The 139,665-nt window shown below is 35.3% G+C and overlaps 4 protein-coding genes, 1 long non-coding RNA gene and 2 other non-coding genes across 8 annotated transcripts; 5 read left to right on the top strand and 2 right to left on the bottom strand.

Moving 5' to 3' along the window:
• Positions 1–6,082: 6,082 nt before the first annotated feature.
• LOC111507652 (aldo-keto reductase family 1 member B1) lies at positions 6,083–24,216 on the bottom strand. Its single transcript, XM_023162998.2, has 5 exons — positions 24,058–24,216; positions 17,682–18,041; positions 15,305–15,552; positions 9,609–9,869; positions 6,083–6,224 (listed from the first exon to the last, which is right to left on the bottom strand). Exons 1-5 carry the CDS (start codon positions 24,124–24,126, stop codon positions 6,179–6,181), a joined length of 984 nt encoding a protein of 327 aa, XP_023018766.2. The 5' UTR covers positions 24,127–24,216; the 3' UTR covers positions 6,083–6,178.
• On the top strand, positions 19,451–22,914 carry LOC111507663 (uncharacterized). Its single transcript, XR_002722422.2, has 3 exons — positions 19,451–19,754; positions 20,097–20,227; positions 21,573–22,914. It is a non-coding gene; the product is annotated as an uncharacterized lncRNA (long non-coding RNA).
• A 6,513-nt stretch (positions 24,217–30,729) lies between the features above and the next one.
• On the bottom strand, positions 30,730–44,883 carry LOC111507641 (aldo-keto reductase family 1 member B1). The gene is made up of 5 exons (XM_023162988.2): positions 44,725–44,883; positions 38,443–38,796; positions 34,769–35,016; positions 31,214–31,474; positions 30,730–30,942 (listed from the first exon to the last, which is right to left on the bottom strand). Exons 1-5 carry the CDS (start codon positions 44,791–44,793, stop codon positions 30,906–30,908), a joined length of 969 nt encoding a protein of 322 aa, XP_023018756.2. The 5' UTR covers positions 44,794–44,883; the 3' UTR covers positions 30,730–30,905.
• A 10,393-nt stretch (positions 44,884–55,276) lies between these two features.
• TRNAV-CAC (transfer RNA valine (anticodon CAC)) lies at positions 55,277–55,349 on the top strand. The gene has a single exon. It is a non-coding gene; the product is annotated as a tRNA-Val (tRNA).
• Positions 55,350–61,451: 6,102 nt separating this feature from the next.
• Positions 61,452–61,524, top strand: TRNAV-CAC (transfer RNA valine (anticodon CAC)). Its single transcript has one exon. It is a non-coding gene; the product is annotated as a tRNA-Val (tRNA).
• Positions 61,525–78,348: 16,824 nt separating this feature from the next.
• LOC111510456 (nose resistant to fluoxetine protein 6) lies at positions 78,349–132,202 on the top strand. The gene is made up of 12 exons (XM_074170820.1): positions 78,349–78,756; positions 91,349–91,605; positions 96,793–97,010; positions 97,078–97,172; positions 107,646–107,839; positions 108,057–108,220; positions 108,278–108,446; positions 111,631–111,824; positions 115,352–115,677; positions 118,602–118,744; positions 126,276–126,384; positions 131,961–132,202. Exons 1-12 carry the CDS (start codon positions 78,519–78,521, stop codon positions 132,029–132,031), a joined length of 2,178 nt encoding a protein of 725 aa, XP_074026921.1. The 5' UTR covers positions 78,349–78,518; the 3' UTR covers positions 132,032–132,202.
• Positions 104,358–107,177, top strand: LOC141480641 (uncharacterized). Of its 2 annotated transcripts, none has more exons than XM_074170821.1 (2): positions 104,358–104,543; positions 104,810–107,177. In XM_074170821.1, the coding sequence occupies exons 1-2, from the start codon at positions 104,457–104,459 to the stop codon at positions 106,802–106,804; spliced, it is 2,082 nt and encodes a 693-aa protein (XP_074026922.1). In that variant the 5' UTR covers positions 104,358–104,456; the 3' UTR covers positions 106,805–107,177. The 2 variants fall into 2 exon arrangements, with proteins under 2 accessions (XP_074026922.1, XP_074026923.1); XM_074170822.1 differs by lacking the exon at positions 104,358–104,543 and adding an exon at positions 104,613–104,744.
• Positions 132,203–139,665: the final 7,463 nt, after the last annotated feature.

Raw genomic sequence — 139,665 nt, 5'->3', positions numbered from 1 at the left:
GTATATGGAGGGAGCCGGTAATAATTTTTCCCTAACGAATACTGGTTTACAGCTGTCTCGGTGTTCTGCCATAGCAGAATATCTATTCTGCCATAGCAGAATAGATATTCTTAACGTCGTTGCACCTTGATAACATTTTCACATTTTACAGTCATGGTACGCCCTTTGAGGTAAGATTCAATCCATTGTAACAAGTTATTCGGGAACCTGAGTTGGGTCAGTTTTGCAACTAGAAATTCAGGAGACACTGTGTCAAACGCTTTTGTTAGATCAAAAAATAAAGACATTACAAAATTATTCGAATCCACTTCTTTGTAGATATAATTCAGTAAGTGATATGTTGCAGTTTCAATTGATTTACTCTTTCTGAATCCATGTTGATCTTTGCACAGTATATTATTTTCTGCCAAATAATGCGTAATTCTATTTGAGACTATTTTTTCAAATAATTTAGACAGTGAGCAGAGCAGAGCCTATAATTTTCTACTACCGAGCGATCGCCTTTTTTGAAAAGAGGTATTACTAATGCCTTTTTGAATTCTTCGGGAGAGTATCCTTTTTTTATTGTTTCTATTGACAACTCATCCAATCCAGTAGACTTTCTATTTTTTAATATTTTTAGTGTGCTTAGCACCTCAGATTCGCTTATAGGATCATTTTGGAAAGGATGAATTATATGGTGATTCCTTGAGACTGTACAAGGCAGTGACATATTTTGACCAAAGTTTTTTTCAATTGCAAATTTGGCAGCATTTGAGAAATTGTAAGCAAAACAATTCTGTTATTTCATTTGGGTCTGTAATTTCTCGATCATTCTTTAAAATACTGATAATTTTGTTCGATGATCTACTCTTCCTTCTTAGTTCATTATTTGTAATGTTTCATGTTGCTTTGGTCTTATTGTCTGCATTCAGAATTTTGTTGTTGAAATAATTGATTTTAGCCTCTTTCAAGTTTTTTCATGTTCTTTTGAACTGTTTTGATATAAAGTTGTTTAACTTAGAAGCTTCGATATTTCTAAACATTTGTCTCAAATTTTCTTCCTTCTGGATAATATCATGTGTAACATAGGATTTGGAATAATTTTTTACAGTGAGACATCTTTCTGGGCATGAGACATTAAAACACCAGGAAACAAATTCCAAGAAATATGAAAAGCTGACATCAATCTTCATATCATATAATTGAGGAAACCAGATTATACTATTTAGCCTTGTTTTGTATTCATTTATATTTTCAGGATTTACCTGACGCTTATAAACTATTTGTTTTTTATTTTCTTCCTTAACGTGATTTTTATTTATCTGAAATGTAAGAATATGTGACAGATGGTCTGCTATATTTGGTTGTTTTAACTTGCATCCATAGTAATGATCTGAATAGGTAGATGTCATGTAGTCAATGCATGTTCGGCTTGTGTGTCCATTTATATTTGTAAAAATCCTAGTGGGGCCTATAAAGTTTATATTAAGTTGGTAAGACTTGAAAAGGTCACTGAGTAGTTTAGTGTTACTATCTTCTGGTGCTAGGTAATTTATGTTGAAATCTCCACACAATATAGTAAAGTTAGATCTGCACTCCGCTATTGCTAATGCCTGCGATAGACAATTTAAAAAAACTCGAGGGTCCCCACTTGGTGGTCTGTATGCGGTTATGATAGTGACTTTAGTTGTATTTTTACGATAGAAAATTGCACAGATCTCTACATATACAGATAACTTTTTTATAGACTCTAGTTCATTACAATTCGTGTTTTCTTTTACTAAAATCAGTACACCCCCTCGTTCATGATTCTCCCGACAATAAATTGCTCCTACTTTATAGCCTCTCAAATAAACCAACCCATGATCTTTTGTTATTCAGTGTTCAGAAAAACATAAAAAATCCAATTTATTTTCATCAGCAAAAACCTCGATAGAGCTATAGTTGTTAACAAATCGCTGGACATTTACATGACACACACTATCTTTACTAACGTTTATATTATTTAGTAGAACCTTTCTTACATTTGTTGCAGATTGAGCTGTGATAGTCTGGGGTATAAAAAATTTTTTTGTTTGTTTGTCCCCTCAACACTTGAGTTCATCACTAAAATATCACTAGAAATAGTATTGTTTTCTAAATTCACTGAAAATTTTTTGTTGTTTGTTTCTGCATCTGATTTAGAGTATGTTTGAACTACTTCATTTTCTTTTCCTACAGATACACAGCATGTCTTCATAAACTTGTTTACCCGAGTAAAGTGCTTATCTATATGACGAAGTAGAGATTGCATTAGATACCACTTTCCAATCCTATTTATAGTGAATCCATCTGTGTAATAATTTGTCTTCCTTAGTGCATAATTACATTCAAAAACAAGCCCAAGTTCATTGGTACTATTAAACACAGCCTTGACGAATGCTAAGTTTTCCATATATATTCCAGGGTTTTTATATATTTGGTCGCATGTGTATGGTCTAGTGATGATTATAGGGTTTGTATGCATTAGTTTCTCGATATATGTCTGGATAAGTTGAAGATGGAGGATTTTAGTCCATATGAGCACAATGTCGTTTCTTGTAAAGCTAGAAGAATAGTATACAGCAGTTTTTTTGAGTTCATCATCTGGGGCATTTGATTTTATTATTGCTTGTACGGCATACTTATTCGATTGCCTTAATAGAATAGGATATGAATTCACTGGACAGGAGAGTGTAGAATATACAGTGCATTTCTTTAATGTCCCCCCCCTTTTATTTTTTGAGCTGATCAACTCAGAAAATTGAAATTTGGGATAATGAAATTAATGCATGAATACTTTATTTCGAAGTGAAATTGACAAATAAAACTTTCAAGATGGCGACTGGGTCCCATCTGAGAAAAAAAATTAAATGAAAAGGAGGGTCTTGTGACACATCATTTTGAAGCTCCTGACGAATACTTCACAACCTTAGAATATGAAGTCAATATCTTCACCTACTACAAAATGGCGGAACATTCAATAGTTTCCTGAAGACAAACACATTAATATCGATATTTCTAGAAATATTCCTTTTTATCTGTCATATGGCAATTCCAACAACCCGATGAAGTGTGTTAAATTATTTTTTGTTTATGACAAAAAATGTCAGTACGACAGCTGCTATTGGAGTGACACCAACCCTCACCATTGCAAACCATTGCAAGGAATCCTACCTATCTCCACAATATTTGTTTTAGTGGCGAATGTACATTTTTTCAAACAGCATTGTTGACAGATAAAATTTCCGTTATTGGGGTGACACCAACCCTCACGTTTTCCGGGAAACACATACCCATTATCCAGAAAAAATTAACGTTCGAGCAGGAATATTGGGAAACCATATTGTAGGACTGTAGAACTGTATTTGAATATGCTGGAAAATACTGTTGACCCTGTCATCACTGAAATCGTCGAAGCGAATCCTGATGAATTCAATATGGATATTGTATTCCAACAAGATGGAGCACCACCACATTATCCCAGACAAGTAAGAAACTATTTAGATACTACTTTTTCCGGTCGTTGGATTGGCCGTCGAGGTCCTAAAGTACGGCCAGCTCGCTCGCCAGATTTGACACCTTTAGACTTTTTACGAGCTATTTGAAGCAAAAGGTGTACGAATCTGAAACTGATTCATTATTGGATATACGGCAGTGAATAATAAATATTTGTAGAGATATTGACGTTAGTGTGTTTGAAAATGTTCGGCGTGAAATATCAGATAGGCTGTTCATATATCAAGAAGTTCAAGGCAACTATTTTGAGCATCTTCTGAACTGACCTCAAGCTTATTACCTCATATTATGTAGTTAAATGTCAATGTATTCAGGCAATTATTGAAAGTTCCGCCAATTTGTAGTAATTGAAGATGGGGCAGTCGGTAGCCAAGCGGTTCGGCGTGGATGCTTTGTTCACTCACTCGAATTGACTGCCGTGTTGGTCGGTGGTTCAAGCCCTAGTCTGAACGATCGATCTTCACTTGCTACCGTCCAACCCGTGTTAGGAATCACACGTTAAAAGGTAAGACCTCGTTAATCCTTAGCTCGCACAAGTTTCGACTTCTGAGGGTTGTCGTTCGTAGGGGTGCGACAGCTGGTTAACGGAAAAACACACACATTTCCCAGATGGCGCCCAGTCGCCATCTTGAAAGTTTCATCTGTCAATTTCACTTCAACATGAAGTTTTCATGCATTAATTTCATGAACCCAAATTTCAATTTTTTTAGTTGACCCGTTCAAAAAATGAAATGGGATATTAAAGAAAAGCACTGTTTGTTCGGGTATGATCAACACAGAAATGTTTCTAGTGGAAACCTATCAATATTCAAGAAAACCTTCAATGTATTTATTGAATAATGTTGCATTCCGGTGTTCAAAAGTTTGTGAGTGTTTGTGAGTAGGTGTAGTGTTCTGAGTTTCTCTAGTTGCATCCAACCAGATTACTTCGTGACCTTTGGTCGTATTTGCGAATGGCAAAAGTAAAACGAAGGCAACTATTTTAGATTCGTTGAAGACGCAGGGAATAAGAATGTAGTAACGCAGGACCATAAATGCTGTCACAAGGTTCGTTCCAACCTTGAGTCACAAACAGATTTCCAACTGTTTGTAAATCGTTGACAACGCGCATGTCTGGTAAATATTGGTTTCTGATTAATTTGAAATTTCTGATTGGAACAGCTGAAGTTTGGCATGGAATTTCAACATAACCTTTAAAAATAATTTGGGAAAGAAAGTTTTTGGCTTTCTACTACTCCATCTTAATACAAAAAAAGGGGATGAGGGAATCTTCCAAAGAAAGGAAGGAAGTAATCAATTTGAAAATAAGTAACTCTATACATGGATGTGTAGATAATGCAAAGAAGTAACTTTCAGACACAAACTGAAAGAATGTCCTCCTGAAACAGCTACTTTCATATAAACATTGAATTACACGAAAGAGTAAAAATTTTTTTCGAAACAAATACTTCTATATGAACACTGAATTATACAGAAGATACTTTTCTCTACTCAGTTTGTATTTCAAACATTCCACAACGAATGTCACTCCTAAAAATATAACCCCTTCAATTCTTTAAAAATAAATCTAATCAAGTGTAATTCTGGAGAGTAAAAGAAGGTTCCAGTATTTTATATCTCTATTCTATTTACTTATCAACATGGAACTGGGAGGTCACCGCAATAATTAATTTGTGCATGAACATAAAACAGAAACAGTAATACGGAATACGCATGCGTCAGATTGATGGTTAGAAGATAATCCTCAAACCATTCTGATAGATTTCGAACAGGTTTGAATCTTGGATGGAACAGAAAACTGATAGTTTACTAATGGTTTACCTGCTCTTAGTCTGCAGTTTCCGGGTAAAGGAGATGTATCCGCCCAATCTTCAGCGAATAGTGTCACTGTCAAACTCAAACATTTGTTCGTCCATCGCGGAGATCAATTTTTTGGTTAGTCCCCTTGACGGTATGTGCGAGGAAATGAACGTATACGAGGTGATGCAAACCCGAAATATATTCTGACGTATGCTTATGATTATAACTAAATACATGGGGGATATCCGAAAACAAAATGTCATTGTATTATTAATATTGATCGTTGATTTTCATCACGTCTCATACATTTTTGTTGAGTTGGAAGAAACAAGGTCTAAAAATTCAAATGATGATATATTGTATCTTTTATCGCTATTCATAGCCCAATGTGCTATTTGCGAATTATGGATATCATCCGAAAGTCTGTTGCCTTTTAATGATCTCAACGAAATCAATATTCTTTTTTTTATGATTCTGTGACAGTCTTATGGCATATTTTTCAAATTCCAGATTTATAGAGTTAACGTTATCCAAAATTTTGTCTTTCAGCATATAAATAAAATTATATACTGACATTAGGATATAATTTTATTTCTGTGACATGAGTATATAGTCTTGAACATGTGAAAAACAGAAACTATGACGTTATCTATCAAAGGGAATGATCCTCGATGTGTCTGACTCAGGCACACGGCAGAGCAAGTTGGTGAACGAAGTAATCAAACAAATTAACACAAATGACGAAAAAATTGAAATTCCTGAGTGAGTTGAACTTCCACAATTTATTCTCAAACTTTTCACTGCTTAAAATCACTTTTATGGACGAATTTACTGAAAAAGGTTTAAAAATATTCTAAGGTCACTGATTTGATTTTGGAAAAGGCCATTCTGGATGATCTTCGAATCTGAAACAGAACAAAAATGCACCTTATTTGAAACTATTTCACAATTAATATTTCCAAAAAGAAATTCAAAAATATTCAATAGAATAATATGAAAATTATAATGGAGAACTTTGTACAGGTCGATAAAGAAAATGATTTTCCCCCACAAATATGACTTTTGTTCACTATTTGATAGATGTTTCAACCAGCGTGAAATATTTTTCAAGAGATGGGACTGTATTACAAAATATTCTCAAACTACCAAACCATTATGACCAAAAATTGAAACATCTGATCTGTTCACGAGGACTAAATTTTATAAATAATTTGCTCATATTGCTGTGTTCTTGCCAACACCAATAAACCATTTATAGAGCAAAGTGAAAATTATGAGTTTCACTTAATAATACATTCTTCAGTACTAATTAAATGATTTTATTCACCATGCTTCTGATATTTTATAATGCCTTTTACTACTTAACTAATAAAATTCTACGATTACTGAAAACAAACTCGTTGAATTGGACACAAGATGAAATCAGCCCTAAGCGTTATATCACAATAATCAAAATCTACCCCAATCACCAATTTCATCATTACAGAACAATTTCAACAAAAAGGAATTATTCAAATCCATTTGATCATTGATAATTTCTCCGAATTACTGAATCTCTGTTTTTATGTTCTTTTAGGCGAGCTTCTAACGCTATTCCAGCTTGACCTTTCTAAAACATCGGACTTGAAATACTGATCTATCTGACACCATACTTTTTTCTTGTTATTTTAAAAATGCATCCTCAAGTTTTATACTCTTTTTTATTGAGAAATTGAAAATCTTTTTACTAGATTGCCCCAGATGAATAAACGTTCTCTAATTTTTCTTCCCGTCTCTTAGAATTGGATAAATTTCATTTATGGATTGAATATATTTTCTTTCAAAAGTAAAGCTAGATTGCTATCATATAAAAGTCGATCTGTTCCATTGAATTCAAACAAAGTAACATGCATTAGTCTGTGAATCATGCTGTTTAATGCTGCCACTTTACGAAAAATAGGAAAATTATGTTCATTATAAATTCAGAGGGCTTGATGTCCGATGTTTTACATGGGTCAGTCTGGTACGCATAAAAAAACATGAAAGTAGTTTCAAGAATGGGAAAATGAATTCAACAGTACTTTCTTACAAAATTCAAAACTCTTTGTTTTCAGAAGAAAGTTAACCTTCTCGAAAGTAGGAAAATCATCAATAGATTAAAAAAATTCCGATATCCAATGAACGATCAACTTGAAACTGCTGGGATTTCCTACCAAGCGACAAACAAGAAGTTAATAACTCTCCATTAAATAACTTATATTCTTCATGAAATTCTGAGGGTTTATAATCAATAATCATTTATGGCCAAATTTCAAGTGCTTACCACTAATTAATATTGTACAGTCATTACTTTTCCTTAAAATCAACCTGTTTACCTAAAATGACTAATTAGGTTCTATACTACTGTTGTATGAAAGAGAGCAGCTATACAGAGTGAAGGCAGATGATTTTGATGTCAAAGAATCCTCTTATTTGCGAAGAGATCCAGCAATAGGCGTCATCCATTGGGGCGTCGCGACACTGACGCCCATTTTTTTAAATGGTAATCTAGATTTTCCGATTCGTTTTTCGATTCTGCATTAAACTCTGAATTCAGACATATAGCACACTTGTAGCTTTCCTTGAATACTGATGAAAAAAGGCAATTTAATTGCATATTATAAATGTCAAAATGAATGCAATAATATGAGTTTAATAAAATTAATTCATCAGTCATGATTTCATTGTCTGTTCAATTTTATCTAGTTGCATATTTCTGTACAAATCAAAATAAATGTTTCAAATTACCAAAAATATGTTAATTTGACCATAACTCGACTAACATGATGATAACGAAATCAATTAGTGATAAAAATAAACAGTTTAGTAAGTGTTCGAACTGCCTCCCTTCACGTAGAATACACATATTGCATCTATTTAGTAATTCCCGATTCGTGACAGTTAAAAGCGTCTCTCGTATTATGGAAACACAAACATTTGTGATACTATTTTTCAAATCCTCTACATTTTGTGGACGTCGCATATAAACTTGGTCTTTGATATATCCCCACAAAAAGAAATCAAGTGGAGTGATGTCTGGACTTCGAACTGGCCATGGTACAGACCCATATTTCCAATCCATTTCTCAATAAAAGTATCATCCAAATATTGGGTAACTATTCTATTATCATGTGGAGGTACCCCATCTTGTAGAAACCACATATTCAGTTGAGTTTGTATAACTATATGGTTCCAACTCCATTTGATCTAGCACTGCAACACTGTAATTCTCATCAGTAGCCTTTTTTGGTTTTTTTCGCTTCCGTTCATGAAAACATCCATTAGGTGCCAAAGATTTAGCTAAGCCAGGGAATGTTTTGTCTTACGGTAATTTTCTGTCAGGATACCGATTAGCGTATATTTTCACTGCTTTTTTTGAATTCCTTCTTGCTTCGCCATAAATACATATCATATCTAACTTTTCTGAATTTGAAAATTGAACCATTGTTGAATTTTACGAAAAACCAACACAAAACTGAATACACTTTCGTCAAATCTGACAGATCTGATATCTGACATTATTGCATTTATTAGGACTTTTTCATGACCCTCTTTATAATAAAAAAATTGCCCTTTTTTATCAGTATTCAAGGAAAACTACAAGTGGGCTATATGGCTGAGTTCAGAATTTAATGCATAATTCAAAAACCAATTGAAAATATTGAGTAACCATTTAAAACAATTGGCGTCGGTGTCGCGACGCCCTAACGGATGACGCCTAGTGCTGGATCTCTACGTAAATAAGAGGACCCTTTGACACCAAAATTATCTGCTTTTACGAAATATGGATATTCTTTTTCATTTTTCTAGATATTTGCCCGCGGAGTTTTATATGGGACACCCTGTATATGCCCAGGCTTCAATTAATTGATGCATATCCCAGATCTAATAAAACTATAATACAACGTTACAGTGCTGAGATATTCTGAAAATTTCTACAATGTTTAATAAGAAAACCGTTTATGCGGTATGCTAATGATACTATTTTATCAGTATGATTATTGAAAGTAAGTTGCGACTCGATATAATCTCTGAACTTTTTGATATCACTATATCCCAATATAATATTATTGAGAGTGAAAAAATACCGTATCGTATTATAGATCCCAATAAATGGTATCCTTCCTGCATTCGCAAATGTTTAGGAGCAGTTTCTAATACAAAAATTATCTGCAAATTCACAGTCATTTTGAGAAGTTGCAGAATTTGACTAAAGTAGCAAATTCAACCAGTCCACCACAAAAAATCACAAGTTTTCGATTAACACAAACCTTTTCAAAAAGTTACAATCGCAAATGCGACCTGGTTCCCCAAGATCAAGATTTTTCAGTTTCTTCATGTCATCAGCATCGAGACTAAAGTCAAAAACTTCAAAGTTCTCCCTAATTCGTAACGGAGATACACTCTTCGGTATAGGTATAGTACCCATATCTATTAAGTACCTCAATGCTATTTGAGCATTAGTCTTCTTATGCTTTTCAGCAACTTCTCTGATTATTGGGTTGGTGAAGACGTTTGGGAGATCCTTTATCCTGAAAATCAAGGGATCAAAATATTCGAATGTGTTCGTGAAATAATTTAAAAAAAATTAATTTGAAACAAGGCACGAAATTCTGAACTCAAAGACTGATTTGTGTGAGATATATATTGCAAAAAGAAGTTATACAAAACAATAAGAAACATGAATTACAAAATCAGCAGGGGTTTATCGAATGACACTTATCTGTTAATGATACCGAATTGAAGAAATAAGATATGGGTTTGTTTACACATTCCACGGAATTAAATTTAGATCACTTACTTTCCAGGGACAAAATTTTATTTCGATTTCACAAGGTCCTGAAAGTATTATTTATTTTAATTTGAATGAAGTCAAATGAAATTACAATAATAGGAATAATATACAGGGGGATACCTTGTACCCGGTTAAGTACCTCCACCAAATATGAGCCCCATATATCCGTAAAGGATAAAGGATCAGATCAGTAAAAAAATTTTTGAGCGCGTCAGATTAAGTGGGGTGAGTTAATTACATGATAAAAAGTGTATATTCCAGTAATCTGACAATTTGAGAGTGACATAAAAAAGGAGAGGGCAGCAAAGTTGTAAATAAACGTCATTTCGACATTCTCGAGCGTAGCTATTTTTTTTTATTTTGAAGAAAATAATTCAAGGATAACGAAAAATATATAATCTGATGATTTCCGCAAGCCGAAATAACAAAAATTCGTCGATAAAGTTTAATGCTTGCAACTGTGTGATACCTATATTTCCCTCTCAGAGGTTCTATTCCTCTTTCACTTTTTCGCTATTTATTACTCTCTCACTCCGTCCCCACTCTGAATTCTGTTGCCATCACAGCTGATGACAGAGACTCGTTCGTGATGAAGATGATGATGAATTAATCAATTGATTATAAAGAATTAATTTTTTTTGAGCATTTAAAAAAATATTTTCTCATAAATACAAGTATCCTACTTAAAAAACATTTATTTATTTGCATGCTATTTCTTGAGCTTTTCAATTAATTAAGTTCAATGATTTCAAAAAATTATTTTTTTTTTTTGTCAGATTAGGCGAATCCCTCTAGATAATCGTCAGATTATGAGACAGCACGTCTGGAACATAAAGATGAACGATATATATCTTAATCTGACTCGCTTGAGTATTTCAAAATGAGGAATTTTTTTTGCACATTATAATAATGGCCGCGAGTTTGCGTCAGATCGAAATCGTCAGATTATTGAATGAGAGTTTTTTTTTTATTGCACTTAACACTCCCTTAGAAAATCTGACGCGCTCGATTACATTTTTTTTCTTTTTACTTTTAACCCTTACGTACAACCACCCGCATCATGCAAACGATCAGATTAACATTCGAAAGTTATTAAAAATACGTAGGACGTTGATGCTATCAATATCTGACGCGCTCGAGGATGTCCATGCAACAGTATTTTTTTACATATTTAAAAATCTATAGCCGCTTCCTCCACCGATGAAAAGGTATATATTATATAACATTTTTTCTTCTCATCATCTAAGCTTTGCAACCTAACATGTCTCTATGACACTCGAGTACATCCCCATTTTGCATCGTGAGCTCCCCTATTACAATGTCACCTACTGAATGAAACTACAGAAACCGAAAAATTTCACAAAGGAAAATTGAACACGAGTAAGATTAGAGAGAGTTCGCTGTAGTGTTTTGAGGGTAATTGCTCCTTTCTTCACGATTTCACATCTACTTCGTAAGTACTACATTATAATTTTGTTTTTATTTGGATTGTAATGATGAAATTGAAATAATATTCATCTAGAGAGTTCATTTTTTAATACTATGCAATCGTATTTCAAATGCATGAGTCTGAAGACACGTTTTGGAGCCATTTTTCTGAAATCAATTTCGGTAAATTGAAATTTGGTAATAAAATAAGTAACCACAAGATAACTTTCGAATACCTTCAAAGCACTTTATTTTTAAAGCTTTATTTCATCTAGTTATCAAATTAAATCTATTTTGTGTTTGAAGCGACTCCAGAGTCGATATCCTTAAATCGTCATAGCATTTAAAAAAAGATTTAGACAGACTCAGGCCTCCACAACTTCCAAAACTTCCACGTTAACTTCCACGTTAAGATATACAGTTTAGGGGGGAGGGGGTTGAATATTCAGCAGTAATGACAGATCCAAAACAGAGCTTGAACCAACTTCTAGAAAGTACAAAAAAGGAAAGCTAGGGTGGTAATGGTGGTCAAATCCATGACACATATGTATATTCAGTTACCAAGATTAAACAATCGATTACTATAAATGAACTAGATATTGTACTTGTTTGGGAGGTAATTTGGGCAATGAAAATTACAACAACAGTTGAAAACACTTTTGAATTCATCCTTTCACGGTTATATCGTGAATTAACACAAGAAGACGAGTGTGACCCAATACAGGTAGATAATGGAGATATAGTCGAATCAAACAATATTGTGCACTCTAAAAGTTGGTGGCACTCTCAAAGGCCATAAAAACCAATACATAGAAATGAACCGGCTTCCAACTAGTTCATGTGGACTAAAGACTTGGCGGTTCGTTTTGAATGATTTTTACTAACCGAGTTTTATGATTGGCTGAAGAGTCATACAATTAAATTTGAAGTCATGTTACGGTGACGAATAGAAATCGGGAATGCGGGAATGGTTATCACTGTCTTGTTCAGTTCAGGAAATCATCGTGAATTGAGTGTTGAAATTCGATATTGGTGCAGTTATAACTACTTAAAATTTTTGTTAACTGTTTAAAATGTGGCATCCTTGGACAAGTACTAATACTAACGAGTATGATAATAACACAGACTTTCTCCAGTGTAGTGATTTCAATTGCGATGGTGAACAATGCGAAAAAGAGATACCAGTGAATAAGATTCGCATGCATTTGAATATTGAAACACAGAGAGTATGTTTCAATGTATATAAGAATCTACATCTCAAGTGTGGTTTCGAGGGAAACAAACTATTACAAGCAACATCAGATTTGACCGAAATTGATCCCAAATTTGGATCCGAATAGTGTAATAGTTCTTGACAACGCACCCTATCATTCGCACCCTGGCGTTGGATGCGATCGGGTGTGGAGGAGTGGATTTTTGGGAAATCCTTGCGGGTACCGCCCCTCACCCCACACCAACAGGATTTCGCAGGGCTTCCTCCCGCTCATGCCAAATCAGTTGGGAATATGGTCCCGGAAGTGGCCGGTCGGGGTCCTAAGCTCGGATACTAGTAGCTCCGTCCAACCGGGGTCCGACACCTCAAGCGTCTGCCTTGGGGCCCTCCAAGACTAGACTCGGATACTAGAGCCCGGAAGGACTGCGAGCCCCGACACCTCGAACGCTTGGATCCGTACAGAGGCAGGTGTGGATCACGGAACAGCATAAGCCGTCCACTGCCTCGGTATGGGGCTGCAATGCACCCATGAATGGATTACCGCAACCCTGTATCCCTTTACCCGCTAGTGGAGCCGCTGCCCCTAAGAGGCCAACGCCAGTTGGAGATGAGGCTCGCTAGCCTCCAGCCGCGAGCGGGCACTCACCTCCCCCTAGAACTCATGTTAGGAAAGTTCCCTTTCCAATGTTTGATGAGTAACCGTCGAGGACTCTTTCGAGCATCCTTTACCGCACATCATATGTCGAAGATGTCGCGCCCATTACCCGTGTAGGTGCAGGATAGGGCGGTTCATCAACAACTTTTGGGTGTAAGCCGTATGGTCTGCACCGCATACCCTTACGTTACCCCGAGGGGCACTCATGTTAGGAAAGCTACATTTCCAGCGTTGGATGAGTAACCGCCGAGGGCTCTTGCGAGACACCTCTCCCACACATCTAGCTTGAAACCGGCCAACGTCTGTTACCCGCAGGCGCGGGATTGGGTGGATGTCCGATTACTTTACTGGGTGAGTGCCGTGTGGTCTGCACCGGAGGACTGTCAAACACCCATAAGAGAGAGACAGTGATCCCCCGCCACTCACCCCGCTCATCAAAGTACCGAATAAAAATTCAAGGAAAGATGAAATTCAAAGTTTTTTAATAAATAACAATTTGTATTTTGAAGATTATATACCAAAAACAACTATTGTTGTTTTACAGATTGAAACATTTGAAAAAGGGTATTGCTGAAAAGTATGCACACACCATACTGAGACTTCCCCCCTATTTTTGTGTTTTCAATCTCATCGAGTCGATTGGGGGATAATTGAAACAAAGCATCAGACGTAAAAATAATTTTCCAAAATTTGATAAGAAGGTAATAGAACTAATTGAAGAAGAACTATCTGATATTACCGAAGGCAGAAAAGGATTAAAAAAGTAGTTTTAGTTGAAAAAGGCTATATGGAGATTGGACACTTCCATATTAATGGTGGAAATAAATTCATTATTGATTCAAATGACGTCCGTGATAGTGAAACAGAATATGAAAGGGGAATTATTATCAGAAGCTTTCGAAGAAAGTTAGTGCAGTGTTTTTGAAGCGATTGATTGTATGAGTAAGTAGTATTCAGAAGTATTTTCAATTATCACCCTGTTATTTAAATCCCTACCAAACACTCAAAAACGCAATCAATTCATTGATGAACTCAAGATTGATATCAGATCAAAAAAAGACATTAAAAATACTTGGAAAATATACCACACAAAAGAGAAAAATTTACATGGTACAAATGATTACAGAGGATCTACAAAAAGAAAAGGCACTGTCTCAGTAATGCTACTCAATAGTATGAAAGGAATATCGGCAGGTTAATAAAAACTGTATCTGATGGTATTCGAATAAGTTTAAGATCTGGATGCACTGTCCACAACAATCTTACCGGATGCTTTCTCTATATGCCAACTCCTACTAAAAGGAACTAAAAGGCCGCAGAATATCAGAAAGGAAAAACATTCTACTAGGAAAAACCCTAATTTTGAAAGTAGTGATTCAATCATCAGAATATCCAGTAGTTCAAAACCTAAGTCGTCAATAAGGAAGTGGTAGAAAGCGCATTGGAAAAAAAGTCACAATTATTTTATGGAATAAAAGTGGTCAATTGGTTTGGTTTGGTTTTCAAAACATTTTCTGAATATGTTTCGAGGATCCACGTGAAAATTGTATCAGGGCATTTTTTTACTTTTTTTCGCTTTATTATCATTGTTGTTTGCTTTGTAGAGTTGGTATATACATCTTTTTATTAACTGACTCATGAAGTCTACTCATTCATTTTTGATACAACTTTGATAATATTATTTCACGTAGCGAAAATGAGTTGGGTGAGAAAAATATACGAAGCCACACCTAATCATCTGTATTCGACCGAATATTTGAGGGCTTTCAAATATACATTTTCGCTGTTCAGACTTTCCTTCCATATAAAAAATAATTACTTTCATAAAGAATTCAAATCACCAATTGACAGTATTACTGCTACTTCCAGAACTTACTCTACACCGAGGTCAGCCATAAAATTGTTGTACTTTGGTGAAGCCAACGGTGAATATGCTACCACTGCAATATTTTTCTCATGGCAATAGTTCACCAGTTTAGGCTGTTGTAGGAAAACTTGGAGTTCTATTTGTTGGCATGCTGGTTTTATTCTACAGTTATTCCAAATCTTCTCAATCTGCCTCTCATTGAAATTGGATACTCCGATGAATTTGGCTTTGCCAGCATCGACCTGTTCTTCCATTTTCTGAAATACGCAAAAATTGGTAATATAATTTGCGTACTTTCATGAAAAAGCTTTTTTATCTTTATTATAAATTATGTTAGAATTTCTTGCCCTTGTTTCTCTTCTACAAATGTGTTACAATGCGTCGTGAAAATTTCATGGATTTTCATTAGGTAATGAATGACTTTGAAATGGAGGAAAAAATCTCCATCTTTCCATGAAGGTGACGGAGGAGTACACCTAGGCTATCGTTATAGAATTCGTGGAAGATACACATTTAAGGGGTCATATTAAAAGAGAACAGTGCATGGTGACTAGTTGCTGGAGAGACGTCCTCTCACTTTGCATTAGACAAATGCTACTCCCAATTGATGAGCATAGAGAAGAACTATCTTCACGGTAACTATCAGCACAAACTCCGATAAGTCTGGTCATCAGTACAGTTGAGGAAGAACATACTATTCAGATTAATATAAATACCTGGAAAATGTTGTGCCTTCATAGAAGTTCTCATCTGAACTTGTTCCTTTCAACACAAGGAAGGTTGTGGTTTTCTAAGTTTGATTTTTCTATATTGCAGAATGTGATTGGATGGAACCTGTGAGGTCATTAGGAGTTTGAATTCACTCCTTTATATGATCCGTGACCATGGAAGAGCAGGAATTGAAATATTCTTTTCGAGGCATCTGCCAACAGTCACCCAAATCACAAAAACCACCTCACACCTACTTTTCCGGGTTTTCTATAAGACATTTGAAGACTTCAACTTATCCAAAGAGCTGATGCTTATGGTGGGCTCCAGTCGAATCCGAGTCGAGTCGAAGGGTTTAACATTACCTGTTAGGATATTATCTTCAACATGGTGAAATCTCCTGATGGGAACAGTGAATATTAACCCCAGATGATGAGCTTGTTATAGATGCATTCCCTGATATATTTGCTGTCAGCTTCTGCAGCATTTGCAGTCTCAGCTTATATCCGGCATGATGTGATCATATATTTCAACAATCTTCTTCTTTGATTTTCTTGGTCTCTACTTTTTTATGTGCAGAAGACTACAACGGTGTTGCCTTATATATTGAATGCTTTTTGGAGAATGAGAAATGTCTAATTCATTGAAACTACTCATTTCCCAAACCCAGACAGTTACAAAGATAATAATGTTGATGTGGTTCTCGTCGATCATTGAAACGAAGCGATTTGTCTTCTTCTCACAAACGAAGTGGTATTATATTAAAATCTTGAAAAACAAACATTAAATAATTATCATAACAATTTATTGAAAGATATTTATCAAACTGACCCTGTTCAATAAGGACTGAGAAGTGGCCGGATTTCATATTTCATTGTTGGCTCCACTGAATTTGTGACAATTCATTCAATTCTAACTTTTCTTTCCAGAAGCACCACAGGAAATCTTTGCGGTTCCGTTTATAATTGACCATATTCGTTAAAGATCGAGTGGTAGCCGAGTTTCATATTTTGATTAGAAATTCAAGTCAATAGAATGGTTCAAATATGTTAACTATCCTAATCATTTCAACTAATGATATTGACAGTTATGTCGGAAATTATGATATTCAACAAATGAAATATAAAACCTATTCAGTACTTGATCCAATTTGGTCAATTGCACCTTGTCTTTTATTTCCGAAGTGGAAAAAAAATTCTGTTGGATTGTGAGTCCCGACTTCTCGGGGCTCACAATATTTTTCAAACAAATCTTTATTTTATTTCAGAAATACAGAAACAGATGTTTTTTTGAAAGAAGTTTGAAAGAAACAGGCATAACAAAGTGAATGTTCAAAACACTCCATAAACTATCACGGAAGCAAGAGAGAATACAAATATACATCAGCAACTAAACTAGATTTGAAATACTTGAATATGACATGAATATGATGAGTCTATGTCACAAAAACACTTTTCAGATAGGTATGATAGTGGTCTTCATTATAATATAATATGTGGAAAATTCATTGAACAAAAGATATGTCTTATTTCTTATCAAGGATGAAAGTTAATTAATATAAGAACTATTTGAAATTACACACTGTTGGTTCAATTGCTTTTTAGTTGATTCTACTGTTCAAATTCATCGAAAAAGTTTTAATTCATATCTGATTTCAAAATGCAGTATGACAACTCACCTTCCAAATTTCGATGTGGTCTGTCCTCTCTGGAATAAGTTGGTTAAGTGGAACCTCTCCATTTTCCACAAAATTTGACCCTATAGGAAAATGAATGAGATATATGTCGACATATTTTAATCCCAAATTTTTCAATGATCGATCCATAAACATTTCCACTCTATCTTCGTGAACACCAAATATTGGCAGCTTTGTGGTGATGAATACTTCCTCCCGTTTGAGTTTGCCGGAAGTAAACCAATTTTTTAAGACCCGCCCAATAATTTCTTCGTTTTGATATGCATATGCAGTGTCAATGTGGCGGTAACCACATTCTAAGGCAGTATTCAATGCGGACTCTATCTCAGTTTCGCTTGTAGCCTAAAATAGAAATTTACATATTGATGTCATTATTTCGTAGAGGAGCCAGTGAACATTATATCATTGTTATTAAATCTACAACTTCAATTGGGATCATTCAACCATAAACGTCGTCTGGAGAAAAATTCCCTCACGATGGACAATATGGGGAAGGTTCCACTAAAATATTGTTACTGGTCCTACACGGTTTTTGAACTGGTAGCTCTACGTTTTCTTGCCCTAGTTTCACATCAGCTCTTACTCAATAATTTTAACTTTTGACCTTTGATCAAATTCACAACTATCATTCAATACCTACTTCAATTTGGAAAAAGGTAAGTACCTCTGTACCTGGAAACAACACCGAAAGAAATAAAAATGACCCGATTGTGACCTGAATAGCTTACCAATTACCACATATAGTGAACTGTTCAAAAAATGAGGTGAATTTTGCTAAAAAAAATGTCGCATGAGCATCGCTCAAGAATTGTTGAATGGCGTCAACGGCGATCTAGATTTGCTCAAAAGGGTCATATTTGGTGAAGAATCATGGTTATAACATCGAAACCAAAGTCCGAACTTCCCAATGGAAGAGCTCAGAAGAGCCAACACCAAAAAGCACGCCAAGTTCGATCAAATGTCAAGGTTTTGTTCACTTCTTTCTTCAATTATCGTGGCATAGTACATCAGGAGTTTTTGCCACAAGGTCCTACAGTCAATGAGGACTATCATGTTGAAGTTACCGCTTGCGAGAAGCAATATGAAGCCATATTGTGAGGAAACAATTCATAGCTTCTGCATCACAATAATGCACCTGCTCACTCGACATTGTTTGTTCGTATTTTTTCAACAAAAAATAACATAAGCGTGCCTTCTATTCCCAAGATTGAGGAGACCCATGAAAGGACAGCGTTTTCCGGTGATTGAGGAGATAGAAACCGAATGACTGAGAGAGCTCAAAGACATACCAGAACGTGCGTATCAGAACTGCTTCGAGAATTGAAAAAAACGCTGGCATAATATTATATCTGAGGGGGACGAAATAGGAATTGTAAAATAAATGAATATTTTTTGAGAAAAATCAAAATTAACCTTGTTTTTTGAACAGACAACGTATGCACTTTGTTTTAAACATCATGGACATAGTAAGCTATATTTTAAAGGTGACATATATCACATCACGAACTTTTTTTGTAGAACTGTAAAAAACAATATACCGGGTGATTCCCTAAGGTGGCTCACCCCTATAACCAGAGGCGGTGTGAGCTACCGCCTACGGCCTCGAGGTGCAAAGGGCCTCGCCTAACCTAACCTCAAAACCGAAAATAATTTTTAAAAAGTATGGAAAATCCAATAGCACACGTCATGTTTTTTATAGATAATACATTAGAAAATTCTCAATCTAAAGGTATTTAACTCTTCGGCGCACGAAAGCATATGAACTTCCTGAAACTTCCTCCCACCTATCAACTTGGCGTTGAGAGGCAATCGCGGGGAATCCCCGGTCAGAAACCTCGGGACTTCCCCTTAATAGAAAAACAATCAAAGTATCACATGCAGCCGCAATCTCCGTCCATGTTCCTATAGTATAATTTCTTATAGCATTTGATGTGACAATAAATAATAGTGTTACATAGTTTCAAAACGATAACAAGTGTTTTGTAAGTAGAAATTCGGATTGTGTCGTGAAGAAAAATAATAGCATCTGTGTTCATTTTATTTATCAAAAATAAGGTAAGAAGTATTCATTATTGCACTCATATTTTTTATAGTTTTCTTTACAAAACATTACATGATTAAAAATTTTGTCTAGATATAATTTATTCCACTGGAATTGCTAGAATCCACCTTTTTTGTGTTGTGTGTATTATATTGTATTAAACATATATTACATGAAATATTGAAGTAGGTAGGTTATGTACAAAGTAATATTATGTATTATATTCACCCAATTTTTATTCAAACTCATTAGTCCAATTCTTTCAATTCTTTATCCAATTCTTCTTATCATTAGTCTTAATTATAGGTACCTAAAGAAAGGTAAAATTACCATCAAATGTTTTATTTTTGTTACAGGTTACGGACACAATATTGGTGCATTCTTTTTAATTTGTCAATCAAATTAGGCACTAAAATAGATAGAGATAAAGCAAGAAAATGGGAATCTGGTTCAGCAAAAAAAGAAAATGTTTGTTTCTTTAATTAAAGTGAGTAAAAAAACAGGGTCAGTGACTTTGACTGGGGTTTTAATACGGTGACCCAGACATTATTTCTTTATCACTTTTGAGTCGATTTTTTTAATTTTTCAATTTTGTTGTTTAATGTTCCAAAAAAGAAAACAAGTAGAAGTTTTGGTGTTTCTTAATGAATAAAAGTTTGTTTTATTCGATTTTTTTAGTTTACAAACCCTTCTTCTTGCATCACCAGAGCGCAACCCCAACTTTAGATTTTTAAATGGGACATCCTATATATTTTTACTTATTTCGATGGAGAATGACATTCTCAATCCAACAATACTTCACTTGTCAATATTCCACAAATAAAATAATTTTCTTTCAATTTTTATTTTTTGATCTAGAATGCCATGGATCGTGTAAATCGCTTCATTCTTGATTAAGTAACATGGGAAAACTACGACTGTAAGGCTTATGACTTCACAGTCGTTTTAAGAATTATTCAGTTAACTTGATTTTCTCAAATGGAAAGGGGGTGGGTTGCCGGCTTTTTGTGAAAGATCATTTTCTTACGAATAATTTGATGCCCCACACTTTCACTTTATATTCTCTATCAGAGAATCACCCGGTATAGTGACTTGTTTTGTTATATTTCCAAAGGAACTAACTCGACTTCATATAGATAACATCGTCATATTTCAACCAATTCACACATACTATTGAAAAAATATACACTGCCTCAGTTTGAAAGCGTACGACCCCCTATATATTGACCTCTATAGAAAATTCCGTAATATGCAAAAACACTTGAAATTTATTTTTAGGGAGGATATTTTGTAGGCTAGTTTTCACATTACGCTATCTTTTCAAAAATACCACTTACTTGACCTTTCTTGTCAGCAGTTCCAAAGAAACCTGGTGAAAACTGTTAATAATAAGTTTTGAATTCAAAAATATTTAGTAATATTTTTAAAAGAATTGAAATTAATGAAACTGAAGTCGTACATAACGGTAAATATTTAAAGTATTTTTACTTCTAATATCCCACATGATGAAGAAGCATTATTCCGTTGGAAAGTACCTATTATAGAAAGAATACAAATTTATCTACAATAGTACTTGTATGGTAGTCAAAAATGACAAGTTAGTTAAAAAGTTGCCAAAAAATAAAGAAATGAACGTCAATCACTGATTTGGTCGTTCAACCAATTTTGTCTCATTTCACAAGTTGAACACAATATATACCGATGAAAAAAAGATAAAGCACGCTTGAGTTTGTTGAAAATCATTTATCGCCAAAATTAAATTCAGTTTTGCGAGTAAAATATTGTGCGATTATTAAATTAGTTTGAACAATTGTGTTTTCTTGATGTTTCAGTCATCAACAAAGGAAATAAACTAGGCCATAAGGAATACAAGAAGACAGATCACAGATCGATATCTACATAACGGATCCAATCATCATCCAAAACAGAAACGAGCCGTCATCAACGCCCTAGTGTCAACAGAGCTTTGATATATGGAGAAAGGTACGTCGACGACGAAATAAAAAAAATAGCAATTGTTTTACAAGCGAACGACCTCGGCAGAAAAGACAATCCGCACTAAGCATCCAAGGGAGAAAAAAAACACCATTGACGATCATCCCCAAGGCACTGTCTATCTGACACACACAGAAGGTGTCACCAATCGAATCAGGAAAATTCTAAAGAAGGAGAAAATTAACACCGTTTTCAAACCAACGGAATATCGCAGTATCTGAGACCAGCGAAAAACATCAGACATCCATTCAAATCAGCGGGAGTTTACAGGATTCCATGTAACTGGACATGTAACTGTGGTAAAGTCTAAATCGGTCAGACGAAAAGAAGAAAAGATTAAATATAATTATATCTAATTGTTCCAACATTAATAACCACCGCCGTTTGAAATGAAAAAAGTAACTAGTTTGGAAAGTCAATTTGATGCTGTTGGTGTAGTCGAAGTAATCTTTATTATGAATACTTGAAGCTATCGGCGCCCTCAAAGGGAAAAAAAACCGATACAAAGAGATAAAGCCGCTGCCAGCTAGTCCACGTGGATTGAAGAATTGTCTGTTTGTAATGGATGATTTTTACTAACCGAGTTTTATGATTGGCGAGCCGCCGTGTTGTCAATGTTCAGTCCAGGAAATGATCGTGATTTGAGTGTTGAAATTCGATATTGGTGCAGTTATAATTAATCAAAATTTTTGTTATCTGTTCAAAATGCAGCGTCCTTGGACAATTTAATAGTAATGACGAGTGTGATAACAACACAGACTTTTTTCTGTGTAGTGATTCCAATAACGCTGGTGAACAATCAGGTCAATGAGATTCGAATGCATTTCAATATTGAAACACAGAGAGTATATTTTAATGTATATGAGAATCTACATCTCAAGTTTGGTTCTTTGAAATTATGTGGAAAAAACTTGAGGACTGCAATGTTGACTATCTTGAAAACATGGAAGCTAATATTTTTGAGGTATGGTTTGAAAACATATTGATCCCAAATTTGGGATTTGATGTAAACAATCGATCTGAGATCGATTGTTTACAAAACAAAGCATCGAGATTTGGGAAATTTGAAAAAATAGCAGCTACGTGTAGAAAACTTCAGGGAGAAGTTTTTCGAAATGTTACAGAACATTTTGAGGAACTTTATCACTGTTAAGAATTTAATAGACAACATTATCGAGATGAATCACTTTCTTTATTTTTTAAAAATTTTATTGCAGAACCATTGATACGTTACTATCTTCACATTTTTACTTGATTTCTCAGATAGTGCTAAAAATAAATGTCAAGTGTGTGGTATTTTTCAAATGGTAGCTGAACTACTTTTGAAATGCGGTGTCACTCAACCTTCCTCTCTATTTGAGATTTTAGGGATAATTGCCGCCTCTGCTAAAGGGTTCATATGATTCAATTCAAAAGTAAATTTGGAATTTGTTCCGAGGTTTTTGAGTTATGGCGTTGAGACAAACAGATGCCATGGGGGGATTTCTTCTTATAATCTGCATTAATATTCTTTTGAATTTTTAATTTCTTTATTATTTTAAATAATACCTATATGTCACAATACAATATTTTCATTTGGGAACTTGATAGTTTTTTCTTCGGAAATGTAATCATCTTAAAGGTCCGTTCCGCAAAAAGTGTTTCGGAGGCGCCTTCATGCGAAATAAGATATCTTACCCGTTCAAATGAATAATATTGGCTTTTCTGTCCGGGCTGGGAAACGGTATGGATAGACATAAGAATGAAAGTGAATCCACTGATATTCAGGCTGATAGATAGCCTCTGTGTCCTTTTTAATAAGGCCACTACGTAACTCAGGTCAGTTCTGCAATCTTAAAAATGATATACTTTAACCTTGTTTAATCTGTATTCTCATATGGTCTAATATTGTTAGGATCCCCAGACCACGCCAGTGATTCGACACACAGAAAAAAATTCTGAGATTCATAATAGGAGTGCATTCTTTTGCATCGTGTAGAAAATTATCCATACGTGTTGGCGTCCTAATGCATATACTTATACTTAGATTTCAGAAGAAGAATAAATATTTTCAAAAATGCTTCACGAAAAAAATGTGATATCGTTTCTACTTTATTTGGCTCTTTAATGTCAAATAAACTGATTTCAATATTTATACAATTATAATCTGATTATGAACCGAATGGATATTTTTAAATTGCCGCTAAGCATCAATCAAACGATTGTTTTCAAAATAGTTCTAAAATTTAGTACTACTAATTAGTAAACACTTTTTTTTTCTGATTCATATGTATCAAGAAAATCTCTTCATAAGATGGATTGAAGATGGATTTTAGTTTTTACCTGCCAAGTTCCCAATCCGATGGTAGGTATTTTCATTCCGTTTGTCACAATTTTCACCGGTACGTTCATATTCGATAGTTGAGTGAACTGAAATGTGTGATATTGATATTCATGGTGTTTATAGCATGCGCACTCATTAAAAATTCTGTGAATAAGTAGTCCAATGTGTCTTTACGATAAGAGTTTGTTATAGTACAGGATCCTGCTGTAAAATCATTACGTTCATAGCGTAGTTAATCAAACTCACATTTTCACATAAATTTATGATTAGGAGTATACATTTATGACAGAGTGCCAGTCAAAAAGTGCCGCAAATACTTGGAAAAAATTCATTCATTCCGTGTTAGGAAAAGGTAAGACCTCGTTAGTCCTTAGCTCGCACAAGTTTCTCAACTTCTGAGAATTGTCGTTCGTATGGGAGCGACAGCTGATTAACGGAAAAACAGATTTTAAACAGATTCAAACAGATTTTTAAAATGAAATACCGTCCGCATCATAATAATGTATGTAAAGATTTAGAAATAGTATATAGTATAACAAGTAAGAAACGACATATTTCTCACGATCGCAGAAGTTTGTTTACGTTTGTTTGTTTACGGCACTCGCTTTCGGCTCGTGCCGTAAATCAAGCGAGTGAGAAATATGTCATTTTCTCACGCATTGAACACTGAACTTTTTCTACGGTTGCGTTGTTTTAAAGTATTGAAATTAAAAATACATATATAATAATACTTTTATGTTATTAACTCATTTTTATATTTTATTTCAAATAGTAATTAACAGTTATAATTGAAAAATTTTGTTAGGTAATTCCTGGTAGGTCGTTTTGTTTCAACATGTTTTCGGTGATTGAAATATTAGCTGCGGTCGAAGTTGAAGTTGATGGGAAAACGTACTGAGCTTCCACAGCATTGTTGTGTTCAGGTTCTAACGGCGCTGGAGGCTGAATGGATTCTACTATACTTTTTGAAATTGTCATTTTGTTAACTATGGAGTTGTCGATATAAGATTCAGTAACATTGCTGGATTTCCAACCCCCGTGGCGTTTAAAAGTTAGAAGATCTGCCCCTGCATTAACTAAAATAGTCGCAGATGACCTTCGGAATCAGTGGCTAGTATATAATTCAGGGTTCGGTAATTGCCAAAAATTTCGCTATTTCTTTCGCCATGGTGCCAAATTTATTTATCCCCACAGGGTGTTTCGTACATTTGCTATTTTTGGATTATAAAAAAAAACATGTTTCATTTGTGCATGGTCGAAGCTTCACATATTTTTTGTAAATTTTGTAGAATTCTCCTGTGACTGTAACATTTCTAGGAACCTTGGTTTTAGTAACGGGTAATTTCATTAAAAGGACCGAATTAAGATCCTCCATGTCATCAATTTTTAATTTTCGAAGTTTATCACAACGGCATGCCCCTGTAAGGCCAATAGCTAAAGCAGCCTGAAATCAAAACCGAACATTCATTTTTCGATAACAATTTGAAAATTTTCAAGTCATACCTTTATCAGCAAATACTTCAAATATTGTTGAATTTCTTCAGAAGTTGATGTTTTTGACTGTTTTGGAGCATATTTGCGTTTTAAAAATGCACGTAGGTTTACGTCTTTTGATATATCAACACAGTTTTCAATGATTAAGGTACTCCTCAGCATCGAGTACTGAGACCATAATGTTGATGATCTCAATCTTCTTGACAACTCTTCAAAATAAACTAACAAAGTATTTTCGGAACAAGAATTCACTTTGGCTTTCATTTTCCAATCCATGAAGTTTCTTTAAGCGATTTCATATTTTTCTCTCGATGTGCAAATTATTGCAAACATCTATTGCTTTCTGAACAATTTCTGGAGGTGTATTTTCCAACTCTAAATCTTGGTATTTCATTATATTCAATATGAATCTGAACTGTTTATACTATAACAATCAACAATAAAACTATTTTCGTTGGGTAACTTGACAGCAATGATTATGCAGTGCCTCGGTTTTGTTGTTATGGAAACGCCGACAATGGGCTACTTGGATATTGCACGCGAATCATCGGCGTAGCGTTGTTAACATGGAGAACGTGTCATATCAATCTGACATGTAACAATTCATGACTGACTTGGGTTATCGTCATATCGCCATTCCCCATCCGGCCGTAACTACTCCGCAGCCTGGTGTAAATAGGTGATATTTTGGCTTTTTTACGTTCATGGCGTACATACATTTTTTTAAACCAAATTGAAGCAAATTTTTTTAAATACGATGATATAGCACTGACTGTGAGAAAAATGGCCATAAATTAGAGTTACTAGCAATTGAAAACGCTAAGTATCAGAGTTGAAGTGAAAGAGAGTTAGCGCACAACGCCACAAAGTCACTGAGATATTTCTACCCGCTATGCCCTTTGAGGATGCCGCCGTGACTTGCGACAAACTATACTGAACTGGTTTTCGAGTTTTTGATCCTTGTAATGTGATATTATCTTCAATCTCACCGACGTTTCGACAAAGTCTCATTTGTCATTATCTGGATATTACTGTTGAGTGTTTGGGAGTCGGTCGACCTTACTTAACAGTAATATCCAGATGATGACAAATGAGACTTTGTCGAAACGTCGGTGAGATTGAAGATAGTCCTTAACAATAATAGCAAAATAGCAAATAGTCGAGCTGCTGGAAAATAATTTCATGAAAATCAAAAGATTATTAGATGAGAACAATTCTGATCATTTCCATATTGATTTCAATTTAAAAGTCACTGGTAGACAGGTGTTTCAGCCTGTTGGGCATCGTCAGTACCGGGCAGGCGGTCCCCGATTGAAGACAAAATGTGAATAACCAAGAAAAGTACTTGATGAAAGTTACTGCGTAAACGCAAGCAAGACATAAATGGAACCACCTATTGGTGTGATACCCAAGTCAACCTGGTAATGACGATGCCCAACAGGCTGAAATAGCTATCTACCGGTGGCTCTTAAAATGAAATCAATATGGGAATGATCAGAATAGTACTTATCTATTTATCTTTTGATTTTAATGGAATTATTTTCCAGCAGTTCTACTTCATTAGCTTTTCTCGATTTCATATCATTTTTAGAAATATGCTACCACACTTATTTATGTTGGTAGAAGAGGTAGAATGATAAAAATTGTAGGATTGATGAAAATGCTGAAAATACACTTACCTGCTTGAATGTTATTGGCCTAAGTGATATACACTGCCCGCCAGTCGCGATGGAAGAATACATTTTTACAGTAAATCATACAAGGGGACAAAATAGGCTGAAAATTCCTTCAGATTCGTGATCGGGACTCCCAAATTAATACAATTACACCTTTTTTCTGAAACAATATTAGCACTGAAAAATCTAAATTTGTCTCACTTATCTTGGGAGCACCCCCGTGTCTTCTGTAATTGTTGTCGTTGAATTGTGGAATCAGTGGAATTGAAGGATATACCAAAATCGCTTTCCACCTGAACCAATAATTCTGATGGCGAATAATAATAAAATCTGAGCATTTGCTTATGGGGCTCTCAGTTTAGAAATAAATCAATTCAACCAACGGAAATATCTACTGAAAATATTTTTTTGGGAAAAATTATTGTATTTTGTAACCTCTCGATATTTGTTCACTATTAAATCATTGCCATCCTCTTTCGCGAATTCAAATTCTTGTATTCAATAAAAATCAAGGAATGTCTTGACGTTGCCGTGGAAAACAAATGAGGATTGATATTAACCAACAATATTGTTGATAGAGCGTATTATATTCAGTCTTACTTCCTCGTGTTGATTCTGCTTTATTGTTCCTGTTGCTTTTGTTGTTGCTGTTGTTTTTGTTGTTCCTGTTGTTTCTGTTGATCCTATTGAACCATACAAGGGAAAATTCAAGTAATACTGATGATTGGAGAAGGTGTCAGGTGTTATCGAGAAGCAGCTTCTGAATTTAATCGAAGACACCCACTTGATACTCCTGTATCCTCTGGAACAGTTTCCAAAATTCACAACCAGTTCAAGAGAACCAGCCAAGTGATAAAGGTGAGGAAGTTGGTAAGTATGCCAACTGACATATAGTTAGTTAGTTGGCATACTTGCAGACTGTCTATAAATCAAATCATTTAAAGGAACAATTGGTTCAAGCCAGTCTCAACTCCCTACACTGTAGGTTGATGTTGTGACACCTATCAGAAAACAACTACTCCCCTGGCTAATACCACAAAGGGCTTCACTGAAGTTATTCCTGCATGAGCTGTTGACGATACAACTATCGCAATAGATAATTTCCAATTATTGGAACCCACTTGCAGACCGGTTTCCGGCTGTTTGGCCACTCGTCAGTGCAAGGTAGTGGACATCATCGACCTAAAGTCAATGATATTCCATAATTGAAAATCGGAATTCTTTCGGAGTATTTCATTTCTCTTCCTAAGTTGGAGCGAACAACGAAATGTCACTCTATCTAGTGGACGAGGTACTAACCAATTGCATATCCGTAATATGCCCGATTCCTCTGAACATAAAGTAGATGATTTCCGATAATTGAAAATCGAATTCCTTCAGAGAATCATTCCTTGATCAAGGCTGAAGCGGACAACAAACAACAGGTTTGTCATCGTCCCATCCGCCTGTGAACGAGGCAACCAACCGCATATCCGAATTTGGCCCATTTCCTCGTATAAGGAAAGAAAACTTTCCACGTATACACACAGTGGGCATACTTGAAGACTGGCTATATATACCGAAAAGATTATAATTCTCTAGATGGATGTTACTGTCAATAGGTCGTCTTTTATTGGGTCTAAGTGAAAATCGTATCAAGGTGCCCTAAAACTAAAAATGTGATTGATTTCAGTAATCCATATTCTATGTTAATGTTTCGCCGAGAAAAAACAAATATTTTGATATCATTTTGACTGTGGAATCAATTGATGAGTTTGGTTAAAATTCAGAATTTAAAAAAATATTACAGTTTTAATAGTGAAACTCACACAGCTGGCACTCGCCGTCCTCGTCTAACGAGCAGCGTTGTGCGTTAACTCTCTTTCACTTCAACTTTGATATCTAGCGTTTTTAATTGCTAGCAAACCTAATTTGTGGCCATTTTTCACAGGCAGAGGTATATCATCGAATTAAAAAAAATAGCTTTAATTTGGTGTAAAAAATATGCATGTACGTCATGAACATGTACGTCATGACTTTTCTAAATCTTTATATACATTACTATGATATGAATGGTATTCCATTCAGGAAATATAATGAAATATAGTGGAAAAAATTAGTGAACGTATTGTAATGATTTTGTAGCGGGATCCTAAACTATTACGTTTTTCTAAAATCGCTTCAGAGTATTGAATCTCTTCAGAACAGAGGGTAGCTCGTTATTCAGAAAGGAAACAGCATATGTAAAAGACTTTTACACCCAGCATGCTTACATTGCTTCAGGTGGATATTATCACTGATAAAAGCGACTGGTCTAGTTATAGTTATCACATGGGTAGATTTTTGGGAGAATTCTGAAGGAATACAATGTGCAATCGGTTCGGGAAAACTGTCAAAAATAGCCTTAAGTCGGTAAGAATCCTTTAGCAACATCAGGGGTATACCGGATCCCTTGGAGCTGGAGATCGCTTGGAATTGAAATCACGGAGAGAAGTGACTTTTTGAACACAAGAGACGTTAGACCTGGTGCATACTGAAAAATCAGCTGTGGTGGAACATGCACTCAGAAAGTACCCACGTTATCGCGTTTGAAGAGATCTATTTGCTCGAGAGAACTCAGAGATACTACCCAAGATCATATTAGGAGGCGGTAGAAACAAATAAAAAGTAATCGAAAAGAATATATCAACTGGTCTGGGACTGAGGAAAAACGGCGGACAGGACAAGATTGACTATAACTGGGTACAAATACACTCAGCCATCACAGGAAATGAAAAAACTGTTGAATGTACCATACACGTATCATCAAGTCCATTATAGGCTCTGATCCAATATCTTTGGTATAACACCATATCAACGAACGGGTGTATGAAAAACTTAAAGAGTACTGAAAAAACACACCCGGAAAATCTCTATAATACTACCGTCCAAGAGATCGGCTGAGAACAATTACATAGAGAGGACAACTGACTGACAGCTCATCATATATCATGCAAATGTGAGGCGCTGGATCACAAAGACAAACAATTCATGACAATCTAAATTATGTCCACAATAATATGACATACCTGCAGTAAGAGGCCTGTAAAAACTAAAACAGGAAACGAAATTGCTCGAATGGTTGTCAGGAAAATATTGTCCATGAAGCTGCAATGATTTCCGAAGACTTGGGAAGGATTCCGAATAGTAGTAATTGGAACATCTATGAAGTTTGACTAGCTGCACTAAACTATACTGGTCTTTTGATTCAGTCAACAGAAATGGAGCAACGCTTACCACCACCAATTGAATGAAACCAGAGATTCAAAACGTTTGGAAGTAGCAAATATTGTGAGGCCAACCCAAGCACTTCCTCCGTTAGCTCATCGTCTTTGATATTGTTCACCCCAGTCGTAAACGAAACGTAAGGCATACAAACCTGCAGACCACGATCAACAAATCCGGAACAGTTTTGACAAATCCTAATTCCATTTATTCATTTCTTTCCGGATACCTGATCTTTTAACAATCTTTAGAGAAATCTGTACCTTCAACATTTATTCATTTTGATAATAAATATATATTTGCGAATACATTAAACAACAAGTACAAAATATATTAATATGCTCTTTACTGGTGAGGAAACATCTTTAGGTGCCATACTTTGATTGATATTTTAGTGCTCTTCTGTTGGTATTATTGATTGATAATCAGTGCTTTTATTTTTTGAACGGCCATTCTGGGTGATCTTTTAAACTGAAACAAAAAATGCAGAGAGTAATTATTGTCAATAATAGCTAGAAGAAGACACGAATATTCATTATAAGTGTCCGCATTTTTACAAACTTGAGTTTCGACCAGTTTTGAAAAAAATTTTGCATTTTTGAATTTTGTTCGAATCAACTGTGGATTTAACTTGCCAATAAAAATGTATAAAACTATCACGAGGACCGTTCAATGCAGAAAATAACAAAATTTATAAGAAAGTAATAAAAAACTTTTCATTATTTTGATGGAAGATACAAACCTTTCCAAGAAAGTAAAGTCGCAAACTCGTCCTGGTTCTCCTAGATCAAGTTTTTCCAGTTTCTTCATGTCGTCAGTATCAAGATTGAAATCAAAAACCTGGAAATTTTCCCTGATTCTGGACGGAGTTACACTTTTTGGTATAGGTATGATATCCTTCTCTATTAAGTACCTCAATGCTATCTGAGCGCTACTCTTTTTATGCTTTTCAGCAATTTGTTTGACTGTTGGGTTAGTGAAGACGTTTGGTAGTTCTTTGGGCCTGAAAATATATAATTTCAAATTAATAATTGATATTTGCATATATATTGTGTTAGGAATCACACGTTAAAAGGTAAGACCTCGTTAATCCTTAGCTCGCACAAGTTTCGACTTCTGAGGGTTGTCGTTCGTAGGGGTGCGACAGCTGGTTAACGGAAAAACAGATTTTAAACAGACAGATATATATATATATATATATATATATATATATATATATATATATATAATCTTGAGATGGCAATTAAGGATCACTGTTTGGAACCTTTAGTGGTGTTGTAATGAATATTACTGGAGTTGTTTCCAACACCAAACCGTTATTCTAACACCTCGACACGTGTTTCGATCACCAAGTGATCATTTTCAAGAGGAAGATCAAAAAGTTTCATACAGATTCATTTCGGTATTTCAAATCAGTTTGTATCATATTAGACAATGGAAATCCGAACTGATGAAATGCACCAAGAAACATTGTCAACTACCTTCAAAAAAACCTTTGATCTTCAGTTGGGATCAGTTGAAGAAAATGATTTGTTATTTGGGACAATGTAACAGCAAGAAAATATTTCGATCATAGTGGGCAAAACTGTAATGAAACAGAGGCGTCATATTTCTGAAAAAAAGCAATGAGTTGATTCTTCTTTGGAGGCGTATACTTTTCTTCGGAAAAGTTACATATGGAAGGCATGATGATTCAGTGGAATGTTGCCTTAAAGTCATTGAAATTATCTTTACAGTAGTCTTTATTTTCTGCATTATTCGTCGTCGACATTCTTTAATTCGCATATTTTAGGCATCACATATTTTAGGGATCACAAACTATGTAGGTCAATCAATTTATATTATTATTCTTTTGATCAAGTGCTATAGAAGATGTGGTATAATATGAAAAAGAGCACTTGGCACGCACGAATTGAACTTGAGCTAAACTGAAACAATGTCAAATTGATACATTTTAGCTTGAGAGAGAAATTGGTTTACCGATAATTGCTTTTGGATGATAGAAATACTATGCTCAGAGGAACGTTTTGGAGATTTGAACCTCAGATCTCCAAACCTAACCTAACGAACATAGTTCATTTTTGATTATTCTTCCTTCATATCGTAGACATGGCCGCATATAAAAGCGATAATTTATTTCAGGATAGTAAAATGAGATATATGCGACGTATAGTGGTTGCTCATCGTTTTGAGGTTCAACTCAGTACACCTCGAACTTCACTCTTTCATTTGGAAAACTGCGTTTATTTGGAATAAACTCTCTGAGAACATTTTTTCAAGAGGTTTCATTCTCCAGCGATTCAAATCCAATGTGAATCGCTACTTCCGCATAGGAACCGCTCCTAGAGAGCCTTAAAGATTTTTTGTAGTGCTTGTGTTTGTCCTTGAAAGAAGGTGACACGTGGTTACTAACAGGGAGATCAAAATCCTCAACTAATAGAGGTATAGAGATGAGGTCTCTGTAAAAAGTGGAAAAGGAAGATGGTGAACAGAATAATAACCGAAACATCCGGGCACTACCAACAGGCAGATGAGGCAAGTATAGTTGAAAGTGCCTACGAAGTGCGTGCAACGTACATTTGGTGTCAGAAGTGGAATAATTAGGTGAAAACGAGGAGTGTCGATGAAGGGGATGGAAGAACTTAGGAATAAAAACACGCGAAAAAGAGGAAGATGATTAGATTAGAAGATGAAAAGTATTTCAGGAAACAAAGGAGGAATTTGAAAAAGTAGTCAATACGAAGCTTGAGGGGATTGGAAGGATTTTGGGATTGAAAAGATGATGGAGTCGGAAGGACTCGAACTTTGAATCGGATTCATGGAAGGAAATGATGACTCAGTTGGACTGGACGTGAATAATTTCAATTCAATTTTGTCAATGAAAAAATAAGTAAAAATATATTTTCATTTTACAATTTTATTGAAAAAAAAAGTTGATAATGACGTAGATAATGTACCTACTGAAAACTAAAAAAATAATTCGGAAGGTCCTAGGTAGCAATCATCACACCACTCTCCACAGCAATCTACAGTATTGATCAGATGAAAAATAAAACAAAATCGTTGAGCGTAGCGTAACCTGAATAAATATGTAAATACTACGCCATAATTCCATAATTTTTTCATCTAATCAATACAGGAGGAGTAGTTTTCAATACATTATCACCTCAATCATAATTTTCGATGGGGGCGAACTGAAATGGTACCAATAACACTTATGAATCAGACTAACAAATATTATAGAAGAAAATAAAAGTCGGGTTGATATGAAACCTGAAATAGCAAATGTTTCGTATGCTACTGCGGCCGACTTCATCGGTGATATGTCGGTTAACTGCGAGAACGAAGTCTTTGCAACGAAGTCTCAGCAGCGATTGACTGTTGAGCTACGTTTCACTAGTGTGGGAATGACAGTGGGGATGGTGGGGGGTGATAGTTTGACGATGGTGGTGGAGGTGATGGTGGCGTATCCATGCGAATGCTCAGCCGTAACTCCAGCCGTGAAAGCCTATGTTCTCATAATATCCACCATAATCAGTAAATGCAATAAAATTGTTTTTTTTGATACTGACACTCAATGAATTAAAACCTAACCAGTTGAAAATCATTTTGATGCCAATTTCAACCTGAGTCTATACTTCTTCCCACGATTTTCCAACAAGAGTGATAGTTTTATCATCAGCAAATGAAGTTATTTCACCATTGAAATTTGGAAGATGTTGTTCATATATAGGAGAAATAAGATAGGTCCCAATACATGTCTTTGTTGTACGCCCTGGGTAACTACTAATGGGTCGCGAAGGGAGTTTTTTACCTTGACAATTTGTGTTCTATTCATCGAATTGTCCTCAAATATTTTCAAAGCAACACCCCTCACACCAGCTAGACATTGAAGAAAAAAAAATTATTGCAAAATAGTATAACTATATTTTTGAGACATTCTTCGAACATTTTAGAAAAATTATTAATCATAGTCGTGGGTCGAAAGTTTGTTACTGATTTTATATTTTATCGCCAGACTTAAAAATCGGTATTGTGATTGAGAAAGATTTAGGTATTTTAGCAACAGTGAATATTGAATTCAAAATGTGGCATATGGGTTCTATTGAGTACATGCGAAGCTTTTTGATAAGGAACACAAATATCATATGGGGACCAGAAGTTTTATTTTAAATCGGAAATGACATCGATCAACTCGTTTCTTGTTATCGGGTGCAGGAATATTGAGTTGGTGATATCATTTCGGATTCATATCACCATTATCGTCATTAGTACTATTTAATATTATAAAACTCACTCTATCCCAAATACTCCTATGAAATTGTTGTATTGCGGCGAAGCCAACGGTGAGTATGCTACGACAGCAATTTTCTTCAAATGACAGTAGTTCACGAGGTCGGGTTGTTGCAGATAAATTTGGAGTTCTACTTGCAGGCATGCTGGTTCAATTCTGCAGTTATTCCAGATTTTCTCAATTTGCCTCTCATTGAAATTCGATACTCCGATTGATTTCGTTTTACCAGCATTTACCTGTTCTTCCATTTTCTGAAATGAGGAATGGCCATGATTCAGATTTCAAAATTCGCCAAAATTAATGTTAATCAACCTAATGTTATATGCGGATTTTTAAAACTCATCATAAGTTAACGTTCACCATATGAAGAGTGACCGATCAAATGAATGCTTAACTTATCCAACAATGAGTTCAACTTTCAGAAAGTACATTAGTGAACCTCAAAAAATCTTTTTCTTTTCTTCGCAATAGTCTAATTCAGGGGTCTCCAAACTACGGCCCGCGGACCAAATCCGGCCCGCCAGTGTCATCAATCCGGCCCGCGACAGCCAAGGATTTACTGTCATCAATCTGGCCCGCGACAGCCAATGATTACCTAATTGGTGTTACTATTGCTGTGATAAGTTGAAGAAGAAAACACAGAATGATAATTACTCGGTTTTATTTAATTGCAAGGTAAAACTTAACGACAGAAATGATGACAAAGAAAACTTAACTTAAGTATCTAAGTTTAAGCATATTATTAACTAAGAAATAATTGAAATGAATCACAGTAAAACAAAAACACTAATGAGATTTATGTACCTAATTGTGATTTTCCACCGACAATACTTTGTAGTTGTGGATCAATTTTACTTGTACCAATTATCAAAAGAGATTCAAGATGCTCATCGGTTAATTGAGATCTGTAAACATTCTTTGTGTACTTCATCTTGGAAAACGTTTTCTCACACAAGTAAGTAGTACCAAAAACAGAAAACAACCCACGAGCAAATTTATGCAAATTATCAAATTGTTCCAGTGGAAGACTCTTATAAAATTCCAACAAATATGAATTTTGATATTTGTTCTTAAGCATATCACTGCACCGTAAATCAATAATTTCCATATGGACTTCCGGAGCCAGGGTTTCAATGTCAGAATCGAAAGGATTTTGAAAAAATCGAGTATCAAAATTTATTTTCAAAGCACTCAAAGTTTCGATTGTAAAATTGACGGGAAATTCAGTCTCTGTAGTGTGGCTGAATATTTCACTTGTTTCAAAATGTGTGAAACATTTTTCACGTAATTGCGATTAAAATAGTATTATTTTCTGCCTGAAGGATTTGATATTGGTGTATAAATCAGGAAGAAGCTGATTTTCTCCTTGTAATCTCAAATTCAGTTCGTTCATATTATTCGTCAAATCGACATAGAAGGCTAACTTCCACATCCATTCACTATTTTCTAAATCGGCAAAAGGGCGCTGCTTCTCATTTTGAAAAATTTCGATCTCGAAGTTCAAAAAAGCGCTTAAGGACTTTTCCGCAACTAAGCCAGCGTACCGCAGTATGATATGGTAAATCATTTTCTCTAATATGTTGAATACACTCGCGGAATTGTCGGTGATTCAGTCTAGTGGATCTGATGAAGTTAACAACTGATATGACTGGTTTTAGACATATCCAAACATTTTCCGCACAAGGACTGTTGATGAATGATACAATGTAAGACTAATGGTTTCGAACCACCATCATTTTCTACAGCCTTTGACACAAGTGCAACCACTCCTTTATTTTTACCATACATATTTTTGCCTCCATCAGTTGTTATAGATTCCAAATTTCTCCATCGAAGGTTCTTTTTATTAATGACATTTTCAACTCCCTTGAAAATATCGGCTCCAGTTGTCGTGCCGTGAATACTGTCAATATCAAGAAGTTCTTCATACACTTCATAGCTTTTATCTACTCCGCGAATAAAAATTAACACCTGAGCAGTATCTGACATATCCGTTGACTCATACAATGCTAGAGTAAACCACTCGTGATGTCCATTTTTCTCAGACAGTTGAGATATTTTCTGCGATGTCTTGCACCCTCCGAGCCACGGTATTTGCTGACAAACTGACACTTAAATAAATTTACCTTTTCGAGGCGTATTTCTTCGGCTACTGCAATCGAGCATTCTTTTATTATTTCTTCATCGTTTTCCGATTTCAAGAGCCACACGAAAGCTGGCGCGAGTTGTAGACTCTTGTTCAGTATTCGCTTTGGTAAACAAAGATTGCTGCGATTTGAGTCCGCGTTTCAAAGCTTCAAATTTTTCCTTTCGCAAACTTCCTGTATACTTGGAGTAACTTTGAAGATGTTTCGATTCATAGTGTCGTTTAATGTTATAGTCTTTGAGAACAGCTATGGTTTCATTACAAATTAAACATAGCGCCTTATTACTGGACTCAATCACAAAATACTGAAAGTTCCATTTTTCTTGGAACGTTCTGCATTCACTGTCGATTTTTCGCTTCTTTTCCATACTAACAAATCACACATAAAAACAATAATTCAAATCAAAATACTTTTATTGATGGGTGTTACTTTATTTCACAATAGACAGTTTCGCTTCCTTCGCCTTTCCTACGCAGACTAACTCGCAGTTGCGCCGCTAGCCTTTTTATATGCAATTATTACTGCCATCTCGAGGTGATCGGAATAAACTAGCTAGAACCAGAACTTTCTCGAACCAACGCGGTAATTCCAAATATTTAATTACGCCTAATGCCGCCTAGCGGGTAACTGAAAAAGATAGTACATAGTACCACTACTCGCCACTAGATGTCGTTAAGTGTCACATTACACAATAATAATTGAAATGCAAAAAAAGCGTAAGTTTGCTCAGGTCACGCACTTTGCGACTATCCTAGTCTAGAAATATAGTTAAGGGCAGAAATTGGCCCTTGGAACAAACTGAAAAAATCATTATGGCCCGAAGGCTTCAAAGTTTGGAGACCCCTGGTCTAATTGAATGCGTACAATTATAAAAGGCGTATTCCTGCTCAAATTGAAAAAATCTCGATCGCGTACACTTTTGACGGATTTTTTCCACAGATTTGAGATTTTAAATTTTTTCACATAACGTTATTGAAAACTGACCTAACCTAACCTAATTTAGCCTACAAAGTTGAGGAGAAAAGGTTCTTATCAAAAACTAATCTATAATCTAACCTAGCCTATGAAGTTGAAGGGCACTACTGTGGACTAACTTAAGTTACGCAAATGAACATGATCCGGTGTGGAGATTAGCCCTACCTGCATCACACCAGTCATTAAACTTTTCATGAAATGGTCTCTAACATTCAACAAATTATTGTTGATTGATATTGCTCGGGTAGAGGCAATAATGTGTTTCTTCTAAGTAAAACGTTTCGTACAAGTTTGGGTTACCTCTAAATCTATTCCATAAAACTTATTTCATAATCATAATATAATTTCATATAATAAATCATAATATTTTTTGAAAATTATTTCATGAAGACATAATTGATGGTACTTTTATCTAATTCTAGAAAATTTGATGTCATTTAATGGTATGGCAGAAAACTAATCATTTCATGGGTATTTTTGTTTCGAATTGATTCGTAGATTTCGTTTACAGACAAATACCTTACCGAAATTTTCATTGATATCATTATTACTTACTTTCCAGATCGCGATGTGGTCTGACTTTTCCGGTTTGCGGTGATCGAATTGACCGTTTTCATTATATTGTGTCCCTACAGGAAAGTGAATGAGGTACAAGTCCACATAATCCAAACCCAAATTCTTCAATGATTTATCCATGAACATTTCCACCCTGTCTTCGTGTACACCATATAATGGTAGCTTTGTGGTGATAAATAAATCTTCTCTCTTGAGTTTTCCTGAAGTGAACCATTTTTTCAAAACTCCCCCGATAATTTCTTCATTTTGATAAACAAAGGCAGTGTCAATGTGGCGATATCCACATTCTAGGGCTGTATCTAAAGCGGTCTCCAATTCCGGTGCATTTGTACACTAAAACACATGTGAATGTCCTGGTTTAACATCGTAAAAAATGTATTAAACGAAAAAGAGCATTTCATTACACTCTTGGATGAAATTTCAGCAATGTTATGAACGGTGTATAACCAACCTTGGTATTCATGTAATTACGAAAATATAGCTTGGCCCAGGCTAGTCGATTTTGTCGGGGCTGGACGTGAGTAGGGAAAATATGTTTTTTTTACAGTCGAAATAGATGGAAAAAAGTAAGCTTTGGTGCGCCAGCTGAACGGATTCAACAGGGAAGGGATGGAGAAATAGCCAAAAAGTCAACAACGATGCTCCAAGGTTGAAATTTATATTGAATTGATATATAGAAAGAAATATTTACAAACTTCACTACCAACTGATGTATAACAACTTCAAAATTGATTTTCATATATTATTTGGAACGAACTAATATAGAAAAAAGCAGGCAAATATATGTATCAAGTTTAAAGACCTATTACTTAATGCTGAAACAAACGTTTCGAGTAAAGATATCATTACGCGGCTGTAGGCCGTTTTGATTACGATATTACTACTGGGGAACTCTTATCACGGAACTATATTAAATCAAAATATTCCACTATTAAACTGACACAGATAGATCATTACATAAATTGAAAGTGAGGGAACAAATGAGTAGTGGAAAGTAACTGTCTGAATCTTAATATATCCAAAACCTACTTTTCGATTAACTAATTAGATTAAACAATTAAACTCGATAAGTATTACCCCCGTCAACAGCTGTCTTAGGTGCACAGAGGAAAGGTAAATACTTAAACTATCCTGTACTTTTTGAGGAATGAACTGTAGATTTCAGTACCTAATCAGACTGCTCCAAAATATATAATCAATATTAGGGCTTTTACTCAAGGGATATTATCATTTTTGATTTTTTTTTATACTTGCTACGATTCTCCGTTGGTACTTTCTAGAATGTCTCCTCGTATCTCAAAGAACGATGTGTCTTCTGGTCTTTCGAGTTGCCCGATATTTGTTGAATTGTGCAAATCAATTTTATATTCGATTTTTGAAAAATTCAGATCTATCAATTGGGATATTTTGGTTTATACAGTTATCGTATAAACCATGACTGAATCTGTGTTCAGTTCCTAATTTATGGACTGTGTCCGAAAGATACCTGTTACTTTCCTCGATTACTTTTTTCTCGATGTCGAACATTTGCTTAGGAGATACGTGACCAGTATACAGACCAAATAAATATAGTTTGAAAAACTAAAAAACACGCTTTTGAAGAACATTGAATTGAAAAGTTGAAAATATATTTTTAAATAAGCCTAAAATAATAACGAACGAAAAACACTAGCATCATTGAGCTTATTTAAGAGAATATTTTTACTTTTTAGTTCGATGTTCTTTAAAAGCATGTTTTTTAGTCTTTTTAAAATATATTTATTTAATCTAAACTTTGGGATCAATCAGCCGTATATTGTTTATAAAAATGACCATTCATATTTTCCGATTCCGGAGAGGGAGCCTGAAAATCAGCTACCAAGAGGCAGCAGGCGCGAAAAGGAGGGTTACAATAAGGCAGCAAGCGCACGTGTTAATAAAAATAAAAAAAATACTTTTTTCAAATGAAGAAATACATGTAAAGTGAGTTCGAATTATGTCAAGGAGGTTACGTACAGCACCATCTTCCCGCGAATAGATCAAGCAATAATGTCGATATATCAAGGAAGTTACGTACAGCGCCATCTGCCCGCGAATAGATCAAGTAGTAATATCGATATATCAAGAAGGTTACGTACAGTGCTATCTGCCCGCGAATATATCAAGCAAGGAGAGTTACAAACAAACAAACATACATACATACAGGTGAAGCTGATAAAAGCGTGTTAAAAATTAAGCCTATCAAACCAGGTGTTTCTTCACTCATGAATAGTACGAGCAAATTGGAGTTTGTACCGAATATACAGTACGGACGTAAATTGTCCTCTTCCTCCTAACTTTCAAAGGGGACAGGAGATCAAAAAAATTGTTCACCAAAAAAGTCATCATAGTTACTTCCGCTCGTCGCCAGGAAGGAGAGGTATTTCAATTCCCTATTCAATACGTTTCATTTGTACTACACACATACATTGTGAAATGAAAGATATTATTCATAGGAATGCTATACAATATGATAAATGAAAGAGTATTGATATTTATTTTTTCCTACTTTCAATGGAAGTTTTCAACATTTTTTGTGCAACAATAGATGATGTCTCCTAAATATGTTCTTTTTTCAATTCATATGCCCATGCTATGCCTATATACAGATTTGGTTACAGATAGACAAAATTTATATAAACGATATTTCCGATTTTCGAATTTTTGTATACTCCAGATCTGAAAGTATTCCACAATATGTCCTGTTTGGATTACTCTCTGTTTATACAGAAAGACTTTAACATTTTCACGGAATATTGCAAAAATAATGCGCTCTACTCAATCCTCGACAAGTATCAACGTATTACCTTCAGCTGGAATAATCCTTCAAACTAGATTACACATAGGAAGAGCATAATTTACCTACTCGTTTGCAGCGAAGTAAAATATTTAGGAATTATTTCAATTCGAAAATGATGTTTCATAATTTTTACATGTTTTTCATACTATGAGTTACTGATGGATAGATGTTATCTATAGTATTATTTGCACATGATTCTATTGAAATAGGTGACATCATTTTTATCAAGTTATCTGTGATTATTGAGTAAATTAAATTATCTTTAAAGGTTGACTTATCTACAAATTTTACGCCAATGATGGATTTGTACTAAATACTTTAAAAAAATCAAAATTTTATATTCATTATAAATATATCATAACCAAGGAATTAGAATAAAAGGGAAGTTCTAGGAGTAATTCGTCTATGAACGTTTTATGTCACTCAGCTGTGAATTGGACATATAGTATTATGTAAAATAAATTCGTAGTGGATATCTGCTCGATTAGATTATTTCATTTCGAAAGATATCCAATCAACATATTATATTATATAGAGTGAGTTTTGAATATTTTTTGTCTGAAACTATACAGGGTGTTTCCTAACTACAGTTATATGAAATAATGAGGCGCTTATTTTGCCCGAACTAGATTGAAATTATCAGGTTCAGTGTCTTCTCAGTGGGCACCATAGCCAACAATATACAACTTTTTCGTCGCCTGTGTTTTCTTCATATCTAGCTTCATTTTCGAGAAAGAAAAATTGAAGTCACTTTGCATGTCATGAACACCTGTTTTGCAGACCAGCTGACAGTGATAGTGTTGTCATATCATTGAAAGTCAGAGTTGTGAATGAGCTGTGATTCCTTCACTAATACCGAAATGGCTGACATGCACCTTATTTATGGATTAGCAAATGGAAATATGGAAGAAGCATGGTTAATTTACCAGGAAAGATATCTTAACAGAGTAAGTTCATGTGCTGAAACATTTAGAACGCAACATGCAAGATTATCTGAAACTGGGGAGTTTTAATAAAAATGCAGGTGGTGGAAGACCAGAAACTGTAACAACGCCCGAACTAGAAGATGCTATACTTGATGGGATAGAAGAAGATCCTTCAATTAGTACAAGGAATTTGTGCAGCTGGAAGTCAGCCCAAAAACTACACGGCCAGTTCAACAAAGAAAATTTTTACACCCATATCACATACAGCGAGTCCAAGCTCTATTGCCTTGGAATTTTCACCCAAGATTAATGTTTTGCAGTTGGTTGATTCATGACACACAATAATAATTTTTTATCAAATATTTTATCCACGGACGAATCAAATTTTTCACGAAATGCTATTATGAACTTTCACAATGACCATTTTTGTAAGAGGCAACATGTGGTTATGCATGACGATGCTTCAGCTCATGTTAGAACGCTAACATGAGCTGAAGCGCTCATGTTAGCGTTCTTGCTCGTCAGCATCTGGACATCACCTACCTTAATGGCTGGATTGGACGTGCAGGACCTCAAAAATGGCCAGCTTGCAGTCCTGATATGAATCCTCTAAATTTCTATTTATGAAGTCATCTGAAGGCTCTTGTTTGTATAACCCCTCTAGTAGATGTGAATGAATTGAGGAATCGCATGTTTGACAATTGTCAATATCGTAAGTACCTAATACTCCAGGTATTTTCGAACGTGTCAGATAATCAATGACAAATCGATTGCAGTCGTGTATTCTTGCTCATTTACCTTGAGGTCGAAATTGTTTATTATTTACTTTTGGATTTTATTTTATATTGTCCATGGATACTTTTTAGAAGTGATTTTTTTCTCGAAAACGAAGCTTTTTATATGAAGAAAACACAAGCGACGAAAATGTTGTATATATAGTTGCTTGATTTAAAAAATAAAAAACAACAAAAAAGTCAGAGGCGTTTTTTTTTCTCAATATTTTTGGCTGTGGTACCCTCTGAGACGACACTGGAACTAATAATTTCAATCTAGTTCGGGCAAAATAAGCGCCTTATTACTTCAAATAACTGTAGCAAATTTCAACCAAATCGGTGTAAGAATATTTATAATATTTCATAAATACCGTGTCTTTTTAAAACTTCAATGCCCTGTATCTCAAAAACTAAGCAACTTCGAACACATCTTCATATGAACATTTCTTCTTAAAACGACCTAACAAACACTCTGTATTTTTCGTTCGTAAATTCTTTGAATACAGACAAAAATGCTAATTACCCGAAAACGGGTAATCCGATTTCCAAAAATAAAAATGATACCTTTCTACGTAAATTTTGTCCAACCTCGATATTTTGTCCTGTTCAGTAGTTGAGAGGGGGAGGCTATTTATATCCGCGTGTAATGTCAATATTATAGCTGGTTTCAGCCCCCTTGTTTTTCCTCAGATTCTTTTAACAAGTATTAGGGTTACTTCTCCTTTTATTTCAATCCTTTCTGTTAAAATCTGTTTTTCTATTAACCAGCTGTCCCCCCTCTAAACTCGAAACTTGTGCGAGCTAAGGATTAACGAGGTCTTACCTTTCAAAGTGTGATTCCTAAGACGGGTTGGACGATAGGAAGTGAAAATCGCTAGTCCGGCCTTGCGGTTCGAACCACCAGTTTGCACTGAGTGAGTGGAATAAACCACCCACGTCAACCCATCAGGCTACCATCTCACCGAACAATTTATGATCTACTATCTCTCTCATATGAAAGGCATTAATATTTTTGCAGCACCTAACATTCAATACATAGGCAGTGAACTTTATATACATGGATTTATTTTTTTCATTTCTGTAATCAATTCTACTGATTCAACTTCCGTCTTGAAACAATGGAAGGAATGTACGCTCTTTCTCGATAGTTGTAGTCAAGGACAAATGACTTGTTTTAATGTTGGTCTGTAATTATGGACTCACTTTTTACCGAAGTAGTAATTCAACAGGATCATTAGATTATTAAGAGGAAATAACCCTCAAATTGTGGAAAGTTATCTATATTTTGAAGAGTCCATATGGAGAATGAAAAAATATCGCCATCGATTATCACTATAACTAGTAAAATAATTACGTGATAACATACCGATAACTACAGTGCTACCTTCAAAAATAGGTGTTTAAATACAATATTCACCCACTCAATTTAAATTCTTCAAAAATGAACACTTCTATTTTCATTGGGAATAATGATTTATCAGTGGCTCAGAAGTTGTCGTGACATTCTTTACACTGCAGTTGATTTCACTATCCATGATATAAATTAAACAATTTTCACAAACATTTTTCATTTCTAGGCACGCAAACACCGTAGCTTCCTCGGTAGAAATGAATTCGTAATTGTTTAATTATCATCAACCAACCTTCCTCCAGAAAAAATATTGGATCTCTAAACTAGTTAACTGATAACTGTGTTATGAATTTTCATCAAGTAATTCCATTCATGAATTGATTTAGTTCTCACCTGCCAAGTTCCCAATCCGATTGCCGGTATTTTCAACCCGTTTAACATACTTTTCATTGGTACACTCATCTTTCTCGCTTCAAATCTGCGGCCAAACAACTAACTGATCACTGAAATCTACTATTGAAATACATCATAACCGTATTAATATAAGTACACTCGAATAGTCGATGTTGCCAAACGTTTCGATTTCTTGGCATTCTAAGAACACCTTTAGTTTTGCTTCAAAGTAGAATTTGAATATGGAATGTGCTGAATATTTGCCTAACACTAACGAATTATTAAAGTATTATGATTAGTAATTTTCATTTTCAATATCTGTTAAACTTGGCAATGTGCTCAAGTTTAACAGATATTGAAAATGTTAGGCTCTTATGAGGAATACTTTATTGTGAGATTTTCATAGAAACAGTTCACGAAATCGCAACACGTGCTTCACTATACAATAGCTTCTGCGGGAGCAATCCTGCGGAACTATATGGTAGCTTTCTCAGGAACACGTGCTACTTAGACTAGATTGTCGGGGAGCTAGCCCATGGCCTGATTCACTGCGACCTTTTCAGATCTATTGTGATGCTCCTTGGTTGTTAGAGCTCATTGTCTAGCTTGATCTCTTTGATGAGACTCCATAGCTTTGACACTGACCCTTCATAAAGCTGGCAGCCTCTGGTTTCTCTTCCCCGCATCTCACGTGTCTCAGTCTTGCTATCGCTTCGTATTCACAGAGTACATGTAGTGCGGTTTCTTCCGCTTCTTGACACAACCTGCATTGGGTTTCTTCTGTCAGACCCATGTTGCACATATATTTCCTGAGTCGGCTATATACCCCTTTGGTAGACCCACCACTACCCTTACAACCTTACGGTTGTGCTTCAGCAGGTCTTCCGTGAAACTGGGCGATGGTTTCTATATGAACCCTTTCACCTGTCTCATTCCTTGGAGCTTATTCCACTAACTAATCGATTCGGCTTGCATCCATGAATGTCTTCATACATGCTTTCGCTATACCCCGCAGAAGGGTTCTGGGCCGATCATAGCATTGGATGCGCCTTCACGGGCAAAAACATCAGCTTCCTCAGTGCCCTTGTGACCCTCATATTCGGGTACCCAAGCTAGATTGACTCTATTTTGGGTACTTAGCTCCTTGAGTGCGCTCAAACAGCTTCCCACCAGTTTTGAGAAGACTTGAAATGAGCTGAGCGCCTTAATTGCCGCCTAGCTGTCGGAAAAAATGGCAATGGTTTTATTTGTGACTTTTTGTCTGTTTATTTCCCATATACAGTATTCCATGGCCGCTACTTCTACTGTAGTTACTACGCTACTTCTGCCTGCAACACAGTTGCATTATGTCCGAGGCTGAGTGCGATTCTCGTCTTTACTGTGCCTCCGTATATAGAGGCTCCCATTCCTTCTTGGGTCTTTAAGCCACCTGTATACCAAGTTTCTTCCGCTTTTACCGATGGGCCGTTTTGCCAGTCCTCTCTACCACTGCGGAATTGAGTTATTCACGGGCCTTCCTGGTATTGGATCTGCCTTCAGTTCAAGAGGACGATCTTTCCCTTTAAGATAATCACTTGGTGATCGAAACACCTGTCGAGGTGTTTAAATAACGGTATGTTGTTGGGAAAAAACTCCAATTTCATTCATTACTACACCAAAGGTTCCAAACAGTGCATCACAAACATCTAGATTTATTGATTTCAGTTCCCAAAAACTGAATAAATGACTCCTCTTGAATTTTTCCGATATCAAATTGAAAGCTCATATCAAGCAACCTGGGACGATACGGAAATATAGACATAATTAACGAAATTAGAAGAATACCCGTTAATTTCAGCTATAACTTTGATAACATTTTTCCCAATTTCGTACCTTTACTCAAGGGGAACTTGGAAAGCATATGGTCAGGAAAGTTCAGATCCGTCATTTTGTGTTGTGGCAAATAGTGTGAGCTATCAAGAATAAACCTACACGTACTGGTATTCTTTCTATAAACATAAAATTCTGAACCTTGGTTACTTCCAATCACTGTATATGAACTTAATATTTAGGGTCCTGCTGTAGGGAGTTAAAACAAAGAAAAATTATCAAAAGATCGAAGGTGAAGATGTTTTCTATCTGAAAGCAGACAAACACAATAAGGTGGTGATATGTCTGATAATTATGAGAGAATTGATAATTTAATAGAGAAACGGTTCCTATTATAAATTACCGAAGAACATATTGCTTGAGATTTTGTTAGAGTGAAAAAGTGGCAAAAATTGATCACACTGGTTTTGAACAGAAGCCTAGGAGTTGAAACAAAGAAAAATTATCAAAAGATGGAAGGTGAAGATGTTTTCTATCTGAAAGCAGACAAACACAATAAGGTGGTGATATGTCGGATAATTATGAGAGAATTGATAATTTAATAGAGAAACGGTTCCTATTATAAATTACCGAAGAACATATTGCTTGAGCTTTTGTTAGAGTGAAAAAGTGATCACACTGGCTTTGAACAGAAGCCTAGAGGTTTCTAATCATACAGTTCCTGAAATATACGGATATTCGGTGTACCAAAAATTCACAAGCCTGGTAAGTCGGTGCGAACATTCGTCTCAACCATAAATTTCCCTACTTATAAAATGCTAAATAGCCAACAGTTCAAAACTCTCTCAATCCCATAACTGAGCTAAAGTGCTGTTTATTCACATGTAAAGGATGTAGAGAGATGGAGATATTTCAGTATCACTTGATGTATCCTCATTGTTTTTACATGTCTCTATACCAAAAACTATTGAATATTTGAGGGATCTTCTGAGGGTCAACGGTCGCAGTGGAAAAGTAATCGAAGACATAATGCCGAAGACTAAAATGCTTCATTAACGGAGTTAGAGCATTAAGTCACAAATTTTATGTCCTGAGAGATATTCTCTCGAGAAAAAACATGATTATTTTGTACTATAGTCTCGCTGAATCAATCATCAGATACTGCATAGTCGCATGGGGTGGTGCATTACCTCATTACAATCTTTACAGACAGCACAAGACATCTTGATTAAGATCATATTAAAAGAAGATAGATTATTTACCACTCTATGGAGATACCTCAATATAAAAACACTCTTCATTTATCAATCATTACTACGAATGTATAGTACGCATAAAAAATTCATGGTGAAAAAAACAAAGGTAACCAGATCGACTCTCAACAATAACCTTAAAGTTCACTCTTTCAAAAAATCTGTATCCCAAAGATCATTTATGTATTTCGGTCATAAATTTTTCAACCTTATCCCACCCGAACTTAGAAAAAAAAAATAATAACTAGGAATACGTCTTAACAAGTTCTTCAAAAATATTACCAATTTCGTCCCACCTCACAGCATTAAAAATTTACTGACTTTAGTACAAAACATAAGGAACCAAACCACGCCACATAATTCAATTTTACTTTAATTCGATTTAAAGAGTATGTTCTCTAACATACCGTACAACGAGTGTAATCCCCTCATTTTAGACCTATTAGATCAATCCAATCCAACTTAAACTTTACTTAAATTTTGCATTTCCCAAGATTTTTTTGTCTTTAACAATAAATTTTACAGTCAACCTGATGGCCTAGCAATGGGTAACCCTCTTTCACCTTTCTTGGCTGACATTTTCATGGAAAATTTAGAAAATTCATTCATAATTAATAAAATTGATAATATTCTCAGTTGGCACAGATATGTTGATGACTGCTTGGTTTTCATAGATGGCAACTCTATTGTAGCACATGATATCTTTAACTCCTTAAATAACTTGCATCCCAAAATCAAATTTACACTTGAAATAGAACAAGACAATAAATTAAACTTTTTAGATCTGACTATAACAAAAACTTACAACAAATTAGATTTTTCCATTTACAGAAAACCAACCCAGACTGATCATGTCATTCCTTTCAATTCATTTCACCCCATGCAACATAAATTGGCTTCCTTCAATTGTTATGTTAACAGATTGTTGAACACTCCCTTATCTCCCTCCAATTTTAATTTAGAATTAAATAATTTAAAACAGATTGCTGTCAACAATGGTTATCAACCATATATCATTCACAAATTAATCAGTAAATTTAAACTCAGATCAGATAGAAGATTGGCCTTTAACTCCACCACCTTGGTTAATTCACCTTCTGTGAGATATTTTTCCTTACCGTATTTTGATCAAAATATGTGTACTGCTATTTCCAAATTTATAGAAAATACCATACCTGGTACAAAAATTTCCTTTAAATCTCAAAACAACTTAAGTAACTTTTTAGTAAATTCTAAAGATAAAATCAACAAATTGAACTGTAGCGGAGTCTACAAGCTTAACTGTTCTGATTGTTCGGCATCTTACATTGGTAGAACCTGTAGACCTCTTTTCACTCGTATTAATGAACATATAAAAAAACCTGATAAATCTGCTTTTGGCCATCACATAAAATTTCACAACCACAACTTTAGTCCCAATAGAAATTCCAAAATATTACATAAAATAGATGATAAAAATTTCCTTAGACTTGACTTGTTTGAAGAGTTGGAGATTTCTAAAGAACTTTCCAACAATGATCATTGTCTGAATACTCAAGTAAACTTGAACAGAGATTTCCTTCCCCTTCATAAGAGGATTATGAATTATTAATTAATCACAGTTTATTAATATAATTTATTCAATATTTTTCCTCTACATATTCAATCAAACCCATAATGGACCACTCCTCAAGTTGGTACCATTATTTTAACATGACACTTGACACATTCTGTCTCAAGTTGTCCTTCTTCATAAAATACTTTGACTGAACCACATGGCCTGAATCCAAAAAATGTATTTTTTGGCTATAAGCCTATTTTATTTTATATAATTTTAAATATTACAATGTACAATTCACTTATCATGATACTTCCTGTTGTCTGACAAGTAAGTAATCTCAAACAATTTTCCAAAATTTTTTAACCTTAAAATTTCACAACTTCTATTTCACTAAATTCCCTTGTCAACTAGATCACTTACTTTCAGGTGAGCACTGATGATGACAAAAGTCGAAAGCGCTTTGCAAGAATTTTAATATATTATACACTTTAATACAAAACCTCTTCGATTCATTAATTACTTTCCAATACCCCATATAAAAATGATATCCGATGATGTGTGTCCATCGAAATCACACAACTTCCATAGTTTCTTGAGTAGATTAACTTGGTGATGACAGTTTTCTTGTCATCTAAACAGATTTCGAAAAAGAAATTGTTGAAACAATCAGACTCATTTTTTGAGATTCTTTGTATTCATGAAAATCACACAACTCTTATAGAATCTTGGGTAGATCGATATAGTAAAAACTGTTTTCTTGTCACCCATACAGATTTGCGATAAAAAAATTGTTGCAACAATCAGACTCATTTTTTGATATTCCTTGTAGAATTGGAACCAAAAGATGTGCGTTCATGAAAATCACACAACTCTTATAGAATCTTGGGTAGATCGATATACTGAAAACCGTTTTCTTGTCACCTCTACAGATTTCAATAAAACAATTGTTGCAACAATCAGACTTACTTTTCAAAACACCTTGTAGAATTGGAAACAGAAGATGTGCGTTCATGAAAATCACAGAACTGTTATAGAATCTTGTGTAGATCGATATAGTGAAAACTGTTTTCTTCTCACCCATACAGATTTCGATACAAAAATTGTTGCAACAATCAGACTCACTTTTTAAAACATCTTGTAGAATTGGAAACAGAAGATGTGCGTTCATGAAAATTACACAACTGTTATAGAATCTTGTATAGATCGATATAGGAAAAACCCATACAGATTTCGAGAAAAACATTGTTGCAACAATCAGACTCACTTTTTAAAACACCTTGTAGAATTGGAACCATATGATGTGCGTTCATGAGAATCACAAAACTCTTATAGAATTTTGGGTAGATCGACATAGTGAAAACTGTTTTCTTGTCACCTATACAGATTTCGATAAAAAAATTGTTGCATCAATCAGACTCATTTTTTGAGATTCCTTGTAGAATTGGAACTAGAAGATGTGCGTTCATGAAAATTATACAACTCTTATAGAATCTTGTATAAATCGATATAGTGAACCCCGTTTTCTTGTCACCCATACAGATTTCGAGAATAAAATTGTTGCAACAATCAGACTCACTTTCTAAAACACCATGTAGAATTGGAACCATATGATATGCGTTCATAAAAATCACATAACTCTCATTGAATCTTGGATAGATGAGCAAAGTGAAATCAGTTTTCTTGTCACCCATACAGATTTCGAGAATAAAATTGTTGCAACAATAAGACTCACTTTTGAAAACACCTTGTCGAATTGGAATCATATGATGTGCGTTAATGAAAATCACACAACTCTTATAGAATCTTGGGTAGATCGATAGAGTGAAAACTGTTTTCTTGTCACCCATACAGATTTCGATATAAAAATTGTTGCAACAATGAGACTCAATTTTTAATACACCTTGTAGAATTGGAACCATATGATATACATTCATGAAAATCACATAACTCTCATAGAATTTTGAATAGATAAACACACTGAAAACCGTTTTCTTGTCACCCATACAGATTTCGATAAAAAAATTGTTGCAACAATCAGACTAATTTTTTGAGAATCCTTGTAGAATTGAAACTAGAAGATGTGCGTTCATTGAAATCATAAAACTCTTATAGAATCTTGTGTAGATCGATAAAGTGAAAACTGTTTTCTTGTCACCCATACAGATTTCGATAAAAAAATTGTTGCAACAATCAGACTCATTTTTTGAGATTCCTCGTAGAATTGGAACCAGAAGATGTGCGTTCATGAAAATTACACAACTGTTAAAGAATTTTGGGTAGATCGATAAAGTGAAAACCGTTTTCTTGTCACCCATACAGATTTGCGATAACAGAATTGTTCCAATTCTACAAGGAATTTCAAAAAATGAGTCTGATTGTTGCAACAATTTTTTTATCAAAATCTGTATGGGTGACAAGAAAATGGTTTTTACAATATCGATCTACCCAAGATTCTATAACAGTTGTGTGATTTTCATGAACGCACATCTCCTGGTTCCAATTCTACAAGGAATCTCAAAAAATAAGTCTGATTGTTGCAACAATTCTTTTATCGAAATCTGTATGGGTGACAAGAATAGGGTTTTCACTATATCAAACTACCTAAGATTCTATAAGAGTCTTGTGATTTTCATGAACGCACATCATATGGTTCCAATTCTACAAGGTGTTTTAAAAAGTTAGTCTGATTGTTGCAACAATTTTTTTCTCGAAATCTGTATGGGTGACAAGAAAACGGTTTCCACTATATCGATCTACCCAAGATTCTATTAGAGTTGTGTGATTTTCATGAACGCACATCATATGGTTCCAATTCTACAATGTGTTTTATAAAGTGAGTCTGATTGTTGCAACAATTTTTTCTCGAAATCTGTATGGGTGACAAGAATACGGTTTTCACTATATCGATCTACCCAAGATTCTATGGAAGTTGTGTGATTTTCATGAACGCACATCATATGATTCCAATTCTACAAGGTGTTTTAAAAAGTTAGTCAGATCGTTTCAACAATTTTATTCTCGAAATCTGTATGGGTGACAAAAAAACAGTTTTCACTATATAGATCTACCCAAGATTCTAAAAGAGTTGTGTGATTTTCATGAATACAAGGAATCTCAAAAAATGAGTCTGATTGTTTCAACAATTTCTTTTTCGAAATCTGTTTAGATGACAAGAAAACTGTCATTACCAAGTTAATCTACTCAAGAAACTATGGAAGTTGTGTGATTTTGATGGACGCACATCATCGGATATCATTTCTATATGGGGTATTGGAAAGTAATTTCATTTTTCCCTAAATTTGTATTGTTGATGAGAAAACGATTATCAACGCGTCAATCTGCTCAAGATTCTATAAAAAAGTTAAACACCAAAGAGTCTCAATAATTCCACGTTCAACCTATAGTGAATAGGTATTTCCAGCCACAGATATTAGTACGGGTGCTGATAATTTTGTTTCCCAACCACAGATTTTTATTTTCTTCTACGTCAGCATGTGTGGCCAGAAATCTGTGGATAACTTCACGCCAATAATCAGAGCTATCTACAGTTCAGCAACAAATTTTATAAACAGGATTCAGGTTTACCAATGGGCTCACCTCTTAATCCACTTTTAGTAGACATATTCATGAACAATTTGGAGACCACTATAGTAAATTCCAACCTGAGTAAAAAACATATTCATTTTTGGTAGACGATATTCTCGCCTGTTTCAGAGGTACTACATGACAGCTGAAACAATTTATGACATTCATGAATATTCTCAATAGCAACATTCAGTTCACATTCGAAACAGTGATAGAGAAAACAGAGATAGAGAAACAGATAAATTTCTTAGACCTGACCATTACACACAATCAGAATAAATTTTAGTCCAATGTTTTCAGAAAACCTAGCTATACAGACAGCACCATCCCAAGCGATTCTTTCCATCTCATTTCCCTTTCAATGTTCGAGAAACCTGAAGTTTATAAGCTTAAGTGTCCGGAGTGTAATAGTGTTCATGTGGGACAATTTGGCCGACATTTCCAAAACGGTATGCTGAACATAAAAGGTCCTTCAGACTAGGAAAAAATGATTTAACATTTTCAAATCATTCCTTGGCATGCAACCACAAGTTTCCGAATCTAAACGATACGGAAATTTTGCACTATGCAACGAAGGGTTACAAACTCAATTATTTAGAATCCATGGAAATTCACAAGCATAAACATTGCGGGTGCAACCTGTTAAATGATCAAATCGATTTAGTTTACTCACCGGTTTTTAAATTGGCACTTCCGCATTGTAAACTGTAAATTCAGGTACTAAATCAAGCCAAAAGTACCTCTATTAGTACCTACGCAGGGGTGGTATATAAGGGCTAATGTAATGAACCATTGTTAGTTTATTGCAAAAGTTTCAAAATGTCTGTATAGGACGAAACTGCAGTAACGTTCGTTACAAATAAAAGTGGTAAAAAACATAGAAAGTTTTCATTTCTCTTTTCCTAATTATAAAATTTAGTAATGGTATTTTTATTCTGTCCATTCCGTGACGCACCTAAAAGGCATAAAAGGAAAGCCAATCCCTGTTGTCACCGTTGGTTCCTCCTTATTATTACAACAATTTTTTTTGTTTGATTATATATTATATATTCGCAACTAATTTATATATAAAACAAATTTGAAAGCAACTGGAAGGGTGCCGAAATGCAATACAGGCATCTTTGCCAAGGCAATTTCTGTTCCTAAACCAGATGCTTCTATATAGCAGTAACTAAAATATATATATTGTTATCAAATAAGTTAATAAATTGAAATGGAAATTGAAAATTGAAATATATTCTGTGATCATTCGGACCATCACCAAGTACTCAATATCATTATTTATGGTATTAAAAGATAACTTATAAACTTCGTAGAATATCACTTGTGCGTAGGTATTTCAAGACTATTCAATATATAATGTTCTAGAAATCTTTAGGTTACTTACTATTTGTTGCTCATAGTTGCGTAATAGTCACAAAAATATTTTTTCAAGTTCCGACGATATTCGTTGGTTCATCAGTGACGGTAACGGCTTCAAATATCTACCTTATTTCTCCCTATATTTGTAATTTCTTAGAGATACCAATATGACAAATACCAACTTGAACTTCATTAAATCTATCTATTTTTTATATGACTTCAAAAGGTATCAAGTAGATATTGTTATTATTTGTTAACCTAAGAGATCATTGAATGTAAACCTTATAATCCCAATTTTTTTGAAGGGTTTGAAACACAAAAACATAGAAGCAAATAACGACAAGCGTTTATAAAAATTGTGTAATTGAAGTACATTTTTGCAGAAAAAGCAATTTAAATAAAACCTATCATATTTATATTCAAAAACACGTTTCCAAACGTACTAAGTAAAATGTTTGTACTGAGTTCAGATAGCAAAATCCTGGCTGGTATAGGCCGTAGTCGACTGAATCTTGAAGTACCAAACGTTTCTTCCATTACTGCGCAGACATCTTCGGTGTCATACGCGTTGGCAGGAGGGCGAAAGTAGAATCTCATTACTGAGTAACTGAAATTTGAAATTTTCGGTTGAACCGGTATATATTTTCAATTGTAGTAGTAGCAATAATGATTTCAATAAACTATATCTTTATTTCGAAAATCACATTTTTCATCCCACAAACAACTCGATGGCGCCAAGTAGAATGATTTCGTTTTCATCCAGTATATATCGCCTTGAAAAATGGTCAGCCTTTGTAAAGTTCCTGAACAACTTCAATGAATATAAATTGTAAGTAAACAAACATTTTCCTTTTCCTTCTTTCCCTATGCGTAAAAAATTATATTAATGGTGAGATATGTTATGTAATATATGTAGGTACATTTAATTCTGAATAAAGCATGCTGATTTTGTTTTTGGTACAAATATTGCTAAATATAACTTTTATTCGACAGATATTGTTAAGTTTTCGTAGTGTAGTGGTTATCACGTGTGCTTCACACGCACAAGGTCCCCGGTTCGAACCCGGGCGGAAACAGTTTTTTTTTTATTTTCGACATGCATGAATTGGAAGGGGTACATTGTCGATAGAGAATTATTTTTGAGAAAGAAAGTTTTTGGCTTTCTTATTCTCCATTTTCATACAAAAAATGTGGGATTCTACCAAAGAAAAAGTTGAAACAATTATGAACATTGTTTTGGGTTTGAATCAGATATTATTCACAGGATTGCTACACAATATAGTATATGAAAGAGGTAACATTTCACTTACATGGATAACTGTCATCCTTAATGGCGGACATCCGACGTTTCGGAATTAGGCCTTTGCCTTATTGTCTCTTCAGCACCAATCTGGATAACATTACAAGATGAAGCACCCAATTCATGTATTGAATTATGGCATTATGTCACGAATGCATTAAATCTTTTAAATAAGTACAGATGGAGATGTAGAAAGCCAAAAACTTTTTCGATATGCATGTTGTGAAGAGACAGTTTAAGTTATTTTGAGAAACAAGTAAAATCTTGAGAAGCATAATTTGGAGTTTGGGTTTCAGTTTTATTTGTAAAAATAATAGTTATACAGGGCATAGCATTCCTGTATGAAATATTTCAGGAACATATTTCAACTTTGCAAACGCTTTTGTGACTTTTTGTGACTCAAAATTTTTACTGCGACTGGAGAGTTTATTTAATGGCAACAACTCTCAAATATGATAGGGAATTCAATTGAGAATATAGTTTTGACAATCTGAGCGCGCCGATTCAGAGATATTCTGGATTCCAAAAAATATTTTTCCGAAAATTCAAACGAGGAGTTTATGAAAATGGTTTTCAAATCGACACATAAGATTCTGAACAAGAATTCATCCATATACCTATTAACTGTTTTCAAAATACAGGATAAGGAAATTCAAAAGTTATTATTTTTTTCAATAACTTCTCAAATATTGATTATTCAAATAATCACAGCTAAACTAAAATAACAAAAATTCAATATGGAATTGCTTTTTGTCTCTCTCTGCAGGGTTCGCTGTTCTTGAAATATTCAATTCATATATTCTACAATTTAAAAAAATGTATGAATAGATATAGCGATAGTTACAAATAACTTTTCAATCCCGTACGTAATTTTTAAAAAATGTTGGAGATTTGAAATCTTATGAAGTGGAATCGCATATCTAATTGTACACTAAGTGTTCTAATAACTTAGGTTTGTTCCACATTAATCAATCACCAACTATATGTGAGAAAATAATTTTGAGATTTTTTTGATGGACCTTAAGAAATTATAAAACACTTTGAAAAAGTTGTTCGCTCCAGAAAAATGTGCCAAGATAATTTGAATTTTGATCTATCCTTCATTTGCCAGCTAAAATAATTTGATGTAATTTGAAGTAATGTGAGTGAGCAGATCGAACTCATACAAATAAATTCAGATGAATTTTTGAAAGAACACACGAAAAATCCATCTCCACGCCTGTGCAGTAATTAACCATACTCAAATGGCCAAATTTAACGAAAACTTTTCCACAATACAAAACACTTCTCCTATTCACTAAAAGATGTCGAAGCATGAAGCTTTCAGCACAGTGACGTCGTAATATGGACTGGCCATTGAAGAGAGAACGTTGATTTCAGCAAATAAAAAAAGATGAAGCGATTCATGTCTTGGTTTTTATGTCACTCATAAACTTAACGTCATATAAAACATAATGATGTTTTACGTGTTGCATATTTCCATTGTGGAAAGTTTGGGATTCGATTGGTCTCATGGTGCTATGCCGTGTGGTTGAGACGACGTGTGATCCTCAGGAAGAATATATGTAAAAGTGACGTCACGGCCAGTCCATATTATCATGTCTATGTTTCGATATTATATGAGAATACAATGCCGCAGTATACTTATATACAGTATTCCCACTTCGGATGATTTTTGGTTTGAATTTTCTACAGGTAGACCCAGGAGTTGCAGTCTCAGGTCTGCGCAAACGACGACTTTAAGACAGGCACGCAACCCTTCCATAGAGTAGAGTAGACATATACTTTATTGTCCAAGAAAATACAATCTTATTGACAAAGCTTGTTGAAAAATCTGGTATATATAGCACTTCAAAGAATAAGAGAAAAGAAACAATTCAAAAACACAAATACACAGAAACACAATTTGAACAAAACTAAATTCACATATCTAATAGATGAAATATAACAATAGAAAATAAAATTTAACAAATTGTAGACAAAATAGTTTGTATAGTTCCTTTCAAAAGATGTAAATGTATCCCAGTATAAAATATAATTTAAAGTATAGGTGTCAATATAAACAACAAAAAAAACACCTATCACAGCAAAGTTCCATTGTAATATTCATCAAGATTGTAGTACGCTTTAGTTGCAAAAGGGCATCTTTAACAAGATTTCTGAACTTTTTATAGCTTTTTTCCTTCCTAATTTCGTAAGGTATTTGATTATACAGCTTTTTACTTTCATAAATTATAGAATACTTTGTCTGGCTTGTTTTTGGAACAGGAAGATGTATTTTATTTTCAGTTACTCAGTTACTTGCCGGGTTATGTAATTTGTAGGTTCCGGAGTTCCAACCATGTTATGTTTTTTCTAAATCAGGCAAACAGTTTCAAGTATGAAAATACAAGTAACAGTGAGAATTTTTTCTCTCAAAAATAATGGTCTGCATGACTCACGTACTCCCACCTTGCATAAGTATCTAACCGCTCGCTTTTGCAAAACAGACACTGAATGAAAAAATTGTTGACTGCAAAATCCCCAGAAGGCAACACCATGTCTCAGGTGGGAGTCAATCAGGGAATGATATACCATTTTCGATGTGGATGAACTCAGTTCATTTGAAACTATTCGAAGTGCATAACATCCTGATGCCAATTTTTTATTCAAAGCTGAAATATGTTGATCAAATTTTAACTAGTTATCCATGAAGATTCCCAGGAATTTGGATTGCTTTTTATTCTCAAGAATTTGTCCATTCAAGTATACTTTGTTAATATTACAGCTGAAGGTGAGAAGATTTGTTTTTTTAATATTAAAGCACAAGTAGTTTGCGTCACACCATTTTTTCACTTCTAAATCACTAAAGATATTTTCTTTCATATTAGAAGTATTTTTTCCATGCCAAAGGAGCGTGGTGTCATCCGCCAAGATGGTAAAACTTCCTTGAATTGAGAGAGTCACCAGGTCATTAACATAAATAAGGAAAATAATCGGGCCTGGTACTGATCCTTGTAGTACGCCCCATAAGATATCCTTCGTGTGTGATAGTTTTTCGTTTGATCTAACTAGCTGTTTTCTATCACTTAAGTAAGACCTGAACCAGTCATTACACACTCCTCTCAGGCCATAGTAGTTCAACTTTTGGAAAAGAAGTTCATGATTTACACAATCAAAAGTTTTGGAGAAATCGCAGAATACTGCAGCTACGACCTCACCATTGTTGAGATGTGTGTAGACATGTTCAAGAAATTGACAGTTGGTTAATATATTATATTTATAAAGAAAAGTTTTTTTCACCATTTTTTTCTATGATTTTTGAGAGTGTTGAGAGCTTAGAGATAGGTCTGAAGTTATTTGGATCTTCTGCATTACCACCTTTGAAAATAGGAATTACAAGAGCTGTTTTTAGACACGGAGGGAAATTTCCAAGGGAAAAAGATTTATTTATAGCCATCACTAGTTTATTCAAAGCGGAATCGGAAAGGTTGTTTAAAATTTTTACTGAAATTTCATCAATTCGTGTTACATTTTTGTTTTTATTTTCTTACAAGATTTCTTTCAGCTCTAATAAATTTGTGTCTTCAAAGTGAAAGTTGTTGGGCATAATTACATTATTTAAATAATCCATAGGATTTGAAGTGTAGGAACAAGGGATGAAGTTAGTTTCTGAGCAATTGTGCAGTAAAAATCATTGAGTGTTTCCGGATTTATATTGACGTGTTCTGGAATTGAATTTGATTTATTTTTTAGACTATTCACTATGACTCGCCACTAGATGGCGATGTAGAACAATTTTTGAAAGCACTGTTCTATAACGCTGCGCACGCCTAAGTTCGTTGATTCTGATTCTATCAAAACATTGGAACAGCCGCGATACAGCAACATAGTACTACAACTACCAAATTCTACGCGGGAGAAGCTACGGGTAACAACTAGTGTGCTATATTTGGCCCCAAAAATCACTAAAAAGAAATTTCGCATGGATTCGTACCATGGTTCATCAATAACATAACTCGTTCTTCATCTTGTCTTTTTTATTGTTGAAATGAGAATATATTTTGTCTTATCCGAATATGAACATCTGCCGATCCCATGAGTTTTCAAAATCTACTTGAAACATAGGTCATCATTGTCCAAATGATATGGGTTACTTGAATATTACACAAATGCAAAATTATCATTCGTACAATTTTCTCAGGTGCCCAACATGGTTTTCATCGTCTGTATTTTTTTGAGCAGTTTATATGAATAGTTGTTGAGATTGTAGTAGGGAGAAATGTCATTAGTGTCAAATACGTCAGCATTGTAAAAACTGAAACTCCTGGACACCAACATCAATGGGACTACTGTATATGAGTATACTGTGACAATGATCTCGGTTTTAGAAGTGGAAGTAAGTGTAAGACTATGTTAATGTGAGCACTGATGGCTTATGGAAATCAGAATGAACAGTAGGCTATATATACACTACAAACTTTCAACCAGGCCAGTCTAAGTGTATGGTCAACGGCTTCAGGAAACTAGGCCATATTTGCTGCCTGTGACATGTCTGTCACAGGTAGCAATTAATGTGGCAATTGGCAATAACTTATGTGGATACGATATTATTGCTTCAAAACAATACGTCCATTTCATGCACTTCACACCAAACAATTTCAATTATCATCTAAGGAGTTATTGCAAAATGAAAATTGTCGCCCTAGAAAATGAATTGATTTGTTTTCAGGTGGATGGATATTTAACTTTTTCAAATTCAAAATTAACAGTTGTGAATATTATTTTGTTTGAGTGCATTTTATATTCAGGAGTTCGATCAGGGAGAGGACTTGAAATTGTGTGACAGTTGAAATCGAATACTCTCGATTGGTCTGGACTGTTCTAGAACTTTCTAGAGGGCAAAACACTTCTCTTTGACACCACGTCCTTTCATTTAAAAAAGGGAAACTTTTTTATGGACAAGTTGATGTGACAGAATTCCTGTCACAGGAAGCCAGGTCGATTGCTAGCCTTATATAAAAGATTGAAGCAGTTGGAATATTGTAAACCTTCACCATGTTTCAAACTATGTTTGGGAATTTGTCATCCTCGCCGGAAACATAATGAACAATGAACGGTAAATATTCTTCCCATTGTTCTATATCACAATATTATACCATCCTACTTACTTCATAGTCTTATTAGCAATATTATTCATGTCATCTGATAGGTTTACACATATCAATTGATATTTGAGGCGCCCGTTTCCAAAACTTGTTAAATCCATCAGAAGTGATTTCGAGAAAATTCAACTTTTTTTATAGACTTTGTGTGACTGATTTGTTATTTGTAGGTTGTCCTTTAATACGGTCAGCAAACAAATATCAGAGAATGTTTTGCTGAGTTATTCGAAAACAAAAGTAGGATTAAACGAGTTTTGGAAACATATTGTGGATTTATACAGCTATGAAAATTTATCTGAATGATTAAGAAGTTGAAAAAGACTTATGTGATGCAAAAATAGTGTTTATTCAACTCAACTTCCAAAACAAAAATATACAGTCTCTCATTTAAGCAAAAACAGGTTCAAACAACTACTGACAAAAATCGTATGTGTACGTAAACAGTAAAGGAACCATGCACATACGAACAGGATCTAACAAGTTTCGAAACCGTAGCGTGCAATGAATAACATAATACTATTGGATCTATACACTTTTGTAACAGTGTTTATGATGCTAGTTTTGGAAATATACTATTTTTTTAATATCATAGTATTACTGGAAGTAATCAGATTTGGTCCACTACAATTATGTAGGCATGTGTCAAAGTTGTCAAAGAAGGTATTGTCGTCATTTTCTCAATTTCAGTGAAAAATGGAACTGAACAGTTATGAAAACGCATGACTTATTAATATGTTTTCGTAGTGTAGTGGTTATCACGTGTGCTTCACACGCACAAGGTCCCCGGTTCGAACCCGGGCGGAAACACTTTTTTTCACATTTGATATGTATGAAAATAATCAGGTATCTGCAATATTGTCATTATATATTATCTTTAATTCTGTAATTCTAATTATTTTTCGATAAAAGGAAAGAATGGTTCCGAACACTGAAAGTATGTTTTTTGAAGAATTGATTGGATACAGGGCAACAGAGCAACAATTTGAAAACTTTCTGCCTTCATTATTTTGGGAGTCGCCATTATTTCAGAAACATATCAGGGAAATTGAGGGATAATGAACCATTATTTTTCAGTGGTATTCCTTATTTTGATTGCCTTTCGAAAGAGCTTTTTTAATATGACGTAGTATGTGACATATATGCCGACAAACATCAGAATTTTCAACTGTTCTCGTTTTTGTTCTAACTAAGAGTTCGTTTTTATAATTACGTAATACATAATCATTGTGAAAAATTTGTTATAATTTTTCTTATTTTTTTAAATGGATGAACTTTGCATACATAATACGCTCAAAAAAGACCATGCATTTTAACAACGCATTATTTACGCCCATTATGTCAAACATTAGGTCAGGAACTGAAAAAATAAAATTAAAAGTGTGGCAAACAAAAAATGGTTTCAGCCCAGATATCTGGATGAAACCACACAAAGGAAATTGGTCAATTCTCAGTATTTTACTCAAAGTCTACAAAATGCATGGTCATGGTCAAACCTCTCAATACTCCTCTGCTTTTCCCTACGACTAATCCGATATATTTTTGGAAAAATTTCAATAAGTTTTCAAAATATGGGAGGCTTGAAGTTTTCAAAATGTCACTCTACAAAATATTTACTAGATGAGCATTTCAACTTTATCTTCATGGGATAACATAAATTTGATATGCTTTATTTTTCAAGTTATTTCGTTTGACTTTGAATCAGGGTCAAAGTCAGTTTTGCTGGACCAATTTCACATTGTACATTGAAATAATGTGTTTCAGCCTGGAAGAAGAGTGGCATGGCACCCTAGGTATAGGTACCAACAGAGAGAAATCATTCCCATCTCTGAATTGTTAGATAATTCTTTAAGAACTCGTAGTTTCTATATCGTCCACAGAAACTGTTGACTCCAAGATGATACTGTACTCAGAGTAACAGAACTATAAAAAGTTTTTTCTAAATTACAGAAATCTCTACTCGATTTTTTCATTCTAGATTGCAGATTATATATACAGGAGCAATAAAATATATGCAGACCTATTATGAAACTAACTTATGTGGCCATAGTAGAATAGAAGAGACTGAGAAAGCATATTCAAAATAAAATTTTATACAAAAAATGACCAGATAGAAAATGACCAACGAGAAAATGATAAAAAAATAATTAAGTAAGTAATGAGTAAGCAGGATGAAAAGAAATGAGGAGGATAGGTAGAAAAGAAAGAGTTGAGAAACGAAGGAAAGAAGAAAATTCCAGTGTTTGAAATGACTCAAAGCAGGTTCAAATTATTCGAAGCCTAACAATTATGAAGACCTATAGAAAATTCATGTAGCAATAAAGGATTACATTTGAAGTAGTAACATAAATAGAAATAAAACTACGAACACACCGAAAAACAATACGAAAGTGTGTTTGCCAGAACAGATTCTGATTCAGAAGCCTTTGCAAAATCTTCAACCTCCAAAGCATCTTCCAAATGTTTTCAAATAGGAATGTAGGGCGAATGTTACCTCATGAAAAGTCCTTTCAACTCCCTATATCTACTGCTGCTTTCAACTACTCGTTCAGAAGATATGTAGGTAATATATTCGTTTTCCGAAAATTACAAAAGTGCATTTCAGGAATCAATTGAGAAAATGCTGAAAATATTATTCGTCAACCTCCATAAAATGATATTTTGTAACTACTCAGTTTGTCGTACATTTCAAGGAAACATACAATAAGTTTTTGTCCTCGCAGGTATGCCAAAGAGTCAGGTAGTGTGCGATACACTTCATTTTTTATGCGTGTTTCCATAGAAAAAGAAAGGACTCAATTTGGGTGACTCAATTGCACCCTTCCATCAAATCCAACGACCACGAAAACTTTCTTTTAAATAATTGAGTAAATTTCGTGAGTAATGCGAAGCTGTACCGTCTTGTTGTCAGTTTCTTTTCAGTATATTTAAAATAATCCTCTATGATATTAGTAAGAGTTGAATCGATTATATTTCTAAGTGAATCCAAATACGTTTCTTGTAATGGTTGGAACTTAGCAACAATACAATTTCGCAAAATTTTGCCACCAATTGCCAAATAGAATTGAAATGGCAACTGATCAATGCGGAGTTTTGAATTGATTCATTCCACATTTCTATTCATACGCCTATTAAATTACGTAGGATAATTATTAGTATGTATTTGTATTGAGTATTTTATATTATATTCATATCAATATGTCAACAACTTTATTAATTTCCCCAGCTAGGGTAGGAGATAGCCCTTGGATTACTCTATTTCCTCTGTATATAAAAATTCAATATTTTTAAAATGATGACCATAATGCACAGAAAAGTATGTCTATTTGAATTTTTCATCATTCAAAAATCCGATACTTGACCCTAATTCCTTGTTGGAAAATTGAAAAACAGGTTTATAGGATGGGAAAGCATGATAATGTGAGAAAAAAAATTTAATCGAATAAAGCCTTCAGCGAAATTCTGAAATTATTTCGTTTCCTTTCCTGAATATTTCAATTCCAAAAAAGGGTGCCGCCTGGAAACTACCTTTTTGGGGCGCCCCTCTCAACTTACGTTCTCGAATTATAAATGTAATATCGACTGCAGTTGAATGTAAATGGTGATGCAATGTATTAACTAACTCAGGTAAATCTAAAATAAAAATATCACCTATACCTTGCATATCAGATCAACAAGCATGACGCCTTTCATGTCACCTCTAACTACTTTCGATAACGATTCAATAATCGATTTTATATAATGATTGAATAATTATATTTCATTATAATTTGTACAGCTCCTTTGTTTTCCTGAAAATGATTTAATGTCATTATTAATCATTGTTAGTCTATACGTTGCAATAATCATCTTTTTTGTTAGAAACTGTTTCGAAAAAAAATTGAAGTCTATCTATTATCTTCTAAGCACTCTGACAACCACGAAAACCATTACATTATCTACTAAAAAAATAGAATATTGCTACGAACATAGATTTCAAGAAAAAATATTCAAACATTCAGAAAAGTGTCCTACTTACTACATACTTTGAGACTTTGTGATCACAGTACGTTCAACTGGTGTTCTAAGGTAGATGCGTTCAAAAGGTACTACTTTCAGCGTCTCTTAGTCATAACTACAGTTAATTTTTGAAAAAAAAATTGAAATTGAAACATGACCGAGTAAGCAGAAAGTCGCCTTAGTTCCTTTCGAATACCTGGAGAAAATAAATGCAACGATACCAATTCATACTTTTTCGATATTTGACCACCACACTCATGACTCGAAACTATTTTAGCTGATTCGAAGTGAATTCTCAAAATAAAGACCAGAACAAAACGATATGAGCCTTCTCTGAGTTATTCCGGGGAGCATCTACTAGAATTATAAAGTTCTTCAATGCTCATTGTTATAAGCCTTTCAAAACATCAATAAACGAATAAACGGGAACAAACTTTATTATCTTTCAGTTCTTATAACAGTTACATCGGCCAGGAAAAGTTATATTTTTTTCATTATATACAATGGCGAGAATGCGAGAAATGAAAACACTTTCCCATACCACAACATAGTTAGGCGTCTACCTAGAAGACACATTGAATTTTGACAAGCACAAGCACTGATAATCTGATCATAGAATAAGAATTAGAATCTGCGGAATCTCAGCTGAAAAAAGAATCTTCAAACAAGACTTAATCTCTGAAGGCAGCAAGAAATTCTTTCGAGGGTTCGAAATAGATGAACATTTCAATCTAGCAGACCACTATTATAATATTCATGCACTCATTGTTCACTGTGGTTCTGGCGTTGAAGTTGGTCATTACTACGCCTTGGTCAAAGACGAAACGGACTGATTTAAGTTTGAAGATAGTCGTGTCACGAAGTGTTCTGGCGATGTATTGAATCTATTGGAGACTCTGGAGACACTTTACATTTTATTTTATGAGAGAGAGGACATTGGCAGAACAAGATCTTCAGATGATGTGGTGTTGCAGGTTTTTCCGGGTTTTCCTGCAGATGAAAAAGCAAATGCGCCACTGGAATCAGTGATGTCGCCCCGGAGCGCCAATTAATTTTTATTGTTGATTTTATTTTTATCATTGTTTCACAATTTCACAAATCAAATAGTATAACAAAGATCATCAAGAACGGATATACTGAAGCATCACAACAGAAATCAACTCATGAAGACGAAAGACATCAAGGAAACACGATCGTTAAGAAATAAACAACCATGAACCAGGACTTTTAAACACTCAACTTTCAGTACTAGTAATTAGAATAAATTCAGAAAATATTATTATAAGCCTATAGACTAACACATTCACATTTTAATACTTTTTAACATTGAAAGAAATTATACCGATAGATAGTAATCTACTGTGATGGATCCCTATATCACCAACTTCGAAATAAAACGAATAGATTCCTATGTTTTGAACACAACATACGAAGTGAACGAAATTTTCACAGTAAACAATGAATCTCAAAATCTAAAGTTCATACATAACAATATACGAAGTATTGCTAAAAATTTTGACGAATTTGATTTTTTTATCCAGCAGTTTCAATCACACTTCGACTGTATCGTACTAACAGAAACGAAATATATACCCGATGTAACGCTATACAGTATGAATGAATATAAAAATATTTATAATGAGGAAAGTTGAATCAGAATGATGGAGTGATAGTCTACGTCAAATCAGATCTTTATCAATCTCATAGTATATATGAATTCAAGGGATCCATCACTATCAAACTGAAAATTGCTTTAGGAGAAAATTATGTGAAAGTACACGCCCTTCACAGATCACTATACACCAGTATCACTGAATTCATTGAAAACTTGAAATCGTACCTAAATCATGATAGAGACCAGCAATATCACTCAAAACTAATTGTCGCAGATATCAACATCGACATTCTCAATCATTCTGATTACTCGAATGAATAACTGGATGTTCTGAGTGAACATTGATATATTTCGGGTATAAATAGCTAGAATACAAGGAAACGCAAAATCATGTATAGACCATATATTTGTTAATAATAAATCTGAAGACTTCAGCAACGTAATACCAATTATTCTCTATACCAACAACACAGATCATTATTTGATCCTTGTTCAATTAGTTTTTCCAAATCAAAATGAAATATTGAAAAAAATATATATTTCACAAATAAATCATAAGTAACTTTTGGAAAAAATGTGTCAAATCTCTTGGAGAGCAGTTTACTCAATGCCAAGTATTGAATCTGTAAAAAGTTAATTTATAGAAATAGTACAAAGTTTAAAAATAATAAGAATGAAAAGTAATGAGGAGAAACGGAGAAAATGGATAACCAAATCCCTAATGAAATCTGTTAATGAAAAAGATTATGGGTGCAATCACGTAGTAAAGAATTAAAACAGGAATATAAAATACAAAAATAAACTAGACAGGGTACTGAAACTTGTGATGCACTGAAAAAAAAAATGATTATTACAAAGCACGCACTAATGAACATGTAAACGATGCAAAAAAATTGTGGAGTAACATCAATGAAATGTTTGGCTAATGCCAAAATGACACCGGATTAAAGACGGCCAAAACAATATCATTACTGATGATGAACAAAAAGGACCTATTTTCAATAACACCTTCATGGAAAGAAATATTGTCAAAGACGGTTCGAACGTACCAAAAGAAAAAACAACAAAAAATTCAATTTTCATTTCCCCTACATCAGAAAACGAAGTGCTCGAAGTTATACATCAATTAAAAAATGGTAAATCTCCGGGCATCGATAATATAAAGGCAGAAACCCTCAAAATAATTGCACCTCACATAGTCGGCTCTATAACCTTCATAATCAACAGATGTATAGAATCCGGGAAAATTCCCGAAAAATTCAAAATTTCTGTGGTGAGACCCATTCATAGAAAAGGAGAACATTACAGGCCATTCCACTCATCACCAACTTCACAAACATTTTTGAAAGAATACTGAGATATAAACTCTCTAGATATTTGCAAATGTATAAACTACTACTACTACAAACTATGTTTACGGAGTATTGGATGAGGGCTAGCTTTGCATTGGTGTTTTTGTAGATCTGGCGAAGGCATTTGATACCGTGAGTCACGCCATATTACTATCAATACTTCAAAATAATGGGATACGGAAACATTGTCTAGAAGTTTTCAAAAGCTATCTTGATAAGCGCCAATAATGTGTTAAAATCAATGAAGCTTACAGTGAGTTTAGGTAAATTAAATGTGATATGCCTCAGGGTACAGTGCTACGGCCTATTCTTTTCTCGATTTATGTGAATGGATTATTTTCAATACAGTCTGAAGGAATGATAATCAGCTTTGCGGATGACACCGCAGTTCTTTAAAAGGGACAAGACTCGACCAGTCTCAAAAACTTTGTGGAAGTAGATCTTTCTTTGATATAAACATTTTTTGTCAACGGATTACTAACTATTAATACTGATAAAACATTCTTTATACCCTTTACCACATATGAAACTACCTTGCCAAGCTTTCTACTACTCACTTTGCCAAGTAACCTACAAACATTTTCTGTAAATACCATCAAATACCTCGGAATTATAATAGATACACATATGCGATGGGATCATCATGTGGATTTGGTTCTCAAAAAGCTTCGCTTTGTTCTCCATAAATTCCGGCAATTAAATCATATTCTTGACCTAAAACAGAAAAAAAAATATTACAGTTTAGTGGAAAGTCACCTGAGCTACGGTCTTCTAGGACGGGGAGGAATATCTGAATTTTACCTACGCCCACTCAGGGTTATTCAAAAGCGTTTCCTTAAACAGATGTTATCTAAAAGTTCAAGATTTCCAAGTGAACGTTTATATGAAGAATCGGGTGTACTAGACGTCAGATAGCTATATTTCAAACAAAGCAATATCAGAAAATATAAAAATGAACGTGTTAGGAATCACACGTTGAAAGATAAGACCTCGTTAGTCCTTAGCTCGTACAAGTTTCTCAACTTCTGAGAGTCGTAGTTCGTATGGGGGCGACAGCTGATCAACGGAAAAACAGATTTTGAAACAGATTTTTTTTAAAATTTCACCCATTACTATAATACAAGGCGTCACATTCAATTTCATTGTCCTCGGACACAAAGATCCATTGGACAACGAAGCTATTATTATTTGGAATCGAAATTGTATAATAGTCTACCTATAGACATTCAGGAAAGTCGATCTATTTACCTCAACACAATCAATACACATTTGGAGAATTAAATTATGGCAAAATCTCATATCGCAGAATAACGTAGTTACTGAGAATAGAACCAAAAGTTTTGATAAAAACAAAAATCTGTTTGAAATCTACTTTTCCGTTAACCAGTGTGTATACGTATATCTATGTTTGTGAACAAATGTGAGTGTGTCTACATATATAATACATTTTTATTCGTAAATTATATTATTAAATTTTAACAGTGTGTATCTGGAATATTTATATTATAATGATAAAAACTTTTTTCTTAGAATCAATCTGTATCTGTATCTGTAGAGTAGGGAGGGTGAGTGTAAGCCCACGCACTTAAGCCACATGTGACCCATTGTACATCCTCCCGAGGAGTTCTCCTCCTAGGTCATCGTCCATCCTGTCCTTTCCAGGAAGGTGGACAGGTCGCTGGGAGACATCTCCTTTATATCGGCAGGTGTAGGCCAAGACTCACCGAACACAAACTCTCTTATTGACGATAATTCCGGGCACTCGCACAGGACATGCCTGACAGTCTCATCTTCCTCTTCACACATCCTGCATAGAGCTGTGTCCACTATCCCCATATTATGTAGGTGTTTCCTTAGCTGACAGTGGCCAGTCAAAAATCCTACTGTAAAGCGTAGATTTTTCCTGGTCATCGCCAGATATTTCTTCGGCGCCAGCTTCCCAGGGGCGCCCAAGGTGATCCTGGTAAGATTACATCCTTTGATTCCATACCATCTCTTTAAGGATTGAGCATGGGTGTGACATTTGACTAGTTCAGCAATTGTCGAAGTCATCAGGCCGTGGGTACCACTGGGTCCTGAAATTCTTAGTTCAGCCGCTTCCTTGGCTAAAGAGTCGGCAATGCGATTACCTTTACTCCTGTCGTGCCTTTTAACCCACCTCAGGATAATGTTATTATCTACCGAGGCTTTGGCTAAATCTTGGTGGCACTCTAGTACTAGCCCTGAGGTAACACGCTGTCTGTTCAAGGCTAATAATGCTTGTCTGCTATCAGTGCAGATTGTTATGTTTTTGCCAGAAAATTCCTTTCTTGGTTATTTCTTTTGTGGCGATTGAGATACCAGCCAGTTCTGTTTGGACCACGCTGGTATTTCTTCCCATTCCATACTTAATCCTTAGGCTTAGTGATCTAGAGTACACTCCACATCCTGAGCCTTCTTTGGTTTTTGACCCATTCCTACTTCGAGGTTTACACCAGCCGTGCGCAATCGTACCATGGCCATTAACGCAACCTCCTTAACGTACAGATCCAGAGGGGTCAGACCCGTGATTAATTCCATTGCCGCGGTTGGTGTTGTTCTCATGGCTCCTGGGATGTTTAAACAAGCCAGTCGCTATATTTGATATAATTTTTGGATGACCGTTGCTTGTAGAACTTTCGGTCCCCATGCAATGGATCCATACATCAACATAGGTCTTATTATTGCAGTGTAGATCCAGGCGACCACACGGGGTGAAAGACCCCATGCGCGTCCCACTGTCCTACGACAATGCTCATAAGCCACGTATGCTTTTTTTGCTCTACTCTGTAGATGAGAATTCCATGTTAGCTTCTTGTCGAGGATAGTACCAAGGTATTTCACCTCTTCAGAGAAGTTTAGTTTGCTTTTAAATCAATCAATCTATTACTAGATTTATTTCATTTCTTGATATACAATATGAACCACTAACAAGTGTCAACTTCAGTAGAACATCATTGTGCTTATTTGCTACATGTTTTCAATCATTATAACATGAAAATAATGTCTATCTGCAATTAAACGCCATTCTAACCATTGAGTATATTGCAAAAAACTAAATACCAGTAAATATTATGCAATTAGAGTTTTCAATTTCAATATAACTGTTCTGACAACAGCATATTATGGAAGTATTTATGTGGAAGTACCCACTTGAATCGCATATTCATTTGCAAAAACGTATCATATACTGAACATGAACTGTACAGACTATTGTCATAATAGTTTTACTTGCTATGAATGGGATTTTAATTTATGTTTGTATCATTTCCGTGTGTGATGAAAAAAATTCGTATTCATAAAAACAACTACGAGTACTTTATAAGGCACGATTCAAACCTTAATCTTCCTAAACATAGAATAGAAAATACAGAAACAGTTTCAAGCTACCTATATGGCTAACACAGTGTACATACATATATCACTGGTGGTCACAGAAGAAGGTAACAATCCATTTTTCCATTTGCTGTGTAACACTAAAACCTCATTATTTGGAAAACTTCTTTATGGCAATTTTATGACGATTTTCATGAAGCAGTAATAGTTAAGATACTAGTAATAGTCACCAAAGTTTTTTACAACTTTGGATATAATTGATTTTGATATTGCATTTTGATGTATTCAAATATGTTTTATCTCTTAGAAAAATGAGTTTGTATTTAACAAACTCATATATCTGAGACACTTTATTTTTCATTGTTACATTTATGAACCTATATCTTGCCAACTTTAGTTCTTCATATGTTTAATTTGAACTTTAATAAATCTATCTATGTATCATCCTGAATCTACTGACTTCCTAACCCCTTTGAAACACAGGTATTTGATGATGACTCGATATTTCAATTTTCCAATTTTTTAAATGTTTCCATTTTTTTCAGATTTGTTCTTCAATTCTAGTTTTCTTTTTTGACACACAAGTTTACACTAGTTATAACAGGTAATTCTTCGTTGCTAATGTAAAACAATATTTTGTTTATCCACGAAACCGGTCTATGCTAACTAGACATAAAAAAATTCTCGTATTTCGAATTTATATTCAAAATAATCACCTCTCGCAACGCCTCTGAAGTAAAACGATTACTTCCCTGGCTAATACACTGCTTGGAGGTTTGTTCATGACATGTTACTGTAACTACTTCTCTGTTTTGATTGGGTTCTTTGTCGATCCCATAGATGGCGTCTCTCACATCTCGTAAGGGGATATGTCATTGTCATTACTCAGGCTTGTCCTTTAAGAACAGTTGAGTCCAACATTTACAGTTCAGCGTAGCACTACTGATGATACCTATAGCGGGTCTGGTTAAAACAGATCCTGTCTCAAACAAAGGATATGTATATGCGGCCGAGCTTTGTTGAAATAAGTCGAGTTCTGGAAACACTGATGTCTTGGTTGGACTTAACTTGCACTGACGAAGAGTAATACTTCAAAACTGGTCTGTGGGTGCTCACTCGATTGATTTCAGCAAGGGTCTGCTGCTGGAAGATTCAGAAGTATCTGCAGAAGTTCCTCTGAGAAAAAAATTGCACAGAAGTATGTCTCATATAATTCAATGTTCACCAAGGTATTAGCCGAAGATGTAGCTGATCTTCGCCAGGCATTTGTCATGTACTGGTCTGAAGGGTTATGTTATTGAAAATAATATATTTCCTACACCTATTCAATATATCTATCTGTAAAAGACGAATATTAACGAAATCTGTATGTTTTATGGGTATAAAACGATTCAACTCGTAGAGGGATCAATATTGAAGCAATAAGTGTAGTCCTACGGAAAAGTTAGACGGGAAAACATTGATAATTGTTGTTATCTTCCTCCAGATTTATTCAGTGAATCGATGTGAATTCATTCATGTCATTGACCAGGTTCACACAACACAATACAATCTGTTTAAAAACCTGTTTTTCATTGATCAGCTGTCCAATATAATCCATCATGTTGTACAATGGGGAAACAAAAGCATTTCTGTCAGCAACGAAGTCACACAACTTATAATGTAAGGTACGCCACTGGTTCTTGAAGGCTGTTTTGTCTCAAGGGGGCAAAACAGAATTTTTTGTTAATTTTCAATAGAACCTAGACGTATTCACAAAATCTCATAATTTATGAAATGTTGTTGTAACAAAATGGACCCCAGGTAGTCGTTTATCAATTTCAAAGCCTTGATTGAGCCTATAGTTAACAAGAAAAATGTTATTAAGGATAAAGAAGAATAATAATTCATTCCCCAGCTTAGTTCGATGAATTAATTAGAAAACCCTTCGCAAAAACTCTAACTTTGATTATGCCGAAGTTTTTATAATCTCGTTGTTATTCTACAAGAATATCGCTCAACTGAAGTTACTTATAGGATTATCAAGAGAACGAATATAAGACTTTATGAACTCAATCACTTTTAGGTTATCTGTAATTACAAATAGAGAATTCTTGGTTTGCTGTGAATAATACATTTCCATTAATATTTTTGATAATCAAATTCGGGAGAGAAATGGATCTAGTAGAAACTTTGGTTATACCAAAGCGGAGTTCTAGACAAATATACAACATTTTTAGGTATGTATGATAACATATCTTTCTGCCCGTGTTATTTAACGAGACAATACATGAGTTATACATGAAAAATATTTGATAATGCTATTAATCATGATTTTTCCACCGGAGTGGAAAAAAAATTTAATAAAAGGAAAATTTAATGGAATATCTTAAACACCCTGCACACATGGGAACCTGGTTCGCCAAACTTGGTTCGACAAACCATTCCCTTGTGTGTGGTGTTTAACGAACCAATATCGCCACAATTTCTCACGAACTTAGTGTTCCATCGGGTTGGAAAACATTTGTTGGCTTCACCGGCAGGGCGCACTAAGTTCGTCTGTGTGTATTTTTTCCACAGTGTGTGCGGTGATATGGTGCATGAAAACTTCTACAAGTTTATTCCAGAAGCTAGGTAGCGAAGTATAGAAACAAGGCGATGTTCGGCCGATATCGACTTTCTCATGTTAGTTGTTTTGATATGTAGGATGTCACAAGTTCCAATGAATAATTGATTTCTGAAATAATTACTTCGCCTTCAACAATGAATAAACCGATAAACCAACAAATAGAATACCTAACTCACTCTTCATAGAACCCGCAACTGTTGAGGAGTCTGAAGACATTATTCGATCACTCAAAACAGTTAAAGCTCCTGGACTCGATAACTTAAAATCTGATTTCATTTCAGCTCCTTTAACACATATAATAAAGAAATCTATATATTTTGGCATATTCCCAAGTATTATTAAAAATTCATCAATGAAGCCTACATATAAAGCCGGAAACAACAAACAAGCAATAAATTATAGGCCAATTTCCTCAACAAGCAACGTTGAGATAGACTTTGAAAAGTTCGTGAAAGTGAGATTTGACAGCTTCATCATAACATCTCATCCGACAAACAATACGGCAAAATCTATAATTCTATAGACAAAAGTAATCCATGTCTATGCATCTTTGTCGACTTGACCAAAGCCTACGACACGGTCAGCCATCAGAAACTCCTTCAAACACTTGAAGCCATGGGCTTCCGGGGAATACCACTCAACTTGATGGAGAGTTTCCCTAGTGAAAGAAAACAAGTGGTCAATAAAGATGGCAGAATAAACCCTGAAAAAAACTCTGAAATACGGCGTACCACACGGGACTGTGTTGGACCCTATTCTATTCAATCTATACATCAACGAACTATTCAAAATAATAACACAAAACTCCATTATCAGCTTTGCTGATAATATTGCGATCTTCTATGCAGACTCATACTGGAAATCTCTAAAAACCAAAGCGGAAAAGACTTTATGAATGTAATGAACTTCTTTCAAACTCGAATACTCACCATCAATCTCCAAAAAACCTTTTTTGTTCCTTTCACATGCTACAGCGATAATATCCCAGCATATAAGTAACTTGAATTCAACGTCGACCTCAAAAGGATCCCTTCAGCTTCCCGCAATAAATATTTGGAAATTATGATAGACTGTCACCTCAGATGAAACTGCCATGCAGACTATGTACCAAAAAAATTGAAGAGCATGGCCAACAGGATTAAAGTCTACAGAGAAATATTTGTGTCAATTCCATATGACACACTGATTCAGATATATATAACATATGGTATAAATGTTTGGTATGGTATCGCAGACACCTACTTAAGACCATAAGAGACATCACAAAAATGGATCTTGAAGATCATACTCTGCAAAAACTATAGATACCCAACGGAAACATTATTCACAAATGCGAGCCTATACAGCTCAAACATGAAACACGCTAAAAAGCCAAAACAACAACCATTCCAAGAATGAATACACGAAAATGTCAAAGTTCGTTTACTTACCTCTGTCTAGTCTTATATGCTGATATACCAGATGATCTCCGCAGAATACGGTCATTCGGCTTGCTAAAGAAACTAAATGCTATCCAAGAGAAAATATACACCGATCAATTGATAGGAAAAACTTAAAGTGAGATTCACTATTCCTTGCCTACTTGTTTATATACAAAGTTGTATCTGTATTGTACATGAACATACTTATATTCATAAACTTTTTCCTTTGTAATATCTTTGATATGTTTTTTGTTATCTATATCTATCTTCTTGTAATATTCATGTATATATTGTATATTCTATAAACTATAGTTCTATATACTAACCTAAAATACTTTCGCCCATGTACAAGCAAAACTTTTTGGGCGCTTAGTATTCGTTTACCATCATTTACTGTTAGCAATAGTTAAATTAAAACTCTACTTGTACATTTGTTGAATAAATTATTGTTTTGTCTTGCTTCGGTGATTGTTGAATAATTGATGTAATTGATGTAATATTAGAGATTGAGGTGAGATCACTTCTCTCCCACGAAGACTATTAATACTCCAAAACTTCAATCACAATTTTAGATTACTAGATTACTATAAATATTTTAAGTACGGAAAACTACATTTGATAAATGATTATATTGAATGGCCATTTAAAATGAGCATGAGTTCAATAATGACACATATGTATAGCCCAGCTATCTAAGATATGAAGGGAGCGTTAGATCGCAAAACAATGAAGCGTTCTGAATTTTTGGGATGTTAGGTACGTCTTGTGAAATCAAGTTTGTTGCTTGGAAAGACTTGGAAGGAAGTTGTAGAGCAGTTATTTGGCTTCAACTTAACCGCAAAACGAGCGCTGTGACTTCGTTCTTCAAAGAGGGTTTGCGAAATGGAACAAACTCGGTATACTACACTGCCTTCACGTCCCTCCCAAAATCCATCCCTGTTGGAGATGACATGTTTGTTGTAGTGGATGGAGGTAACCTTCTCTACAAGGTTGAATGGCATCAAAACAGCTCAGTCAGGGGAATAGTGGCTGAACATCAGCCATTTTGGGAAAACGATGGCAGTGATAATCCATGAATACCCAGAGGAGGTAACTGTGAGTAGCACAAAAACTGTATAGTGGCTCCATCATTACGCTGCCTTAGCGTACAGTGAAATTATTTTTGAGGAGTCTACACTCATAAAAGTGTCCCAAAAGAATTTTCTTTCTGAACGTAAAACTAAGGATAGTTTGGTAGAATACTTCTGCACTGGACAGAAAAGCTGAATGATTTAGATAGAGGAATCCCCTGAGGATGCTTATTGTCGGTGGCATTGTGAGGAAAGCACCGCAGGAGTGCAATCATGACAAGCACGTCATAATCGCCGGAGAGGACTGAGACCTGCTAGTACTCTCAGTGGATTGGGGTGGTACGAAGCAGGGAATATGGTATTCTGGAGAAGTGGCATGGGTAGAGTAGATGTCCAGCAATTCCCATCTGCTTTCTTAGATCCAAAAGATCTTTGCTAAGCCCCTGGAATGGAACTCTGGAACTCTGGAACTCTGGAGTAGGATGCCACTTATGAGGCAACATTCTGCTGGGAACAAATGTCTCATAGCGAAGCACGGTAAATGAGAAAACGACTCCATTCACACCCTGCGCTATAAGATATTTGTTAGGCAGCCAACGCTAAAGTCCACCTTGCTTGTTTACTCACAACCATGTTTGCTGCTAAGGAGCATTCAAACAGAACGTACCACCAAGTGCAGAAATTATTGGAGGTAGAATGAAAGCTCATCAACCAGGGGTGGGCTCGGCGCCCTCGCAATAACCTTCCTCCATCCAACAACTCGCCCCAGAAACCTGAGTGTGCTCTCCTGCCAGTGCCGAAAAGACTGTGGAGAACTGAAGAGTAAGGCTGAAGAGTTCTATTCTTTGCAAAATATTCAATGGCAGAATTTGTCTCAACGCCTCGTGGTTGGTGATGGCGAAATTGGACGAAGAGGAAGACGTCGACGATCCATTCCTCATCACAGCTTTTGAACTGCCTCCTCGAGAGGAACAGCTGGAAGACGAAGCAAATCGGGGCCGTCCAAAACAACTCTCATTGAGATAACACAATGAATGGCGTCAGGTAAGCCTAATATTGTATAATAAACTTTCTGAGTTCTTTAACATATAGTTTACAGTGCATTTTATCACTGATTTCGATATTAATGATTCTAGTTTTACCTCGCATTGTTTTTTTGCCAAAGAAGTCACCAAAGGAGCTACCGGAGGAGCAAGACGATAACACCTTACGTCCACTGAACCTCCCCCAACTCTTTTTATTCGACAATATGACTACTGTTAATATGCATGAGTATATTTTCACAGTGCATGTCGTTTAAGCGCATATAAACTTTATTTCATAATTTATATTATCCTAATCCTACCCAAGAATGCTGCAACCCCTTAGCCTCTGTTTCTTGAAACCTCGGTTTCTTTTTCGTTTTTTACATATAACAAGAAAACTAGTCGTACCAAAGGATTAAGCTTGCGTTCAAATCAAAGCTGAGTTACTGCCCTACAATTGATCTCCTACACCGTAGGAGGAATCTATATTGTTTGGAAGATGCGTGAAAGCGCTATTTCAAAAATTTCGGGGAAGATGTAGGTATTGAAAGTGTATATTTTTAGAAGGGATTAATTTTTGGGTACTAGTAAGATGTACACTTTCGAAGATTCACACCAAAAACTAATAAAAGTCTGAACAATTCGAGGTTGTTGAGCACCCTAAAGTATGGTTTTCACAGTTGGTACCTACGTGAAAAACTAAAAATGGTCATAATATTTCAGATCATGAAATTCAGTGAAACAGACATGAATATAAACAAAATGATTGTTGTTTATATCCGACCCTGTTTCATTTAATGTAATCATTCGTTATACATTTACGGAGTACCCAAAATGTCTAGAAACATTATGGATATTACATCACATATCCATAATCAGCAGACACTCAGGGAAAGAGAAAATAAAAAACCATTAACAGTTTGCGAATCGTTGGTGATATTTTACTTTACTTTCTGTACCAAATGTGATGTAGTTTTTATATGGAGTGAATTCGTGAACAGTTTAGTGTGCCTTCTCAAATCACCAGATGCCATGAATGCAATTTAAATGACGTTAGTTTGTTTCATTTGAATAGAAGTTTCACGAAAAAATCCAATTATGGATAGCTGATGATGACGCATTAATATACATATAAAAGAAGTTTCAGATATTTGGGTGGCCATACATTGTGATTATTCATTCCGTCGAAGTAGCAGCAATTAATATTCGGCTTCCGTTAAGTTTGCGAATCAATATTTGAACGACTATAATAGTGTTTGCAAATGATCATTTATGTTAGAAACTTTCAAACCGCATTGGTTATATTTTCCTGTCATTATAAGAGAGCTTTGCGTAATTCATTGTCAGTTGACCGTAGTTCATGATGATAGCGATAATGACTACACAATTCTGGATTCGGTTTTTTGCGTTTTCATTGGGCCTCTGTCACACAGGGGGTGCTGAGGTTGTTTCAGTGGAGAATTTTCTCGAAGAAATTGACTCAAGAAGTTTGATGGAAATGTATATTCCTACCATTCGATCAAAAAATGAACAGTGCCGAAAACACAGTCTATATTATTTGCAGGAGTTGAGGAAATATACTTTGTGGGCAACAGAAAGTAAGTACTAAAGTATTGAGATGTATACGATTGCTTTTGTTTTCATAAAACATATATAAATCTACTGTTTTTGAAGTTTTGTTAACAAGAATTTTGTGTAGCCCAGATAAAATTGAAAAAAATAATGATGAATAACTTACCAAACATGAAGATAAAATGGGTCAACATCCTAATTTGAAAATGTTATAACTCAAGTTATGGAAACATTTATGCTCAATAATCGTTTATCATCACCTCATATCATAACTTAGAGCTCTCGCTGTGTCTGTCGGTATGCCTGTATGTCTAAACGCGATGAACTCAAAAACTACCTAATAGATTTTCATTCGGATTGAGGCGTCATTCAGGACGACTCCCAGCTCACAATTTCAAAAACCGAAATGGTATCAATACATCTTAGAAATCGACCAAAAAATAAAGTATATATGCACTTGTGTCCGAAAATGCTTCGTTTCGGAGATAGGGGGTGTTGAAATTGAATTTTTTTGATAATCCACATGCGATAACGCAAACTCATTTCCAAGACAGATCCACTTTTAATGTATGGAAAGGCATAATTGGGCATTATTTAATTGGGCCCTATTTTCCCCTCTTTCGTTTGATTGGAGATGCTTGCCTACATTTTTTGGAACACGAGCTTTCCCAATTTATGGAAGATGTTCCTATTGGTCTCCGAAATCACTCTTGATTTATGCACGATGGAGCTCCTGCTCATTTTAGTCTGATAGCAAGAAATTTTTTAGACGTAGCATATCCCCAACGATGGATAGGTAGAGGAGGCACTGAGCATTGGCCCCCGAGGTCCCCGGACCTCAATATCAATTTTTTTTTGGGGACACTTAAAATCACTAGTTAATGCTAGCCCCATTGAAAACGAGGAAATGTTGAGGGATCGCATCATAGCTTGCTGCGAAACGATAAGAAACACTCCGGGCATTTTTCAACGGGTGCAGAGTTCTTTGATGAGGAGAGCAGAAGCTTGTATCACTGTTGGGGAGTCGTCACTTTGAACAGTTGCTGTAATAGTTGTTTCGTTCAATTTTTATGTGTTTATTTTTCTAATAAATAACATGGTACATCTCCGAATTGTTTTTTTACAAACTTCGAAATGTAGCACTTTCTTATTGAATAATTGAACCTGACAAATTTTTTTTAATTTGAATTGAATAAGCAGTTCGATAATGATCAGTTTAGGGTATACTGCGTATGAAGTTTGATGAAAATAAATAAAATTGCGAAAAACTTATGACAAAAACCTACCATGTTCTGAAAAATTTCAACAACCTCTATTTCGAAAAGGAATCATTCTTTGTTAAACATTTTATAGGAAAAAGTTGTTTATTTTGACGAGATCCACCACATACTTAGTTTTTGTAATGTTCTCAGCAACTAGGAGCTAAGTACCATGCATCGATATAGAAAATTGTAAATATCTCGAAAACGATCACCTCCAGCGTTGTTGAGGAAGTGTACCTTTTTTACTTGGGAAAGGTGTGGAAATTAGGTTTTTTCATGAAAAGAATCAAAAGTTTACTGTCAAAAAAGTTAGGGCAATTTGAAATAAATAATGACAGCGTACGTAGTGCCCTCTAGATGTTACAAGAAAATTATTACGAATTTATGATTTCCCACGTCAAAAAAACCCGGGTACCAAATTTCGTGCAAATAACTTATTTTTTGCAAGAGTTATTTTCAAAAAGTGAACAAAAAAATTCAATTCCAACACCCCGTATCTCCGAAACGAAGCATTTTCGGACACAAGTTCATATAGACTTTTTTCTTAAAATTATCCCAGGAATACGTCATTTGAATATTTTAACGTATTTACACCCTGTATATGAAGAAAAAATTTTTGAACCCTACATACCACTGATCACATTTTTTTTGTCTTCATTTGCTTTCCAGATAATATGTACAAATACACTGACTGATTGGGCATGGAAACCTTCGAGAAAGCTATTGTACAGTGGAACAAGTGTTACAGTTCTGTAAATTGTCTAGTGAAAATCCCACAATGAAGTGGTCCTTGAACACATTCGATATATTGAGTAATATATTTATAGCAATATGAATTAACTTTTCTTTTGAAGATGTCAATTGGCTCGTAATGAATTGAATGATGAGGAAACCAATATTACCAAGAAATTATATTAGTTTGACAAACTTCTAATATCGTCGCATTTCTGCCAATAACTCACCTTATATATAACATTCTCTCATGTTGAATCAGAAACTTTCAATCACTATAAAATCATCTCAAGGGAGGTGTTGAATCAGGAATTGTTCAGAAGTTCCTTTAACATTTCAGCGTTATTCGGTTTCAATATCGTGATAAAAGTGTGTTTCAGGGTCCTTAGAGATTTTAATGTGTACAAGAGTCAACAATTCTCAAACCACTTCTATTCATTCCCTCCTTATCAGAAATTGGTTTTATGTAGCAGGAAATATATATTTGAGTTTCAACAAACTCGGGTCGTAACAGTTCTTTTTCACTAGTTCGGACTTCCATTGTCTATTATATAAAATGATTTGAAATCCCTGAAACAAGTAAAAAAGAATAATTAAAAAAGAATAGTTGAAAATAACAATTATATTAAGTAACAATAAACCTGAAATGAAATGATAGTAAAATAACCTACAAGTAAAAATATAATAATTGAATAAATAAAAATTAAAGGAATGCAAAAAAGAAAATAATAAAAATAAAAAGGTGTGGAGATTCCAAGTCACGTTAGTTCACGACGTTTCGATTGTTGGTATCTACAATCGTCTTCGGGTGATGACTGGACTGATTCCTCCGAGAGATGACTATTTTATAGGTCGTTGGAATACTTTCACTTTCTCTACTTTCCATTTTCCGCTTCACTGATTCCGTGAGAGATGACCGATTTGGCGGGAGTTGGTCATTTCTCGTTTGATGATGGGTTTCCATATGTTTCGTATATCTACGCTGGCCTGGCTGAATACGTTGTTGGACAACATGTATGCGGCTTCCTTAAATTTTCTCCTGAACCAATGTTCCTCTCTGTGCAAGATCTCAGCTTGGGACCACTCGATGTTGTGTTGATGGGTCCAAACATGGTCTGCTATTCCTGATTTGCTGGTTTCTCCTCGCTGTGTGTGCTTCTTGTGCTCGGCAATGCGAATATTCAATGGCCTCTTAGTTTCACCAATATAGGATTTTCCGCACTCACAGGGTATCCGGTAAATGCAATTCTTGGAATCGCAGTCCGCGTTTGGGGGCCTGGTTTTCGTGAGGCTGCTACGGATAGTGTTACCGGATCTGAAACAGGTTCTAATGTTGTACTTGGAACCAATTCTTCTTATCCTCTCCGATAATCCTCTGATGTAGGGAAGTGCAAGCACTGGTTGTGACGGCTTCTCTTCCTTGCGAGGCTCCTGCTGTCTTTTGGCCAAAGTCTTTTCTACCATCGCTTTGGAGTATCCATTCCGCTGAAGATCACTTTTGATGATGTCTAGTTCCTTCTCGAGACCTTCCTTTGTATTACAAAGCCCAAAAGCACGGTCTAATAGAGTCTTGATGATTCCTCTTTTTGTCGATTGATGGTGGTTGGATTCGTGGTTCAGATACTGTCCCGTATGAGTGGGTTTTCGGTATACAGATGTTTCCCACTTAGTGTCGGTCCTCTTCACCAAAACGTCTAAGAATGGCAATTCATTGTGGATTTCCTTCTCCATTGTGAAAGTGATGGAAGGTCTCACGCTGTTGATGTGTTTCAGAAAGGCGTCTAGTTCAGTATTCCCATGGTTCCATATTATGAAGGTGTCGTCAACATATCTCAACCAGACTCGAGGTTTCTTGTGGGCTTCTTCAATGGCCAGAGTTTCAAACCACTCCATATATATGTTGGCTATGACTGGTGAAAGTGGCGATCCCATTGGCAGTCCCTCATCTTGTGTAAAGAATTCGTCCTTCAGTTGGAAATAACAGTTTCGCACACAGCATCCTAGTAATTCCATAATTACTTCTATAGGTAGATTCGTTCTCTCTTTCAGGTTCCCGTCTTCGGATAGCTTTCTCTGTATGATTTGGAGTGCTTCTTCGACCGGAACGTTGGTGTAAAGGCTTTCCACGTCGAAACTAATTAGTTGATCTTCCTGTGTGACTTCAATTGACCCTAGTAGTTCGACAAAATGTCTTGAATTCTTCACAAAGGACGATGTTTTCCCTTGTAATGGTTGTATTAAGGGAAGTAAAAATCTAGACAAGTTTTGAGTAGCCGAATCTCTGGAGCTGATGATCGGTCTAAGCGGAACGTCCTTCTTGTGGATTTTGGGTAGACCATACAAGTGAGGGGGCTTACCCCCTTACCCCCTTACAACCATTACAAGGGAAAACATCGTCCTTTGTGAAGAATTCAAGACATTTTGTCGAACTACTAGGGTCAATTGAAGTCACACAGGAAGATCAACTAATTAGTTTCGACGTGGAAAGCCTTTACACCAACGTTCCGGTCGAAGAAGCACTCCAAATCATACAGAGAAAGCTATCCGAAGACGGGAACCTGAAAGAGAGAACGAATCTACCTATAGAAGTAATTATGGAATTACTAGGATGCTGTGTGCGAAACTGTTATTTCCAACTGAAGGACGAATTCTTTACACAAGATGAGGGACTGCCAATGGGATCGCCACTTTCACCAGTCATAGCCAACATATATATGGAGTGGTTTGAAACTCTGGCCATTGAAGAAGCCCACAAGAAACCTCGAGTCTGGTTGAGATATGTTGACGACACCTTCATAATATGGAACCATGGGAATACTGAACTAGACGCCTTTCTGAAACACATCAACAGCGTGAGACCTTCCATCACTTTCACAATGGAGAAGGAAATCCACAATGAATTGCCATTCTTAGACGTTTTGGTGAAGAGGACCGACACTAAGTGGGAAACATCTGTATACCGAAAACCCACTCATACGGGACAGTATCTGAACCACGAATCCAACCACCATCAATCGACAAAAAGAGGAATCATCAAGACTCTATTAGACCGTGCTTTTGGGCTTTGTAATACAAAGGAAGGTCTCGAGAAGGAACTAGACATCATCAAAAGTGATCTTCAGCGGAATGGATACTCCAAAGCGATGGTAGAAAAGACTTTGGCCAAAAGACAGCAGGAGCCTCGCAAGGAAGAGAAGCCGTCACAACCAGTGCTTGCACTTCCCTACATCAGAGGATTATCGGAGAGGATAAGAAGAATTGGTTCCAAGTACAACATTAGAACCTGTTTCAGATCCGGTAACACTATCCGTAGCAGCCTCACGAAAACCAGGCCCCCAAACGCGGACTGCGATTCCAAGAATTGCATTTACCGGATACCCTGTGAGTGCGGAAAATCCTATATTGGTGAAACTAAGAGGCCATTGAATATTCGCATTGCCGAGCACAAGAAGCACACACAGCGAGGAGAAACCAGCAAATCAGGAATAGCAGACCATGTTTGGACCCATCAACACAACATCGAGTGGTCCCAAGCTGAGATCTTGCACAGAGAGGAACATTGGTTCAGGAGAAAATTTAAGGAAGCCGCATACATGTTGTCCAACAACGTATTCAGCCAGGCCAGCGTAGATATACGAAACATATGGAAACCCATCATCAAACGAGAAATGACCAACTCCCGCCAAATCGGTCATCTCTCACGGAATCAGTGAAGCGGAAAATGGAAAGTAGAGAAAGTGAAAGTATTCCAACGACCTATAAAATAGTCATCTCTCGGAGGAATCAGTCCAGTCATCACCCGAAGACGATTGTAGATACCAACAATCGAAACGTCGTGAACTAACGTGACTTGGAATCTCCACACCTTTTTATTTTTATTATTTTCTTTTTTGCATTCCTTTAATTTTTATTTATTCAATTATTATATTTTTACTTGTAGGTTATTTTACTATCATTTCATTTCAGGTTTATTGTTACTTAATATAATTGTTATTTTCAACTATTCTTTTTTAATTATTCTTTTTTACTTGTTTCAGGGATTTCAAATCATTTTATATAATAGACAATGGAAGTCCGAACTAGTGAAATTCATCACGAAACATTGTCAATCACCTTCAAACCAACAGTTCTTTTGTTTGTCGAACGAACGACTTAAATCTGTTTTAAATCTGTCTTTCGTGAAGAGATTTCTGGAAATACCCATTGTGATGTATATGAGATGGTCTTATTTAATACAAAATTATTAGGAAGCAGGTCCATTTCAACGTTAGATGAAATTTTTTGCTATAGTGATTCTATAGCTTACATTCACACATGGTGCTCCAAATGAAGTGCCCACTAACCATTGATGCATTGGTAATCAAGACGCAAAAAACAAAAAACCGTTACGCATTTTCAACTCTTACCGTAAATATATTTCTTTACAGAAGTGTGACTTTTTTGTGAACAATGACATTTCAATACAAGTAGGTATACGATAATGCGTCTTTGGTATCTGATGGAATTGGCCGATACTTGAAAATCCACATAACTAACGTAGTCAAAAAAAACTTTACTATATATATATATATATATATATATATATATATATATATTTGATGAGGAAGAAAATAGTGTTGCATCACTCGTCATCAATAGGCACTACCAATTATGGTTTTTCCAAATGGAAAGGGAAGTTTTGTGGATGCATCGTAAAATAGGAACTTCAATTCTCTATCCAATACTTCCGCAACTAGCCGTTCACTCAGGAACTGGCCGTTCCCGTTCGCAAACAAACGATGAATATCGAAATTTGAAAAAATTGTATTCAATAATCAATTCAATTAATGTTCAAAATGTTCACCATTCTTTTCTTTTTGTATTCACGACTACTGAAACTGAACTGCGGTTGTATATCGGACACTTCACATGTCAGTTGTCTTCTCAAAGATATATAGTCTTCACACGTTCGGGCCTCGGAAGGTCACTGGTGTGAAGTGAGTACAACGTCGGAGAGAGCACGGCCCCCTGTGGCACTCCAGCAAGGATATCTGTTATCAGACAGAGATCCCTCTACTCTAACCTGAAATGTCCTGTATTTCAGGAAAGACCCAATCCACCGGATGAGGCCCCGGATGAGACAGCTGTTTCAGCCTATTGGGCATCGTCAGTACCGGGCAGGCGGTACTGACGATGGCAGAAAGTACTTGATGAAAATAGCTGCGTAAACGCAAGTGAAACATAAGTGGAACCACCTATTGGTGTGACACTCAAGTCAACTTGCCAAGTTTTTATGTCAGTGTTGGGGGTTTGACCAATCAACCGACAACTGCGGTAGCAGAAATTTGGGAAGCTAACCTGAAATGCCATCGGAAAATGAATCCACATGTTTCTAGAAATGATATGAAATCTAGAAAGGTTAATGCAGTCAAGCTGCTGGAAAATAATTCCATGAAAATAAAAAAATAAATAGATAAGTACTTTTTGATCATTCCCATATTGATTTCGATTTGAGAGCCACCGGTAGACAGCTGTCTCAGCTTGCGTTTACGCAGCTATTTTTATCAAGTACTGTCTTGGTTTTTCTCATTTTGTCTTCAATCGAGGACCGCCTGCCCGGTACTGACGATGCCAATAGGCTGAAACAGCTGTCTCATCCGGGGCCTCATCCGGTGGATTGGGTCTTTCCTGAAATACAGGACATTTCAGGTTAGAGTAGAGGGATCTCTGTCTGATAACAGAGATATCCTTGCTGGAGTGCCACAGGGGGCCGTGCTCTCTCCGACGTTGTACTCACTTCACACCAGTGACCTTCCGAGGCCCGAGCGTGTGAAGAGATCTCTGTACGCCGATGCTTCGGCTCTCCTCTCATCTTCCATGGGTTGGGAACTCGGCGTCGTCTACATGCAACGTGCATTGGACGACCTCGAGCGCTGGTACCTTGATTGGAAGATCCAAGTGAACTTGGAAAGGACTCAGGCGATAACCGAGACTGAAATCTTCTCCGGCCAGAAAAGTGAGAATCTCTGGAAGGGAGATTGACTGGCAAGCGCGAGTAAAGTACCTCGGCCTTCTAATAGACCGTAGGCTCACTTAGATCCCGCACATAATGAGCGTCAAATCAAAGATCGAGGGTCGGATAGCACGTCTGTACCTTCTGATCAACAGAAGATCTAAAATGAGTCTCAAAAACAAGATTAACATCTATAACACGATGTTCAAGCCTGTCATCATGTATGCTTCAGGCGTCTGGGGACAAGCGGCGAAATATAATATCTCCATTCTGGAGGTATTGCAAAACAAGTTGATGGGGATGATTGTGAATGCTCCTTGGTTCTTGCGGAATTAAGCCATCCGCAGAGATTTGCAGCTGCCTTCCATTCGGCAGTCCATTCAGTCGAGAAATCAGAGAGTTTTTGATGGTGCAGAAACTCATGAAAACTCATTAGTCAAGGAAGCTATGGATTATACTGTAGACGACCCCTTCCGATATAGAAGGCTCCGACACTCTGTCGAATGAGGCCCCTATGTCCTCCGTTGAAAGATGAACAATGTTTTCATCCATCCCACACCAGCCAGGTAGGGGTATCCCGTGAAGGGCGGTACTGATGTCTGAGGACATTCATGCCGTCATACCATCAACACTCACCATCAGTTATGACCCGTTTTTCCTTCTGGAAAACATCAGTCCAAAGGGTAAGGGAGCCAGGCTACAACCTGTCTGAAATCAAGACGACGTGCAGGTGTTTGGTCGTGGCGAAAGAATAGCACCTAAAGGCCGACTTTCGACCAAAAGAGGTCAGATGTCAATCTTGCTGAAGTGCCCATCAGTAAGTTGAGGACCGCTCGGAGAACGGGAGTGGATGGAGTGGAGTATTAGGTTTTCCTCGCAAAATAATTGTGGGGCGAAGCTTTTAATTCATGGCACTCAACCCTGGAGGGGGCATGGAAGGGGGTTTAGTCGTGATACTCAGACGGTTCACACCGATCTGAAGCGACCATGCCCGGTACTGATCATGGGGCATTTACCCCGAAAACTAGTACTTCGATTGAACTGTTCAGTCGCCTGAACTTCCCATGAATTCTTCATTCTTCACTTCATAAAAAATAAAAACTGTCATATGAGAGAGAAATATTGCTTATAAGACTTTCCTTTAGAAAGACGTGAACTAGACGTTCTATACTGCATGATAGTCATATTACCCTCAACATAATTTGAATTGAAAATTGTTGGATGTTTCCGGGTTTATTACCCGTGGTCTGCATGTTTCCATTCCTGATGTTTCTTCTGCTACTGCGGGCAACCGTTTAGTGAAAATCTCACAATAAAGTGTTTTTTGAATACGCTATGGATTTTCATCAAGTATCTGCCGTTACCATCAAATATGTCGTAGCCAGCAGGAAGGTCTAGAGCTCATCGTTTGGATTGTTCCATATAGAAGTTGGCAACTACTGGACTTAGTGGGCTTCCCATTGCAACATCTTTTTTTTGCTCATATAACTTTCCATCCCTCTGAAAGTATGTTGATATTAACATTGAACATTGCTCAACATTTTGATATTGAAATTGAACATATTCAATGTTAAGATCAACTCTAAAACATTCGCCGGACCGACCTGTCTACGATATGTTGATGATACCTTCGTGGTTATGAGTCACGGGGAAGTGGAATCTGCAACCTTTCTAGGATATTTGAATTTCTGGATTCCGAAAAATCCAGTTCACAATGGAGAAAAAAGAGAAAGGAAGAAACGGGGAATCGGTTTTTTGAAGAATTAGGAAATGTGTCATCCGAAATCAACCAAGTCTTGAAACCCACACAGAAACACTTCACAGTGGAACTGAAGTGAACGGCCAATGAATGAATTTTTCTATATTGCATAAGCGGTCTGATGGACATAATTGGGGAAATACTTGAGAAACATGAGGTTAGAACCAGTTTGAAACCCACAAGACTGATAGATTATTCTCTATCGGTCTTGTGGGTTACAGACCCCAGGGATCCTTCAAGTGTCCCAGGAATGTAGTTGTGGTTCTTTATACATTGGAACCACCAAAAGGAGCGTTGAAACGCACCTGACTGAGAATAAAAGAATTTAAGTGTCCCAGGAGTATAGTTATAGTTCTTTATACATTGGAATCACGGAAAGAAGCGTTGAAACGCACCTGACTGAGAATGAAAGAATTTGCCGCTATAGCCAAACAGATAAATCTGCAATTGCAGAACACGTTCTCTTAGAAGGTAGCCATGACATTGCTTTGACAAGCCCTTGATGAAACCAAAGATACTATCCAAGACTATTCAAAGAGGCCATAAAAATACATAAACATAAAAATAATTCAACCGTGAGGAAGAGAGCTCAACCATAAGCAAGACAGGTATATCGTTACTTCCTATTACAAATATTCTTCCAATCAGGAGCATCAGGCCATCTCTGGTTCTAGCGCCAATCTGGCTGTTTGTTGTTTTTGCCTGCCGCGTTAATTGCCAATTATATAGCGCGGCCGGATGTAGTATCATTTTTAGTACAATCTGATGAGAACGTGAATAGTGTTGCATCACTCGTCGTCGGGAGAGTAATACCAAATCATTTTTTTACTGGTAATGAGTGTTTTGTGATACCTGGTCCAATAGGTATTCTAATTCCTTATCCTATACTTCTTCATTTTTGGTAGGTCATTCGCTTATCCACCGGTTTGGATAACTGTTACCTAACCATTCATGAACCATCCCCATCTTGCAGGATCGTAGCATTAGTTGAAAACCCATTCGGGATTTTCAATTATCCAAACCGGTAAACAAACAGACGTGATCTCTTAGAAGAGCTCACTAGATCACCTGATAGGTATAACGTCTCTATATATCTTTGAGAAGACAACTGACATGTGAAGTGTCCGATATACAACCGCAGTTCAGTTTCAGCAGTCGTGAATACAAAAAGAAGATAATGGTGAACATTTTGAACATTAATTGGATTGATTATTGAATACAATTTTTTCAAATTTCGATATTCATCGTTTGTTTGCGAACGGGAACGGCCAGTTCCTGAGTGAACGGCTAGTTGCGGAAGTATTGGATAGAGAATTCAAGTTCCTATTTTACGAGGCATCCGCAAAACTTCCCTTTCCATTTGGAAATACCATAATTGGTAGTGCCCTATTGATGATGAGTGATGCAACACTATTTTCTTTTTCATCAAATAGTATAAAAATGATAACTTTTCACGTTATTTTTTCCGACCATAATGTCTTATTTCGTTCAAAAGTTAAGGGGCAGGAGGGGTATTTACTACCGTACTGTATATGTGTGTTTACTTTCGTCTTGCTCTAAGAAGGAATAGTCATTTGATTTTAAAATTTAGTTCATACATGTGCAAGTACTGAGGTACCTGAAAAAATGATTAGTCGTATAAAAACAATAACTATTTGTATAAAAAGTAGGTACAGTCATTGAACTAAGTTGAAATATTGAGTACTTACATGAAAAACCCTCAGTATAATAACTCATGGATGGACAAAGAAATCAAATCGTACCTGAGAGAGAGTTTAGAAGATAACAGATTATTTCAAAATAAAAAAAAAATCGAAAAGATGCCATTCTGAATCTTCTATCAAATTATCACTCAATATCATTGCTAACGACCCTATCGAAAATAATCGAACATCTTGTAAATATTCGTAATTTAACAAAAGCATTTGACTACGTGAATCACACAATATTGCTGCGAAAACTTGAATATTACGGATTCACAGGATGTGCCCTCAACTGCTTCCAGTCCTGCTTAGAGAATCGCACACAAAAAGTGTTCTTCGGACAAGAATCACCGGAATGCGGTTACATTAATTGCGGTATTTCACAGGGGTCAGTTTTGCGACCAGTACTCTTTTTGTTATACTTGGATGATCTGGCGCTTCCAAATGTTCAAGGCAAATTCACTCTTTTTGCTGATGATTCAACCATTATGTGGCATGGAAAAGATTTTTCAACATTGAAGGAAACAATCCAAAATGGAAATTAAATAATGAAAAATGAAAAATTAAATAATCCCCAGTTATACCACAGAAAACGTAGGGCATATAATCTCAATCTATCTCTATCTATACCTTCCTTGAACCTGACCAGAACGTCAATTATATACGAAGGCATAAAAATTTATAACAAGATATTTTCTTATGACAATAAATAATATTCTTTCTCTCTCTCTCTCTCTTTTGGATACTCGAAAATCTGCTACTCGGTGAATGGCATAATATGAAAATCGTTCCGAAATGGTTCTTCTTTAACATCAAGATAATAATTAGAGTTTGTTATTGAAATCTATTCTACTCTGAATTTTTCATAAATTCTGAACAAATTTTGAAAAGAAGAGCAGAAATTTTAGGCGAATCAAAAGCCCTTTTCCAAGAAATATCACTGAAATCACATTCATTCAGTTTTGTCTCACGGTATCTATCGCTGACTCATTTTGTTTTTCAAATGGCAATAATAGTTCTGAAATCAATGTTAATAGTAAACTCTATAACAATCTATTGATAACGGTGTCTAGCCCGCTCATCAGAAATATCTCCATCGAAATAAGGATTGATAGGGCAATAAAACCATACATTTCTTGACTGTCCGATTGATTATTATTTTTATTACAGTGTTCGATGCGACCTCAAAATTTCCGACTGGATTTCTGTATGGTTCGAGCTACGACTTTGGAAATTACGATGAATGTCTAAGAATCAAGGTGCCTTATGATGAATCAAAATTTTCTGGAAAATATTGTATGGCCAAATTCACTTTGGAGGTGAACGCTCTAGGCGGCACAACCATGAAAAATAAACAAGCAAATATTAACTATGTGTTGGACAATTATGAATCCTATTTCAATATTTCGGTTTGGAAAAAGGTCAAGGTGAGTATTTGACAGATAATACTACCGCATATTTAGTTTCTTTTCTGGAATTCCAGAAGTCAATACAGGCACAGTAAAATCTAGAATTCGATTTTGAAATTCTGTGCGGTATGAATTCATCAACCCCATTCATCACAAATTATAGAAGGAGCTCAACATTTTCACTTCAATATTTTCAATAATCTTTGACTTACATAAATAAATACAGGGCGAGTCTCTAACATGGAACAAATTCACTAAATCAAAGGTGTTGTTTCTTTAGGAAATATGCTCGCACACGTCGATTAGTATTTTGAATTGCCTTTATTTCAATGCGAAAGAAAATTATACAGTGTGTCTTAAATATGAGATATGACGTCATCGATAATTTTTTTAAATGAGAACCCTGTTTTTTCAAAGACTTCATTCATTTTTTTCATTCATTTTTTGAATTAGATAATGTTTGTTAAATATCTTTTAAAGGAAAAGGAGTGAAAAATTAAAATTTGGCAGGCATGTGCAACTTGTTGAACCCTTTAATGAAAGTCATTAAAAAACAGGGTTGCCATTTAAAAAATCATCGATGAAGTCATATTTCATATTTGAGACACACTGTATAATTTTTTTTGCATGAAAATAACGACACTTCAAAATACTAATCGACGTGTCCGAGCATGTTCCCAAAAGAAACAACACCTTTGATTCAGTGAATTTGTTCCATGTTAGAGACTCGCACTGTATATTCTACGTTACAATCAGTAGTTTAGCTAGTGAATTGAAGTGATTTAGAGACTGGTATTCAATATAGGCTATAGCTGAAATATTTCATGACATTTTTCGGAATTGTTGATCATCGTCCATTCTCAGAGGGTTTCCCAACGTTTCACTGACACTAGTAGTCATCATCTTCAAAAGTACGGAAATACTTTTGAAGACAGTTTTGACAGTTTACCGTAATTCTGTACTCGTTATATTATACTTTTAATACATACAGTGTAACACATAAAATTCGCGACATGGTTTTTTTTAATATAGAAAATAAAAATTTTACTTCGCACTTAGTTTGTGCTTGAAAAATGAGTAAAAAGCAGCCTCGTTTCTTTTGTTATGTGCTACTTTAAACCTGTCAAATTTGTAATTTTTTTCGAAAATCCTCAAAAAATCAGTTTTTTTGTGGAAATTTCGAAAAATGTCAAAAGAAGTTGCTCAATTTTCAATTTTATATCCTGCTCGAAATTTGGACTCTCTACTGTCACTTCGACTTTTTTCCAATTTTTTTAATTTTTCGAATCTTTCGCAGAATGGATTAGAATGAAACATGATTCAAATTTCATAATTTTGATGAATACGAGACTTCAATGTCCCAAAAAATATCCGCATTAGCCTGTTTGTTGGGGTTTATCCCCTCGAATTCGAACTCCAATTATTCTAAACAAGTAAAACCCCAGTGTTGGCTGTCTTCCAGCATTGTTCACTTTCTTAGATTATTAAGACACAACTGTCGTGGACTGTATGATATTTTACTCTGCTTGAATAGCACAAAATGTTATTATTAACGCCCCTTCAAATATTTAAAACCCAACATGTGGCAAGGGTCAGAAATCTACCTAGATACATAAGGGTGATGCAGTTGTTCGATAACGAAAAAACATTCGCCTACAAATACAAGACAGTAAATATTTCCAGATCTTGAACGTCTACACAAAATATAAAAAGATATGATATTCTGAACACTGTTAGCAGAAAAAAAATATAAATGCACCTTTAGAAATTCGTCGTTGTTGTTGCAAAGTTCATCTAGTTTGTCCATTTCATTATTGAACTGATTCGGACTTTCAATTGCAAGGATTATGTTTTGAGGGAAAAATAAAGAAAACGATATTGCAATCAGTCAGTCTTTATTTTTTTATCTTTAAATCACAACGTTATGCACGACATTTTTACTTGTTGATAATCAACTTAAAAACCCTTATTCAAGAAAAAAATATTAATTGCACCTTTAATAATACTTAAAATAGGTGAGGTGTTTATTTGAGTAGGTGTAGATCCTTCTATTGAATATTATTGATGGGTTTTCAAAAATATTAAACAAAAAATTACTTATTTGAGTTGTTACCTAATATCACTTGTATGAAATTTAAGGAGCCGAACATGACCGATCACTGTGCGGGAACTCCTGAATGCAGTTTCGGTTTCGGTCATAGTTTCGGCAGGTTTGCCGCCGAAACCAAAACCAGTTTTTTTGCCAAAACTCGACCGAAACCGAACTTTCGGTCGGACACTACAATGGATGTTATGATGTTTAGTTGTGAATTTGGTTATAGTTATTTTGGTTTGATGTTATTTACAGGTCAAATTGTGAAAATAAAGAGAATAAGATTTATCAAATTAACTCAAAAAGCATTATTATTTTCTCGATAACTACATCTAATAGTTTACATTCGAGAGTCACACTATTGGGTGTAAATTGTATCAAAATAGTTCGAACTCATCTGCAGTAAATGGGATATAAATCCACTAAAAAAATGGATACGAGTGTAATAAGAATGAAGAGATGCAAGTTTATTCGATTACTGATATATCAACGTCCAGACATTGAAAATCGGAATCAGTCAAACAATGAAATGAAAAAACTAGATGAACTTTGCAGCAACAAAGACGAATTTTTGGAGGTGTATTTATTTATTTTTCTGGTAACAGGCCAATGCGGGTGTTTTCTGGTCAAAATATGAGATTGAAGTCTCATATTTATCAGAATTATGAAATTTGAATCACGTTCCGTTCGAATCGATAGAGCAAAAGATTCGAAAAGTGACATAAGAGAGTCCAAATTTTGAGCAAAGGTATGAAATTGTAAATTTATCAACTTTTTTCTTTGGAATTTTTCAAAATATCCCAAAAAACTTGGGGATTTTCGAAAAAACCTCAGATTTGACAGGTTTAGAATGACATATAATAAAAGGAAAGGCTTTTTTTTACTCATTTTTCAAGTACAAACTAACTGCGAAGTCAAATTTGCATTAAATCTATTAATAAAAAAACTTTCATATGTCGTGAACTTTATGTGTGACACTGTATAAGCATGGATATCACCCCTTACGCTTACGGAGACGCTATGTATGGGATCGACAGATGACTCGAGTGATAAAAGTTCTGTTCAAAGTGCTCCCGGATGTTTTGAACCATTTCATGTGTACTGTTACGGCAGTTTTCTAGATGTAACAATTCCAAATCTGATGGATTTGCCACTTCACTGATTCTCTTCGGCCGGTCCACCGAACAGGAAAGGTTTCATTCAAATACTTACGAACACCAAGATTATAGTGGGAAGATGCCTCATCTTGTTAAAATGTCAATTAATTTTCATTTTAGCGATCATTATGTTCAAGAATGTCTATTAATGCCGGATTGACATTATCTTGTAACCGTTGGAAGAACATTTCTCCTGTATTTAGCTTCCCAGGATGTTGTCTGTGAATTTCAAGGAATGAGTGTTGTCAGACTAATACCGACGGTTGTGAAGAATAACAGTTTAGTCCACGAAAAACGAATACTCTTCTGAAAAACAAATGTTGAATAACACATTTGATTCATTTATTTCCCGTTCACTCAACAACTTGCGAAATTCTAAAAGTCTCGCGTCTGTCGAAGTCATCTTCATTCAACTGATGGACAAAATTAATTTGATAGAGGTGGAATTCATGGGATTTCAGAATTCTTCGAATATTTGCACGATTCATTCCAGAAATTTTAGATGATTGCCTGTTATTTACCGTAGGATGAATCTGACATGGCCTAACACAGCAACTTCTATAGCTTTGTAAGTCATTATTTTCTTAAGAGATCCTTCTTTCGATTTGCCACCATTTCTGTATATCTTTGAATTTTCCGAGTTCAATCGCGTACTTTCAACGTTTTTTTTTGGTTTGGGCATTGAAAAAGAGTGCTTTAGTATAAGTGAACCTACCTTCCTACTGTTTCCGCAGTTGAATTAACCATTTTGAGCAAAATGATAACCCGAAATAGTCACGCTCTGAATGTAGTTGAATGGATTTTCAAATACTTGTTAAGAAAGACCAACAAAAACTACGCTCAATTTTTCATTACCAGCATTGAAGTTTTCTGATCAGACCAGTGAGATTCCAAAAAGAGAAACATGCCAGTGAGGTTCCAAAAAGAGGAATCAACGACTTTTCTAATGAGGTATTGCTTGACCACTGATACCATTTGAGATCTGAAATAATATTCGAGAGGTCCGAACGATTTTATTCCGGATGAAATTTATGAGAAAATGACTTTGTTTCGTTTTCACTAATCCACTCTGTATTCTTCATCTATGTCTTCTTATTCCAAATTATATTCGAAAATAAGTTTTATTTGTTTCAATAACAAGGTATCGGAAAAATACTTCATTTCTCTCGAAAATATTTTCATTACTATCCTATATTTCTAAAATTTCTTTATGGATATGGTTCAATTATTTTGAATGAACTTATCAAAAAATCTTGGTCATCGTGTATTTTTTGAAATTATTTGAATAATCACCATCTTTGATTTGAATTATTGCACCAGAGTTTCTTACTGATATAATATTCCAAGTCGCGATATTCGTGAGTTTCTACGAATTTTATTAATAGTACTTCCGGATAGATCACACGATCATCACAAGATGGAAATTCAAAACAGATACTCAAATTGATGTATATTCCAAAAAATATGCAATTGATTCATGTCTTTTCTCGTCTTATAAGGAATTCATTCCACAAATGATTGATATAGTTTTGTTTTATAGCTAAGCGCCTATTTCTCATAGGGCTCACCAAAAAACTAAAAACATTGTTTTATTATACTTTTCATTAGTTTTATTATGCATTGATTAATCAAAATATTTCAACACCTTCATCAATTGTTTCGTCTGGTTTTGAATCCAATGTAATATATGTATTTCGAGATTTGTCAATGAATCGAGCACTCTCTGCCTACTTCCAAAACCTTCAGAGTCGGACCTGTCTATTTCGATGTGTCTTCACAAGTGAAAAATAATCCTATATGGAACTCTTACTTAATTCGATCGATCTTGTGACTTCTATAACTTGGGAGACAGCAATAAATTACTATAAAAAATGAAATCTTCTGTGGATTGATTCGTTTTTGGGAATACAACTGAACAAGTTTTCCAACCAATCAATTATTCAACTATGTTTTCAGGATTACCTATATGACAAATCCAAAAGTCCCAGGAATGAATTACATTTTTCTTTCTGCTTGCCATCTAGCTGTTCAGATCAAGAATTAGAACAAACTTTGAAAGAACGTATTACTGACCTGAATAACAAACTTAATTTAACAATTGATGTAGAGGTTGACCAAAACAGTTGTCAGGTTGAGGAGATAGTGCCTTTGGAATCAAGTGATATAGCTTTTATGTGAGTATGAATAAAAAATATGAAATTCTCATACACTCATATCATTTTTTGTTATTGACTTTTTCAGATGTGTGGTCGTGATTGCTGTAATAAATGTGATACTAGCATCATTTTATGATTTCGTAACGGCGCGTGATGATTTTGTCCAATATAAAATATCTGGTGAGTATTAGTCTAACGAGTAAAGTCTGTATTATTCCAAAAAAACCTGTTCATAATAGGGAAAAATCCATTCGGAATTTTTTTTCTTATTTCTTCGGAAAGCGAAATAGTTGGTTAGAAATTTTAATTTGAGAAATTAATATACTGAATTAAAAAAAAAGTAAAGTTTTTGATCATCTATATGAAATTATTCCAGATTATATCCAATTCGTAGAGATTATTTCAACATTTAGATTCATTTTCGTTATATGAAAACGTTTTTCGATCCATGTATACTTACTTGTAGAACATCATCAAGTTTTCAAAAATCATTTAACTCATTTAGTTAACATGAAATATTAGTAAAATATACTCATCAAAACATCAAAAAGAATAGTATCCGATGACCGTAATTATTGAGCAAGTTTGAAATACAGAAATTCACCATCTATGACAGACGAATGAAGTTACAGTAGTTTCAAACCCCAAAGTGAAAGAATGAGATAAAACCAATCTTTTCCGGGAGGAGATTTCAGTATCTCCCACAAATGAGAGGAGGTTATCAACTTCAATAGAAATCTAAGTCAGACAGAAAAAGAAAATTCAAAACTGTACTGAAATGGATGAAGTCTGTTGGATCATTGTTATCCACATTATCATAATGTTTTCCTTTCATATCTGCACTATAAAATCCACTGGCGGCTTGAATTTTCTACCAAAAACTTCACCAATCAACAACTAGTCATATGTTTCTGAAACCGAGAACTTAACTGACAGAGACACGAAAATCTACATAAATTTACATAGATTTTATAATCACGTAGTGTTGGTGATTAGATTGATGAAAGAACGTAAATAAGGATGCATTTCTGGTGGCACCATGTTTGTCAGTACCTGATAAAAACTGATTCCTGAAAACAGTGCCAACTCTATAGAAAGGTAGTCGTTCTGATCTAAAATTCGTCAATGAAATTTTACAGAACATTAAAATTAAAAGAATCGCCTAAGTCAAAAAAGTGAGAAGAAAAGATTTGATATACAACGTATATTTCACCAATAGACATAAAATATTCGTGAATATTCAGTTGTCGCTGATACCTAGGATTCACTAGGATTACCACCGTAGAAAAAATATTTTTTTAGCTTTGGCTGGGAATAGTTTTGAATCGCGGGAAATTTTGAGGTGGAGCAACCAGCAAATATGAACTCTTTAGCCCTACCGTCCACTGGAACCGTTTTCAGCCGAACACTCTTCTGTCGTTGTACGGCCGGGTACGGCCTAATGATCCCATTCGAGAGAAAGCATTGGAGCTTGTCCACTAGACCATACTGTTCGGTCATTCACGTCCGTTCGCCGGTCCTATCCGATAGAAATGGGGTTTTACGGTCTCATTCGGCCGAACTGTCTAACGCAGGGGTTCCCAACCAGGACCACTTTTATATTATTCTTGTTAGCAGGGACCACTATGTAAGACTTACATAGTGGTACATACATACTTACATTGTAAATAGTTATAATAAAAAGATCTGAATAGAATAGAACAATCAATTTCTTCAATTTTACATAACCATAACTGAAGCAAATAAACGTGCGAAGTTTATCTTCAAAAATGAATATATTTGTGACGTTTTCCAATTATTTATTTCCGGAACCTTGCAGTTGTATATTTAATTTATTCAAGTGTGTGAAAATATCCATAAGATGAGTCAAATTCATTTGACATGCCGGATTAGTAAACTGTTTTAACAAATCTTCCATTTTTTTTGGCAACCAAAAAAACCTGAACCTCTGCTCTCAGTTCATATAATCTTCCCAACATATTACCTTTCGATAGCAGTCGAACTTCTGATTGAAAGAGAAGTGCTTCATGGTCAGAGTCCATTTCAGTGCATAATTTTTTAAAAAGGCCTGTATTCAACTCGCTGCTTTTGATAGTAATTACAACTTTTATGGGCCATTTTCAGTGTATTCATTAAGGCATTCAGTAAGAGTCGTAGAAGCATACGCTTGACGATGTATGATACAGTGCGTTGTTATTACCTTACGATATTTCTGTTTTATTAACGTCACCAACCCGGAATGTGATCCCAACATTGCCGGAGCACCATCAGTACAGAGGGCAACGAGTTTATTCCACATAAGATTATGTTTCTCATAATATTCCGATATTGAGTTCATGACGTCAGTACCTCTCGATGTTGTTTCCAGTTCCCGTGAAATCAATATTTTCTCTTTAATTATTTTGTCGTCGTCTAAAAAGCGAACAAATACAAGTAGTTGACAACAATTTGCCTTCGACGGCTTTGATCAAACACGGTTTCACGAGTGCTTCTCAGACTGTGTTAGGTTTTTTAGATTGTGCTATTAATTTAGAAATCTCAAACGACGCGACGCTACTTATGATTTTTCTGATGTTGCAAATCTCGTATCACTAGATCCGAGTTTCATTTTTTTAAGATTTCTAACGTAACGATCATGGACACACTGCCCGGCGACCGACGGCTCACCACCCGCTAAATTTGAAATCATTCGCGGACCATACTTTGACTTCTGCGGACCACTGGTGGTCCATGGACCACAGGTTGGGAACCATTGGTCTAACGAGTGTAGTTGTTAAAAGAAACTACGTGCAACCTTTTTGAAATATTTTCTGTGTGTTTTTGTTTTTCGATCTGATTGCTTCGAAAAGGACTCCTTTCTGCAAGAATCGGATTGATCCAGTATTTTTGTGTTTTTTTTGCCTCCGTTTCTTTACATAGTAAGAGGTATCTAAATGTATCATCAATTCCTCCACATCCATTTTAATAGCCCGTAGCTGGAGATATTCAACTGGTAACTGACGGCAAAACGTCTGCTCCAATGGATGGTCTTTCGGTTATTTTGCCAGCAGTCTGTTATTCGGTTCCAATGGACGGCTAGGCTTAGGTTGAAATGAAATGATGATATGAAATGGAAAGTGTCTAGGCAATCCAGAAAAAAAAAAGTTGAATGGAAGACATTTCAGTAGAACAAAAAGTTGCAAAACCAAAACCTCAAGGATAAATTAGGAGAATACAAAATTCAAAAGAATACCAACATCAGGAAACATAGTAGAAGAAGTTACTGAGATTCAGATCAACAATGGAGGTATAGACATGAAAAAAAAGCACAGAAATGTCAATTCGTTAGTCCATCAGTTAATTGGATATATATTAACAATGGAAGATAGCGTAGAGATTATGTGAACAGTTAGATAGATGGTAGAAAGTGCCCGGTCAGGTATGGAATTTTTCAAAGTTATTCTAAATAGTTGGATTCAATATTTGAATTGTAATAGAGTCAATACGAAATTGATCTAATGTATAGACAAACTGGAGAGTCATTTCAATATAGTAACAGCAGGTCTCACTAAATTCAAGTATACAGTTCTGAAGGGATTAACTGATGTGATATCAAGAACAACAGAAGACTAGCAATAAGTGACTAGCATTATTGTTGGATTGTCCTTTAATTTATAGTAAACAGAAATATAACGGTGTTGTTGCAGAAAAAATTAATAGAATCAGTTCAATATTGAGCTCCATATGAGTTTGTAAAACTCAATATTGAAAGGAGGAATTGAAAACTTCAGAATATTAGTAGATAATGTAGAAGTGAGAAAAATATAATTTATGAAAAGAAGTGTCTAAATATAATGCGGTTTTTAAAAGCGGTGGAATGAAAAAACTTTTGAAACACGTACGAAAATCAAAAGAATAAATGACTTGATTTTTAGTATTCAGAGAATGCGCTATGCCTGTTCACTCTACAGTAATGTCAAGTCTGAATATATATTTTTTTCTAAAAGTAAAAAATATGTTTCATCATTGTTGATGTGGAGGAAATAAACCCACACATTTTGAACCATGATGTGTTTTCAGAAATATCAGCCATCATGCCTGCTTCATCAACTTGTGAATGTGAATAACATTATCGATAATTGAACGAAACTCATGTTAGTTTATTCAATTCATTCTCCTGTGAATGTATAAGCAGGCAGAACTCATTAGAAAATAAACATCTTCTGATGATGCCTATTTGGTTGATACAACTCATATAAAGACATGTTATAATTGTGGGGTGCAGAAACTGTGGTTTTGTTGAACATGAACGCGTGACCTGAGATCACCTTTTCTATTTTCGTCTCTCTAGCTAATTGATTCTAGCTATTTAACGTTTCATAATTTGTTTCTGCCACATTTCGTTACAGGAAAACAAGTTTATCACTCACCACATTGCTGAAAGCCGTCAAGTTCAAATAATTTATAATTAAAAATGGGGATTCAGAAACTTGATTGAACAGTAAGCTGGTTATTTGATGAATACAGCGGTGAACACAAATTCCAATTTGCTATTAAAGCTCAATTTGTTTTCGAAAGCCCATTTGAATATAACGCTAAATTCATCATTGAAGAAATATTAATCAAGTTGTAGTAGATGAATGGGGTTATTACTGAATTAGAGTACATGAGGTTCAATAATATTCACTGAAATTCTCTTTTCATTATGTCCATATTTTCTATAAAAAACCTATGATAATTCATTACCTACAGATATATTTCGATAAAATAATCCAATGACAATATTACTGTGTGAAAAAACTTGACTTTCTTCTTTTTATCTTTGCAAATGAATTTAGTGGGACTCCACGAAAAAAAAACAATTGAGTTCAAAATAAACTCTTAAGAAAGATGAATATGGATTATTTTGAACTTGAGTATTTCATCATTTCCATATTTTGTTCATGGAGATGAAGAAGTAGAAGGTTTTCCTCCTAATTCTGATATTTACTGAAAATATAATATAATAATAATAGTAATAATGTTTATTCACAGATATATCATTATATACATTTGATAGAGAATTTAGTTGAACAAACAAAGTCAGAAGTGACTTGTGCGTGATAACATAAATATGACAGATAATAACAATGACATGTTGAAATATCTCAATCATGAAATAAAAAGTATTGAAATATCTATTAATCAGTTTTTAATAATCAAATTTGATGGAGAAGGTGTAATTAGATCCACTTCTTCGATTGACGACTTGTTTATTTTGTGGAAATTCATGTTCACTGAGGATACACTACAAAAACACACTTTTGTCTATTTTACACTACTTATATTTCTTTATTGTTGACAAAAGTGTGTTTTTATAGTGTATCCTCTATAATTAGATCCAAACTAAAACTTCTACAAAAGAATCAACAGTCGAACAGAACGAATGAAACCGGGGTACATAGAAAATATTCTATATATTTGTGTACTAATTTTGCTGTAAGATGTTATTTTTCAATTTTTTCAATTATTTGGTGGATCGCTCTCCGGTTCCTCTGATATACATATGTTTTCAACTCTCTTTCGAATTTTAATATCGATTGTTGAATTTTTATTTCATCAGGAAGAGTATTGAAAGCCCTTGGACCCAAAAATTGATGACTTTTCTGGCCTACTGACTTGTTCATTATCGGTTGGACAAATTTGTTTTTTCCTCTGGTGAGATACGTATGATCCAGATTGAGAATGTCAATTTTTTTGGAATACTTCAATATTCAGCTGTTCAAAGTATATTTGTCTCATATCAAACGTTTTTGTCTCTTTATATACTTGATCACTGGAGTATCTACTATTTTTATTCAGGATGATTTTCAAGAATCTTCTTTGGGATACTTCCAATGCATCAAGGTGTGTTCTTGACACCCCGCCCCATCCGAGAATGCCGTATTTCAAGTGCGGTTCGACAAGACGTTTACACAAAATGATTTTTTGATCTTGGTCCAAGTACTCCGTCACATACTTGAATCTATATAAAATGCATCGCAATTTTTTCAATAGATAGCTGATATGCTGATCCCACCGAAGATGTGAATCTATGATGATGCCTAAATATTTAATTTTTTTTTTCGGTTTTATTGTACATTTTGTTAGAGTAATATCAAACGTAGGAAGAAATGCATCTTGACAGTTAAATGGTAGGTAGTGTGTCTTTTCGAAATTTATTGACAAGAGGTTATAGTCGAACCACATTTTCAATTTATTGAGGTCTGTTTGAATTTTATTTTTCAGGTCATACCAGTTGTTGTCTGTATAAAAAAGGACAGTATCATCAGCAAAGCTTGTGATTTCTCTACTTTTTTCCACACATAGTAGGTCGTTGAGGTTTATTGTGAATAATATTGGTCCCAGTACCGTTCCTTGGGGTACTCCACATGTAATGGATTTTTTCCGACTCGTTTCTGCCCTCAGTCTGTTAGATAATTCTTTAATAATTCATATGATGAACCTCTTATACCTATGTCCTCAAGTTTTCGTAGAAGAATGGAATGGTCAACGGTATCGAAAGCCTTCGTCTTCAATGTCTTCAATGGCCAGGTCTTCAATGGTATATGCAATGTTATTCACAAAGAGTTCATTTCCTCTGATATAACACCGATTTTGGGTGTTTTCTCTAGCTTGCTTTAGATAAGTTCTCAAAATTTTATTCTCATTCCTTTGATTTCCGGTCAGATCCTGGGCAATGTATATTTTTGATTTGTTTGCGGCAATTCTGAAGGATTTCTTTTTTTTTCATTTGTGATACCAACTCAAGTTTGATAGGATAATTTTTATCATTTCCCAATTTATAAATATTGCTAATGTCTGACTGTAACAGGTTCACATCAAGTAGTTGTTTGATTTGGTTACATATGAAATCGATTGATACTTCTTTAGGATTTTTGTCGAGCTCTAGATTTTCTTTCTCTTAACTCTTCACCTTATTCTTGAGGGATTCAATTTTCGGACTGACTCGTACTTCACTACCTTCAATACTGTTTTTCAACTCACTCCTGTTTCTCACTATTTCATCATACAATTGCTTCAAAGTAATTTCCGTTTCATCGTTTCTCATTTTATCACTGTAGACGTGTGTGAGCACCTTAACGTCAATTATTTGTAGATTCTGGCTACCGTTTTTTGTGATGGTGAAATTATTTAGGTCAGATGTTCGTTTATGATCTTGTTAAACTCTCAATATCAATATTGTTCATTTGTAAGTCAATTAAAATTAGATTTTGACTGCCCTCTTCATCAAATGTTGCATAACACAATACCGTTAATTTGTTATTAGTTTAGAAATAATCGTCTGTGAGAAACCCACTGAAATTTAAGTTTATATCGGAGCTTCGAAGTATCACGTAGGGTAGACTGGGTACGGTTGTGCCAGGGTACGGTAGTGACAGTCGTAATATTACCGAATCTGTAAAGAATACGCGGGGGCGGGGAGGGGAAAGACGAGCGCCTTGCATGTCAGAACGTGTCGCACAGTATTGCGTCAGCCGGCGCGCGTCGTGTACGTTAGCAGAGGCCCTCCTTGCTTTTTGGGAGTCAAAAGTAAGTATTTTCATTCTATTCAATTTAACGATTGTTGTTATCTATGTACAGATAGCGAAATATGTTATTCATATGTTTATTATATATACTTTAGTGATTAAATACCTGTGGTTACTTTATAACATTCTTTATTTAGTATTGCCATAGTTATTGTTATTTTGCGAAAGCGTTCTTTGGGTACGGTTGTGACATTTTTTTTGGGTACGGTTGTGACATTTTTTTTGGGTACGGTTGTGACAAAATTAAAGTGTTTTTTTTTCTTATAGATGCCAAGACAACGCTTGAGGAAGACGGAAAGGGGTCAATCTATGTTAAATCAATATAAGGAAGCTTACGAAGCAGTAAAAAAAGGAACTTCGATAAGAGGTGCTGCAGAAATGCATCAAGTTAATAGAATGTCTTTGTTGCGGTACATTAATAAACGTGATACAGCTGGCGCAGACAAAGATACAAACAACATCAGCATGGGGTATGTTGCACATAATAAAGTTTTCTCTGAAGGGCAAGAACAAGTGCTGTCAAAATATATTACACGCTGTGCTGAAATATATTTTGGTCTCTCCCCAAAAGAAGTGCGAAAGTTAGCTTTTGAGCTTTCAACTAAATATGATCTTAAGCGGCCTGCGACTTGGGTTGAGAATGAGATGGCTGGTGAAGAATGGTTCCGTTCATTTATGAACAGGAATCCCTCGCTCTCTGTTCGTGTAGCTCAAGCTACTAGCCTTTCCAGAGCAACAAGCTTTAATAAAACAAACGTGGAAGCTTTCTATGACAATTTGCAAACTGTTTTGGATAGACACACCTATGAACCGCAAGATATATATAATGTTGACGAAACAGGCGTCACTACCGTCCAAAAGCCCGATAAGGTAGTAGCAAGACGTGGCATAAGGCAAGTGGGAGCTCTTACTTCAGCCGAACGAGGGACATTGGTCACTGTTACATTTGCAGTAAATGCCTTGGGAAATACTATGCCACCTTTCTTTATATTTCCTCGGGTTCGATATCAAGATCATTTTGTTAGAGACGGGCCCATTGGATCGACAGGAACTGCAAATCCTTCAGGCTGGATGCAAGATGCTTCGTTCTTAGTGTTTCTTGAACACTTTAAGAAATTTTCAAATGCTTCACTATCACATAGAGTCTTGCTAGTTCTAGATAATCACTCCTCACATGTCCACATTAACACTTTAGATTTTTGCAAGGAACATGGGATCACTCTGCTTTCGTTTCCACCACACTGCTCCCACAAACTACAGCCTCTGGATAGATCTGTCTTCGGCCCATTAAAAAAAGCTATAAACACTGCTTGCGATGGCTGGATGCGAAGTCACCCTGGAAAAACAATGACCATCTACGATATTCCAGGAGTCTTAAAGACTGCGATGCCTCTAGCTTTGACACAGGCCAATATACAGGCTGGATTTTGCAAAACCGGAATTGTTCCATTCAATCGTAACCTATTTAATGAAATTGATTTTGCGCCATCTTTTGTAACAGACCGACCAAATCCAGATACAAGACAGGACATTCCTACAACATCATCTGCTGAAGTTGACAGGCCAATCATTGCGAGTGGATCCACCGATAACATTGAGTCATCTTTTGCAAATAATAGACGAAATCCTGGCTCTGAAGAAAACGATAGTGCATCTAGCAGAGAAATAACACCTGTACCACGACTATTAGACATTTCGGTACAAGAGAACAATCTTGGGCCTAATGATGAGACACCACCACTTTCACCTTCTATTTTGAACGAATCTTCTAATGGAAATCAAATCAATGATCAGCCATCTACGTCGTCCTCGGCCATACCGCTTGTATTTTGCCCTGATACTGTTCGGCCTTTCCCAAAGGCTTCTCAAAGAAAATTAAGCGGCCGCAGAACCAAAAAATCAACCATATACACAGACACCCCTGAAAAAGAGGCAGTGAGACGGGAATATGAAGAAAAAGAAAGACGATTGAAGGCTAAACAGGTGAAGAAAAATTTCAATGAATCAACAGGGAGAGGAAAAGGAAAAGGAAAGGGAAAGGGAAAGGGGAAAAACAAAGACAACAAACCTAAGAAAACTCCAACACCAATGTCATCTGATGAGGAGGAGTCTTTCTGTCTGGTATGCGTGGGATCATTTTCTGATAGCAGATCTGGCGAGAAATGGATACAATGCCAAGGAAAATGTAAATTATGGTCCCACTTGGAGTGTACAGATGGTAGTCGTCATTATATTTGCCACAACTGTGAGGACTCCGATTAGATGACTACAAAAAATTTGCGTTCCTAATTTAAAATTGAAGATATTATAAAAACATTTCCATGCATCTCTTAGTAAAGTAAGATCAATGTTCCTAATTAAAAAAAACTTTGAATGTGATATAGATTAAAATAATTATATGGTAACTTCTGAAGTGACTGTTAAGTTGTTAAGAATGAAAGATATTTTTCTATTAAATAAGTTGCTTGTGATACTTAGCATTTATAAGAATTACCTAATTGCTATTTTGTTTGTACTGATTATTGACTTTGACTGATTTAAGACTGATTATAGTTTGTACTATGATTATTCGTAATAATAAGTAGTAAATGAAAGTATAACTTCGATATTGCAGATAATAAAAGTTATTGGTGATCATTTTGGTATTATTTAAGCCTGTCACAATCGACCCCATGCACTGTCACAACCGCCCCTGGCATGTGGTCGGTTGTGACATTTTCCCTTTTGTTCTATAACTTGTTCCCATGTGTTATGTATGTCACATAGAAAGAAAATCATAATGTTTTTACTTAGCCAAATGTACGCTTTACAATATAAAATATCTTCCATGTTTCTAACTTTAATCCAAACGAAATTATTAGCTGTCAAATAAAAATTGTCACAACCGTACCCAGTCTACCCTATACACTACTACTTTTATTATTTGTTCAATTTCGTTCAATTTAATTTTACTCTTCATCACAAAAACCTTGGATAACCTTTTGAAAGCGCACTTACAGGTAACACGATTATCAATTTGAGAATTTTGCGATCGATGTTCGATCGATGAATATAAATGATTTTTTATTAACTAATGGAAAAAATCGTATTTATGAATTTTCAGACCAACTCCATAAGTCAATACTTTGCTTTTCCTTCCAAAGAAATATGAAAAAACTGACCACAGTTGGAACCAATGTTGATGGTTTGAGCTGTATAGCAGGAATGAAAGTATATTCTATGATATTGATAATATTATTGCATAGGAATATGTTCGATTTCGGAGCAGCGGTCTTGAATATTGAAGAAATAGAAGAAGTAAGTATATGATGAAAATGGCGACATTGTTGAGCGATTCATGATGAATCATTGTAATTTGAGATCACAAGTTCATTCATTCAATTCCACGCTGGATGGACATTTCTTGTTCATCCATTAACCAAACGATTAGTTTTCATTTAATTGATAGACTTGAAGTTTTGTAACCTATACCAAATGAGAGAAATCGAAGGAACTGAATCGAATGAATTTTTAGTATTATTCCAGGTTTGAGCTTACTTTCATTCTGAATGGCCCCATTTTAGTAGACTCATTCTTCACAATATCAGGATTTTTAGCAACGTATCTATCGCTACACTACTACTATAAAATGAAACATAAAATTAATATTCTTCATCTTTATATACACAGATACATCAGGTAAGAAAAATAATGCTTTCATCATCGTTTGAATAAAATTTTTGTCAAAATTTTCAGAATGGCCCCAACATATGCTGTTATTTTGGCGTTCTATTGTACGCTATTCGTTAAGTTAGGAAATGGACCTTTATGGCAAGAGAGAATTGGCGTAGAGCAACAGAAATGTCAAAAAGTTTGGTGGGCAAATCTTCTGTTCATTAATAATTATTATGATACCAAAAATTATGTAAGTGAGAAGGTTGGGATATATATTATCAAAAACATATTGAGGATTGAGGGTGAAATATGAATTTAACACAAAAATTAATTTTTACACTGATCAAAGCAGAAAAATCATGAAATATCAATCAATAACCAGGTAGGTAGGTAGGTCGAAAGTGAGTGGGTCTATTCGACCCTCCACCGCAACCCATAAGGGTTTATTGTGGCTCACACCTATTCACACTCGGCTAAATAAACCCAGCTTCTTAACGAAGCCGAATAGTTTGTATGGTGAGTGGTCTTTCAGGTCAGATGGTGAGAGTACAGATCTGCGGAACTCAAAGAACCTGATTCGGTCCCCAGCGGGGCAGGCATAAAGTATATGCTCTGCAGTTTAATCATTTTCCAGACAGAGGCGACACCCTCCTTTGCAAAAGAGTCAGCAGCTTCATTGCTTTCCAGGGCAGTATGGCCAGGAATCCAGACCAGAGACAATCTGTTTAGTCTTCCTATCGAGGAGAGTCTTTTTTGGCAGTTTGCTACCAATTTATACGTTGCTTGGTAGGAGCCAAGAGCTTCCAACGCTGCTTGACTGTCCGAGAATATTTTTATCGACTTGTGAGTGAGGTTGGATTTATCCAATCTCTCAATAGCATAAATTTCCGCTTGAAATACAGTCGCATAAGTTCCCAGGCAGGTAGATAACTCTGTCCTGGGTCTGCGACTGAAAACACCTGCACCAGCATCGGAAAAATCAATAACCAGAATTTAGTTTATGAAAAAAAACACCTCAAAGGTGCTGCTTCGTTCCCCCCTGTTCATAAAAGAGGACAGATGCCTCCTCACTCACAAGCGATTTTGGTGAAATTGGGGACACGTGTGAATCGTTGTATTCATGCCACATGCCACTATAAGGGTGTCTGCAATATGATGTGTTATGCCCGTTGTGAGTAGTCCCTTTGTGATTCGAAAGTTTATATAGATTATAATGACAAGGAGCCACATTGTCTGCTGCATAAATGCTCATATATAATTTTTCTAAAGGAAAGTCAATGGCAACATATAATTCACCTCTGAATCTTTTTCTTGAATGAAATCTTTTTGAATGAATTACTAAAATACTGGGAAACTTATAGTTTGATTGGGACTTTGTGCATTTTCTTCTTTCTTTGCACCTCGAACAGGTTGGTTTTTCATCTCTATCCAGAATTTCCTCTCTTGTGAAGGAATCCAAGCAATGTGACAAACTCAATTGGCTTATGTGGTATGGGAAGAGAAAAATCCCAGAAAGTATCGAAGTTTACTGATGAGTGTCCACAGTTTGTGCACTTCATAGTGCAGTGATTGAGCAATGAAGTTGTCTACAATCTTAGAGTTGTTCATGTTCAAATATCTCAGCCAGGACTCTTGTGCTTTTCCGCTGTCGCTCAATTTTTCATCAATCTCCGTTAAGGTAGGTTTAGATTTCTCAGTAATTTCATTGAGGTCCTCTTATAAACCTTTCAAAAGATAGCGAAGGAATTCCTGGGCATCCTGATGGGCAGAACCTACGAATCTAGGGACAAATATTTGAATCTGACTTTCAAATTAGGCAGTGTTTATTATTCTAACAGATGAATTTTCTGACCACAATTCCTTGATAACTTTTGCGAAGGCTTTGATTGAAGCTCCTTTCATTCTAGAAATACTAGTATTGATATCTTCCATATATGTATCCTTTTTTAAATATTCCAGCAACCATGTTGTGTTTGATAAACACTGGATAACACTGCTCATGAAAAAGGATTTTCAATATTGTTCAACCCATCAAACCCAGGAGTTCCGACTGAAGAATGTATCACTGATCTAGTGTTGTAACTGTTGATACTACGTTTGCCACTGCTGTCGTCTTCTGGGTAATCACGGATACGATGATTCGCCCTTTCATTGGATCGGTGTGATAAAAGATTCGAAGCTAATCTGCTCAAAACTGAATTAGATATGGCTGGCGTTTTTAATTTGGTAGAAGAAGATGATTCTAGAAGTTGTTCATATTTCTCTGTATCTACTGGTGGGAACTTATGAAAACTATCACAAAAAATATGGGAGGTTGATGAAGAAAAATTTCATCTAGTGAATGTGATGATGGAATGGTGCCAAAAACAAAAGCTGAATTACCACGCTGTAAGCTGAACTAATTTTTTGGATCAGAAAGGTGGTACATATTCTTTTTTCAGTTTCAGTCATCCTTCTGCCAATTTCATTAACAAAATGAGGGGCCAAATAAACCAAAAGTTCCTACAGCCGCAGGATAAACTATAAAGTTATTTCCAACATTTCGATACTTCTGTGTTTTGCTTTCTCACAGAAAAAGCATACAATCGAAATATGCTGATGACAAAAAAACTAAAGAAGTTCATGAATATTGAAAACATGAGTCGAAGAAGAAAGTGCCAAATAAAAAGAACCTATTCAAAGATCAATTTGAATCTTTACGGCGCGGCGGGTAATTGCAAAGTTCAACATCGACCGTCAAATGAAAAAATGGTTTCAGTATCTGTTTCGTCAAAATTTCACAATGTTATCTGAGTACGTTGAAAATTAACAGAGAATGAAAAACATTATTTCCATATATGAGCTGATCTGGAGTGAAACAATCTCTTATAGAACTGAAAATAACAAAAATGATGTCGAAATATGTGAATGAATTTTTCTGAATGATAATTGTATCCAACAGAAAATTACCAAACAAATATGAAATATCCAGTCCTAGTAGTCATGTGTCAATATTTATTTCAAGTTTAAAATCATAGCTAGTTTGTGCTACTAACTGAAAATCTGAACAGTAAAGCAAATGTGTTCATATGATTATAGCAGAATTCAGTAACCAATGTGTGCTGTAATAATATAAATATTTCATTATTGACGCGTATTTTTTGTATTTCTCATAACTTGTTGTTTACAACTTTGATACCTTTACTTTGAGACCAAAAAGGTCCTCACGTTTTTTTCAATTACATTTTTGTAATGAGCTATTAATGTATTAATTTTTTTGATATAAAATTGTGAATATTCGATTTGAAGTATAGATTTTGATCGATTACTTGCTAACAACAAAAGATTGAAAAAAATATCCCGAAACTTCTAGACTATGTGATTTTCCAAAGTATTTTGTCAATAATTTTAATCCTCTCTATATCACGATACTTTAATGAAATTTTATTTTTCAGTGCATGTTTCAGTCTTGGTATATGGCATGCGACATGAACGCATTCTTGGTAGTTCCTATAATTTGTCTCATTTTGTACAAGAAATCGATCGCAGGAGTCCTAACCATTTTTGTACTCATCTTTGCTTCAATCATCACCGTTTTCATCACTGTATATCAGTTTGATGAACTTCCTGTTTTACTCCTGTATGTGAAGTAAGTATCGAGCAGAAAGCAAAATGAAGAATGAAATATTGCTTATGATTCTATACAGGTCGATTTTTTATCATATGGTAACATGTGGCTATATTCTAAACCGTAACAGATACGAAAACGATTGAATGGGAAAAAAGGTAACTGTCATCGGGAACAATACAGTGATCGAAAAAAATTTACGGAACTCTCGTCCTTCTCGATTTATACGGTGAAAACCAAAAATGCCGGTTTTCGATTTTTTCGAATGAAATTGTTATTTCGGAGGATATCAAAAAATGGAAAAGAAAATGTTATTGTATTTAAAATGAACTATGAAGATGTAATAATGAGTATTCGATAAAACGTTTCGTGTTAACATTACCATCATCAACTTTTTTTTTTAAATATGGACATGTCTTTTTTATTATAGATATTGATAAATCGATACATTCACAATCCAAGGGTATATTACATTTGATATTTTTATAGCGTTCAATTTGAAATAACCACCATCATCAGTGACAACAATCAAACAGAAAAACAATTTATTTTATCATGAACTTTTGGGAAAAATTAAACCAATACGGAAAATAAAAGCTACATGGCAATCCACATTAAATGCTCGAATTTTTGAATGCATATAAGTTGTCGGTCCAGACAATTTCTGTGCCAATTTTATAGCATAATAGGTGTAATACTAATAGATGCATTTTTTTTGTTTGAGATGGTCGACATCTGTATTTGGTGTTGAAAAAACTTTATCCTTTATGTATCCCCAGACGAAAAAATCTAAAGGATACTCGGTAGCAATTCATCTAAGTAGCCATCGAATTCATTGAATTGAAAATGGAGATACATTTCACTATTCAAATTGTCATTGTGAAAAAAAGGGCCAAGGATGTTTGTTCCCACATATTTCTGTTGGTGAATTTTGATTCGTCCGTTCATATTATTTTTTTACAAATATTTCCAACTTGCCTATTTCTACCTCTCAACCACTTCGCAAATCGTACTCTACTTCCGTACTCCCTTTCATTGAGTCGATGAGCTTTGCCTTTCCTGTAGAATTTATGTTTATTCTTTTTCAAAATAGTTCTGATGGATTTTAGAGAAATCTCCATTTCGTGGGCAATTTCTCGTGAAAAATAAAATTTCCAAAACGAAAAAGTAGGGATTTTCATTGTGTTAGAGTACCTACCTGTCGAATTCATTGGGTTGTATGAATTATATTTTGAAGAAATCGAAACAATTTACAATGAAGTAATGACAGGACCGTAATTTAAAATTATTGTCACTGATGATGGTAGTTATTTCAAATGAAAGGCTATAATTGCTTTATCAATATCTGTAATGAAAAAGACAGGACAATATCAAAAAAAAATTGATAGTGGCCATGTTGACACGAAATGTTTTAAAGAATATTTATTATTACATCGTCATAGTACACTTCGAATACAATAAAAAAAAATCCCATTTTATGATAATCTCCGAATTAATAATTCCATTCGAAAAAAACCAAAAAAGGTATGTTTGGTTTTCCCCGTATGACTCGAGGACGGCGAGAGTCCTCGTAAATTTTCTTCGACCATTGTATTGTTCCCGATGACAGTTACTTTTTTCCCATTCAAACGTCTCCGTATCTGTTACGGTTTAGAATATAGTAATGTCACCACATGCTAAAAGAAACGGCCTGTATAAATGAATGGTATGGTTATTAATCACAGCATTTATTACACACTGCAAGACCATTTTAATTGGTGAGTGTACAGTACAGTACAGTGTATTGTACAGTGTACTCTCCACATTTTTGAAATAAGATTGTTTGGTGAAAGCATAGAGTGACCCGTCCGTGTCTGAAAATTATCCTCAATCTAGTGAATCAATTGAGACCTAGAATTTTTTTGATAAGAAATCACTTTCTCATTCCCCGGATTCCACTGAATGTCGGAAATCAGCGTATTTTGTCTTTTATCAACCATTGATCAATCTTTTCATCTTCAGTTCATTTCTTTCATATTCATATAGTTTTTAATTTTTGAAGTTACCGTTAGTTGTGCAGCTCTTTTAAATCAATAGAGAGTTATTTGTTCAATGGCCTATGGGTAATCTCACTGCCTCTTTATCTCACTCGAAAACTTTTTCCGCGGTGTCATTTACGGAATTCAAAAAAACTAAATTTCTGCGTCATATTTTCAGACATACGTGCTGACAATCTGCTGAAATTTATGTCTTTACTCACCTTCATACTGAATCAATAGTACTGTTATGGTGTTTCAATAAATTAATAATTTCTCCACAAACTTTGAAATATAATTTAAAACGAGTACATTCAATTATTATTTTAAGATTGTTTTTAATGTTTCATTTATTTACTATAACTTTGTGATGTTTGGTGACTTGCACTGAACATAATTAACGAATTTTGCATTCACGAGGGTGGTCTGAAAAGTTTCTGACTGCAACATGAAGATAGCAGCACTCGTGAATAAATCTAGTAAATTTCGTTACTCATCCGTTGACGCAGTTACTCACCAAAGTTTTACCCAGTTGTTCTGTAACAGTCGTTTGAGAGAGTTGATGTGTAAATACGAACGAAAACATCGCCAAAGTTCCCAAATGTTACTAGACAACCGCTGAGTTATAGTGAGAGAGATAGCACAGGTTAGTAACATGTCACGTTTTTGTCACATGGTAAATCAACTTTCGAATATGAGAAAGCTTTCCACTCGTTGGGTGCCGCGTTTGCTCATATCATACCTAAAACGTGTACGAATGAACATTTCCAATACTGGCGCCGTTTGGTTGCAATAAATCCGAATTTCGGCGCCGATTAATTACTGTAGATGAAACTTGGATATACCATCATACACCCGAAACAGAAATATAGTTCAAACAGGGGACTGCAATGGGTGAATCAGGTCCAGAATCAACAAAACTGTGTTTTCGAGAATCCACGAATTACCGTTTGAACTGCTTGACCGTCCGCCTTACTCAGCAGATCTAGCCCCAAGCGACTTCTTTTTGCTTTTATATCTAAAATTGCGCTCGGAGGACAGAGATTTTTGTCAAATGAAGAGGAAATCACTTCCATGAACAATTATTTTGCAGAGAAAAACGCCGAGTACTATTTGGACGGGTTACAGAGCGGGTTAGGTTAGGTTAGGTTACCAGCATCGCTGGTAGGGGTCTGTAGAGTTGAAAGGAGACTATGTTGAAAGTTGAAAAAAAAAAAAGAAAAATGTCTTGTACCTTTTTTAGATCGTAAACTTTACAGGTCACCCTCGTGCAACAATGAAATCATCGTTATCCATTTTCGAAACGTCTGTTCTCCATACTTTGTGTGGCGTACTTAAATTATATGCACCGTGATACATCGTTGATTGAGTGGCTTCCCGAATACTTGACATATTCCTTCTATTCTCCTTACAGATGTACAATTTTGCGAAATTATTTCCTCACTCACTATTTCTTTGAATAAAATGATAAATTTTATGGTGCGTATTATTTCTGTTGTAGGTGATCCCAGCCAAATATTTATTTTGTTACAGAATTCTACTTTCTCCAAGTACAGACAGCACATTCCTTAGAGTTTATATTCCAGGACATATGAGATCATCGTCCTACTTTGTCGGAGTTATGGCTGGATACGTGAAGTATAGGATGAATCTTGATAACTACAAGATACCAAAGAGATGGGTCAGATTTGGATGGATAGCCACTGTCCCTTTATTATTTTTGTCGCTTCATATTTCGTTCATTTTCTATGTTATGCAAGTTCCCACTTGGTTTTCAGCACTCTATGCTTCAATGCATCATTTATGCTGGAGTTTGGGCATAGCGTGGATGTTAATTGCCATTTCTTCTGGTTACGGGTGTAAGTTGTATTCAATAAAGTCTCATAACAAATTTGCACTAGATAATATTGGAAGTGTTGTTTCATTCGGAAAATATATTTTGTATTCGTCCATTCTCAAACACGAATTATTCTGGTTTAATTAACATTTGAATTTATCATAAAGTCTGTATATCTTTTCGAAAGCTACGTTTTACTCTTTCACAATTTTTTTTTTGATACCGTAGGTACTGTACTGTTATAACTCTGTATTTAGCGTGTTGATTTGAGATTCATCAGATTCTACTATTTGGGTCTATGAACAATTCAATTATGAGTACGTAAATTCAAATTCCCATGGAAATTTACCTTTGGAAAAATACTTTCCAGTTCTCTCAAGAAAAAAAAGATATATCGATGAAACTACTAACAAATATATTAGATTATGCACATATTTTTAAAACGGTTTCATTTAGCTTGCCCCCTCTTTGTTTGTTTGTTTGTATCAAATTCAGTAGTTGAAGTTTGACCACCTTCCTGTTAACAGATTGATCTAATTGGTACACACATTTAGTTTTGATAACAATACGATTTATTAAATTTTGGATCATTGTAAATGCAAGATGGACACAGCTACAAAAAGTCGGATTCACAACCACCACAATATGGATATCAAATGACAAGGCTTGACTAGTAGAATGGTAGTACAGTTCGAAATTCATGGACAGAGTAGACTTAAACATTCTTTCTAACGCTGAGTCTACAGAGGAGATGAATGTCGAGCTTACGACTCCAACTGACCTCCCTGTAAATTCAAATCAAAAGCGAGAGCTTCTCAACTCTCCACCTCCTGATCTAATAACTGAACCCAAAAAAAGGTTGGGTGGTGCAGCCAGGAAATGACTGAGTCGTCTCCTCAAGAGTGGGGTACCTTATAAAACTGCCTTGCACCAAATTCTTGAGTGGCGTCTCAGGTAGAGGAACTAACCCCCCATGAGCAGGTTAGCAAAAGTTTGCGCTCAAGTGATGATTCACCAAAACCAGAGGCGAAAAAGCCCTGCACGGTTGAATATAGGGCATCGTCAGGTGTAGCTGACGTGCAAAAACCCTCATATGGGAAGGTTGTCCCGGGTATCAAGGTGTGAATCTTGCACCTTGACCTTATTAACGATGAAACAGCAGAGCATATACTTTGTGCCTGCCTCGCTGGAGACTGAATCAGGTTTTAAGAATTTGGCAGAGCCGTACTCCTACCATCTGACATAAAAGACCACTCACCATACAAACTAATCGGCTTCGTTGAGAAGCTGGGTTTAGTTGGTTGAGTGTGAATAGGTGTGAGCCACAATAAACCCTTGCGGGTTGCAGTGGAGGGTCGAATAGACCCACTCAATTTGGACCTAACTTAACCTAACCTATCCCACGTGGAATGACGTGAACTGGTTTCCTATATCATGCGATTTGACCCTGTTAGACCTTTTCTTGTTGGTTTTTTTTAAGGTGCAGGTGTATGCAAATGAGCCGCAAACCACAGTATTCCTCAAAGCCAACATACCTCATGGCATTGGTGAAATTCAGACTAATTTATGCGCCAGGTGTGAGCCACACTAAACCCTTGAGGGTTGCGGCGAAGGGTCGAATGGAACACTCACTTTGGACCTAACCTAAGATGAAACTTCGAAAAAAATACAAATTCAAAATGGCCACAGCTAAAAAGTGGCGGATTACATATTTTTTCACAGATACCTCAAAATGGGTATCAAATGACAGGACTCGACTAGTAGAATAGTTATGCATTTTCTGAAAGGTGGTAATTTAAGGTGTCCTCAGTTACAAAGTGGAAGATTGCATACAAGATTGTGATACTGAGGTACTAAATAAACTGAACGAAATTTAAAGAATTGAGTAACAACATCAAAAACTATGAACTTGAAAATAAAATAAGTAGAAAAAAATATGTTGAACGGTTTTATTGAAAATAAAAGATGATGTAGATTGTGTACTAAAAAACAATTCGGAAGGTCCTAGGTAGCAGTCATTACGCCACTCTCCTCAGCAATTTACGGTGTTGATCAGATAAAAAAATAATAAAATTGTTGGGCGTAGCGTAACCTGAGTAAATATGTAAATACTATCAATACCGTAGACTGCTGAGGAGTGTGGTATGATGACTGCGACCTAGGACCCTTCGAATTATTTTTTAGTTTGTAGTACATTGTCTGCATCATTATTATCTTTTTTTTCAATGAAACCATTTAATGTATTTTTTTAATTATTTTATTTTTGATATCTGGACGGATGAATTACTCTGAAACAACAACTTTGAATTATGAACATTGAAAGGAAACGAATCACCTTTATTTGGATTGTACTTCAAATATCCGTATATCGTAATGGAATAAAAAAAGATAATTTATATGAAAACGCTACACAACTTAATATATGAAAGAGTATTGATATGAAATTCAACTCGCAGGAATGTTCATATATACAGGAATCAAATCAAATCAAATCCCAAATGGAAAATTCAGCAACTCATTATGATTTTTTCGCATTCATTTGTATTATTTTGAATTCGATAATGATACAGTTTCATTCATTTCATAAACATCATCATCGGAAAAAAATCGTATTGATCAAATTCATTTCATGAATGGCTTTCACCAGTATTATATGCCTTTTATCCACTAAAACAGGATCAATTTCGAAAGAAATATAATGTACTAAATGGTATAGTTGATAGTTATTGGTATGATGCTGAATTTTATAAGCGACTGAAATAGCTGTGGCTCATTAAATACCAATAACAGTTTTATTACAATAATTATTTTCGTGACAAAACTTGTCTGAGAAATGTGTTTTATTGAAAACAAGTATTTCAATCATTTGAATTTGATTATATGAGGAACATTCAGTATTTTCTACTTTCATCATGGATATTCAAATATATTATTTATATTTTTCAGACTGGGTGGGTCCCATACTTAGTTGGTCTCCATTAGTTATATTGAGTAGATTAACATACACGGTGTACCTGTGCCATGGAGCGATTCAAATGTTTTCGTCTGGCATAGTTAGACAACCCATATATGCCAGCACTTTCAATACTGTAAGTAATACTTTGATAAAATAACAGTTTATTACTCATTGGACATGATTTATTCACATTTATCGGTGGGACGCTAGCCTGGTGGGTTGAAGTGACTGATTTGCTTCACTCATTCAAACCACCGTTGTGTGAACCGGTGGTTCAAACCGCGAGGCCGGACAATCGATTTTCACTTCTTATCGTCACTTCTTATCGTCGGTGTAAGGAATCACACGTTGAAAGGTAGAGTAATAGAGGGTAATGGGGGTCACTTAAGCGAGAACTCGAATAAAAGAGTAATCATGAACAAACTATTTATTGCAACCGCCTTCAAACATCATATATACTTAATTAACTATCACTAGAAATAATTATCAGTCACTCTGGCAATCAACTATGGATATTATAAAATTAATAAAAAAAAACAGTTTTGACTCCCAATACATCAACATGAAATTAATGGTGGTCACCCTGGGAGTAATCGGAGTCAAAGAAAATCTAGCACATATCGCAGACATAACCTTCAGCTGAGTTACACCCAGTGCATTTCGCGTGAGCCCATAGCCCACATGAGGTGCATCTGAACCACATCTCGTTATTCTTCCGAAAATTGTTGCATACCAGGCATCTGTTTCCAGCATCTTCTGCGCCAGTGTTAACATCTGATACAGAAGTTCCATTTGCTTCTTGTAGTACTTGGCGCTTTGCATTTTCGCGCTGTACTGTAGTATTTTTTCCCTGACCTTTACCTTTCCATCTCTTTTCTTTTTCTTTATCCCCTGATTTTTTCATTTTCTTATTTTCTTTTTCTAACAGCTTTCCTTTGATTGGCATTGAAGTTGAAATTGTAGCATGGTGCTTCTTTTGGCCTTTTCTTGTATTCATAACAGGTGTTTTATCTGGCAACTTTATCAAATCAGCACTAATTTGATTCGACGTGCCAGCTGCTGGTGATATAATATCTGGTTCAGAATCAAGTGGGCCTACTCGTTCAGACATCCCAAGAACCGGTGGATAAACTTGTTTTGAAGTACTCGGAACTGGTGAGTGAAATTATTTTGATGTGCTGGGAATCATGCTGGTAGCTGCGAGAGTTCCATTGCAGTCTTGGATTACAATAGTCTCAGATTGAAGAGTTTCTGCAGCGAAGAAATGTTCTTCTGTGAATACTTCCGGATTCTCATTAATTCAACCGTTGTCCGAGCATTTGTAAAGCGCTCCTGCTGGACCATCCTTCTCGAGCAGATGAGTCAACCTTTTCCTGGGGAAAATGAACATCGGTGGAATGTAACCGCCAGCAGCGCTCATAGCACACATCAAAGTGATGTTTTTTCCTCTTTTCCTGCTGGTTATCGATCCCACTCTCTTCTGTCCTTTGGTAGCCAGAATTTTTCCAGGAGTTTGAACTGTTGAAATATCCGTTTCGTCGCTATTATAAATATTTTTTGGAACAAATCTATGTTTCTCCATCAGCTGGCCAAGTAGCTCGAAGAACAGACTTATTTCGGTTTTATTAGAAGCTGTTATTCTGTTTATGCTGGTCGCCTCAGGTTTTCTAATAGAAATGTTATGTCTGGTCATAAATGCATGCAACCAATCGCGTCCAGCCATTTTTGAAGACTGATTAATATTGTGCTTCAAATTCAATTTTTCAGCATATTCGAAAGCCACTTTTATAATTTGTTCAGCAGTGCAACCATAAAAAATATTTGCCATTTTCTTCACCAAGTTTGCTAGCTCGACTTCTGTCTCAGCACTAAAAACAGTAAACCGTCCTAGGAGGCTTGAAAAGGGGATTCCCATTAACTTAGCAGCATTTCTCATAGAAGAACCTCCTTCAACAAGCTTTATAGCTTTTTCCAGGCTATCAGAAGACCAGGAAGCCTTTGCAGTTGTCCTGACCCGTACTTTCGGCATCTAAAAAGAAATAAAAATGACGTAATTCAACATGCAAAGTTGCGGGTAATAGTGATCACTTGCGGGTAATGGGAATCACCTGACTCTCATTTCCCACAATCACACTAATGCGAAAAAAAATATAATAAAAAAAAATCTTCAAAACACTGACATAATCTGAACTGCCCATTAAAATTTCGAATGTCTAACTAATTTCGAGTAAAAGTCTCGCATACTGCAAGCGTGGGCACTGACTGGCGCAGGCTGCTCCAGGCATCACTGTTGGGTCAGAGCGGGGGTAGGGATGTAATTTTTGCGTTGCTCGCTCGTATTGTTTCGTGGATGTGAGGGTGACTCCCATTACCCGCTGACTCCCATTACCCTATTCTCCCCTAGGACTTCGTAAGTCCTTAGCTCGCACAAGTTCCGACTTTTGACAGTTGTCTTTCGTAGGGGGGCGACAGCTGGTTAAGGGATAACAGATTTTAATAGATTAACAAATGACAGAATTGCAAGATCTAGTTGACCTGTCATAATTATGTTGCCAAAAGTTCCGAATTACTACAGTTTATCGATCCTAATGAAAATTTGTGAAACACTTTTTAATTTTATGTCCCCCACGAAAAATAAAAAGCGATTCATCAGTTCCAAATTGAAGTGAAAAAAAATCTGTAAAACCCAAAGACTAGAAAGTGATAGAACTAGATCAAAAGAACTTTCAACAGTACAAATTCCACTTTTCAGGAAAATCCATTCTTAAAGATGTCTACTGAAAGATTTTCCAACTTAGATAACTGATAACGACCATCTGTCAAATTAGTTGTCATTTATTCAGTCTGTTTTGCCAAATCACTATGAACAAATACGTGTAAATAATAAAATTGTTTCATCAAAATGGGTGTTCTGTTCGACAACGTTTCGCGCGCGATGCTCATTTTACGGTCGCCATAATTGTCCTATCGAGAGGACTTATCTCCATGTGACAGTCGATTTCTAGTCGCTCACAAGAACTCGGCCTTCCGCAGATCACAACTTGACGAATTTTGCATAGTGACTTGGACCTGCGCATCTGTACGAAATTTAACTCACCCAGAAACTGAAGGTAAAGGACCATAGACAACTACGTGCTTTCACTGAATGAGCTCTGGAGCAGTTGGCGACTGACCTTAATTTTCATCGAAAAATCATCTTCAGTACTGAGGCCCATTTTCGGATGGATTGTTGTTTGGTGTGGATTTTGATGGGCTGGGTGCGTCATTGGTCCGAATTTCTTTGAGAACGACGTTGGCCAGGTCATCACTGCCAACGGCGAGTACAATAGGTTGATGATTGCCATCTTCTTTCGGACTGAATTGGATGATGTTGATACCAACGACATGTTGTTTCAACAGGACGGCACTACGTACCACACAGCTCATAGATATTCTGCACGAGCGATTTGAGGGCTTGGTTACCCAACATGGAGGTGATGTGAACTGGCCTCCGAAATCGTGCGATTTGACCCTGTTAGACTTCTTCTTGTGGGATTTTCTTAAGTCGCAGGTGTATGCGAATAAGCCATAAACCACAGCGGCCCTCAAAGCCAACGTAACCCTTGCCATTGGTCAAATTCAGCCTGATTTATATTCCATACAGAATGTCAGCAATAAATAAATCAAACGAATACAAAATCTAAATGATATATCACACACACTTTGAAGATAGGAAGCACTTAATGAAAGACCCGTTATATTATTGTTTATCAATTCTTCAACCTTCTTCTTCCTTCTTTCTCTAGCCCTCCTGCAAACAGCTCATTAAAACCACAATTATTGAATAATTATCCGATTCCACTCATGTATGAAGTGTATCCATTTTCCATATTGAGATGTACATGACTCAAAACATTTCGTTGTGAAGATGGAAAAGCACAATACAGGCATATTCATGCCTAGGTGTATCCCATATATTCACCAAGATAATTCAGAATGAACATATGTGTGAAATATCGATGACTGACTGATATTTTATTTATTGAAAACATTATTACCTCAACAGAAAAAAATTGATGTCTCTTGACTCGTGTGTCGCTAACCAAGATAACATCATCAGGAGATGACTAAGGCGACTACTTGAAAGTTATGTTGATGTTATCACAAGCATCTACACGAATCATTATAGTATTTCCAATACCAATTGGAACAGCGCAGAGAAGGAATTCCCGCCTCGACATAGGCGTCGGCATATTATTTTTCAGTGGTAGTTTTTCAGTTACTTATTCTTACAATCATAGCAATTGATCCCCTCATGAAGAAGTTATCTCAACTGAATTTTTCCACCATGGGTAATTATGAAAAACTTCGTATTTTAAGGTAGTTGATTTCCGAGTCGAAAACTCTAAAATACAATGAACATACAAATAATCACACCGAATTCTCGTCGAACATATATTTACAAAATAATAGAGGCCAACAAAATTGTTACAAAAATCAAAATTCTTTTTCGCTATATTAGGATGAGGTGGAATCATACAGTTCTTTCACACATCACTATTACCTAGGACCGTAGCGAAAAGAAAAACCAAGGGGGGAGGAAATCCAAATTTTCCCAACTCCACCAGCAAAATTTTCCAACTTTCGAACAAATGAAAGCCGAGGGATTAGTTACTACTATAATATAATAATTTTCTTACTTAGCTATCCAAAGATTGGTTGAATGCTTATGCCCGTTAGGGTATGTCCAAACAAAAATAAATTTTGGTGATTATAAAAATAATAAGGGGAATTATTATACTTTGGACCAAGTTCCTTGGTCTTCCACCATATCCACCATGTATAGGAATATTCAATACAAATGAAAAGAAACAACACCTAAATAATATTCTGCTTATTGTTTTCTATTATTATTTTTTCTATCTTCACGGCCCGAAATTTCCCAACTTTTCCAAGTCGAAAAAACAGCGAAAAGTTGGGAATTTTGTAAAATTGTCACTTCAAAATTTGTGGACTGTTCAGGACAGAATTCTCTTCAAGTTATGCATATTGGGAAATCCCAACCTTCTCCTGGTTTTCTCTCTTTTCTTATTACCTCTCCTTTTCTTTCCTCTCAATTTAATTTTTAATAATTTATTTACTATCATTTTTTTCTATCTTCATGGCCCAAAATTTACCAACTTTTCCTAATATTTTCCCAAGTCGAAAAAGCAGGGGGGCTCCCACCCCATCCACCCCATGGCGACGGCCCTGCTATTACCTACTTCATTCACCACTCGCCTTATATTGTCAAGCGCCACAAAATTCCAAGTCGGTGACTGATTACATTTCCGCAAGCTTTCTTTCATTGTGGCCCAAACTATTTCAATTGGATTGAAATTAGGTTGTTTTATGGTCGCCAGTAATACCTTTTTCGTTGGAATCTTTTCGGGCATTTCCATGTCATGATTTCGCATGAAATCAACAATATCTGCTTTTTTTGTGTTATTGTTTGGTATTGTAATCAATAACCGAGAATGATACGAAGCGTTATCCATAACAATAACCGAGTTTGGAGAAATATTTGGGAGAAGCTGCTCACTGAACCAGGTTTCGAATAAAGCCGCAGTCATATCTTCGTGGTAATCAGCAGACGAATCTTTTATATTTTTGGCCGACAGAAGCAAAGCGTTAGGTACGAAACCACTTTCATTCCCGGCATGCAAAATTATAACACGTTTTCCCCTTGAAGAAAGTGTGTTCAAAGCACAATACTTGGTTTCGTCTATCCAGCCATATTTGACAACATCATGGGTGTCAAACCAAGTTTCGTCGTGGTAGATTTATGTTTGCTGGATTCTCGGTAGCGTTTCATTCGCCTCAAATATTCTTGTCGGAGTTGAACAATGCGTGTCGATTCCGTTATGACCATCCGATTGTTCAATTTTTTATATTTGAAACCACAAGACAATAAGACACCTCGTAAAGTTTCTAAAGATTTGTAATTGTAATGGGGATAGTCGAGTAATTTATACCAAATAATATCCAAGGTTGATACTTAATTTTTTTGGTATATAACATAAATTGTTCGCCGAATCACATCTTTTGAAACACCATCAACGTTTGCGAATTTTTTATTCCTTTGTTTTCGTTTCATTGCATGGTCAATGACATCCTCTATTTTAATGACTCGAAGAACTGTCGAACGAGATAGTTTCGTTAACTCGCATATTCTATTCACAATAGCATTCTGTGAAGTGTGATAGTTTTCCTTCTTCAAGCATTCATGAATATTTAAAATTACTCACTGAACTTGAACATGTAAGTCCTTATTTTCAAATTCCGGATCCCTGTCGATTGACACAGATTCCTCACACGTAATGTTATCATTTGTTTCAAAAGGTCTCCAGAAAGCCATATTGATGAAAGTACCCAAAAATACTGAGATTTTCACAAAAATCGGTTTAAACGATGAGATTGGAACCTTTGGTGTGAAAGTTGAAAACTTTTTCTAGAGATCAATTACCCTAACACCAAACTGATATTTTTGCACTCGACGCGCGTTTCGCTAACAAGGTTAGCATCTTCAGGAGGAGCAAATTGATACTGAATCTGAAGACAAGGGTTAGCTGCTTATATACCTGAAGTTTTTTGGTCCGATGTGGACTTTGTTTGTTAAATGATGATAATCCTAATTGATTTTTCGGTAATTAACTAGTGGAACCACCACCTGCAAATTGATTTGTCCGCTTTTTAATCTAGTGGTGACAAACAGCTAACCCTTGTCTTTAGATTCAGTATCAATTTGCTTCTCCTGAAGATGCTAACCTTGTTAGCGAAACGCGCGTCGAGTGCAAAAATATCAGTTTGGTGTTAGGGTAATTGATCTCTAGAAAAATATTTCAAAAATCGGTTTGCAAAACCACTCACTACCTCACCTAACCACACGAACACACGGCACTGATAAAGAAATATTGTGAAACGGAGAAAAAATTAGTATTCAGCCAGTCCAGCTAGCCGAGACTTTATTCCTCAACTACATTTGAGAGCACGTTTGCTAACTATCTGGGTGACTAGGGGCCATAGGCAAGAAATGTTTATGACTGTACCAGGAACGCTTTGAACATAAAAGCACTGGTAGTATATACATTTCCCATTTGCTGGGCAGTGATTATGAACACCCCTCGTAGTGCTCTTATTTGTATTGCCGTTCCAATTGGGAATGGATAGACTATACTTGAATGTATGAATAAATTGTATTGAAATATGAATATATATTGTATATATTCAAAGAATTTTCAATTGTAAAAATATTCACTTCAAATTCTTCTATCAAAAACCAAAAATGTGGTCTTTCTGAATTTTTCATGTCATCTCTTCAGACCTGAAGAACAATATTGGAATACTTTAGCAAAATGGTTGATTTCGTAGCTTTTAAATCACTATCAAACTCTCTAAAAAGTAAAGACAGTTTTAATGTGATGAAGTTTGAAGAATTATTGTTCGTGATTCTAGAAAAGTATGACAAAGTAAGCAATTTTTTAAATGTAACCTGTCGCATATTATACAATTGATTTAAATACATTCTCGAATCGACTTTGTGCTACCAAAGTTTTTATGAATACACTCATGCAAGTAATAATTAAAATATATTTCAATATTTTCTTCTGTTGTCTATGAAGAACGTCACTTTGATTTATTTTCAGATCCATTCAACCGCAGCTGACATAATTCTTGCCTACATTCTTGCGCTCACGCTCACAATATTATTTGAAGCACCTCTGATTGGATTGGAAAAAGTGATTCTTTGGAGAGGTTAGTAATTTTCATGACTAGTCTGAATGATATTGTCATGTCAATATTTTTAGACTTAAAATTCAAACTACAATTTCTGGGATTTTTTTTGGTTGCAGTACAGCGTCCTTGTAAAATGTACTTTCCGAGATGATTATTAAGTTTGGATTTTTTTAAACAATCTGGTACAAATTTCAAGACAACGGGAAGTTGATCACTTATCCTATCATTTCACAGTAACTGCGCTTTTTCGCCATTTTACTAGATTCTTCCTACATATTAAAAATTGGTTATTTCAAGACTTTTATCCGTTTTTATGAGTCTACTTAAACTGTAATACCTCAGTGAATACTTAATCAATTCAATCGACATAAGCGCCATTCGAATCAGTGCACTTTTGTCAACGTAACAGAAGTCGATTAATTCCGGTGGCATAGAAATTGTGTGCTCGGAATCGATGAAGTCGACGAAGGCCGTTTCTATATGGTCCTAATTGGCGAAGGCTCTACTGGTGAGGAAGCAATCGAAATGGCAGTTACTTGGCGTGAGTTCCGGGAAGTATGATGGGTGAGACAAAACTTCGACGCTCAATTAGTATAATTTTTGGACAGTAATTTATGGAACGTGCGAAGAGGCGTTGTCGTGGAGCAGAATAGATCATCTTCTGTTGACCAGTGCCAGGTGCCGCTGACCCAATTTTTCGTACATTTCGTTGATTTTCCCACAATAGGACTTTGCTGTGATGGTTTGGCTCGGTTGCAGAAAGTTTTAGTGAATCACATCAGCCGGTAATCACCATACAGTAACCATGGCCTTTTTTTGTGGGTGTTCGCCTTTGAGAAGTGCCTGGGTAGCTCATCGGTGTTCAACCACTGTCCTGAATTCCTTCTGTTGTCAAAGAAGATCCATTTTTCATCACTCGTGACGATCTGATACAAAAAAATATCGTTTTGGTTGCGCAAAAGCAAAAAAGAACAGACTTCGAAACGTGAACGTTCAAATCATGGGGCACCCACTATTCGATTTTTTGACCTTTTCAGTAAATTTTAAACCATCAAAGACCGCATGGGAGCTGATTCACAGTTCTTGTGTCATGCCACGTACCATTTGTGTCTGGGGTCTGAGGACCCTAGTGAAAACTGAGCCATCGTAGGGAAAAATTGGGAAAAAATCGCCTAACGACATCATATTGTAATGAGCTGAAAAGAGGTTAAAAATTAAAATTTGAAATAGAGTATAACATTCTCTATCGATCAGTATGAGTATATATCTCGACACAGTAAAATGAATATTCATTGCCATATAGAACTACAATATTTTTTGTTGAACGAGGTTGACCACTGACCAGATTTGTAATTATAAGAACAATTCCTCTTCATCATTAAAACCATAATTATTCAAGTTGAAATTATTACTATAGTTACGAAATACATACATACCTAATAGCAAGAGCTGAAAGATTTTTTTTATCAGAATAACACTAAAAGAAAGATTGAGGTGATTCAGTAACATTGGAATAATGAGAAAGAGAACTTCATTTTGATGGTTACCAGATGAAAACATGTTCATCAGGCTCGAGGAGTATTCGAAAGAGAAATAAAAATATACATATATTTACGTTGCTAACAAGCTGGGATATTAAAAAATATTTTTCTCGTCAAAACTGAGTTACTGAAAGTGTCCCAATCGTGACTATAATCTAATTCGAAATTACGGAGTTTCTGTGATGAAATAACCACAATCAGGCGGCCAATTTGAATTTGATTACGACTGTAACTAACTGGCAAGCTTCAACAGAATACTGATGTGGGCAATGATTTCTTTCCCGACCCGAAAAATACTGAAATTTTTATACTAATTTCTTGTTGTTTTTGTGAAGAAAAATCTTGGTGAAACGTATATATTCAGAGTGGTCCAACGAAAAGTATGCACCTTGCTTTTCTCCTTTTTTTGTAACTTAACGCAAAAATGCTCGGACAGGTCAATTTTTTTAATGGAGCTGTGAATAGGCAATTATGCCTATTCACAGCTCCATTAAAAAAAATGTACTCTCATCGGAAAAGCACGTGTTGAATGATAGGTGCGGATCATCAATTAGTTGCTGGCTAAGTTGTTCACAAAATTGCAGCCTTCTATCAGGATCATCTTCATTGAGTTCCTGTACTAATTTTATTTTGTACGGATGAAATTTATAGGCTTTTAATATCCGTATTATGGACGAACGGGAGACACCTGAGGCTGCAGGAAGCTGATGGGTACTTTGAGTATGATCCAATTCAACATGTCCCAAAACAGCGACTTCCAATGCTTCATTTCTGATCGGTTTCCGTGGTTGGTGTTTCATATTACAGACAGATCCGGTATCGACAAACTTTTGGACTAACTTGGCAACGTACGAATCATTCACATTTTTCCCGGGATGACTGTTATTAAAGAAGCGAGCAGTAAGTCTAGCACAACTATTATGTTGACAATGAAGTTTAAAAATTTCAACTCGTTCAGGAATGGAATAAACCATTTTTACAGTAAAGTAAAATAATTTCAAAAGCAACCGAACTGAATCAATGAACGTTTGCCTAAATTCTTTTTGTACACCTATCTGCTGTTGTTATTCGAACCAAAAAACGCACGAGAGAAATTGAGGAATGTAGTAGTGATAAAAATGCCTTTTTTTCCGCATTTTCATTAACACCAAAAATATCGAGTAGATGTTCTTGCTTTTTTTATAAGTATTCAAGTAAATACAACAAATTAGGTATCATTAGGAAGAGAATTTTGTGCCCTTTCAAATGAAGGGGGTTGAAGGCACAGGTAGAAAAATACATCTAAAATGTGTCCCCCTCAAAAGCAAAATTGACCCGTCCGAGCATTTTTGCGTTAAGGTACAAAAAAGGAGAAAAGCAAGGTGCATACTTTTCGTTGGACCACTCGATATGGTTTCCTTATCGTTTTTAGAAATAAACAAGCTTTAAAAAATCTTGAGATTTCTCTAAGAGCGACACTTGCACGAATAGGATGGTTTACTTCACTACAAAAATGTATTTCATAAGAATTCGTTCTCCGAATGGAACATTTTCATAGAGTGTAGTAGAGGTGCATTGGGTTAACTTTGGAGCGATTGGCAGCTACAGTTCGATAATAAAAATGATGATTCAATTTGCTGCATATTGAAATATGAAATATAGTTTTCTACTATTTTTCAACTTTTACTTACTTTTGACATGGTAGATAGGTCAAAATTGAGAGGGTCTAATGAAGCCAACTTTTCAACAAAGCCGATTACTTTTGATGGTGAATGATTTTCCAGGTCAGTTGACAAAGTTGAAACTGCTAAACGCTGAGAACCTGATATGTTCTCTGTTATAGGAATGTAGGCTTCTCTGTTCTGTGTAATCAGGGTCTAAATTTTCTTGTTAAGAATTATCCCCTTCAAAATTGACAGATCATGGTATATTCAACTGCGAGGAACTGATTGTTGATCAATACGTTTTAGCTTCGTCTGGTAGAGAAAAGAAATGTGTGGCTTTAAAAGTAGGTCTGCTGCAAGACATTTCAGTGAGATGTCATCCCGTGGCTGATAACTGCACACAATAAGTAGATGCCCTCCTGATTCTCTCATGTAACTTGTAGCCATCAAGGCCGGAAAATACAGCTCTGGAATCGTAACTGAGGACTGTTCTCTGGAATATTTCCTACGGCAACCATATTGGCAAACTAATGAGATTCCAGTGTCGAAAATTCAAAATGAAATATTCCATACTCAATGAATATAGCAGCTTGTCCATGTCAAGTCATTCATTGAATTCAGCCAGGTACAGCTCTTTTGCTGATCTGATTGAACCATGGTTTGAGCATTAGGAGCAGCCGATGTGCTCAAAGGTAGAACGTTTTTTCAACTTCCATTGTCTGATATGATATAAATTGATCACCCGAAGACGATTGTGGATACTAGCAATCGAAACGTCGTGACATAACTTGGAATTTCAAATCAATTTATATTATATTAGACAATGGAAGTCCGAACTGATGAAATACATCACGAAATATTGTCAACCACCTCAAACAAACGTTTTTTCTCCTGATTCAGATTATTCATCTGCTGCTTGAAAATTTGGTGACAGGCAAATGTATATGAGAGTTCACTTCTGAGGTGTACTCAAGACTATTTCTGGCTTACCATCCAGCCTCCTAGTTAAGAGGACTGGGTCGGAGGACTGAAAAGCTCTTGCTCATTTTTTATCGATCTTTTTTGGGTATTTGTTACCTTCCACAATCTGAAAAATATAAAAATTATAAGGGAGAACTTTATACAAGTGTAGAAGAGCAAAGTTTTTAGTTAACCCCGATAAGTTACTGCGTAAAATCAAAGTATTTTTCACAAACAAAAATCTTTTATCTATCAGTAACTTGCTGAATTTAACAATTTTGCCTATCAAAAAAATTGTTAAGAAATAATGCAATACTTATTTTAAGAAGGTCGTTAAAAAACTGATTTTCCTCCACAAATAAATGACTTTCGTTAAATATCTCTTGCTAGTGTACTGATGTTACAGGGATGACAGTTGAGTTTATTTTATTGACGTTCATCTTCGCTGTAGACTCAGGTTCAGATTCTTAGTCCGTGAGGGTTCCTGGTATCTCGAAAGCTAAAGACATTGAGTAGGCTCAGACTCATACAGCACAGATATACACACATCAGAATGAGCTGTCATTTAGGAGGATCCTCACTTTGTGGGGGTATTCTAATACCTCACGCTGCGGGGCGATAGTTCTGACATTCTCCTATAACGCTCTAGCTGGAATCTCGCAAACTATGTCAGAAGAACCCTTCCTATGCCCATTGATTATTATTTTGAGGATACATCATATTTTCATGGTAAAATCCTCAAATCCTTAATGGGATTAGAGGTAAAGTACAGCATCTCATTTAAAAGCTCATTTCTTTTTCGAATTTGATATAGTTGGTATCATGAAAGAAGTCTATTTCAGATTCAAGACTAATTGTGCGTTGTGTAGATAGTACGGTATTAATCGGAAATTGTTTCTTTCGTTCCATCATAAGGTAGGATTCGGAACTTCCGTTGAAAGTTAGAGTAGATTGAAAGTGAATCAGTAAACATAGAAAACACACAGTGATTGTCTGGAAGTGTTTTGACTGATTAGTTAACTATTTTCAGTTTAATCTATTCTGGAAGGAAAACAGGTAGTCAAACCAGGGGAGGGGACTTTCGAAACAGAAATCTCTTCACAAAATAAATTTGTTGTTGAAAACTCCAGCTCAACTGCACTCTTCAAGGTTCCAGATTTCTGTCTTGTCATTTTATGCTAAGCATTCCAATACTTTCACTTCGTAATTTTAAATTATTTGCGTTAATTGGTTTTTCGTAAAATCAGTTGAATAATTGAACCCAGCAGGAGAACAAATGGATGAACACTGATTTTTCATATATCTACAGAATTCAGCGGAGCTTCAGTGAGTCCGACAAAAATGCTCCTCATCGTAATGAAAAATATGCAAACGAAAAATTCAGATCGAAGTAGTTAGTCATCTCCTTTGAGAAACGTTGCATCTATTCAAGTAATCTATCATTTTTCAGATAACCAGAGAAGTGTTTCTGAAGTGAAGCATAGAATCGATTCAGCTACTGAGTTGCCAACCGTTAACTGAAATTGCGACAGATGAGTTGCTCTAATAGTTCTGGTGAGAGGTAAATGTGATTCATATGACTTCATTTTGGAGTAGTTTCTGTATCAGTTGAGGGTAACATAGATTTCACTAGTGATACTGTATAATTTACTTAAATGTGTTTTCACGTTGTAGTCGAATTAAATAATTTGCATTTGATATGGTTTCCTTTCATATATGCCCCTAGATTAGGAAAAATGATATGACTCGAGTTGTTTCGTATATATTTTAACTGTAAATTAAATGGGGAAAAAAGCTTGATTGTTGAGATCGGCAGGAATCTCAAATATTGCTCATAAAATTTGAGACAGGGTTTAAATAGAGTTTGTTTTGAATCAAAGCTTTGATATCACGTGCTGAATGAGATATCACTATCCGCCTCTTTATCTGTAGCTTGCTCTGCCTAAAGGCAATTGGACTTTATGTTGGTGGTGATGAAGGCAATATTTTGGGCCTGTACCATTGCATATCTTGTTTATGAAAAATCAGGTGATTTTAACAATCTGAAGAAATTTTCAATGAAACGGAAGACGTAGAAATTTTGCAATATATTCAAGCTGAAGTGTCTGAAAGTTGATTCTTTGCATGATCTACACATCCATGTATAAAGTTACTTATTTTCAAATTGATTACTTCCTTCCTTTCTTTGGAAGATTCCCTCTTCCTTTTTTTTGTATCAAGATGTAGTAGTGGAAAGTCAAAAACTTTCTTTCCCAAAAATTAATCACTCCTAAAAATATAGCCCCTTCAATTCAAAAAAGAATACCATATTTCAATAAATCGTTTTTAGAGGCATTTGTCTCTAAATAGATCTTTTTTTTCTATTTTCACAATACTGGAGTCATTTTGCAGTCACTTTTCAATTGAACATATTTCAAATGACTGCATACAATCACTCTTTATTCATTCAGCCACATTAAATAGTATTAATCTATTTGTGGTGGGTCCAGGACCTAAAATGAAAAAAATATAAAATAAAATACACATTCAAAATAAAACCACAATTCAAAATATATTCCCTTATTTCTAATTATTTAAAATTGAATTGGATGAAGAGTGTTCCCCAATGGCATATGTTGTAGTGATGTATTTGTTATGACACTACATATGTAGTTTCCCATGAACTCACAACGGCCTCCAAATACTCCCCCACCGAGTAGAAGCAGTGTGACATCAAATATTTTCGAATTAGTATCTTGAACTTATGGGTAGGTAGTTCCTTAATATGCACTGGCAATTTATTATATAATTTCACGTCTAAGGTATTGCATTCAGAAGTCAATTAACGACGTCTAGTTGATCGAATCAAGTTACAATTTCTCGTGGTATAATTGTGATATGAATTATTTTTTTCAAGTTTTTCTTCATTTCTATGAATATCCAGCAAACAATTGAGGATGTAAATACTCGGTAAGGTGAGTATTTCTGGGTTTTCAAATATGGGGCAACAACTGTCACTATAATTGGCTTTAGATATTATTCGTGAAGCTTGTTTCTGGAGCCTAAAAATTCTCACAGACTCTACAGCGTTTCACCATAAAGTTACACCGTAATTAATGTGAGAGTGAAATAAGCCAAAGTAGACTGTTATCAAAACTGCCAGGTTAGCAAATCTGCTCAGTTTCCGTAATATTAAGAGAGATGAGTTCAATTTTCTACTCAATGTGCTCAATATGCGCTAAGCATTTTAATTTGTCATCCATAACAATTCCAAGTAGTTTAACTTCTGAATTGTTGACAATCGTATTGTTAGCTGAAAAAATATTCTGAGTTGTGTTTTTATTGAGTTTCAAGCAATTAGAAACGAAACATGTTTCAGTTTTTCTTAAAAAATAATGCAAAGTTTCTTCCAAGTGATCAAGTTTCTTGCCAGAAGCCTAAAGAGAGCAATCATCTGCATAACAAATACATTTGATTGGACACATGTGATGGAATATGTCATTGATATAGACAACGAATAAAATTGGGCCAAGGATAGAACCTTGAGGTACCCCAAAATGAATGTTCTCGATTTCAGAATAGCTGTTGTCTATAAAAACAGCTTGTCTCCTACCATTCAAGTACGATTCGAATAATTTTCATACAGTACCGCGTGTACCATAAAATTGTAGTTTGTCTAATAGTACCGTGTGAGAAACACAGTCGAAGGCCTTGCTCAAGTCACACATAGACACTACCGTATGTTTACCCTCCTCAAAATCCTCGACTATATCAGCCACAACTCTTTGTATCGCTTGAACGGCGAAAAAGTTCTGTCTGAAGCCAAACTGACCTTCGTTTTGTGCATAGTAAAGAATTGAATTGAGCGGCTTTTTAGAATAATTTCAAAATAATACCAAAAATTGGTATTATCGATATTGGACACTAGTTGTCAATGGTATTTTAGTCACCTTTTTTAAATATGGGTACCATTTTAGTTAGCTTGAATGCATCAGGGAATTCTCCATTAGAGATATAATGATTAAAGAGAATAGTCAAATGTTCTAGAAGAAAAAAACAAGTTCTTTTCATTATTTTGCTTGTTATTTCGTACATATCAGGGCAAGATGAATTTTTCAGATTTAGAATGGCCTCAAGAACTTCACTTTCAGTTGTTGGATGGAAGAAAGAGAGTTTCTCGGTGATTTCAGTGGATCAAGAAAATTTATTGCATTCTGATCGCAATCAGGTAGTGCACTTATGATATCACTTGAAATATTGATAAAAAATCATTAAACTCGTCAGTTATAGTCACATCGTTCGTTACCTTTTTTACCTCTATTTATTTCTGTGTTTATCAAACTCCAGCATGTTTCAGCTGAATTGTCAACTAATTATAAGCTTCAGTTTTGCCTCTTTTTATCTCTTGATTGTATCTTAATTTGAAATTATTGTAGAAATGTTTGAAGAAAATATCATTTGAACTGTTCGAAATTGTCTTTAATATCGAAAGAAAGTCTGTCACTCTTCTCAAGTTTTCGTCAAAAAATTTTACTCCAAGATTGCAGTTGTCATATACCTTTTTCACAGCATGAATTTGTGTGATTATGGCGTTGTAAAGAGTCGTTAGATAATCGGAAATTTCATCTGGAGCAGTCGGATCAACGAATTCGGTCCAGTTCATGGGATACTGTATTTCGAAAATTCTATTAATTTTATGATATCACCATTTTTGTATTGAGAACTTTTTCGGGATTTTCAAAGTAAGAGTATATGGTGAAAATTTGAGACTTATGGTCAGATAGGCATGATTCGTCAATTGAAGCTTCATAATTATTCTCATTCAAATTAGTGATGATGTTATCGATGCAAGTGAAAGACGAAAATGTTACTCGAGTGGGAGCAAAAATAGTTGGTTTTAGTCCTTAAGACTCGAGTATGTCTCTCCAAAAGATAGATTTATAATCATCGATTAGTATGTTGATATTGAAGTCCCCTACTAGTATTATTTTCGAATATTTGATCACTAATTTATCTAGTAGAGCAGTTATTCATTTGAAAAATAACTCAAAGTTGCATGAGCTAATAGGTCTGTAACAGGTTATGACGGCTGTTCTACTTAAAGACAATTTGATCTCGCAAAACTCTCCGTGTCCAGAAATGTAATCCTGATACAAATCTATAGGTACAGCTTTTAGGTTGTTTTTCAGTAAGTGTATCTGATTGAATTTGGGCACACTTATTTGCGATTCGCGGAAACTAATTTTTTGTGACAATGATTATTCTTGATATAATAATAGTAATTAGCTTATTCATCACGAACAGATACAATAAAAACACATTGAATCAATCAATGACAAACACATTGAAAACCACAACGAAATTGATCCGAGCGTGTTTCTATAAAAAAATCATGAATTCATGAATTTTCAGTTGCAAATATATATATATATATATATATATATATATATATATATATATATATATATATATATATATATAAGAGTTGTCAAGAAGATTGAAATCATCAACATTATGGTCTCAGTACTCGATGCTGAAGAGTACCTTAATTATTATAAACTGTGTTGATATATCAAAATACGTAAAACTACGTGCATTTTTGAAACGCAAATTTGAAGAATATGCCCCAAAACAGTCAAAACATTAATATTAACAATTTTCAAAAGATGCACCTGATGAAAAGTATTTGCTGATAAAGGTATGAATTGAACATTTTTAAATTGTTATCGAAAAATGAATGTTTCATTTTCATTTCAGGCTGCTTTAGCTATTGGCCTTACAGGGACATGCTGTTGTGATGAACTTTGAAAATTAAAAATTGATGACGTGGAATATCTTAATTCGGCCCTTTTAATAAAATTACCCGATACTAAAACCAAGGTTCCTAGAAATTTCACAGTCACAGGAGAATTCTACCAAATTTACAAAAAATATGAGGAGCTTCGACCATGCACAGATGAAACACGTTTTTTTTTATTACAAAAATAGCAAATGCACGAAACAGCCTGTGGGGATAAATAAATTCGACACCATGGCGAAAGAAATAGCGAAATTTTTGCAATTACCGAACCCTGAATTATATACTGGCCACTGTTTTTGAAGGTCATCTGCGACTATTTTAGTTAATGCAGGGACAGATATTTCAACTTTAAAACGCCATGAGGGTTGAAAATCCAGCAATGTTGCTGAATCTCATATCGACAATTCCATAGGTAACAAAATGAAAATTTCAAAAAGTATAGTAGAATCCATTCAGCCTCCAGCGCCATCAGAACCTGAACACAAAAATGCTGTGGAAGCTCAGTACGTTTCCCCATCAACTTTAACTTCGACCGCAGCTAATATTTCAATTACCGAAAACATGTTGAAACAAAACGAACTACCAGGAATTACTTTATAAAATTGTTCAAATATAACTGTTAATTATAAGTGGGGCGCCGCGCCGCCCGCGGAGGAGAAGTTACCTTTTCATCACTATTTCTCCGAACGGCTATATTTTCAGAGGCTGAAATTTTGTATGTAGATTCGTTTTATGTTGTAGGAATTCAATATTGAGGGATTTTGTAATATTCCAACTGGGGACTTACCTTTGGGGATAAAAGAGGAGCGTTTACATATGAAAGTCACTTTTTATCACTGTTTTTCCTTACCGCTATATTTTTGAAGTCTGAAATTTTGTATGTAGGTTTGTTTTATGTTGTAGATGTGCAAAAAAAAAGAATTTTCAAATATTCCAATCGGGCCACCCTCCGCCGGGGAAAAGGACGTGATCATAAAATAAGGTTACATTTTCTCCATAACGTTATATTTTTGGAGTGTGAAATTTTGTATGTAGATTCGTTTCATATTATAGATGTGCAATAAGAAAAGATTATCAAACAATTTTACTGGGACCCGAGCCGTTGGAGAAAAAGGCACGCCCATAAAACAAAAGGATCTCCTCATCACTGTTACTCCATGCCCTTAAATTTCCGTTGGGTGAATTTATATTTAGTATCAGCATTGCATCCGTGCGGAACCGGGGCGGGTCGCTAGTTCATCATAACATAATTTCGATATGCAAGAGACTATCAAAAGTATGCATAATGACTTATATTCAATAATTTTATAGACCGTTACATGTTCTAGTTCCAGATATAGAAGATAATATTAAAGATACAGTTTTTATTTTAGTTTTGATTTGGACCCAAAAAAATATAGCATTTCTGTCTTACAGTTTGAATTGTTCCAGGTACTGAAGCCTAATTTTTTGCATGCGTATGATACTAGTTACTGTGTGTTCCACATATTCTGAAGATATTTAATTTCTGTATTGCCACAGGAGAATGATATTCGCACTCAACTGAGACATATCCCAGTAGCTGCTTCTTAACAAAGATCAAGAGAAGATCATTTTTTTGTTTTCTTGAATATGATTTTAAGTACTCTTTTGGAATGTTTTCCAAATTTTTCGGTAATGTTCTTGAAGCGAACTTAACGTTTGAGATGCCAACATGAAAAAATCCGGTGATGCCAACTCTGGGGAAATGACAAACCATTCCACAGGACCAGTTCGAAACCATGCAGTGACCTTTAAAATTTCCATCAAGTAGTGGATGTTGAAATCTCCAAATGATGTTGCCATCATCATTTGTTTTCATCATTTGCTTTCATCATTTACGAGCTTGAAATAGTGAGTGCAGATAGGTTAGTTGTTAATGAATCTACATCGTACGTTAGCAGTCCATCAATTTGTTATTAACTCCAGTAATGCTTGCCTATCGACAGCTGAATGGTTTGTAAAAAATAACTCGCCAGAGAAAAACATGTTATAAAACATTGTTGCATTAGTTATCTCATTCAAGAATAAAAGATCTTGATGTAGAGGCATGAATAGGATGATATTGATGGCGTTTTAATCGTTTCCATACACTGCTCACTGACATTTCGTAATTGTGTAATACTCTTGTGTAATAACACGAAGAATATCAGTCATCGCATCTGATAATTATGTCTTGATGCTTCCCAGCAGCACTTTGTTCGTGACAGTATAAATGATTATTACTCAATCATTCTCTAGAAAGAAGTTCCATTCTGATCAAACAAAGTGATCATTTGTTCAACAGAACTACAGATCAAGAATGAGTCTGTAACTGTACGTTTCAGTTATTGTGAAACAACTTGGTAGTCATGAAGTTGTAGAGAATCATTGAAGAATGAGTTTTCAAGTTTTGTTTTTTTTTAGCATCTCGAAAGAAATCGAGAACTTATTGATGAAATTAGTATGAATTATATTGTTGGATCAATGATGCAATAGTTTTGTTACAATGTGTTTCTTGTGATGAGTAGAAAGTATTCTACAAAGGGATCCCTGGAACGTGAAGAAATGTCGATATGTCAAAATGTCGAGGGTGATCTGAAAAGTTTCTGACCTAACAAAGATACAGGACATTTTTTCACAATTTTCTGTATTGTTTTCCTACAAAGTCTCCTTTTTACTCTACACTTCTCCCAGCGATACTTACATCTCTGTAATCCGTCCAAATAGTACTCGGCGTTTTTCTCTGCAAAATAATTGTTCACGAAGGTGATTGCCTCTTCATTTCACGAAAATTTCTGTCATTCGAGCGCAATTTTTAGGTGAGGGAACGGAAACAAGTTGCTTGGGACTAGATCTAGTGAGTAAGGCGGAAGGTCAAGCATTTCAAACCGTAATTCGGGGATTTTCGCCATGGCAACCGCTAAGGTGTGAGATGGTGTATTGTCTTGGTGAAACAGGATTTTTTTCTGCAAATGTGATCATTTTTCTGTAATTTCTGCCATCAGCTTATCTAGCAATTATGCGTAGTATGCTTTTGTAATTGTATTTCCTTTCTGAAGGTAATCGATTGAAATAACTCCATGAATATTTCAAAAAATTTTTGCCATCACTTTCCCAGCAAAAAAAACTTGTTTTGCTTTTTTGGAGCCGGTTCCTCCTTTGCAGTCTACTGTTTGGACCGTATTTTTGTTTCGGGCGTATAGCGGTGTATCTAAGTTTCACCTATAGTTATCAATCAGCGTCAAAACTAGAAGTCATGCGCCTAAACTGATGAAAGGGATTTGTGTTTATTGAAGAAATGGAAGGCAGCACAAAAGCTCACAGATTTATTTTGGCAAAGGTGGGCTAAAGAATATCTACCATATCTAGCAAAACG

This window comes from Leptinotarsa decemlineata, unplaced genomic scaffold, assembly GCF_025532065.1.
Source record: "Leptinotarsa decemlineata unplaced genomic scaffold, Ldec_3_MD MMD2_tig00000008_RagTag_RagTag, whole genome shotgun sequence".
Lineage (NCBI taxonomy): Eukaryota > Metazoa > Arthropoda > Insecta > Coleoptera > Chrysomelidae > Leptinotarsa > Leptinotarsa decemlineata.
Note: the sequence above shows the minus strand (reverse complement) of the source record. Positions and strands in the feature narration are given on the sequence as shown.

Bases quoted from the DNA above. Each gene is read 5' to 3' on its own strand.
- LOC111507652 (XM_023162998.2), bottom strand. From the start codon at position 24,126: ATGAACGTACCGGTGAAAATTGTGACAAACGGAATGAAAATACCTACC. The intron at 15,553-17,681 runs GTGAGTTGTCAT...TGCGTATTTCAG, and splicing joins ACCACATCGAAATTTGGAAG to AAAATGGAAGAACAGGTCGA. The intron at 6,225-9,608 runs GTTTGTGTTAAT...GTTCTGTTTCAG, and splicing joins GATTGTAACTTTTTGAAAAG to ATTCGAAGATCATCCAGAAT.
- LOC111507641 (XM_023162988.2), bottom strand. From the start codon at position 44,793: ATGAGTGTACCAATGAAAAGTATGTTAAACGGGTTGAAAATACCGGCA. The intron at 38,797-44,724 runs GTGAGAACTAAA...CATGTGTTTTAG, and splicing joins TCGGATTGGGAACTTGGCAG to TGTACAAATGCACCGGAATT. The intron at 30,943-31,213 runs GTTTGTATCTTC...TTTTTGTTTCAG, and splicing joins GACTTTACTTTCTTGGAAAG to TTTAAAAGATCACCCAGAAT.
- LOC111510456 (XM_074170820.1), top strand. From the start codon at position 78,519: ATGATGATAGCGATAATGACTACACAATTCTGGATTCGGTTTTTTGCG. The intron at 108,447-111,630 runs GTAAGTGAGAAG...TTTATTTTTCAG, and splicing joins ATTATGATACCAAAAATTAT to TGCATGTTTCAGTCTTGGTA. The intron at 115,678-118,601 runs GTAAGTTGTATT...TATATTTTTCAG, and splicing joins CATTTCTTCTGGTTACGGGT to ACTGGGTGGGTCCCATACTT.
- LOC141480641 (XM_074170821.1), top strand. From the start codon at position 104,457: ATGTCAGAACGTGTCGCACAGTATTGCGTCAGCCGGCGCGCGTCGTGT. The intron at 104,544-104,809 runs GTAAGTATTTTC...TTTTTCTTATAG, and splicing joins TTGCTTTTTGGGAGTCAAAA to ATGCCAAGACAACGCTTGAG.